This window comes from Marmota flaviventris, chromosome 16, assembly GCF_047511675.1.
Source record: "Marmota flaviventris isolate mMarFla1 chromosome 16, mMarFla1.hap1, whole genome shotgun sequence".
NCBI lineage: Eukaryota > Metazoa > Chordata > Mammalia > Rodentia > Sciuridae > Marmota > Marmota flaviventris.
Window position 1 is genome coordinate 23,596,263 of NC_092513.1, and position 144,179 is coordinate 23,740,441.

Here is a 144,179-nt window from a genome sequence, read left to right on the forward strand (position 1 = left end):
AGTTCATAACCCACTTGAATCAAAGTGTGGAATATGATATGTCAAGAAATTTGTAATGTTTTGAACAACCCACAATAAAAAATTAAAAAAAAAAAAAAAAGATGTACTGGGGTGTAGCTCAGTGGTAGAGTGCTTGCCTAGCTTGCTGGAGACCTTTAAAAACAACAAAAACTACTACAAAGAAAAGTAGTTAAAAGCCCTCAGCTGCTTTAAAAAGATTTAAAAGGGTGTGGATGAAGACATCATACCAAGAGAAATAGGCCAGACCCCAAAGGACAAATATGTAGAATTCCACTTTTATAAGATTTCTAGAGTGGTCACATTCAGAGATGGAAAACGGACCGACCGGTGGGGGATAGCAAGAAACTTTTATAGACAGCCATGAACTTGTCTATTCAGTAGCAAGCAAAGAGGTGAGTGGGTGTCTGCAGGGTCATATGGGTCCCAGGAGCTGGCTGCATGGGAGGACAGAGGGCACAGGAGGCCAGTGTGTGTGTGGAGAGGTCAGGGACAGCAAAGGGCCAGCTGCTATCATGGCCTCGGTATCTCAGCTCCAGCCGTCTCCAGACCCTGCCCCGCACATGCTGCAAGGGCAGCTGCCCGGCCAGCCTCCACTTCACTAGCCAATGGGACCAAAGCTGCTCAGTGACCAGGGGAGGGCAGCAATGTCCCTGCCTTCCTCTCCTTCCTTCCCTTTTTCCTTCCTTCCTTCCTTCCTCCCTCTCTCCCTCCCTCGTTCCTTCCTTCCTTCCCTCCCTTCTTCTTTTTTTCCTTTTGCACTGCTGGAGATCGAACCCAGGGCCTGGTGCATCTGCCTTTCACCTTTCAAAGAGCCATTCTTTCAACACAGAATGTTTTAGAATTTCCAGATCACCCTTGGAATTGTCAGGGCAAGAAAGCCTTTGTTCAGCTGCTGCTTGTGGAGGAGAGGGTGTCCCGCTTCCCTCGAAAGGCATGAAATTTCTTTCATTCATGTCTTCAGCCTTTGAAAGGTATCTGACGAAGGTTTTTGTCATGCTTTGCTGCTAATCCCTAGGGCACTTGTTATGGGGGATCAGTACCCTGCTCCTACAGCTCTGGCCGCAGATGCATCTTTGGACTCGGAGGTTCCCCTGCCCAGCCCGCTCACACTGACCTGGGCTGCCCCAAGGGAAGTGCTTCTCCATGTTTTCTCATGACATAAAATTTATAATTTTAGCTATTAAAGTGCATTTCAGTGGCATTGAATACATCCATAATGTTGTGTATCCATTGCCCTTTCTAGTTCCAAACATTTTTAGCACCCAAAAGGAAATTCCATGCACTTTAATCAGTCACTTCCCCTTCCTTTTTCCCCAATCACAAACCTGCTTTCTGCCTCTATAGATTCATCCATCTTGTATATTTCATATAATTGGAATCATACAGAAAAGACAGCAGGCCCTAAATGAAGTCACTTATGCTGAAATTCCATGTCATTACACTGACACCTAACTTGTTTATTTATAACATCTGATCTGAGAAATCATAAGTTAGTCAAAAAATCTCATTAAGCCAACAAAATTTCACTTACATCTTAATGAGGAGAGCAACCTTGAAATGACCATGGTATAAGGAATTCCATATTCCTGCTTTCTTCTGCCTATAAAACACAACCACTCTGTTTAGCTCATAGAATTCCTTTGAATTTTTCAAATTGAATGGGGCCTGGTTCGTGAATTGCTAATTGTCCTTGTAACCCAATTTGTGGAAATTATTTTGATTGACATTTGATCCCTTAGTTCTTAGCCTCCTGTCCTTAGGAACCTTTCTCTACCCCATGACAGCCACCCTCTTTCACTGACTATTCCTTTGACCTTGACACCACCAATGATTCCACTCTCCAGAGTCAGTTTCAGAAATCCCAGGCCCCAACCATCACCTCCTATAGCATTAGGAAACCATGAATTAAAACAAAGAGAAACCACTTCACACCCATCAGGGTGACTAAACTCCAAAACACTGACAACACAAAATGCTGGAGAGGGTGGGGAGCAACTGGAATGCTCATTCTTTGTTGGTGGAAAGCGAGGTGAGGTGGGCATTTTGGGGTAGCTTGGTGATTTCTTAGCTAAGCATAGCCTTACCATCTGACCCAGCAATTACACTACTAGGTGTTTACCCAAATGAGTTGAAATTTTAGCTCTACCCAGAAACTGACAGGCAAGTGTTTATAACAGTTTTATTCATAACTGCCCAAATTTCACCTATCCTTCAAATAAGTGAATGGATAAATGAATTGTGGTACAGTCACACAATGAAACATTATTCCATGAGAGAAAAACATGAGCTATATGAAGAATGAACTCTAATGTAAAGCATGGACTTTATTTTATTTTATTTTGGTACCAGGTATTGAAACCAGGAGTGCTTAACCACTGCGCCACATTCCCAGCCCTTTTAAATATTTTATTTAGAGACAGGGTCTTGCTGAGTTGTTTAGGGCCTCACTAGGTTGTTGAACCCACCATCCTCCTGCTTCAGCCTCCGGAGCTGCTGGGCTTTAGTTAATGATAATATATCAATATTGGTTCATGAACTGTAACAAATGTATCCCACCAGTACAAGATGTTAATTATAGGGGAAAGTGAAGAGACAGAGGTAGGGAGTACTGGGAACTCTGGAATTTTTGTTCAGTTCTTCTCTAGACCCAAATTTTTGTTCAGTTCTTCTCTAGACCCAAAACTGTTTTAAGAAATACAGTCTATTAATTTAAAATGTTTCAAACTTCATCAGAAGGCAAGAAGTAGAGACATGGAGTGAGATCAAGGTCAGAGTCAGCCGTCTCTGCTTTCAATGCTGTTCACCGCCCCCCCCCCCCCCAAGTAGAGTGCTGTGAATTGCTGTATTCAAACTGCAAGCACTAAATCACGGAGCAGGGAACAAACTCTATCACCACAGAAGCAGAATTAAGCACCGCAAAACAACTGCAAAATCCTGACATTGAAAATTTGGATTAATGATCCCTAAACTGCTCCATCTCTAGACTCCTTGTAAAAAAAATATGTCTCCCATTGTTTATTGCTTTCAATTGGTCTTCATTGGCCTGCAGTTGGAAACATCCTAATTAACACATGAATATAATCAGCTCATTTGATGCATAGATAAATTGAGGTTAGAAGACATTAGTTACTTGCCCAAGAATATACAGCTTAGAAAGCGATATAGTTGGAGTTCAAACCTGTTTTTCCCAACTCCTAACATGCCAGTCTTTCAGTCTAACCTGTACTATACTTGAATGTGAGCAGACCACGTGACTTGCGTTTAACCAAAAGGATATGACAATGGCATTGGTGAAATGCTCACTGCTACTTGATGGAGTTAGTATCCATGACAGAGGCAAAGGGCTGCAGGTCATCTCTAGGAACTACAGGGGTCTCTAAGATCTGCTGGTGGCCTCCAGCAGATGGCAAAAAATCACACCAGAACTTCAGTCAAAAAATTCAAGGAAATGAATTCTACCCACAACAACGAGAATGAACTTGGAAGTGGATTCTTCTTCTTCAAGCCTCCAGATGAGAATGCAGTCCAGGTGACATATTGATTGCAGCCTGTGACATTGAGCAGAGCACCCAAACTGTCCTTGGACTCCTGGCCTCTAGAAATCATGAAATAATAAATACTAAGTTTGGGATAATTTTTTACATATTATTGAAAATGAACACACTACCCCCTGCATGAGTCATGTTTTCATTTTCCTGAATTACCTAAATTGTGTTTAACAAATGCTAACATTAACACAGATATTAGACCTTGTGCTTCAGACGGGTAAATAGTGGTTCTGGAATGAAACCAGCAAGTTCTTATCTTTTTAATTTGAATTGCAGAAAAACAAAGGAATGTGTCTTTTAAATAAAACATAATTAAATTGTCTTTCTTGAGACCTTGTATCAATCTGATTAGCAAGGAAATTGTTTTTTGTTTTGTTTTTTCATTTGTCTCCCTGAGTTGTAAATTTTTTTTTTTTTTTAATCTTCTAACTCCTTTTCCAGAAGGGACTTAAGATACTAAATAACAAAGCACTGTCAGATCCCAAATGATTTGTTTCAATTTCTTTTTTTGATGAAAAGCTTATCCCATTTTAAAGAGACCCATAGATGGGAGCTCATGTTTCCCTTTCTAAAATAGCAACCGATATCCTTTAACTACATGGATCTCAAGTAAACAAATCCTGTTAATGATCCTCCATCAGACAAAAGACACCGTCTTTTTCATCATGGAGATAGAGCTGAGACACAGCCTGTGGGTAAGAATCAAAATTTCATAGCCTGTTCATCACAGCTTGCAGGTTTGACATGTCTAAAAATGGGAGGCTGTTAAACTGAGGGCCAGGGATGAGGCTAGAACACCAAAGCCAAGGTAAACTGTTAGAAAACTGAAATTTCTAGGCCCAGTGCTAAACCACAAGATTAAAACTAGTCAAGAATTCTGGGTTTGAGGTAGCATCCCATGACATCTACTAGAAATAGACTTGAATCCTATTATATTTTAAGGAAACTTTATTACCAGAGAAATTACAGAGCTAATAGACAACTCCTAGGCCAGTCCTTAAGTTGCTTACAGACAAGGGGCTATTAAACCTGTAGGATCCCTACAAAAGCCCACTCTTCTCCATGTTCACCTGGGAAGTGGCTGTGGAAGTTGAGAGTAGTCTTAGTCATTTGTGCTGCTGTAACGAGATGCCTGAGGCTAGATGATTTATAAAGAACAGAAGCGATTTCTCACAGTTTCAGAGGCTAGGAAGTCAAGATCAATGTTCTAGCATCTGGTGTCTAGTGAAGGCCTTCTTGTTGACCTCACATGGCAATAGGTGGAAGGGCAAAAAGAACAGGCTCTGTGCCCTCAAATGGCAGAATAGCAGAAGAGAGTGAAACTGTTTCTGACAGCCCTTTTGACAGCAGCATTCATAAGGGCAGTGTCCAAACCCTCCCTGAAAGATGCCACCTCCCAACACTGTTGCACTGGGGAGGAAGTTTCCAACACATGAATTTGGGGAGACACTTTCAGACCATCCTCAGAAATAGTCCTGGCTATTTCTACCCCAGTGACCACCATGTTTGACTTCCCATTCTCCTTTTTTTCCCAGTGGGGGTTTGTATTGTTATTCTCCTGTTTTCCCGCCATTGTGTTTCAGGCTTGCTGGATGCATTCCTTATTCTTCAGTCTTTGATCACTGCCGTCCTCTCTCAAGGCCCAGCAGGGACTTGCTCATCTTGCGGAGATCCTGGATTTCATAATCGAATCAGCAACTGACTGAATGTTTAGGCACTCTTTTGGTGAGGGACAGATGAGCATACAGCATATGGCCAGAGTTTTTCTGCAAGGTGGACTTAAGGGAAGAAGGATACACGTGGATATCAAGTGGCCAATGGGTGGGCTATCTTAGACACTTCCTGTGTGTCTCCTCGGCCTCCATTTCCTCTTTTTCGATCCCCAATGATGCTAACTTCCCCTGAGATCCAGGTGGGATTGTGCTGAGCTCTGGGCTTTCCTTCTCTCCGGTCAGAGGAGCTGGTTTTGAGTGGCCATGTGATCTAAGCCACTTTAATTAGAAGGCTCCACAGGACTTTCGTGGAGAATTGCTATAGAGTTTGGAGTTTGAATGTGGCCCCCAAAGCCACATGTTTAAGCATCAGTCCTCAGCGTGTGGTGCTATTGGGAGGGGGTCAAATCTTTAGGAGGTGAGGCCTAGAGGAAGAAAGTTAGGGAATCAAGGGTGTGTTCATGAAGGGGATGTTGGGACCCTAGCCTCTTTTTTTCTGTGTGTTCTTCCTGGCCACCCGGAGATGAGCATTTTTGTTCTGTGACACTCTCCCTCTTTGATGTATTGCCTTACTAGAGCCCAACAAACCATAGATGGAAACCTCTGAAACCATGAGCCATAATAAACCTTGCTTCCTTATATGTTAGCATCCCAGGTATTTGGTCACAATGATAGAAAGTGAACTAACACAGGAACCCTAGACACAGGTTAACCTTATTACTTTAGGGAATGTGGTATACAACCATGAAGCCCCAAATAGTGGACTTATTTCCAAGCGCCATCTTGTTTCCATATGAGAAGCCAGCCTCAGACAGAGACTGACACAGCAAAGGGAGCACGGCTGAGAGAATCACAGATAACTGGAGGCTATCTGTGAAACCATGTCTTAAATCCTTGTACTTTGGCATTTTCCAGTTACATGAGCTTTTACATTTCCCCAGAGGCTAAGAGAGTTGGCATTGCATTTTCCATTATTCATAAAAGAAAGCCTCTAAACTAATACAAGAAATATAAAAGCTAAAACAAGAAAACAAAACAAAACAAAAACTAATAAAAGAGGCCTGACCAATACAACCAATCTGGAAGGAAAGACCAAGTTATAGAAGACCATAAGGCTGGAGGGGCAAGGCCTGTGGTTTTATTTTTTTAATTAAAAATTTTTTTGGTACTAGGAATTGAACCAGAATAGCTTTACCACTGAGACATATCACCAGCTGTTTTAATTTAATTTAATTTTTAAGACAGGGTCTTACTAAGTTACTTAGGGCCTGGTTGCTGAGGCTGGCCTTGAACTTGTGATCCTTCTACCTTAGCTTCCTGAGTTGCTGGGGTTATAGACATGTGTCACTGAGCCTGGCTCAGGCATGTTTTATAAGAAAGCAGTCAAGTCTGTGGGAGTCAGCTGAGGCAGGCAGGGCCTTGCAGGGGCCAAGAAGCCAGGGATTGGTCAGAACACCATTGGAGAATACTAAAGGTAGGATTTGCTACTTAGAGTGAGATAGTAGGTTTTACCTTCAATGGGAACAACCTGGAGGGGGTCTGAGTCCAGAATTGAGAGGTAATACCTTCCACTTGGATTGTTGGAGATTGGTGACAAAAATGTGTCACTTGTCTCTACACCCCCCCCCCCCCCGCCCCACACACACACACACATAGCATCACAGGCTTTAGGAGCATGGATTGTCAGTGGTTGTTTTTTTTGTTTTTTTTTTCCTTGCTGTATCTCAGAACCTTATCTTCACAGTGGGTCTTCAAGTTTCCTAAAACTTGAATCTTCATAAAACTCGGGTCAGGGCCCTACCTTAAATCTCTCCTAGTCTTCTCTCTCAGGTCTGAGGTCATCTCTTTGGACTGATAGGTAGCTCAACAGATGTCATAAGAAAATATTTTGCACCATCACATTCATAATTATTGAGACTAGAACGGGATTCTTCACAGTGTCAGATAATTCGGAGTGGCTTTCCAGATGCTGGGCCTGTCGCTGTGCTTACAGACCCCCCATGTGCCTTGACTGTTTGCCACCCTCTGCCCCAGGCATTCTTTTCTTGCTGTCCTCTCTGCCTGGAATAATCTTCCCTCCCTATGCACAGGGCTTGCTTCTTTTCTTCCTCCAGGTGACATTTGAGCAGAGACCTGGTCACACAGACCATCTTAAATGAAACATACTTCCCACCTCCAGCTGCTGGCACTGCTAGCCTAGCCGCCTTCTTTATTTTTGTCTAATATTCTGCCGGGACACTCTGCACATCTGACTCTTCTGACTGCAACAGAGAGCAGGGATCATCAGGGTCCTTTTCCTTGCTGTGTCCTCAGTATCCCAAACTGGATTGGATGTCCAATAAACTCTTGTATGATTCAATTGAAAGTCAGGAACTTTGAATTTTTCCAACATAGGTGAGGAAAGAAAATGTGCATTTTAAAGAATTGTGTTCTCACTTAGGTCGGTTTCCCCTTACGGTGATTATGGCTTTGGGCTGAGTGTGCCTCTTGTTCCAAATTTTTCTTGAATGTGGATCGGCCTGAAATACCGGGAAATGGAACACAGGAGTTGTGAGAGATTTGGCTGCAACATCATCCTAATTGGGAAGAGCTGGGGTGGGGGTGTATAACAGTTTAATATCCTGGTTTAACATCCAGGTGCTAAATCCTTAGGAACACAATGGAGAGACATGGCAAGATCACAAGTAGGTGTGCCCCTGGGAAGTGAGGTTCCAGACAGAAAAGAGTGGCCAAGGAAAGGTGCCCATGGAGAAAGGCATGGAGTGCAACAGGACAGGGAGAGTGACTTAGGAGAAAACTCCTGAAATTAAAAGTGAAACTACGTAAGCCATGTAAAATGATGGGATGAAAAAATTTAAAAATGTCCCCCAAAGAACACTAAAAAAAAAATAGTGGGAAGTAAAGATAAATGATTGTTCCAGGAGGCTGACATTCTAAAAGCCACTCCAGAAAGAAGAGAGAATACAGTAAGTAGGGGTTTATCAAATAATACAAGAATGTTGAGCAGAATGGGAGTAAATAAGATTAAAAGCGCATTTTATGATGTATCAAAGTGCGTTCTACTGTCATGTATAACTAGCTAAAACAAATTGAAAAAATTTTTTTAAAAGTGCCCAGCACAATAAACAGGAAAAAAATCCATATCAAGGCTTGTCATTGCATAATATTATTACAGCAGGGATAAAAAGATAATCCTGAGAGCTACAAGGGAGAGAAAGAGAAAATATGCATCAATAACAATGGAGGCAAAAAGTCAGTTGTGGAGCATCAGGAAATAGTGAGGTGTCTCAGCAACACTGAAGCTAAAGGGCACAGGAGACTTTCTGCTCAAAATACTGGGAAAAAGTGGTTCCAATCTTGAATTTGATTCCCAGACTTCACTAAGTATGAGATGTGAGAAAGACATTCGAAGACATACAGATCATTTTTTTTTTTAAATTACCTACTTGCTATAGTTATTAATGCTACTCAACAAATACTTCCACTCTTCTTTTGGGAATTCTCTTTTCCCTTTGAGTTGGTGTAGCCAAATCAAACAAGGGGAAATGATAAATGTCACTTGGAAGCTTCAAATGGAAGCTTCACTGTGCAATTTACTTCCATCGATCCCAGTGATCTACAATGCTTGTGATGGTGACTCTTCCAGTAGCTAGGATTCTGCAGTAAGGAGGTGTAAAACATTGGTGGTCCCTGATGATCATGTCATGGAGCAAGGAATACACCGATAGTGCTTAAGTCTCTAAGGTTTTGAGGCTATGTGTTAACTGCAACGTAGCCCAGCCCATCCCGACTGATATACTTCCCCATGTTCTTTATCAGGAAACCACTGGAGAATGTGCTCATCAAAATGATCAAGTTAAACAAAGCACATGTAATCCAGCAAAACTGGGGTCCAACTCAAGAGACAAAGGCTGGAGCTGAGGGTATCAGCTGAGCAGCCAGTCTTGAGTGTCAGAAGCCTTGGCTCAGAGTGGAGCCAGAGAATAGGCAGCTCTGGGAGGAATCCCCCAGAGGAAAATGGAACTGACAGATTATCTGGCAGGGTGACAGTATACACATTTTGATGGAGAACTGTTTTATAGAGCTCTTAGAGGTTGTCAGAAGACTTAGAGCTATAAATTTAAGAAAATGATTGAATTTTAACAAGAGAATGATTAACTCCAGGAAAAACAAAATATAAGAAACGAGATGTAATGATAACACTACTTAGCTCATCAATAAATGTGGAGTAATGCATTCTAAATATGGACTTAATTCAAAAATCATAACTTCCTTGGGCTAGAAGGAGCAGAAAAGGATTTGGTATTAGGTCTCATAGTTTTATATAGTATATAATATGTTATGTTAATAAGTGATATCTAAAAGTTGCTAAACCAAGTGAAAGTTCTGGAACTGTATTAACACCGTAAATAACAAAATAAATGTAGTTATGTGAATTTATAGCTATTGTTAGGGTATTGTGAATGTATCAATCAAGTGGCTTATGATGCTACTATTGCACCTGGAAGCCTGTCTACCCCTTGCAATCACCCTCGCAGCTGACTGGTGGTTAGGGTGTTGCTGATGTATTGGTTACTCTCCTGTTCACTAAATCTTCTGCACAAGAAGGGACCCAGGGGCTCAGAGAGTCAATGGTGTGAGGTGCCCTCTACAGTGCAGCCCCACCACGAGTGGTTATGACTTTGTGGTATTTCCCAAGGTGAAAGAGATGAATATTTGTTCTCCTATTTCAAAAACTTGAGATGCTGTTTGAGCAGAGTAAAATTCCTTGGGGATGGTGTTTTGTGGGTAAAATTGAAACTGAAGGGTGAACTGAATGTCATCTTGTAGTGCCACATTCTGACTCTTGCAGCCCATAGGAATGTGTGTGAGTTATCCTAGACAGCAGAAGAGGCGCCTCAGCAGTGAAAGAATTTGCAAAAATGTTCAACATCTCTAGCAATTAGAGAAATGCAAATAAAAACTACTCTATAATTTCATCTCACTCCAGTCAGAATGGCAGCTATTATGAAGACAAACAACAATAAGAGTTGACAAGGATGTGGGGGAAAAAGGTACACTCATACACTGCTGGTAGGACTGTAAATTGGTGCAGCCAATATGGAAAGCAGTATGGAGATTCCTTGGAAAACCGGGAATGGAACCACCATTTGACCTAGCTATCCCTCTTCTCAGTCTATACCCAAAAAACTTAAAAACAGCATACTACAGGGACACAGTCACATCAATGTTTATAGCAGCACAATTCACTATAGCTAAACTGTGGAACCAACCTAGATGCCCTTCAGTAGAGGAATGGATTAAAAAATGTGGCATGTATACACAATGGAATATTACTCAGCAATAAAAGAGAATAAAATCATGGCATTTATAGGTAAATGGATGGAGTTGGAGAAGATAATGCTAAGTAAGCCAATCCCCAAAAAACAAATGCCGAATGTTTTCTTTGATAGAAGGTGATTGACTCATAGTGGGGTAAGGAGGGGGAGCATGGTAGAAGAACTCTAGATAGGGCAGAAAAGGAGAAGAGAGGGGACAGGGGGTTAACAATAATGGTGGAATAGACATCTTTATCCAAAGTACATGTGTAAAGACATGAATTGGTGTGAACATACTTTATATACAACCAGAGATTTGGAAAATTGTGCTGTATATGTGTAATAAGAATTGTAGGGCTGGGGATGTGGCTCAAGCGGTAGCGCGCTCGCCTGGTGTGGGTGCGGCCCGGGTTCGATCCTCAGCACCACATACAAACAAAGATGTTGTGTCCGCCGAAAACTAAAAAATAAATAAATATTAAAATTCTAAAAAAAAAAAAAAGAATTGTTATGCATTTTGCTTTCATGCATTTTAAAAATAAAATCAATTTAAAAAAAATAAAAAGAATTTGCGACAGCTCATAACCCCTGCAGAACCTAGTAAGTACTGGGCTGAGTCCTACAAGTAGATAATACTGTGTCTAGTCCATTTGGGATCCCAAACCAAATGAGCTTAGACGGAATAACTTCTAAGCAACAGGAATCAATCGCTCATAGTTCTAGAGTCTGGGAAGTCCAAGATCAAGGTGCAGGCATATTCAGTGTCTTCTGAGGGTTGTGCTCCTCATAGGTGATGCCTTCTGGCTGTTTCCATCATATGGAAAGGGTGAACAAGCTCCCTTAGGCCTCTTTTATAAGAAGCATAAGTTCCACTTGTGACCTAATGACACCCCAAAGGACCCAGCTCTTAATACATTGCCTTGGGGGCAGGTTCCAAAAATTAATTTTGGGGGAACACCTTCAGACAACAACAGCCTTGAGTCCATTTCCGGTTGTCAGCAGCGGCAGATTCAGGAGAGCAGGAGGAATGTGTAGTGCCAGACTAAAGAATAGCGCTCCCACTTCCAACCCTGGAACCACACCACAGGGAGCTCCCAGTGGAGACTCTGCCTCCCATAGGACCTTTCCGGGAGGTGCTGTGGGCTCCATGCACTGGCAAGGCAAGTCGGAAAAAGATGAAGCAAGAGAATGAACCAGGGGGAAGAGAAACCCCCCGAAAGAGGTGGCAGCTCCCCTCAGCCTCACTGCTCTTTCATAATATTTTCTTTCAAAAATATTTGTTTGTTCAACTATGTATTAATTTGTCCCTTCCACCCCAAATGCTTTATTGGCAAGTTTATTGCTCAGTTTCCACCGTTCTCTGCCTGGATATGGGCATCTCCATATGGTTGACCTGTCTGTGTCTTGGAAGTACCCACTTTCCCCCCACTTGATCTTTTGATCAGTTTGGATGCATATCAGAAAATAAGAGGCATTTTGCTGTTGAATAATAAAACAGAGGCTGCGGGGTCAGCACAGAGTTCATACTGACTCAGCAACCATTTGCACTGTTTTATCAGGCTGTACTCACAGCCTGTCTCCTTCATTACTTTCCAGAGACCAGAGAGAGGAAGGAGCCTTTGGTGCAAAGTGTTCTGATGTGTTTGTTAGCATTATTTTGATATAATTTGTTTTCATTTTAATATAAATAAATCTGGAATGCACAATGTTTGCCAAAGAAATTCTGATTTTCTTTAAAGGGTTTTAACTGTTCATTGTAAGGATCAGCCTTCTGGTTCTTTACTTATTTTTCACCTAGAAGTTTCTTATGGCAACAGTGAAAGTGGGGGCTCATTAGATATTTCTTTGTGAAATTCCCCTCTCTCCTGTCATTTATATGACCTTGGATGTTATGACCATTAAGCTGGACAAAGTTAGGGATTTCCTGCCTCTGGTCTATGAAACAATCAAATGTCATTTTGGTGGATTCAAATGCATTCATAGATTGCAGGGAGAATATGGAAAAAATTCACAATAGAATCAAGTAAATAGCCCAATCCCATCAAGTGACTGCCAGCTGGTTTGGGGTTAGGCATGTGATCATTGGACTTAACAATGAGGTAGGGTTTAACTTGAATTCAAGCAACTTCATCAGCAAATCACCCTGTCAAATTGTGCTTAAGTTAATCTATTAGAACCACTTTACAAATCAATGAATATTGCAAGGAGAAATATTCCCTCTATCTATGTTCCTAATGTTTATAAAACTGGTTCTATCCTTTTATAAGGGTTGAATTAATTTGAGTCTGACAAGTGATGTCATAGCAAGTTAATTAGTCACTAAGATTGTTGAGAAAAATCAACTTCCTATGACAAATGTAGCATAGAACTTCAAGTGAACAAGCACTATTTTCTACACTAAGCATTCTCTCCAATATAGTTACATAAAGCAAACATATTAGTCTTAAGACCACAAATCAAAATCCTTGGAACCATAAGAATAAATCTTTCAATATAACAGCAAAGCTCTTTTTACTTTTCTGCAAGCTAGATAGGATTTCATCTCTGGTGGCAAAAGAGATAGAGGATAGATAGATTGTGCTTGTATTATTTGTTCCTAGGTGTGTAAATATTCACCATTATTTTCCTTTTCTATCTCATAAGATTTAATGGCTCCCTCATGATTTATTATTTTTTTCCCAAAGCACCCTTATCAAAATTCTCATTTTTTTTTCAGTTTACCTCCTGAACAATTGCTAACTAGGACTACATCCCCTGACATTTTCTAGCTAAAGCTGAATTCAAGAATATGCAGCCTGTGATCTGTTTCTATAATACCATCAAAAGGCAGGGACTTGGATTTCTTTTGGCATGATGACCGTGGAAGCCCAGAGATCCACAGTTTCTGATCTTATATCCTTCCAGGATTTCTGGTCGATTTGCAAAGTTGGCCTGCTGACAGGAAACCCGAAAGTTTGCTTGGAAACCCTCTGTGTTAGTCAGCTTTGTGTTGCTGTGACCAAAATACCAGACAGGAACAAAGAAAAGTTTATTTTGTCTTAGGGTTTCAGAGGGGTAGTTCACGGTCAGCCGACTCCATTGCTCTGGGCCTGTGGTGAGGCAGAGCATCACGGGGGGGGGGGGGGGGGGGGGGGGGGGAGGTGTGGCCAAAGGGAGTACTGTCACCTCATGGTAGCCAGGAAGCAGAGAGAGAAAGGGGGAAGGGGCTGCAGAGAAGAGGAGCCCTTTTAGGAATTACCCCCAGTGACCCACCTCCTCTAGCCACACCCCACCTGCCTACAGTTACCATTGTTAGACTGATCAGGTCACAGCTCTCATAATCTAATCATCTCACCTCTGACTATTCCTGCCTCAACACAGGAACTTTTGAGGGATATCTCTTATCCAAACTATAATGCCCTCAAATTGTTAGAATTTTGTAATTATTTCTTAGGCCGGTGTTATGGGTTGAATTATGTCCCACCAAAAGGGTAAATTGAAGTCCTAATTCCTATTACCTCAGCAAGTGACCTTACCTGGAAATAGGGTCTTTGCAGATAATCCAACCAGGAAGAGGTCATTAGCGCTCGCCATAGTCCAATAGGAGAGATATCCCTGTAAAAACAGAAAGGAAATGTGGACACAGACATGCAGAAGGAAGACGATGTGAAGATACATATGGGAAGAATGGCACATGACAATAGAGCAGACTGGAGTGACACAGCTACAAGCCAAGGGACACTAAGGACTACCAGTCATCCAGAAGCCAGGAAGATGCAAGGAGCATCCACTGGGAATCCCACAGGGAGCATGACCCTGCTGACACCTTGATTTCAGGCTCCTAAGCCTCTCAAACTGCAAGAGAATACATTTTAGTTGTTTTAAGCCACCCACATGGTAGTGCTTTGTTATGGTAGCTCTGAAGGGTCTTTTAACCCTGGGAATATTTTAGAATTGAGAACAGATTATGAAGCAAATCAAACTGGTGCTATTATTATTGTGTAATATCTGAGCATGAATTGTGCATATTTCTATTTGTCTTAGTCAAACAATTTGTGCAAATTAGAATTTGTCTGCATTCCCTCTAGAAAGCAGAGCTGGAACAAAATTTACAGGCAGGTAGTTTATTTTAATAAGGGATGGATGGGAAGAGAAGTGAAGCAATAGAACTGACAGCATAATTGAGCTGATCATGGGCAACTGAGGCTCCATCAGGCTGGACACCTGTTAGGAACCTTGTGGAATGTCTCAGATGTGTCTGCCCCAGGAACAGGATGGGGGAGCCTTTATCCACTAGCTTCTATTCTCACTGGATTTCTCTTCCAGGGTATCAAGTCCCTTAACCTTCTGGGTCTGTGTGTGGATGAATGTAGTGTGGTTCCCAGGGGTCCTTTGTCATAGTGCCCCAAAAGAAAGACAGATGAAAAGCAAAAAAGACTGAGGGTAAGAAGTACCGTTAGGTCCTACCTGTGTGAAGCTGGTTGCTGTGTCAGCTGACTGAAGCAAAAGGAGGGCTGAGAGGATGGGTGGTGGGACATAAATGGGATATGGAAATACTTGGAGAATTAGGCTACTCAGAGTACAAAGCAATTAATTTAAAAATTTAAGCTGAACATTACAAACGAATCTTCCTGTGTAAACAGCACTGACACATTTAAAAGAACATCATCATGTTTATAAAATGAATTTATTAGATTTGCAAAAATTATTTAAGTGCTTGGGAAAGTTGGTTAGCCAGGCCAATGAATTACTTTAAAAAGGATATTGAATATATTGGACTTAAAATACATTTAAAATATTCAAAGGAATTTAGGTAAGTTAAAAAAAATCTTAAAAATTTTTGTGGAAATTGTGAAGATTTATAAGGGGAATATTATTTCTAAACTGAACTTAAAAACCTCAGGGAAGCCAGGTGTGGTGGCTCATGCCGTAATCCCAGCGGCTCAGGAGGCTGAGACAGGAGGATCGTGGGTTCAAAGCCAGCCTCAGCAATGGTGAGATGCTAAGCAACTCAGTGAGACCCTGTCTCTAAATAAAATACAAAATAGGGCTGGGGATGTGGCTCAGTGGCCAAGTGCCCCTGAGTTCAATCCCTGGAACCCCCGTACCCCTCCAAAACAAAATAAAACCAAACCTTAGGAGCTGGCATGGTGGCACACTCCTGCAATCCAGTGGCTAGGGAGGCGAAGGCAGGAGGATGGCAAGTTCAAAGCCACCCTCAGCAATTTAGTGAGGCATTAGTAATTTAGCCAGATCCTGTCTCAAAATAAAAAATAAAAAAGGGCTGGGGATGTGTCTCAGTGATTAGTGTCCCTTGGTTCAATCTCTGGTACAAAAAAACCCCAAAAAACATACAAAACAAAAACAAAAAACAAACAAACAAAAAAACCCAAAAGAACAAATACAAAACAAAAACCAAACATGACAACAAAAACACCTTAGGGAAAACTATCAATTTGTTTCTGTAATAAGTGGAACATCAATTTGAAATACCAAAGTGGTTCCTGAATATTATTACTATTTTTTCTTCGTGGTGCTAGGGATTGGCTCTCATGGAGCTGTAGCCCCAGCTCAGCCCTCTTCTATTTTCTTTTTTATTTTGAGATAGGGTCTTACTAAATTACCCAGGTTGGCTTTGAATTTGGGATCCTCTTACCTCAGCCTCCCAAGGACTGGGATTGCAGACGTGCACTAACATATCTGGTCTGAATATTATTTTCTAAACAAAAATCACTATTAAATTTTTTTTTAAAAAATCATAGTTATATATTCTGATCCAATGAAATCATCATTCTTTCCTATACTGTTTATCTGAAAAGTGGTTCTTCAAAAGGGAGCTAAATACAAGGTATCCATTTAGTGGGACTTTTTCTTCTGTTGGGATTCTTTGGTTACAATCAACACAATTCGTTTTGGTAAAGCAGAAAATTTTACTGAAAGGATTCTGGGTAGCTCAGAGGTACGAGAAGGCTGGGATTTATACTCTGAAATGGTCAGGAATCAAGCCAGCTCCCGAAGTCTAAGCAGGGGTGTGGGCCTGGACCAGGCAGGTCAGGTGCATCCAGAAGCTGCTCTGGCTCTTGTCAGCAGAAAAGGATTTGATTGAGTGAATGGGCTGCTGGCGAGATTCGTGAAAAGCCTGAGAGAATGGGCTCCAGCCACCACCAGAGACTGCCCTGCCACTGTAGGAAATCCAAGGGCGAGGAAGCTGACGCTCTACAAGCTATCCTTCACTCCCCTCACCTTTCCTAGCACGGGGCATCTAATTTTGTCCCAAGTCTCTCCTGGAGCTGGAATGACAGGGTTCAAGCCACTTTCTCTGACATGCCTTGGAGAGTCTTCCTCACCCCTGGGGCCCTCAGCATCCTCAGCTAGGCTCTGAATTTGTTTGGATTATCGTATTGTTGAGTGACAGTCACCCCAGTACTCAGTGATGTAATGACGTACTCCTGTTATTATGTCACAGACTCTGAGGGCCAGGAAGTCAGACAGGGTACAAGGGAAATGGCTTTCTCTGCTCTAGGGGCCTGGGAAGACTTGAATAGCTGGATGTCACCAGAAGGCTTCTTTGCTCATTTATCTGCCACTGTCTGCAGGATGGGCTCAGGTGGGGCTATTGACATGCATACATGCAGGGGGTCTCTCTGGGGTGGAGATCTAGGGGTAATGGAACTTCTCACATGAAGGTTCAGTTGTCCAAGTGCACAGGTTCCAGAGAACAAACGGGAAGTGGCCTGCTCTCTTACCTCCCAGCCTCAGCAGTCACACAGAGTCATTTCTGTGGTGCTCAGTTGGTCAAAGCCATCACAAGCCCACTCAGATTCAGGAGGAGGGGACCCAGGCCCCATCTCTTCATTGAGGGAGTGTTAAGGATTTGCAGCCATGATTTAAAGCCACCACCGTCTTTTTCTTCTGCGACCTCATACTGGTAGGTTACAGTGTCCTGATCATCCATCAGCCTCAATTGCGCCAAGAGCTGGAAATCAGAAATCAACCTGTCACCCTGTAACTAGAGCTTCCTAGTCAGTGTGCTGCTGAAAATGGCTTACTATGCTGGCCCATAGTAAGCCCTTGGGACCCGTGCAGTGGTTAGGAGAAAGTGGGGAGCCTGGGTCAGTCAGAGGATCTGGGCTGATGGCCTCTAGCCAGAATGCCCTCCTTCACCCTGATACTCGAGGGAAGCGCATATGTATACACATTTTTTTTTTTCTGAGTATACCCTGAGATGAAAAATCTTGGATGCACTGCACCAGACGAGAAGCTTCAGGTAGGAGCCTTCTTCGCTTTCTTTATCCCTGGATCCCCTAAGTAACTGATAAGAACCAGGTGCTCAACAAGGTAGCGAGTGAACGGCAAACGGAAGAACTTGCCTCGGAGACTTTCGTGAGTTGGAAGTGGTGGTAGGGGCCCTGCCCAGCCTCATCTGTCAGGGAAGGGATATTCATGGGAGATTACTGAGGGCCCTGAGGTGGTGGGGCTGCTCTTTCCCATCCTTGGTTCCAGGGAGAAGTTTCCCTTCATCCAAGTGCTCAGCATTCTCTCTGTCGCTTGGAATCCCACTAGCCCACTGGTGCCTTCTTAGTCTCTAGCCAGCTGAGAAGCAGCTGAGTTTGAGATAGCAGAAGCCCAAGAGCAGAAAAGTTATGGCCTACTTTCCCCCAAACCTCTTCCCTGGCTTCCCCGGAACCTCTAAGTCGTCTGGGCCTCAAGCTTGGGGTCTGGTTTACCATTTAGCCCAGTGATGGACCTGCTGTGAGGGTGTGGAGAGATATTGAACCACCTGCCCTCAGGGTTCTCATCTGGAACTTTCCTGCCTCCCTCATGTTTGTGGTCACCTGGGGGTGTCCACTCTGCCAACGCTACAGTCCTTTCAAAAGTGAAGGGCTGGGTTGCTCTAAGGCTGTTGAATTTCCCTCCTTTCCCCCAGCTCTCAGCGCAGTCTCTGGGGTAACATGGACTTTCCCTCCATATATGTTTATGGAGGAAATAATTGAAGAGATTTTTGATCCCTGGAGGCATAGGAGCTGAGTGATCTGACCTAAGCAGTTTCAGGCTGACACACTTGTTCAGTTGTCAGCTGTCTCCTGTCCTCATTTTTTATCATCCATGGAACAGACGCCTGAGGATCAAATTCAAACTGGGGCCACAATGGCAGGAGACCTTTATAAACATGGCATCTCTTTCCTCCAAGCTCAATCTGTTGTGGAGTCTCTTCTCTGATTGAGATGAAAGTTCTCTTCCACCATCCTGGTCTTCTGGAGGCAACGTGGTCAGGGTGCTGGGGGCAAGGGTGGACATCTGTGACCTAAGGGCCCAGGGAAGAGCAGAGACCAAACTGCTGGAGAAAGTCCTGGGGAGGTGACAAGCACAGGCGTCTGCCTGAAGGTGGCTGATTCCAAGGTGCAGAAGCACACGTCTACCTTTCCTCTTCCTGAAACCTCTAGCTTTTCCATCTGATGGGTGTGGACTGTTTTTGGTCTCCTGAAGGTCAGGCTGACCTTCAGAGGAGTGTGCTGTTAGAGATACCTCAAGACAATAGCTCGTGGGGTTAGCACACAAAACCAAATGGAGCGATGTTCCAAATAACAGGCAGAGGAGCCCCTGGGTAGCTTGTGCCAGACGAGGTCAGTGGGAAACATGAGGCCATTGTTCCAGGGGTGTCTCCTTTCTGTGCCCCCTTCCCTCCTCTCTCCTCTACTCCTACTCTTCTGTCACCCTGCCTCCTTCCTCTCCTCACAGCTTTAACCTCTGCGTAAGCTCCCCTCCTGACTCTCTCTCCACCCCTCTTGGGGACATCTTCTCTCATTCCCTGGGCCCTCCTTTAAGCTGAACTCATTAACACTGACTGCAACTAACAAGGCTGAACTCTGTTCGTTCCCAAGGGGACTCACTGTATTGTCCTTTGACGCATCTCCAAGCCTCTCCAAGGAAGAGGTCCCCAGCAGCAGAGCTTCCTTCCCCTGCCCCGTGGGGGGGGGAGTGGGGTATTTTTACATTTGAGCCCATTTTGTAACCCTCAGGTCATATCCTATAGACCCCACCTATAAGGCTGGCCAACTTCAAATTTGACTGGGTAGAAGTATTCAGGGAGGTGGGAAAGGAAGAGATAAATTTATCTTATCCCAGAGGCAAGTCTGGCCTGTGCAGAGAGCCTGCAAGATAGATGGCTTCCATTTTCAGCAGGAACCAGGTGGTCAGCCACATGGGCAGGAGGCCGGCTGCTCTGCCTTTGCTCAGAGCAGTTGGATGTCATCCTGTGCTCCTGGACTTTGCAAGGGCTGCTTACTCCCTCTCCACCAGCCCCTCCCCACCTACTACCCCTGGAATTCCTGCTGATTCCATCATCAGGCATTTGATACGCTGAGGGGTTCATGGCCTCCCAGAAGTGGCAGGTGGAAGGCATCAAAGTCCCCATGGGGAGACCTAGCGTGGAAATTTGTCCACATCAGATTGGCGATGTTGGGAAGATAGGAGCCCCCACGTGGGTTAAGTTTCCACTCCCCTCACCTGGCCGCCTGTTCCTGTGGGGCAGGAGTGGGGACGCTTTGCCCACTGACATATTCAATGGCGTCCTCAGCTCCAAGTGCTGGGCATAGCCCACAGGGGGTACTTCGTTTTCACTAGTGTTTGGCCCGCCTGGGGCTCTTCTTGCCATGGAGATTTGCCCAAAGGATAGCCATCCACCCAGTGCTTATCAACCTTAACTCCTCCTTCAGAAGGACTCCTTCACACTATGTAGTGTGTAGAACTTTGGGATATGTTGTACTTCTAGGCTCATCATCCCATCCAGAACAGTTTTTTTTGGGTAGTGCTGGGGGTGGAACCTAGGGCCCTGTGGATGCTACGATGTGTGATCACTGAGCCACACTCCATCCCCATCTCATTAGATCATCCCAAATCACAAGATGTAGATAAAGCAGGTTTCACTGCCTGTGATGCACGTGGGCAAGCGAAGGCTCTGAGAGATCAAGACCCAGAACTCCTGTTGTTACAGTTGTTACAACTGAGAGAAGAAAGTTCTGCGGCTCACCCGTCAACCAAAGCTTAGGAGACAGAGGTTGGTGGAGAAAAACAGGTTTATCAAAGCCAGCCCTGAGGAAGATAGAGGAGACTTTTTTAGTCTCAAATCTCTCCATCTTTGGGGATCTTAAGGAGCAAATAGATTTAATGAGAGGGAAAGGGGTACAATTGGACAAGGGGCAGGAGAGATACATATTTAGGTTTAGCTGCTGTGCTAGCCAAAGAATGTGTTAGAATTCCAGTTTTACAACCCTCCCTGATGCTGCCCAGACTTTGGAGCCAGTTCCTCAGTTTCCATTCTCAGCATGAGGAACTTAGTTGCAGAAAAATAATTTATTAGGAAATAGGGGAGATTGGAACTTTTCATTTCAAAGGGGCTTGCTATAATTTCCAGTCTTACTTGTCCCTCAGTCTTGGGGAGTTGGGGTGTCATACTGGGATGGATCAGTGTGTAAATGTCATTGAGGAGCTCTTGATTATTTGTTGAAGGAGGCAAAACCCAAAATATTTAAAAACTCTGTCTAGGGCAGGACTATATAGAGCCCTTGTACCCCTTACCCAGTGCTCTGGGTTTGGGCATGGGCTAGAGCCCCCTTGGTCTCAGTTTGCAGGCTAGATGGTTTCAGAGTCTCCATGTGTGTCCTCTCCTGAGAATCAGCTGTCTCCTTTCCTCTCTCTCCCACCTGGACACTGGTTCAGTGGGTATTTCCAAGCATCCTCTTAGCTTCTCTAGAAGATATCACCACCACTATTGTGAACCATTGTCCCCCAGGCTCAGTGTGTTGACATTTGCATTTCAAATCCCTAATTAAAATTGCTTAACTTTTCTTCATAGTTGACATTCCTTCTTCCCCTCCTCAAGGCTGGTTAGGAACAAAACAACTGCCAAGGTAGAGGCTAGGGAATGGCACTCACTGTTCTACTTTCCTCCCTGTTCCTGTCTTGGGGTATAGGTGTGTGTGTGTGTGGGGGGGGATGTACAGAAAAGTCAGGGATGCTCTGGGCAGGTGATGGGGTGGGAATCTAGAGTGACCTCTCTGGGGGTTTGTTCTCCCTGGAGTGGCTTGCTGAAAACTTTCTTCTCTCAGTTGTATGTCACCATATGGACATACAACTGGACTATGGTCACAGCTGTCAGATGTTCTGTTCACAGCCAGAGTCTTCTCTCAGCCCCCTGCCTTCCTGTAGTGAACCCCTGTACCGCTATCGCTCAGCGTTCTACAGTTTTAACTTGAAGGAACACAATTTTCCTCTGTGCACTCTCTCAACCCCTGAAGCAAATATGTTTCCCACTCCTCCCAGGTGGTTCACAGAGGTGAATTTATAAGCAGCAAAGCCGTATAGTAAGTAAAGAACCTTTCTGCTTTGTAAGCTTCACATACAAAAAGCCATACTCAGTAACATATTATCAGAGGCCACCCCCTGCATCCTGAACCAGAAGGACAGCTATTAAAACCAAGGCCTCTGTCAAGTGAGGGTTTGTCACCAAAGCTCGCACTGAATGTTTTTGATTCCATCACGTTCGGTTCTCATTACACCGCCAGTGCAGGAAGTCAGGAAACAGGCAGTTAAAGGTAGTGTCAGTCTTTCTGTAAGGTCAGAGGCCGGCCGGCTGCGCATGTGTAAAGCAGTGGTGGCCTTGGAGAGGGTAAGATAGGGGCAGTAGGCCATCTCTAGCTCCCAACTCTGTCCTCTGTCACCATCCCTCTTGCCTTTGGTCCCCGGGCTGGTGTCCAGATTAGGCCCTTTGCAGTGTGACTCAGGGGTCAGGGAGGTGGAGCAGCTTGGCCCTTGGCAGTGTGGTGCCCTTTTTACAGGATATTTCAGGGCACTTGAGGCACAACTGGTTACCTAAAAAAACCCCACACGTGGAAATCTCTGCAGTTCTGGATTCTGACCTTGATCTCCGCACACACAAACATATTGTTTGTGATCTTCCTTGGTCCTTTATCTTGTTAGTGACCTGTTACTAAATCAGTGGGAAGAAGCCTGGCTTTGGGCAAGTTGGCTGCATCTGGGCACTTCTCAGGACCGCAGGTGGCTAAGATCCATTTGACAGAAGGTGAGACAGAGTTGGCATCAAGAATAGAGAATCCAGAGTTTGCTTCTGACGTCAGCCCAGCCTACATCCCCTCACCCAAGAGTCAATTCCTGGATCTCAGGCTCTGCATATTAATGGTTGATCTGTTATCCTCCTGGTTTGTGCAAGTGAAATGTCTCCCCTAGGCTGGGTTGAAGCAGGTGAGAGAACAAATGTGTGTGTGTGTGTGTGTGTGTGTGTGTGTGTGTGTGTGAGAGAGAGAGAGAGAGAGAGAGAGAGAGAGAGAGAGAGAGAAGAGGTGATTGATTTTGGCCAGTGGCCTCCACAGAGAGGTGAGAAAAGAGAAGGGGAAACAAAAATTACACAAAGCAACCTGGAAGTTTTCCCTACAAGCAACCAGAGGTGTTAACAGGGAGCATTCTCTGCTGGGACCCCTCCGGCCATGGAACCTCCGGCCTCTCCAAAGCAGAGCAGCACCCAGATTGCAAGGGGACAGCTGGTGGGCTGCAGGGTAATCATCCTCACGCTTAAAGCTTTAACAGCAATTAATCCCATCACCCTAGCAAGCTTTCTTCTTCCTCTTAAGTCAATAGACTTTCTTTCTAGAGAAGCCGAGTGACCTGTGTCTCTCCTGCACAGCAGGGACTCAGGGAGACAGGTCTGAGCTTGCTTGGAGGCCTGGTAGAAAAGGCTCAGCAAGGAGTCCATTTGCCTGAGAAGCTGGAGCACCCCTACCCGCTGCTGCATCTAGGGGAAGAGAGTCTTGAAGCATGAGATAGCAGAATGTGAGATGGCCGTATTTGTAAAATTCACGAGAGACCCTGTCAGCCATAGGAAGGGTCTCTGAGAGTATGGCCTGCAACCATCATGGCCACAGCAGCTGCCCCTTGGACACCAGGCCCCAGGGGCCTCCATAACAAACACGACCTTTCAGAGCTGAAGAGGGAGAAACTCAGGTCAGTAAAATAGCTTCTTTGGCATAGTGAGGTGCCCTCCCAACCCCTGGTGACCCCAGGAATTTTTGGAAAAATATTGGCTATATCTGGAAGTCAGGTAGTGTGATAGAGTTTCCAGCACTGCAACAAATACCTGGGGTAATTAACTTATTAAGAGTAAAAGTTTATTTTGACTCACAGGTTTGGAGGTTTCAGTCCATGATTGGTTGGCCTTCTTGCCTTTGGGTCTGTGGTGAGGTGGTACATTATGGCAGAAGCACATGGTGGGGCAAAACTACTTACTTCATGGTGGGAGGTCAGATCCCCAAAGACCTAAAAGCCTCCCATGATGCCCTCCCTCTTAAAGGCTCCTCCATATCTCAATAGCACCAAGCTGGAGAGTAACCCTTCATCACATAAACCTTTGGGGGATGCTTAAAATTCAAACTGTAGCAGGTAATATCAGGTATTAAAAGAAATATTATCAATAAATTAGCCTTAAGAAATTTATTTAGGCAAAGGACAATTTGTGAACCAGGCAGCACTCAGAACAAAAAGAGATTCAGAGAGCTTGGCTTCAGCAGCGTGATCCTGGGGATTTCATGGGCTGAATGTAAGAGCAAAACCAAGGAATTACTAGATTGGCTACGGTTGTGTGTTCGCCATATGTGGTATCATCTGGTGAGAAATTTCTAGTTAGGGATAGTTGGCAGATTCTGATCGTTGTGTTGCAGTTTAACTTCACCCTGTGGTTCACTGTCTCTCTTAGGCTAATGGCCTCACAATTAAAAATGGTTTGACCCAGGCTAAGAAGAACCAAAGACAGATATCCTCATTGCTCCTGGCACCCAAGGCTGGCCTTGCTCTCAGGTTAGTAGGCCTAGGAAATGTCTCAAAATAGCTTTTTAAAAGACAAATGATCAATGAGGCCTTGCCCACCAGGGAAAGATCCACTAGAAGTCTTCTGTTGAGTAAGCAGGCCAACCCAGGGAGGTACGATCTGAGATTCTGGAGGCAGTCATGGTCAAACACAGGGCCTCCTCCACATCTGCAGTCATCCTTCTGCTCTGCCTCCTGTCCACTCTGGCCTCAGGGCAGGCTATCTCTGACCTGACCTGGGGGCGGGCTCTCCATTCTCTGTCCAGGGAAAACTTTTCCCAGAAGATCTTTTCCTGAAGAAATTTGCCCCTTCATTCCTAGTCAGGTTCGACCTCCAGCACCTTCCCCCAGTGTCCTTCACCTGGTCTTTATCTCTCTTCCTGCAAGGAGAGACTGTCGCAGGCTCACATACGTCCTGTGTCTCATCAATCTGGGCTGATTGCTGTCACTTCTTCTCTGACCTGCTCTGAATCTGGCTGCGCTGTTGAGAGATCTCATGCTAGCGAAGCATTGTCCCTTCCAGGAACACAGGTGCAATTTCAAGGAAAGGCTGTGGTGAGAAAAGTTTGGTACCCAGGGACGGACCTGGGTGGAAGGGAGGAGTGGAGGTCTTTGAAGAGAGCTTTGATTACTCCATTTGGGGGTACATCTGTGTGGGGAGCAGGCTGTGCTCTGCTCCAGGTTGTAGTTATTCTATGATGTATGGAATAGTAGTTTTCAGACTATGCCTAAACCTATGTTGTTCCATTTTTATAAAGCAGTGGTTTGCCATGGGTTACTCTACTTTGAGTTTAAATGCTGAGACAGAATAACTCTACACCTTGTTTGTATAAGCACACAACCACCATCTGCCTAGCAAAATCATAAGGCACAAACTGATAAACAAATTACATGCTAATAAAATGATCAACTATGGACATATCAAATTCATTGGAAGCATATGGATGCCTGGGCATCTTGAACCCACAGTGGAAAAACCAGGCCCATGAGCTGTTTAAGCATCCCAGACCATGAATGAATCAATCCTTATGTTCTAGCCCAGAAAAGGAGGTGTAGCAGCACATTGACCCTGTCACCTGGTCCCTTGACAAAAAAAAAGCCTTGCTCAGGAAAATCGTCACAGTGATGAACCTCTGAATCACTATCCTTGGGCCTCAGCAAACGGAGGTTTCTTCTGCCCATGGTGACCATTCAGTGGCCAATTCCAAACTGACATCTCAAACGGATGTCCAAGCCAACACTGCAAAACTGCTGTCCATCTGGGTCCTGGCCTAGATAAGTTGCTGTGCTTTGACAGCTCTGGGCCCTGAATAAGTTCAGGGCTGGTCTTATCTGACCACCTACAGTGTCTCTTTGCATTCCATGTCTGCTCCAGGCTTAACCCTTTCTTAGCCTTTAGATTGGAATAAAAGAACTTGTGTTTGCCTGGCTTGTGACTATCAAGTGACCTACAAATATTTGGTGAACTGCCACCACTGAAGGTAGTTTTGCCTGTGAATTTATTATTATTTAATGAATTCTGACCTTGTGTGTTTGGTCTATGTTAGTGACAGCTCACTCACAACAATCTGCCACTCTCCCAAAAAAATCTAGCCCTGTGTTCAACCCCAGGGTTGCAAACACTCCAGTGTACTCTTTCCCAACTCCAAAAAAAGAACTTGAAGGACTTAGTGCAGAGGTTTTGGACATTTTATTGTTCACTCCTCTCTGGTGGCTGGCTGGGATGCAATAGAGGGCCGCACCACACCTATGAGCTGGGGGAATATATCAGATAGGTTGCACGCCTGCTGCACTGGATCTCCTCAAATGTTTTATGAGTACATTCCTTTACTTTTCCACGAAGGTCACTCTGTATAGACCCTCTTCTAAGCACTGGAGATGAGTGGCCAGCTCCCCCTCTGCATTTCCTCCTTTCCACATTCTTTTAAAGTCTGCCTTATCTCACTGAAAGCTGTCCTAGGCACTGACTAGGGTGCACCCCAACACCCTACCCTTCAGTGCCTCAGAAGCCCTTAACATCTCTCACAATCTCAAACCATCCCATGTTTTCCAAGGCCCTCAGGACAGGGCACTAGAGGCACATGGCATCCATATCTTGTAACAGCAACCCAAAGAGCAAGAACCTATCAGCTAGCAAGCTAAGAAAATTAAGATAGCATTTGTTTGTTTAGACACTTGGGTTAAAGCATGAGAGGTATTGTGTTTTAGTCCAGTTCTGTTTTATCCAAGTCCATTTGGTCTCATTTGCCAGTTGGTATAACCAGAGATATCCTTGTGCTGCAGTCACAGTGAGTTCTGGGTAGATCCGATGGCTGGTCTGATTGGCAGGAATAGGTTACTTATTGCTAACCTATGGAGAGTATGACGAGTGTTTCATAGGCACCATAAGGGCAAATCATCCATGAGGCAGTATACAATCTTGTGTTAGTAAAGCAGCCTGCATGGTAGGCTTGCCTAGGGAAGCGTACCAGACCATTTTATCAGTTTGTACTTCAGATGTATAGAAAAAATAAGACACCTCTGTAATATATAACTGTCTTTAATTGGTACAAAATGCTCATCACCTGAAGGTACATCACCTATATTTGTGAGGTCCAGATTCCCAACATAGCAAGCTTTACTTATTTATTTGTTTATTTTAAACTTTTTTGTAGATGTTGATGGACTTTTTTTTAAAATTAATTTTTAAATTTGTTTTAATTAATTATACATGACAGTAGAATGCATTTATGCACTTTGATATATCATACATAGATGGGATATAATTTCTCATTTTTCTGGGAGTACATGTTGCAGAATCATATTGGTCATGTAGTCCCATATATACATACAGTAATAATGTCTGTTTTATTTTACTATCTTTCCTATCCCCACGTCCCCTCCCCTCCCCTCCCATCACTTTTCTCTACCTAATCTAAGGTAATGCTATTCTTCTTTAGTGCCCCCTGCCTTATTATGAATTAGCATCCACATATTAGAGAAAACATTTGGGCTTTGGTTTTATGGGATTGGCTTATTTTGCTTAGCATGATATTCTCCAATTCCATGCTTTTACTGGTGAGTGCCATAATTTCACTCTTCTTTAAAGCTGGGTAATATTCCATTGAGTACATATATCACACTTTCTTTATCCATTCATCTATTGAGGGACACCTAGGTTAGTTCCATAGTTTAGCTATTGTGATTTGAGCTGTTATAAACATTGATGTGGCTGCAGTTCTCTAGTATGCTGATTTTAAGTCCTTTGGGTATAAACCGAGGAGTGGAATAGCTAGGTCAAATGGTGGTTTCATTCCCAGTTTTCTGAGGAATCTCCATACTGCTTTCCATAGTGGTTGTACCAATTGCAGTCCCACCAGCAATGTATGAGTGTACCTTTTCCCCCACATCCTCGTCAACATTTATTGTTTCCTGTAATCTTGATGATAGCCATTCTGACAGGAGTGAGATGAAATCTTAGCGTAGTTTTGATTTGTATTTCTTTAATTGCTAGAGATGTTGGGTACTTTTTTATATGTTTGTTGATCGATTGTATTTCTTCTTCTGTGAAGTGCCTGTTCAGTTCCTTAGCCCATTTATTGATGGGGTTATTTGTTTTTTTGGTGTTAAGTTTTTTGAGTTCTTTATATATCCTAGGGATTAATGCTTTATCAGAAGTGCATGTGGTAAAGATTTTATCCCAATCTGTAGAATCTCTCCTCATGGTATTGATTGTTTATTTTGCTGAGAAGAAGCTTTTTGATTTGAATCCATCCCATTTATTGATTCTTGATTTTACTTCTTATGCTTTAGGAGTCTTGTTAAGGAAGTCAGATCCTAGGCTAATGTGTTGATTTGGGCCTAATTTTCTTCTATTAGGTGCAGGGTCTCTGTTCTACTGCCTAAGTCTTTGATCCACGTTGAGTTGATTTTTTGTGCAGGGTGAGAGATAGAGGTTTAATTTCATTTGCTACATATGGGTTTCCAGTTTTTCCAGCACCATTTGTTGAGTAGGCTATCTTTTCTCCAGTGAGTGTTCTTGGCACCTTTGTCTAGTATGACATAACCATATTTATGTGGGTTTGTCTCTGTGTCCTCTATCCTGTACCATTGGTTACAAGTCTATGTTGATGTCAATACCATGCCATTTTTGTTACTATAGGCTCTGTAGAATGGTTTAAGATCTGGTATTGTGATGCCTCCTGCTTCATTTTTCTTGCTAAGGATTGCTTTAGCTATTCTGGGTCTCTTATTTTTCCAAATAAATTTTATGATTGCTTTTTATTTTTCTATGAAGAATGTCATTGGGGTTTTAATAGGAATTGCATTAAATCTGTATAATGCTTTTGGTAGTATGGCCATTTTGACAATATTAATTCTGCCTATCCAGGAGCATGGGAGATCTTTCCATCTTCTGAGGTTTTCTTCATTTTCTTTCTTCAGTGTTCTGTAGTTTTCATTGTAGAGGTCTTTCACCTTTTTTGATAGATTGATTCCCATTTTTTTTTGAGGCTATTGTGAATGGGGTAGTTTTCCTAATCTCTCTTTCAGTGGATTTATCATTGATGTATAGGAATGGGTTTGATTTATGGGTGTTGATTTTATATCCTGCTACTTTGCTGAATTCATTTATTAGTTCTAGAAGTTTTCTGGTGGAATTTTTTGATCTTCTAGATATAGAATCATGTCATCAGAAAATAGTGATAGTTTGAGTTCTTCTTTACCTATTTGTATCTCTTTAATTTCTTTTTTTTGCTAATTGCTCTGGCAAGAGTTTCAAGGATGATGTTGAATAGAAGTGGTTGTGGAGAGCCATTCTCACATGTGACTGGGCGACTCCCGGTTTGGGTCTGAGGCGTTCTGGCTGTGTCAGAACTTTCCCGGCCCTCTCCTGATGAGAGAACCCATCCGTGTGGGGGTGTGACTGACCACTGACCTCGGGGGCCCAATCACTGACCCTGACCTTGGAGTGCGGCCCCCCCTCAACCTTCATTGGATGGAATTCTCCCCTGAATTTCTTGTTCCCCAATAAAAGGCTACTCCCTGGCGTGCTTGCGCTCTCTCTCTCCTGCTAGCCTTGAGTAATCCTTGCTGCCCTACGGGTGGTTCGAGGTTGGAGCCAGAGAGGGGAGCCGTCTCGGACCTGGTCGTAGAAAAAGGTAACTGTGTTTTATTTCGATCTCTGCTAGCTAACTTTTATGCCAAGAACCTCATTAATGAAACCAATGCGCTGGCTGCATGGTGGAAGTGGTGAAAGAGGACATCCTTGACTTGTTTCAGGTTTTAGAGGGGTTGCTTTCATTTTTTCTCCATTTAAAATGATGCTGGCTTTGAGGTTAGCATATATAGCTTTTACAATTTTGAGGTATGTTCCTACTATCCCTAGTTTTTCTAGTGTTTTGAACATAAAGATGTGCTGTATTTTTGTTAAATTCTTTTTCTGAATCTATTGAGATGATCATATGATTCTTGTTTTTAAGTCTATTAATATGATGAATTACATTTATTGATTTCCATATGTTAAACCAACCCTGCATCCCTGGGATGAATCCCACTTGATCATGGTACACTATCTTTTTAATATGTTTTTGTATGCCATTTGCCAGAATTTTATTGAGAATTTTTGCATCTATGTTTATCAGGATATTAGTCTGAAGTTTTCTTTCCTTAATGTGTCTTTGTCTGGTTTGGGTATTAGGGTGATATTAGCTTCATAGAATGAGTTTGGAATGGTTCCCTCCTTTTCTATTTCATAGAATACTTTGAGGCGTATTGGTGTTAATTCTTCTTTGAGAGTCTTGTAGAACTTTGGCTGAGAATTCATTCAGTTCTAGGCTTTTCTTTGTTGGTAGGCTTTTGATGGTGTTTTCTATTTCATTACTTGAAATTGATCTCCTTGAAATATTACCTCCTTATTCAGTTTAGGTAGGTCATATGTCTCAAGAAATTTGTTGATGTCTTCAATATTTTCTATTTTATTGCAGTATAAATTTTCAAAATAGTTTCTAATTATCTTCTGTATTTTAGACATGTCCGTTGTGTTATTTCCTTCTTCATCTTGTATTTTAGTAATTTTTCTCTTCATTATAACCAGAGGGTTATCTATTTTATTTATTTTATCAAGAACCAACTTTTTGTTTTGTCAATTTCTTTAACTTTTTAATTTCAATTGTATTAATTTCAGCTCTAATTTTAATTATTTCCTGTCTTCTACTGCTTTTGGTGTTGATTTGTGCCGCAGTCTGGCTGGGCACAATCAGGAGCCACTTGTCAAAAGAAACTAATTTTATTTTTAGAACCACACACGCCAAACAAAACAGCCTCTCAGGAAAAACCCTCAGAGCCCCAACTGCCACCACCGGCTTTCCACAAGCCTCTCTCTCCAACCCAAGCCTCTCTCTCCACCTCCCACAATCCTCCTGCTCTTGAGGCCGATTGGCTGGGTCACGTGGGCGGAGCCAAAAAAGTCCCCCAATGAGCAGCTCCGTGGTCTGAAAGGGCAGGGAAACAGCCCAATGAGCATCACCGCAGAGGAGCCAATCAGCTAGATGTTGCTGGGGCCGCTGTGAGCCAATCATCAGCCAGCAGCTGGAAGTTTGCTGGCAGCTGGAAGTTTGCTGTGGCCCCTTCGGCTGTGGCCCCTTCGGCTGTGGCTCTCAACATCTCCCCCTCTCTGTTTAAACAAAAAGCATGTGGCTTAGGGACCGTGCCTGCCTTAGGTTGTCCAATAGTACATATGGTCCTTACCCGTTAGGTTGGTACCATTGCAATTGGATCTTACCCGTCACTGACTACCGGTCCAGTACAGCCACACCTGTGGAGAGGTCTTTGTACCAGCGGGGGGGGGGGGGGGTGAGGTTCTTAGCCTCACCTCTGTTGGCCCCCAAATTTTAGCTGGACGATCATGACAAGCAGAAGGGAGGAAGATACACCAAGCCAATTGACAGCTCCTTTTGGAAAAATTGTACCACCGATGACATCATCAGCAAAAATACCCCAACACTACCACAAGTCACTGCACCAACAGATAGTTCACAATGCATACAGGTGAGTTCACAATGTGTCCAGGCAAGTTCTGCAAGCAGTTCAGTGATGGCTATTGCAGAAGCTGTAGATTTGTTTTATCTTTGACTTCACCAGCACTGGGATGAAGATAGGAATTCTGGCAATAATGGCTAAAGAAAAAATTATGTAACATTACAGAAGGCACTAAAAGAAAACAATTTTCTTAACAATTTACATTGTCTTCACCGGCACTGGGATGAAGATAGGAATTCTGGCAATAATGGCTAAAGAAAAAATTATGTAACATTCCAGAAGGCACTAAAAGAAAACAATTTTCTTAACAATTTACATTATCTTTAAGAGAATTATTAAATATAATGAAAAGGAAAGGTAAAAGTAAACAAACAGGTCTGTTAACCTCCTTTTTTGTTCACATATTAAAACAATCCTCAACAGTTGTTTACCCAATTTAAATTAAACCATTTAAATCACATGAATATAAAAAAAAATTTGGATCCATTTTTTCATGAGCGCTCATCATATATGATATATGGACATACGTACATTCAAACATATAACACAAAACACAAGTGTGCACACATAATATAATACATACAACACATAACATAATAGTAAAGGCCTTATAACTTTTTACAGGTGAAATTTCCATTGCAATGTTTAAAAACTCTATAGTCAAAAAATAGAACTTATCAGCAAAACATTAACCTAGGTCTGTATGAGCTCAAAAAACGAAATAGAATGTGGAAAAGGGCAATAATAAAATTGATATTGAAAAAAGCATCCTGGTTCTATCACAGATGTAAGGATAGCCAAACTGGAGTTTTGGATATCAGCTGTTATGGACTTGAGTCAAATCATCTTCTTTTTGGTCTGTAGAAATCGCTTTAGTTAATCTCTCTGGAATCCAAATCGGCTGCTGTTCTCCCTGTGGAAACACACAAACGGGCCCCCGACTCCAGACAATCACTGGGTCAGGACCTTGGTTAATCTCTCTGGAATCCAAATCAGCTGCTGTTCTCCCTGTGGAAACACACAAACAGACCCCCAACTCCAGACAATTACAGGGTCAGGACCTTTCCATTGTCCTGTTAGAATATCCTTCCAAAGTACCTTGGGCTTATGCACATTTTTTGGACACATATGCCTTTCCGCAGCACTAAGTCCTGATGAATCCAAATTTAAAAAGTTTAGAGTAAAAAGGGTTATTTTAAATTTATCTTTGGGGAATATATACCCCTTCCCAATTCTGTCTTTTTGCTTTAATAAGTATGTTTTAATAGTTTGATGAGCTCTTTCAACTATGCCTTGTCCCTGTGGATTGTATGGGATTCCTGTTGTATAAGTAATGCCAAATGATGAGCAAAATTGTTTAAAAGAGGTAGAAGTATAACCAGGGGCATTATCTGTTTTTAACTGTTTTGGAACGCCCACAGTGGCAAAATTTTGTAAGCAATGAGCTATAACATCTTTAGTTTTTTCTCCGGCATGAAGGGAGCCCATCAAAAATCCAGAAGTAGTATCAACTGTAACATGCAAATATTTTAACTTTCCAAATTCTGGCAAGTGTGTGATGTCCATCTGCCAAATATGGTTAGGTATCAATCCTCTAGGATTGACTCCAAGATTAACTTGTGGTAAAAAGTTCACACAATTTTGACATTGTTTTATTATTTGTCTAGCTTGTTCCTTAGTTATTTTAAAACGCTTTTGTAAAGTATTAGCATTGACATGGAACCGTTTGTGAAAATTTATAGCTTCTTCAAGTGTAGAGAAAATATGTATGTCATGTGTAGTTTTATCTGCTAAATCATTGCCCAAACTAAGGGCTCCAGGCAATCCTGTATGTGCCCTGATATGTCCTATAAAGAATGGAACTTTTCTGTCCCAGATTAGACTTTGTATAGTGGAAAGCAAATATAAAACAGTAGAGGAAGGGGAAATCCTACCAGCATCTTCAAGGGATACTATAGCGTTAACTATATACTGACTATCGGAAAATAAATTAAATACAGAATCTTTAAACATCACAAAAGCTTGTAAAACTGCATTAAGCTCTACCTTTTGAGCTGATTGTTTGGGTACTAAAAATGTAAAAGTTTGATCAGGTGTAACTATTGCTGCTGTACCATTATTTGATCCATCAGTGAATATATTTGGAGCATTCATGATAGGTGTTTTTCTTGTCATTTTTGGAAAAATTACAGGATGCGATGACCAAAAGGACAATAAAGGATTAGATGGTAAGTGGTTATCAAATGAAACATTAGATTTGCACATGATTATTGCCCAAGTATTTAACTCATTAGCTAACTCATCAATTTGATTCATAGTATATGGAGTAATAATTTTATTGGGAGAAATTCCAAACACTCCCTTCGCTGCTTTTATTCCTTTGAGTATTAATTGTCCTACAGCCTCAGGATACCTAGTAAGAATAGTGTTAGGAGAATAAGATAAATGTATCCATAATAGTGGACCTTCTTGCCAAAATACTCCTGTAGGAATATTTTTTGTTGGTAGTACAATAAATAATAAAGGCAAACTTATATCAATTCTGTCCAAATGCATATTTTCCATATATGTTTCAATGATTTTTAATGCCTTTCTTGCTTCAGGCGTTAACATGCGGGGTGAATTTGGATCTGATGGACCTTTTAGAATATCAAATAAAGGTCCCAACTCTCCTGTTGGTATACCTAAATAAGGCCTTATCCAATTTATGTCTCCTAATAACTTTTGAAAGTCATTAAGTGATTTGAGTTGATCTACTCGTATTTGAATTTTTGGTGGACGGACCATGGTTGAGGATAATAGAACTCCTAAATAATTAATTGGAAAATTTAATTGTACTTTATCTATTGCTATCTCTAGATTATATTTTTAAAATAAGTTTGTAAGTGTGGCATAACATTCTAGCAATGTGTTTTTAGCTTTGTGTGCTAATAATACATCATCCATATAGTGAAATATTTGTAGTTCAGGATTTTGATTTCTAAGTGGCTGGATTACTTTGTTAACATATATTTGACACATAGTTGGGCTGTTAGCCATCCCTTGAGGGAGTACTTTCCATTCATATCTCTGATCAGGACCTTCATGATTCAGTGCAGGGATAGTAAATGCAAAACGTGGACTATCCTCAGGATGAATTGGAATTGAAAAAAAACAATCTTTAATATCTATAACTAAAACATGCCAGGTTTTTGGCAAAGCAGACAATTGAGGAATCCCTGATTGAGCAGGTCCCATAATAACCATCTCATTATTAATGGCTCTTAAATCTTGCAATAATCTCCATTTACCAGATTTCTTTTTGATGACAAAAATGGGAGTATTATGGGGAGATACAGAAGGTTGTATATGTCCCTCCGCTAATTGTTGTTTGACCAGGTCATGGGCTGCTTGTATCTTTTCTTTAGTCAGGGGCCACTGAGGAACCCATACTGGTCTTTCTGATTTCCAAGTAATTTTTATTGTCTCAGTGGCCCTTTCTGAAAATCCAACCCATGTCTGTCTGTTCCTTGATCTATTTGTATTGGTGCTGCTATACCTTGTTCTTGTTTTTCTAATCTTTTTCCTTTCCTAAAACCTTGTCTAGTCATAATATTGGGTGCATTTTGGTTGATGTTATTTGTTAATGTCAAACCTAATTGGTCTAGGACATCTCGTCCCCATAAATTTATGGGAAGATGATCCAATACATATGGCTGTATAGTTCCTTCACATCCTTCAGGATCCTTCCAATCTAATACCATTGCACTTCTATGGGGATTAGTCGCCACTTCTAGGCCTCGAAGCGTTTGAGTGGCTTGTTGTACTGGCCAATGTTTTGGCCATTCTTGACGAGAGATGATGCTAAGGTCTGCACCTGTATCCAGTAGCCCATTAAATTCATGTCCTTGAATATTTAGTTTTAGCATGGGGTGAGAATCTAAATTTAAAGACAACATAGCCCAATCTACACCTGTGGAGCCTAATCCCTTGGAACCTCTTTCTACAGTACGACTGGAAAATTTATCATGTAGGCTGGGTCTTATTAGTAACTGTGCTATTCTATCTCCTTGTGAAATTACTGATATACCCTTTGGAGAACTGGCTATAATTTTTATTTCACCTTCATAATCAGGATCAATTACCCCAGGACTTATCATAAGTCCTTTTAGAGTAGAAGAGCTGCGTCCTAATAATAAGCCTACTGTTCCTTTGGGAAGAGGTCCTTTCACCCCTGTGGGAATGATTTGAACTCCCTTCTCTGGAGTTAGTACTGCTCTGGCGGAGGCGCAGATGTCCAACACTGCGCTCCCTCTGGTTTGTCTGATGAGGGATCTGATGGACAATATGTCCTGGGAACTACCCTGATGGTGTTGCTGGGTTCCTCCAGTGCTCCGTATATTTGTGGTTTTGGGCCCCGGAGCATTGGGCCCCCCTGTCCATTTTTTGGCAATGGAGCCTGATGCCTTTCTCCACAATATCGTGGATAAACACCTGGTCCTTGTTCATTTTTTGATAATGGAGTACCCTCTATGGTGGTTTGAGAACGGCATTCATTAGCCCAATGTCTCCCTCTACGGCATCGTGGGCAAATACCAGGTATTCTACTCCTTTCATACCTAGTTTTGTTAAACCCTCCTCCAATGGGGCAATTCCTTTTAAAATGTCCTGTTTGTTCACAATTGTAGCATGTTCTTGGCCTGGCATCTAAAGCCTGTTTTACTGCAGCTGCCACAATTTGCCCTTGTTCATTAATGTCTCTGGCATCTAAAGCCTGTTTTACTGCAGCTGCCACGACTTGCTCTTGTTCATTAATGTCTCTACATAATTTAATATATGTGTTTAAATCTTCATGTTTCCATGGTCTAATGATATCTCTGCACCAACGATTCGCTTGCTCATAAGCCAGGTGTTTTAGTAATGGCATTGCTTGTTCTGTATTCCCAAAAACTCTGGTAGCTGTTTGAATAAGCCTATCTACAAATTCAGCATAAGGTTCATTAGCTCCTTGTATTACCTTAGATAATTGACCTTGTAAACCTCCATGTCCTTGTAAAGTCTTCCATGCCTTAATTGCATCTATAGCAATTTGTGCATATACACCAGGATCATATGCAATTTGTTGCTGCTGATCCTCATAAGGTCCCTTTCCTAACAACATATCTAGATTTCTCTGAGGATAACCAGCTGCTGCATTTCACCTAGCCGTCTCCTTGCAAAATTCCTCATTGGCAACCTTCCATAACAGGTATTGTCCTCCATTTAGCACAGCTTTACACATATTAGCCCACTCTGCTGGCGTCATGTTCAAGTTGTTAATGGATTCGACCATGCTTACAGTGAAGGGTGCTTGAGGACCATAGGTTGTTACAGCCTCTTTTAGCTGCTTCACTGTTTTGAAATTTAAAACATGGTAAACTCGCTGCCCTCTTGCCTCAAATACAGGGCATGTTAATATTTGAGATCTTGTCTCAGGATCCCAACTATCAACTGCAGGGGTTGGGGGCCTCCCAGCATATGGAGGTGGCCTTGTTAGTTGGACATTTACGTCCTCTGGTGATAGAAAGGTGTTAGTAGCAGTCTCCTGTAGAGGTGGTGCTGTTGGTTGGACACTTACACCCTCTGGTGATAGAAAGGTGTTAGTAGCAGTCTCCTGTTGTAACTTTCCCCCTGATGGCTTTTTCTGTTTTACACTTTCTTTCTCTGTCTGACTAGCTTGAGAGGCCTTCTCTTTTACTTGAATTTTTTCCTCTGTCTGACTAGCTCGAGAGACCTTCTCTTTTACTTGAATCTTTCCCTCTGTCTGACTAGCTCGAGAAACCTTCTCGTTTACTTGAATTTTTTCCTCTGTCTGACTAGCTCGAGAGACCTTCTCTTTTACTTGAATCTTTTCCTCTGTCTGACTAACTTGAGAGACCTTCTCTTTTACTTGAATCAATATGTCTTCTCCTTCCTCTACCTTTGTCTGAACTGAAGGTTTTGGACTAAGCAAACAAGATACCAACGTCCACAATGGCAATGTGCCAACTGGCAGAGTCCCTGGGCTTTTCTTTTCTATTCTTTTTAAATCTTCACCATGATGGTTCCATTGTGATGTATTTAACAACTCCTCCTTAAAAAGCCATGGGCTACATTTTTGTATTGTATCAACGTATGCCCTGACTGCTCTTGATTTTACTGGGATGCCTCCTTCCTCTAACAATTTACTTAACACTCTTTCGGTTTGTTTTTTACTAATTTCTGATCCCATATTTCTACTATAATACAACCCAACAAGATAACACCAAACAAAACCGAGATAGAATGAAATAAAAATGGAACAACAAAAAATCATTATAACCTTTCTCCCTATCTGTTCCTCAGATGCAAATAGTTTTTCCTCAGATGTGAGCGGTTTTTCTTCGGTCTCACTCATCTCCAGGGACAGGCAACTTAAAACAAAAGTGAAGCAAAACAAAAGAGGAATCTTAAAATGGCTACCCATCCTCTCGCCCTGCCCTCAGGGGCGAGCAGTTTACCTTATCACTTACCCTCAGTCGCTCCCCGTGCGAGCCACCAAATGCCGCAGTCTGGCTGGGCACAATCAGGAGCCACTTGTCAAAAGAAACTAACTTTATTTTTAGAACCACACACGCCAAACAAAACAGCCTCTCAGGAAAAACCCTCAGAGCCCCAACTGCCACCACCAGCTTTCCACAAGCCTCTCTCTCCAACCCAAGCCTCTCTCTCCACCTCCCACAATCCTCCTGCTCTTGAGGCCGATTGGCTGGGTCACGTGGGCGGAGCCAAAAAAGTCCCCCAATGAGCAGCTCCGTGGTCTGAAAGGGCAGGGAAACAGCCCAATGAGCATCACCGCAAAGGAGCCAATCAGCTAGATGTTGCTGGGGCCGCTGTGAGCCAATCATCAGCCAGCAGCTGGAAGTTTGCTGGCAGCTGGAAGTTTGCTGTGGCCCCTTCGGCTGTGGCCCCTTCGGCTGTGGCTCTCAACAGATTTGTTCTTCTTTTTATAGGGCTTTGAGATGTAGTGTTAGGTCATTTATTTGTTGACTTTTTATTCTTTCAATGAATGCACTCAATGCAATAAACTTTCCTCTTAGTACTGCTTTCATAGTGTCCCATTTTGATAAGCTGTATAAATGTTCTCATTATCTCCAAGAATTTTTTAATTTCATCCTTGATTTCTTCTACTATCCATTCATCATTCAATAGTATATTATTTAGTCTCCATTTGTTACCATAGCTTGAATTTTTTATTTTATCATTCATTTCTAATTTCATTGCATTGTGTCTGATAGAATGCAAGGTATTATCTGTGTGTGTGTGTGTGTGTGTGTGTGTGTGTGTGTGTGTGTGTGTGTGTGTGTTTATTTACCAAGAGTTGCTTTGTGGCATAACATATGGTCTGTTTTAGAGAAGGAGCCATGTGCTGCTGAGAATAAGTATATTTGCTCATTGATAGATGAAATATTCTATATATGTTTGTTGAGTCTAAATTATTGATTGTATTATTTAGTTCTATAGTTTCCTTATCTAGTTTTTGTTTGGAAGATCTATCCAGTAATAAGAGAGGTGTGTTAAAGTCACCCAGTATTATTGTATTGTGGTCTATTTGACTCTTGAAATTGAGAAGGGTTTGTTTGATGTACATAGATGCTACATTGTTTGGAGCATAAATATTTATATTTGTTATGTCTTGCTTATATATACTTCTCTAAGAAGTATAAAATGTCCTTCTTTGTCTCTTCTGATTAACTTTGGTTTGAAGTCTACTTTATCTGAGAATGAAAACCGCTGCTTGTTTATGCAATCTGTATGAATGATAAGTTTTTTTTCCATCCTTTCACCTTCAGCCTGTGATGTCTTTGCTCCATGAGGTGAGTCTCTTGAAGACAGCATATTGTTGGGTCTTGCTTTTTAATCCAATCTGCCAATCTACTTTTGATTGATGAGTTTAAGCCATTAACATTCAAGGTTATGATTGAGATATGATTTGTATTCCCTGTCATTTTGATTTATTTCTGTTTTTTTATTTGTCTTGGTTTCTCATTTGGTTGACTGTCCCTTTAATGTAGATCTTCCCTTGCTGGTTTTCATTTTTTTCCCTACTTCATCCTCATGGAGTATTTGTTGAGAATGCTCTATAGTGCTGGGAGCCATTAGCCAAGTAGGTATGACAATTTCCTTGCCAGCGTACCCCATGTTGCTTAGTGGAAGGACTCATGGAAATAGGACATTTTGCAGTGACATTGCATGTAGGTGACCTTGCTCAAGGACCAGGGCGGATTAGGGTGTTCCCGGTTTAGGATAATCGGGTTTAGGGCATTCCAGGTTTAAGATTATTCCTCCTGGGAATAGGGCGTATCCTGCTGCCTGAGTTCCCCTTGAGTTCTCAGGGGATTCAGACAGTATTTTTTGGGAGACAGAAGCCCAGTGGAGGTGGATTTGGGCGGAGAACGTGGATTTCCCCAGAACGTGATTGTAGACGGCTGGTGTGAGTTCGGGAATAAAGAGTTGCTGTTTGAATCTACAAGCTGTGTGGTGGCTCGTGATTGTGTACCCAGCCAGACTGCGGCATTTGTGCCCAGCCAGACTGCGGCATTTGGCGTCCCGTGCGGGGAACTTCTGAAGCTTGGAGGTAAGTGAAATTGCTGTCCCTGAGGAAGAGCAAAAGAATGGGTGACCATTTAAAAAAAAAAACAGTGCATTCTTGTTTTGATTTATCTTGTTTTTGTTTCAAGCTGCCTATCCCTAGAAATTTCTCAGGTAAACTGGAAAAAATGCAAATAAAGGTTTGAAGTTTGTCGGCCCTGAGGAAGAGAAAATTGATACAACGATTTTTTTTATTCCGTTCTTGTTTCATTCAGTTTCGGTTTTGTTTTGTGTTATCTTATTGGGTTGCGTTATCTTTATAGTAGATTAGAAATTAGTAAAAAACAAACCGAAAGATGTTAAGTAAATTGTTAGAGGTTCAGACCATGGAGAAAGACATTTTAGATCAAGCAAAAGAGAAGGTCTCTCGAGCTAGTCAGACAGAGGAAGAAAATTTAAAGGAAAAGGGGTTGTTAGGAAAAAGGCCAAAACAGGAGGCTGCTACTAACTCCGTTTTATCACAAGAGGGCGTAATTCAACCAACAGCCCCACCGATGGAGACAGCTGAGTGGCCCTCAAACCCCGTAGTTGATAAATGGGATCCTGAGACAGGACCTCAAAGATTAGCATACCCTGTACTTGAACAGGCAGGAGGGCAGCGAATTCACCGTGCTTTAGATTTTAAAACAGTGAAGCAGTTAAAGGAGGCTGTAACAACCTGTGGTCCCCAAGCTCCCTTCACGGTAAGCATTGTCGAGTCCATTACTAACTTGGACATGACGCCAGCAGATTGGGCTAGCATGTGTAAATCTGTACTAAATGGAGGACAATATTTGTTATGGAAGGTTGCCAATGAGGAATTTTGTGCAGAGACAGCTAGGCGAAATGCAGCAGCCGGTTACCCTCAAAGAAGTCTAGATATGTTGTTAGGAAAAGGACCTTATGAGGGTCAACGGCAACAAATTGAATATGATCCTGCTATATATGCACAAATTGCTGCAGACGCAGTTAGGGCATGGAAGACTTTACAAGGACATGGAGATTTACAAGGTCAGCTATCTAAGGTAATACAGAGAGCTAATGAACCTTATGCTGACTTTGTAGATAGGCTAATTCAAACGGCTGCCAAAATTTTTGGGGATACAGAACAAGAAATGCCATTAATAAAACAACTGGCTTATGACCAAGCAAATCGTTGCTGCAGAGAGGTTATTAGACCATGGAGACATGAAGATTTAAACACATATATTAAATTATGTAGAGATATTAATGAACAAGGGCAAGTCTTGGCAGCTGCAGTACAACAGGCTTTAGATGCCAGGCCAAAAACATGCTATGATTGTGAACAAACAGGACATTTTAAAAGGAATTGCCCCATAGGAGGAGGGTTTAACAAAAGTAGGTATCAAAGGAATAGAATACCGGGTATTTGCCCACGATGCCGTAGAGGGAGACATTGGGCTAATGAATGCCATTCTCAAACCACCATAGAGGGTACTCCCTTATCAAAAAACGGACAAAGACCAGGTATTTATCCACGATATCGTGGAGAAAGGCATCAGGCTCCATTGCCAAAAAATGGACAGGGGGGCCCAATGCCCCGGGGCCCACAACCACAAATCTACCGGGCAGTGGAGGAACCCAGCAACACCATCAGGGTAGTGCCCAGGACACATTGTCCATTAAATCCCTCATCAGACAAACCCGAGGGAGCGCAGGGTTGGACATCTGCACCTCTGCCAGAGCAGTATTAACTCCAGAGATGGGAGTTCAAATCATTCCCACAGGAGTAAAAGGACCTCTTCCCCAAGGAACAGTAGGCTTATTATTGGGACGTAGTTCATCTACATTAAAAGGACTTATGATAAGTCCTGGGGTAATTGATCCCGATTATGTAGGTGAAATAAAAATTATAGCTAATTCTCCAAGAGGTATATCAGTAATTTCACCTGGAGATAGAATAGCACAGTTGTTAATAATACCCAGCCTACATAATAAATTTCCTAGTCATAGTGTAGAAAGAGGTTCCAGGGGATTAGGCTCCACAGGTGTAGATTGGGCTATGTTGTCTTTAAATTTAGATTCTCGCCCAATGCTAAAACTAAATATTCAAGGTCATGAGTTTAATGGGCTACTGGACACAGGAGCTGACTTTAGCATCATATCTCGTCAAGAATGGCCAAAACATTGGCCATTACAACAAGCCACTCAAACGCTTCGAGGCCTAGGAGTGGCGACTAATCCCCATAGAAGTTCTATGATATTAGATTGGAAGGATCCTGAAGGATGTGAAGGAACTATACAGCCATATGTATTGGATCATCTTCCTATAAATTTATGGGGACGAGATGTCCTAGATCAATTAGGTTTGACGTTAACAAATAACATCAATCCTAATGCGCCCACTACTAGGGGTAGACAAGGCTTTAGGAAAGAAAAAAGATTAGGAAAACAAGGGCAAGGTATAGCAGCACCAATACAAATAGATCAAGGAACAGACAGACATGGGTTGGATTTTCAGAAAGGGCCACTGAGACAATCAAAATTACTTGGAAATCAGAAAGACCAGTGTGGGTTCCTCAGTGGCCCCTGACTAAAGAAAAGATACAAGTAGCCCATGATCTGGTCAAACAACAATTAGCGGAAGGACATATACAACCTTCTGTATCTCCCCATAATACTCCCATTTTTGTCATCAAAAAGAAATCTGGTAAATGGAGATTATTGCAAGATTTAAGAGCCATTAATAATGAGATGGTTATTATGGGACCTGCTCAATCAGGGATTCCCCAATTGTCTGCTTTGCCAAAAACCTGGCATGTTTTAGTTATAGATATTAAAGATTGTTTTTTTTCAATTCCAATTCATCCTGAGGATAGTCCACGTTTTGCATTTACTATCCCTGCACTGAATCATGAAGGTCCTGATCAGAGATATGAATGGAAAGTACTCCCTCAAGGGATGACTAACAGTCCAACTATGTGTCAAATATATGTTAACAAAGCAATCCAGCCACTTAGAAATCAAAATCCTGAACTACAAATATTTCACTATATGGATGATGTATTATTGGCACATAAAGATAAAAATATGTTGCTGGAATGTTATGCCACACTTACAAACTTATTAAAAAATTATAATCTATAGATAGCAATAGATAAAGTACAATTAAATTTTCCAATTAATTATTTAGGAGTTCTATTATCCTCAACCATGGTCCGTCCACCAAAAATTCAAATACGAGTAGATCAACTCAAATCACTTAACGACTTTCAAAAGTTATTAGGAGACATGAATTGGATAAGGCCTTATCTAGGTATACCAACAGGAGAGTTGGGACCTTTATTTGATATTCTAAAAGGTCCATCAGATCCAAATTCACCCCGCATGTTAACTCCTAAAGCAAGAAAGGCATTAAAAATTATTGAAACATATATGGAAAATATGCATTTGGATAGAATTGATATAAGTTTGCCTTTATTATTTATTGTACTACCAACAAAAAATATTCCTACAGGAGTATTTTGGCAAGAAGGTCCATTATTGTGGATACATTTATCTTATTCTCCTAACACTATTCTTACTAGGTATCCTGAGGCTGTAGGACAATTAATACTCAAAGGAATAAGAGCAGCAAAGGGAGTGTTTGGAATTTCTCCCAATAAAATTATTACTCCATATACTATGGATCAAATTGATGAGTTAGCTAATGAGTTAAATACTTGGGCAATAATCATGTGTAAATCTAATGTTTCATTTGATAATCATTTACCATCTAATCCTTTGTTGTCTTTTTGGTCTAAGCATCCTGTAGTTTTTCCTTAAATGACAAGAGAAACACCTATCATGAATGCTCCAAATATATTCACTGATGGGTCTAATAATGGTACAGCAGCAGTAGTTACCCCAGATCGAACTTTTACATTTTTAGTACCCAAACAATCAGCTCAAAAGGTAGAGCTTAATGCAGTTTTATAAGCTTTTTTGATGTTTAAAGATTCTGTATTTAATTTATTTTCTGATAGTCAGTATGTAGTTAATGCTATAGTATCTCTTGAAGATGCTGGTAGGATTTCCCCTTCCTCTACTGTTTTCTCTTTGTTTTCCACTATACAAAGTCTAATCTGGGACAGAAAAGATCCATTCTTTATAGGACATATTAGGGCACATACAGGATTGCCTGGAGCCCTTAGTTTAGGCAATGATTTAGCAGATAAAACTACACATGACATACATATTTTCTCTACATTTGAAGAAGCTACAAATTTTCATAAAAGGTTTCATGTTAATGCTAATACTTTACAAAAGCATTTTAAAATAACTAAGGAACAAGCCAGACATATAATAAAACAATGTCAAAATTGTGTGACATTTTTACCACAAGTTCATCTTGGAGTCAATCCTAGAGGACTGATACCTAACCATATTTGGCAGATGGACGTCACACACTTGCCAGAATTTGGAAAATTAAAATATTTACATGTTACAGTTGATACTTCTTCCAGATTTTTGATGGGCTCCCTTCATGCCGGAGAAAAAAACTAAAGATGTTATAGCTCATTGCTTACAAAATTTTGCCACTGTGGGCGTTCCTAAACAGTTAAAAACCGATAATGGTCCTGGGTATACCTCTACCTCTTTTAAACAATTTTGCTCATCATTTGGTATTACTCATATAACAGGAATCCCATACAATCCACAGGGACAAGGCATAGTTGAAAGAGCTCATCAAACTATTAAAACATACTTATTAAAGCAAAAAGAGGGAATTGGAAGCTGGTATATATCCCCCAAAGATAAACTTAAAATAACGCTTTTTACTCTAAACTTTTTAAATTTGGATTCATCAGGACTTAGTGCTGCGGAAAGGCATATGTATCCAAAAAATGTACATAAGCCTAAAGTACTTTGGAAAGATATTCTAACAGGACAATGGAAAGGTCCTGACCCAGTGATTGTCTGGAGTCGGGGGTCTGTTTGTGTTTTCCACAGGGAGAACAGCAGCCGATTTGGATTCCAGAGAGATTAACTAAAACAATTTCTACAGATCGAAAAGAAGATGATTTGACTCAAATCCATAGCAGCTGATATCCAGAACTCCAGCTTGGCCATTCTTACATCTGCGACAGTGATTAACCAGGATGCTTTTTTCAATAGCTATTTTATTATTGCATTTTTCCACATCATAAGGTTCTATTTTTATTTTTTGAGCTCATACAAACCTAGGTTAATGTTTTTCTGATCAGTTTTATTTTTTGACTGTGGAGTTTTTAAACATTGCAATGGAGATTTTACCCAGGTAAAGCTACAAGGCCTTTACTATTTTCTTATGTGTTGTACGTTTGTGTGCACTCTTGTGTTTTGTGTTGTATGTCTATATGTGCGTATGTCCATATTTCTTATATGAGGAGCGCTCATGAAAAAATGGATCCGAATTATTATTATTATTATTATTTTATTCACGTGATTTAAATGGTTTAATTTAAATTAGGTAAACAGCTATTAAGGATTGTTTTAAAAGTAGGTTAACAGATCTGTTTGTTTACTTTCACCTTTCCTTTTCATTATATTTAATAATTCTTTTCAGGATAATGTCTCTTTAGCATCATTTCCAGAATTCCTATCTTCATCCCAGTGCCAGTGAAGACAAAGATAAAACCAAACTACAGCTTCTATGATAGCTATCACAGTAAACTGTATAAACTGATGCATCAATGAATATAACTCAACAAGTAATGCTCAATCAAGGAGTCAACTTACTTTGGGAGGAAACGGATTTTGGAAGGAAATGGACATATTGATAGATTCCTCCGCTTTGAACTGCTTGCAGAACTTGCCTGGACTATGTAACTATCGTTTGGTGCAGCGAATTGTGGTAATGCTGGCATATCTTTGCTGATGGTGTCACCAGTGATGCAATTTTTATTTCCTTGCCAGCGCACCCCATGTTAATTGTGGTATTGCTGGCATATCTTTGCTGATGGTGTCACCAGTGATGCAATTTTTCCCAAGGAGCCGTCAATTGGCTTGGTGTCGTGGCATTTCTGTATCCTCCTCCTTTCTGCTAGTGATGGTCTAAAATTTGGGGGCCAATGGCTATATGCTGGACCGGTAGTCAGTGACGGGTATGATCCAATTGCAGTGGTATCAACCTAAGACAGGAGGCTGATGCCTAAAGGTCAGTTTTCCGATGACGGGTAAGAACCATATGTTGAATTGGACAACCTACCAGGCACAGTCATTAAGCCACATTAACCTCACTCCCCCACTGGCACCAAGGCCAAATTTGGGGGCCAACAGAGGTGAGGCAAAGAACCTCACCCCCCCACTGGTGCATAGACCTATCCACAAGTATGGCTGTATGCTGGACCGGTAGTCAGTGACAGGTATGATCCAATTGCAGTGGTATCAACCTAAGACAGGAGGCTGATGCCTAAAGGTCAGTTTTCCGATGACGGGTAAGAACCATATGTTGAATTGGACAACCTACCAGGCACGGTCCTTAAGCCACATTGCTTGTTGTTTAATTAATCAGAATGGGGGAGATGCTGGGAGCCATTAGCCAAGTAGGTATGACAATTTCCTTGCCAGCGTACCCCATGTTGCTTAGTGGAAGGACTCGTGGAAATAGGACATTTTGCAGTGACATTGCATGTAGGTGACCTTGCTCAAGGACCAGGGCGGATTAGGGTGTTCCCGGTTTAGGATAATCGGGTTTAGGGCGTTCCAGGTTTAAGATTATTCCTGCTGGGAATAGGGCGTATCCTGCTGCCTGAGTTCCCCTTGAGTTCTCAGGGGATTCAGACAGTATTTTTTGGGAGACAGAAGCCCAGTGGAGGTGGATTTGGGCGGAGAACGTGGATTTCCCCAGAACGTGATTGTAGACGGCTGGTGTGAGTTCGGGAATAAAGAGTTGCTGTTTGAATCTACAAGCTGTGTGGTGGCTCGTGATTGTGTGCCCAGCCAGACTGCGGCACTATAGTATAGGCTTTCTAGTTGTGAATTCTTTGAATTTTTGTTTATCATGGAAGGTCTTAATTTTATCTTTAAATCTGAAACTTAATTTTGCTAGATATAAAATTCTTGGTTAATGTCCATTTTCTTTCAGAGCTTGAAATATATTATTCCAGTTCCTTCTAGCTTTGAGGGTCTGGGTTGAAAAATCAGTTGAGATCTGAATTGGTTTCCCCCTATACATAATTTGATTTTTTTCTCTTATAGCCTTTAAGATTTTATCTTTATTCTGCGTGTTAGTCATTCCCATTATAATGTGTCTTGGTGTGGGTCTGCTGTAATTTTTGTACATTTGGGGTCCTATAAGCCACTTGTATTTGATTTTCCATTCCATTCTTTACGTTTGGGAAATTTTCTGCTATTATATTATTGAGAAGATTGTGCATCCCTTTGGTTTGTATCCCTGCTCCTTCATCTATTCTGATAATTCTTAAATTTGGTCTTTACATGTTATCCCATAATTCCACAGATAAGCCAGAGCCCTGTTCTGTTCATGGTTTCTTACCATCTTCTCTGCATGGTCAACTTTACTTTCAAGATTATATATTTTGTCTTCATTATCTGAGGTTCCATCTTCCAAGTGGTCTAGTCTAGACACTTTCTATTGAATTTATAATTTGGTTTACTGATTCCTTTATTTTGAGAATTTCTGCTTGTTCTTTTTTTCCCCCACAATCTCTAACTCTTTTATTTATTTATTCATTATTCATTCATTCATTCATTCATTTTTTTCTAACTCTTTATTGAAGTGGTCTTTCACTTCCTGTATTTTTTCTTTTATTTTACTCCTTATATTATCCTTTACTTCACATATCAGCTTAACTATGTACAATCTGATCTCTTTCTTGAACATTTCTTCTACTGTGTTTTCAGTGGCTTCTGTTGTTGAAGCATCTTGGTTTGGGGTGCTCTATTCCCTTGTTTTTTTTTTTTCATGTTGTTAGTGTGTTTTCCTATCTAGAAGTACGGATCTAAGGCAGCATAAATGCTACCCTGTAGATGCCTAGTGTCCCTGAAGATTTCTAGTGCTTCACCTTTAATAGTGAGACCAATATCAACAGCGCCCAGTGTATACAATATATAGCCTTAAACCTAATAGCTCCCACTAAGGCAAATACTGCTTTCTCGTATTAAACCAAAATGATGAGTTCAATAACTATCTATAGTACAAACAGAAAATTTGTTAAAATGGTTTACAATTCCAAATGGTGGATGAATGAACAGAGTTAGTGTAGTATGTGATATTTGTGAGGAAGGTAAGAGAGAAGCTAGAAGTAAAAATTCACAGAAAGAGGGGTAGAGGAGCCGACAGAAATTGGCTGTTGGTTGGAGAAAAGCTGGAAAGAAAATCCAAGAAAATAGACAAGAGACAGGAAGAATATGAACAGAGAAAAAATTAGGACATAAGAATACAACAAAAATGCAAAACACCATTCATATATCATTGTCCTCCACACACTGATGCATAAAAAACATCCTGTTCCAAATATGGTAGAGAGATTACTGAATCAAAAAATAAAATAAAATCAATCTTGCTGGAAAATTGAACTGTCTCTGTCATTGTTCAACAGTTTCTCAGCCCTTTCTCTGACATCTCTTGGGATCATCTCAGGTTTGGCCACACTGCAGTCTCAAGATCTCAGAGCTGCTACTACTTGCAGAGAGACCACCAGGGATACACTCATGCAAAGGAGCAACCCCGAGGTGCAGCAACAAGACAAGGGCCAACAGCACTCTCAGCAGGAAGACCCTGGCTCCTCCAAACCCTCAGTCACCCCCACACTGGACCTGCAGGTCCAGGCTGGAGTGTCCAGACAGAGGCTCTTGTGGTGATAATCCTGCTGGCAGTGAACCTTAATGCTGTAACCTTAATGCTGGTGGCCATGAGCAAGGTAACAAAGGAATGGCTGCAGGTCGCTGATGTCTGTGTTTCTCACTTAGTGTCCTCAGTGCCTCAGGTAGATGAGCAGCCCACTCCTGCATGGGGTTACACTCAGTCCTTATGGCCTGTTTCAGCAGGTCATTTATTTTTTTAATGAAACAAACAAACAAAAAATGACCTGCATGCTTTAATTATGTTGCATTGTATGGTGGGTAGAAAGTCCACAGTCTGTCCTGGTCTCTAGCCCATTGCTGCAAGTCATGGCCTGTGCAATGGGTTCCTTGGTCACTCTCAATTACCGTGGAGCCACATATGGCACTCAATCAGATCAGTCCCTTAATAGCTGACTTCCGTTTGGCTCTCCTGCTGGGAAAGGCTTGCGTCAAACCTGTAACTGTTCCACACAAGTCAATGCCTATTTGGCCCCTTCTGATAGTGGAAGAGGGCCAAGGGGGTCTATCTGCCATCACTCAAGAGGGATGTAACCTCATCCAGTTTGCCCCTCGGTGGCATCCCGTCATCCTGGGTGGTGCTGAGAGCAGGCAGGCAGGCAGTCTTCTCAAGCAGCAGCAGCACCGGACCTCTTTATGGGCATCCCTAGGCATCTCAGCTGCTCACGTAGCTTTTGACCCGCATGCTTTAATCTATAGTGTAGCCATGTGGCAATTTTCTCTGCTGGGGATTTCTCCGGCCATCTTATCTTTGCAGCTTTCCAACCTTGACTGGTGCTTCTCTGGTGATGGGCTCTGTGGCAAGAAGAATACCAGGGCTAGCCTACAAGTGTTTCCCAATAAACTATAACATTCCTCTGCTCCCTTCCATAACTATGACTGAAACCCAGGGCGGGGGGTCTGATGTCCCCTATTCCATTGCCATAAACTCTATTGTCTGGAGTGACATGGACAGTAAGCTCAGCAGGATTTGAGGTGCCTCCTATCCCCAGGGCCTGTGCTTGATTAAATGCCTCTGTATGTGCCCCAGTCTAGCCCCATACTGTGCCCCTCCAACACGAGTTGTACGGGGGTTTTAACAACTGAGCCAGACGATAGATGAAAGCCCTCCAACAACCCAGTGGATCCACAAATTTTGTATGTGTCTGTCTGTGCTGGGAAGTGAAACACCTGCACTGACTGTCACAGCCTGAGGTACAACCTTTGTCTTACCCAACAGACGACACCCAAGAATTTCACAGATAAGCCAGAGCCCTGCACTGTCTTCCAGTCCTCCCCCTTGCAGAGGAGTCAAGAGCAGTGGGTAGCCTACGTGAGAAAGGAAAGAGAATCTGATGTGATCATTATTTGAACATTTTTACTAGCAGAGGTCAGCACCAGGATTTTTTTTTACCATAGCTGACCCAAGATGGGGCAAGGGAGATATCCTTGAGAATAACGACATAAACATCCACTCTTGGCCTTTCCCCATGGAGGCCAACGGGGCTTGACTCTCAGAGACTTTAGGATAAGGAAGGCATTAGCAAGATCTAGTACACAAAGATGTGTTCCCAGTGGACAGCCAGGTTCTTCCAGCATGGTGGCTATGTTAGGAATAGCTGCATAAAGTGGAGGGTTCACCTTATTTAATTCTCTAAGATCCAGTGTCACACATCAAGTTAAGTCTGGCTTTCTCACTGGCCACGCAGAGGAGTTAAAAGGACTGAGTTGGGTGAAGTGTATACTTTAGCAGTTGACATATGGTCTCTGTTATCTCTTGATGGCCACTGGGGACTCAATATTGTTTGGTGGCAATGATTTGACAGGGTGCAGGCAAAACAAGGGAGTGTTTTCCATGCCCTCTTTAATTTTGGCTTCACATGGTTTAATTTTGGCACATGCTTAATCTCCCCACAGTGAAAATGGAACTCCCCTATGGTCATTTGTAGGCATTTACCCCACAAGACAGCAACACTTATTATGTATTCAGGAATGGGGACTATGAACACCAGTAGGGGGTAGGTGGCAGGTGTTCAAGCCACAGTCAATGTTATGACTTAAGCTCTCACTGTCCTCCACCCCCACATCTATCAAAAGCAGCTAACCTGCCTGAGGATTTGACAGGATTAGCACATATCAGTGCATGCTCAGTTCCCATGTCCACCAAGGAATATTTTTTGAAGATCAATGTATTGTCACTTCTATACGTGGCCTGTGGTCCAGAGGCATGGCTCCGATCCCTGGACCCTGGCTTCTCCCCTAGTCATCCCATACCCAAGGGCTCAAAGACTCTTGAGGGGAGCTGTGGTCCCTGCTTTCATTACATCTAATAAGAGACTTGTCTCTCTTTCTGGAAGAGTCCATGCTTACCTTCCTGACAGTCTCTCCTTTTGCTTCTTTACTGAGAAGTAATGGCTGAAACCTCTTGTCCTTTGGCCATCGCTTCCATAACTGTACCAGGGTGACCTTAGGTTGTTTATCTATTTCCTTTTGTCCATTCCTGCTGCTGTTAAGCTCACCCACATCTGTGTACAAGAGACTTGGTGAGGTTCTTCCAGTTTGGGCTGGGTTTTCCAGACTCCCATTTTCTGTCGAAATCTTTCGGACTCCTCTAGATCTGCTATCAGCTGCATTGCTTGTCGGGGGGGGGGTGGGGTGGGGGCTGGTCTACTAATGAGAATAGTATTGATATCTGGATACCATAAATAAAAGGAGGGGCTGTGTGTTATACTGTACCCCTCATCCTGGAAGTAAAAGTCATACTGTCCCGTCCCGGGAAAGGATATATATACGCAGCATGTTTCATTCCCAGTTCCCGCGATTTGCTCTGTAATTTTTCCATGGGGTCCCAAAGGCCTCTGAGCATTGGAACATCTCATGATTTGGCTACATACTGTGAGTAGCAAGAGGCAACCAAGCTGGTAATGACCTCACACTTTGATCAGTGGCTCTGGTGTAAAGCTGCTGATGTAAAGCAGGGTCCACAGTTACTGAAGCCACTTCAGAAAATTCCATACCGGTCCATCTTATCCCATCTGCTCCAGTGTCTTACCAGAGGAGCCACCATGCTGCTACACTTTCTCTCTGTCTGAACTTGGACCTCAGTTCCACTGACTTTGCAGGGTATATGGTCTCAGTGTGGTATGTAAATATCTCTCTGGAGCGGGGAGCAGATCTGGATGTGTCCCCTCAGGGGGCTCCTGCTGGATCTTTAACTTTTGATCTATTACAGGTGTAGAGTCTAACTTCTATTATATCTTCATCCTCACCTTGACTGCTAATCACCGAAACTAGTGGACTCCCCGAGAGGGCCGCGGTCTGCACACCTTAATATAGGCTCTGATGATGTCCCCTCAGTTTAGCCTAATGGCATGCCATGACCTGCAGACACTCAGCTGCAAGTTAAACAGCACATTAGTGCTGTCAGCCCGCGTTCAGCAGGCCTCTCTTTCTAGTTTTTATTTATTTATTTATTTATTTTTTAGTTCTTGGCGGACACAACATCTTTGTATGTGGTGCTGAGGATCGAACCTGGGCCGCACGCATGCCAGGCGAGCGCACTACCGCTTGAGCCACATCTCCAGCCCCTCTCTTTCTAGTTTTAACTCTTGCCAACTCTATGGAGCTGACAGCCTCTCCACCACTGCTTGCCAACTCTATGGAGCTGACAGCCTCTCCACCACTGCGGTGACATCCTGTTGGCTTCCCTGAGGCTACTTTGGATTCCTTTCGCTTCCAACACTTGCAGCCCCCGCTCTTTGCATTTCAAGGTGGCCCCATGCTCATGTGATGGTCCCTGCCCCTCCCCTAGGGAAACTATTTCCAACCATATGGCATGTGGCCAGCCTGGGATGTCCCCTGCAGACTCTATATTCTTTCCCAACTCCAGAGTCCATCTGACAAGTTTCTCTCTGGGATCCATTGACTACACCAATTGTTCAACCCCAGGGCTACAAAGACCCCAAGCATATTATTTTCTAATCCCAAAGAAAGAACTTGGAGGACTCAGTGGAGATGCTGTGGACATTTTATTATTTGCTCCTTATACTGAAGGGCCACATGGTGCCTACAAGCAGGGGAGCACAGAGGATGGGTTGCATGTCCTCTGAGCAGGTGGCTTTCTTTAGATGTTTTATGAGTCCATTTCTTTACTTTGCAACCAAGGTCACTGTTTATACCCTCTCCTAAAGATTGGAGATAAGAGAAGTGGCCAGCTCCCCCCCACCCCCACCTCCACCCCCAATCTCCCTCCTCACCACATTCTTTAGAGACTGCCTTACATGCTGCAAGCTTGCCTAGGAACTGATTAGTGTTTACCCCAACACCTTGGCTGCCTAACCAAGTCCCTAAGGTTTTTAAGGATTGGAGTTTTATATCCACAATCCTCTGTCTCTGCTGATCTTCATAATCATGAATCACTACAGGTTTGTTCCACGTCTTTTGACCTTTTTTGCAAGTCAGGAGAACAGTTCTGTGAGCATGAACCGCATCCCCCGCAAAACACCCACCTATTGAATCAGGGACATACTTGGCAGCTGCTCCTACCAGTTATAGAATCAGGCTGAAATTTCCTTTGCATGCACAAGGCGGACTGATCTCATCGGCAAGTCTAATAAATAAATCACAGCCTCGAGCCAGAGAATCAAATGTGAAATGCAACGTCTGGCGCACTGGAGATCAATTACCTGTAATCTGGTAAGCGGGTCATCTTGATTCTCCTCTCTGTTCTGGTGACTTCAGAGATTGATTTTCCTAAACTTGGATGAAGCAGAAAGAAGGACGTTCAGGTTCAGAAAGCAGTTGGATCCAGAGATGAGACAATAGGCCCCTCTGCACAGGGACATGGAGAGAAGTCGTGGCTCCTGGCTTCCCAAAGGCATAAGGATGATGGCTTCTCAGGAGCCCCAGCTTCTTGCCCTCAGTTGTGAGAGGCACTGCTGTTATCTGTCTAATACACACCACTCTTTAAATTTTTATTTATTTTTTTATTTTTTTGTGGCACTGGGTATTGAATCCAGGGGTGCTTTACCACGTTGCCAGTCCTTTTTATTTTACATTTTGAGACAGGGTCTCACTAAGTTGCCCAGGCTGGCCTTGAACTTGCAGTCCTTCTGCTGTAGCTTTCAGAATTGCCAGTGTGCACCACTGAGCTGGTCCCATCACTTTTTTTTTAAGGCTATTTAAATGAGTTTGCAAATAATTTTTAAGACAAGGGGCCATACTCTTACGATTTATTTGAAAAGGATCTGCCCCACGAGGTTACCAGGGACCTGGTTCAACTATGCGAACCACAGTGTTAGTTCCAGAAGAGGAACTAGTTCACCGCTGAGGTGAGCTACTGCTGTAGAAGGATCTAGACTGCAGGCAGCCCATAGCATTCCAGAGTCGTGCTCTCCAACAGCACTACAATGCCAACAGCACTACAATGCCAGCCGCAGGTGCAATTTGGAATTTTTGTTTTAGCCCACCACGTTAAAAAGAAACAGGTGACATTAGTGTTACTATGTTTTACTTAATACCAGATATCAAAAATATTGTCATTCATTACCAATAAAAAAAATATTGTCATTCCAACATGTAACCAGTATAAAAACGTTGTGAATGAGATAGCTTACATTCCTGGTGGGGTGCTGAGTCTTGGAAATCTGATGTGTATTTTACATTTATAGAAGAAGGGGATCAGAATATGCCACCCCCAAATATGCTGCTTTGGCATAGAGACAATTTTGAGAAATGGCAGATTAGTTAGAGAAGAACAACTCTCTGCTCTCTCCCGAGAGAGAGTAGAGGAGGAGAGAGCAGAGGAGAAGTTTTTGCCTTCCCTAATTAACACATCTCCATCCAGGCAGGTCACATTTCAAGCGCTCAGCAGACACAGGTGGCTTTGGAGGGTGGTGCAGATTGGGAACTTTCACCAAGCAGCATTTCAGAGAGGCAGGGCAGGCAGGCTGTGAACAGGTAGAGGACGGCCTCCAAGTCATCACCTTGTGCATCTTGTTCTCAGTGGTGACTGCCCTGCAGGGAGCCGGCTGGCTTAGGGCAGGAGGAACAGACAGCAGTGGTACCCCAGGTTCTCCTCTTCCACCTAAGCTGTCCTGAGCTCTTATGTAACATGACTGGAAACCACGAGGATAAATATCTGGATAGATATTTATCATCTCCCTGCAAATGCAAAGATGGGGGATCCAGTGGATGGTAAAGCCAAGGAGGAGGACCTGAAAATGGAGAAATTAGGTTTTTTTTTTCCCCAGAGGGGATAAGTGTCCAGTAAACATCTCACCAAACAAGCTGGAGAGATGGGATGGTTAGAGAATTCTAAGTTACAGACACAAGATGCAGAGCCAGGAGGTTTCTCTGAGTGGCAGGAGGGGGTGAGAGGCACCGTATGGCTGTGGATAGAATCTACCAGAGCACAGACAGTGGTTTGAAACTTTTGCTCGTGTGTTTTAGAAAAGTTAGCTGCTTTGCACTGAAAGGAATAATGCTGGGCAGGAATATGCCCCTGGGGTCACAAGCAGGCAGCTAAGTTCATCAATAGCAGGTGTCAGAAAACAGGACAGCGAGATGCACCAGGAGCCTTCCAAGCTTCAGGGAGCCCAGGCTGCCACAATGGCAGGTATGAAGTACTGCAGGGAGGCCAGCACCCTGCCAGGGCAGTTTTCTGCTCAGAAGGTGTGAGCCACCTGAGAAAACGAAAGTCAGAAATAATTAGGAAGAAATAAAAGACAGAGCCAGAACAAAGATTTAAAGGAGGCGGAGCGCCTGATAGGTTTTCTAGTCCTGTTAGGAGCTGAACTCAACAACTAAAAAATGGCTCAGTTCTTTATTTAAGGGATAAGGTTTCAGCAGGAGGAGTCTTGCTTCTTGGTGTGGCAGGGGTCTTGCAGCAAACAGGTTGATTGGCATCTTGCCAAGCCACGCCCATTTCCAAGAGGCCATGTGGTTCCAGTGGGTCACCCCATCTCTGGCGCTGTGCTAAACTTAGAGCTAGGTAGGAAGTCACATGTATTGGGCAGTGTCAAACCAGCAAGGTTGCCTCTGGGAGTTCCCAGATACCAGATTTTCCTACCCATTGGCTTCCATGTCAATTTGGTTCACACACAGCTCACAGATGGCTCCCAGCAATGAAGCATCAAGACAGAAGAGGGATCAGGGACCTAAAAAAAAAGCCCTCTATTCACTGGGCTGCTTTCAGCTACATGTGAAAGAAAACTGAAGACTGGCTTTATCATAAGAAAAGTTGTTGCTTTCTTAACTAAAGTGTGAATGTAGGCAGTTCTAGGACTGGCTTAGCAGCTTAATGATGTCACCATGGACTCCTGCTGTTTCTTTTTTACTTCCTTAGTCTGTTTTTTCATTCTTTGGCTCCTTGCCTCATGATCTCAAAATGGTTGCTGCAGTTCCAACATTGCATTTGTCTAAAAGTTGGAGGGTAAAAAGTTTTCTTCTGATGAGGCTTTTAAAACAAAAAAAATTTTTTAGGTTTAGTTGGACGCAATAACTTTATTTAATTTATTTATTTTTATGTGGTGCTGAGGATCGCACTAAAGGCCAAGCGAGTGCTCCACCACTGAGTCACAAAACCCCAGCCCCTTGATGAGGCTCTTTTAACTTGAGTGTTAAGTTTCTCAGAAAACACCCTTTATATTTTACTGAACTAGGCTACCTGCTGTGAATTGATCCCAGGAAAGCTGTGAAAGCGAATATTTCAGCTTCTAGGGAAAGAGAGAGAGAAGAAAGAAGGGTACAGAAATGCTCTTTTGAATAGCCATCCACAGTGAATATCCCTATCCCCAGGATGAAGCATCATGCTACAGAAGGAAGAGCACAAGATTATGAGCCAGGAGCCACCAGCTTGCTGTGTGACCTTGCCCCGGTCATTTAGCCTCCTGATGACCCTGTAACCTTATCTCTAGGGTGAAGGGTTGGACTCATTAGATGACCTTTTTTGCTTTCATATTCCTGTTTTATTAAAACTCTCTGAAGGCACTGAAGGAGTTGTCCAGTGGCGATATAGTTAATTTAATGAGATCCAGTTGGTAAGAACAGCTGTGGCTCTTCTCCTCTCCATGGTCAGGGGACCTTTGCTAGCTGATCAAGGACTTTGATGGAGGTTTCATTATATCAGCAGCCTCCTGTCTTTGGTCCCTGTGTATTTCTTCCCAGGGAGACCATCGGGCTCCAGCGGTATTGAAAGGCCATTCTTTGTGCACCAAGCCAAAGGGACTGTCTGCCCTGCCCAGGGAGGGTCAGCTCCAGGCAGGACCTTAGCCCCAGGAGGCCCCACCACAGGCACCTGGCACTTGCTGCCCTCCCTGGGTGGGGCTGAGTGTAGCTCTTATCTGAACACTTCCTAGGCTCTTGTCCTCCATTCCAGCCGTAGCAAAGCCCACCAGCCTGCATCTCTACACCTCCAATCTGCATTCACAGGAGAGAGAAGGAGACTCCCCCCGAAAGGCACCCTGGTCCCGTGACTCTGGTGGGGTGGAAGAGGAGTAAGAATGGTCACCATAGCACAGACCTGGGCTTGGGGCAGGGGGTACTGACCTTTCAGGGAACGAGGCTGGGGCTGGGGCTGGGCAAATACTCCATAAACTGGTGGGTTGGTTGTTGATTTTTGTTTTTCACATTGTTTGATGTAACATGAAAAATATCAGAGAGTGTATAATAGTAAAGTATTATTAGGGTCAAATTCTGGACTCATCATTTATAATTGGCATACTCTTGTATATTTTAATTATCTTTCAAACTCTCTTATAATGTTTTCTCCAGACCAAATATTGTGCTGGTCTAAGTGCCTTTTACCCTATTTAATCCTCATAATGGCACCAGTAGAGGCAAAACTATCATTACCCTGTTTTACAGATGAGGAAACTGAGGCACAGAAAAGTCGAACAGCTTGTCCAGGTCACACAGGTAGTAGAAAGTCTTGGAGCTGAATTCCAGGCCAGTCTGTCCTTGCCCTGAATGCTGTGTCTGTTGATGTTAGCTAAATTATTTAACTTCTCTGTGCCTCAGTTTCCTCATTCATAAAATGAGCATAATAACACCAACCTCCCCAGTTGTTCTGGGGTTAAAATGGGATGGCACATGTAAAGCCCTGGCCCTCTGCCCTAGACAGGGTTCTCCAGAAAAGCACCATCAATAATTAATAAGGTAGGTATAAGGGTGTGTGTGTGTGTGTGTATGTGTGTGTGTGTAGAGAAAGAAATTTGAGGAATTATGGGGGGGTGGCAAGTCCAAAGACCAGCAGGCAGGGGACCCAGGGAAGACTCAAGGCTGCAGTTGAAGTGGGGAGACCACCTGCTGTCAAAATCCCTTTATGCTTGGGAGAGGTCATACTTGTGGGGCCTACAACTGATTCGATGTGGCCCACCTACATTATCGAGGGCAATCTGCTTGACTAAAAGCTCACCGATTGAAACATTAATTACATCCAAACACTCTCACCGAAACATTCAGAATAAGGTTCGACCAAATGTCTGGGCACCGTGTGGTCCAGCCAAGTTACACATCCAGTTAGCCTCTAAACACACCTGGAACGGTGTGTTGTTGGGAGTCTGACCTCCGTCTTTCTCCCTACTCCAGAGCCCCCAGGACTCTGGCTCTACAAGCCTGACATCTTCTGAGAGTTAGAGCTGGGATATGGCTCAGCCTGGCTGGTGACATCTTCACCCCTGACCTTGCCTCTTCTTCATGTGTCTGTCCCTCAGGCAGCTGTGCAGCCAGGGCCACCCCTCAGCCTCAGAACTCTGAAGCCTTTAGCTCTGAGCCCCAGCAGCTCTGGGGCAGCTGGAACGCTTGTGTTCCAAAGCACTTCATCATGCATGTGGCGCAGTGGCCTCGGTGGAAATAACCATGCTGACAGATGCAGCAGCAGCTGGCTTGCAAATTTGTTGACAGGTTCAACTTTCATAAGCAGACCACTGTTTAATAAGAAAAGGAATCTCAGGTGCTATACCTTTTCTGCCTCTGCCTGCATGCTTTTATATTATGATATTTTAATAATGCAACACATGTTTAAAAGTATATAGGCACATAGAACCAAATAGGATCTCCATTATAAATGACACCTTTGCTGTAATGTTCACATAAGACAAAACTCTCGTAAGACTTTGGAATTGCAGGAGGCACAAATATATTTGTTGGCACTGTGCAGCAAAGGGTTAACTCAGCAGGCACTGGTTGTTAAAACCCTGCACTTCTTATGGGAGGCCTAGGTTTAGGAAGGCTGCTCCTTCCTGGCTCCTGGGGGATAACCTCTGCCCACTGGGCATGCCTGAGGCGCTGGGCCAGGAAGCATCCATTTGAATTCCTAGGAGGGGGCATATGAAGACCCGTCATATGACAGTTCAGGCCTGTCCAGTTGGCACCGTGTGGCTATGTGACTGGTCAGCTCCCTAAAAATCCTGAGCTGCAGGATTTTTTACTGCAGGTGAGATTCCCTGGTACACACTTCACGTGTCGTCCTGCAGTATTAACTGGAGAGTTAAGCCATCCTTGTGGGACTGCCCTGGGAAGGATCACCCAGAAGCTCACAGCTGGTTTCTCCTGGACACCCCCATGTGCCCTTTCTCTGTGCAGATCCTGCATCTGCTCACTCTAATAAACTACAACGAGTTAATTCCAGCTCTTTTGAGTCCTGGGAATCCTTACAGCAAATCATTAAGCCCAAGGGTGGTTTCAGGGACCCCTACAAGGTCACTCAGCTAAAGTACTGTGCTGGGGAGCAGCAGCAGAGAGGTAACTTAGGGACTGTCAATGGCAAGAAATCAAGAATGACAGGCCTGGAAATAGACTTTGGACTAGGGCCATTGGAACCCCCACATCCACATTTCAGGACAACATCAATGGAGGGGAGGAACCCACAGCCTGGACCCCAGCATCCTTGTTTCTGAATTTCTCAGTCATTCAGAACTCTATTTGGAATTGAGCTTGTGAAGTAAAGCAGAGAAGACCTTGTTGTCTACCTGTTAGCAGCCTGGGAGGCAGAGCATAGAAAATTGTTGAAAATGAGGTTTTACTCTTAGCCATAAACTCATATCATTCCTATGCTCCCTCTTTCCCACAACAGAGCTTCTTGCTTCATATCTGTCAATGAAGCCTGAGCTGGCCCAAGGGACAATATAAATAAGCCTTCTGCAGGGACTTTGAGACCTTTCAGTGTCGAGATGGTTCTTCTTGGTTGTAGAGTGGAAACGGCTAATCTCTGCAAATGAAATGGCTTGGGGCCCAGAGTTTAGCTTTTTTGTTATTATATTTTAATAATAAGCCAAACTTCAAGGAGACTTATGTCACAGGTTGAGACTTATGCCACAGGTTGAGACTTATGTCCTACCCTAGTGGGTTGTGTTTGGCTTCCTGACCACAGATTGTATTCAGAACCCCCATGTATGCTAAAAGACTTAGAGGTGCAGGAGTGTTCACACACCAGGTAGTTGGGAATGTGCAGAGTAAGAGAGACAACAGTGGACACTAAATAACTTGAACGCCAAGATCTCGAGTGTCAAAATCTGGAAGGGTTTCCAGTGGTCTTAGTGAAGTTCTTGATGTAATTTCATGAGGCAAAACTCATATCTTAAGAATCAAAATGGCCCTAAAGTCCAGCAAGAACACACAGCTCTTTCACTTAAGCCAGAGGTCTGCTAGCAGGATTTGATACAAAGACCCCTTGGTTTGACACCAGCTCACATCAACAGGGGCCAAGCCAGGAGTGCTGATTCTAGAGTTGGATTATTGGGGCAGGCACTACCCCAGGGGAGCGTTTTGTCCACCAAGGCCTGGCTGCATTAGGGAAACCCTGAGGCGTATGGCCCACTTTCTCCTGGTGTCCTGGTCAGGAGGCCATGACTGTTGCCCATGGCTTCTTCTCCTCATTGCTTCTCCACTGCCCTTTCATTGTTTCCCCAAACCCTGCCTCCTGCCCTCCAATCCTTATCTTATGATTTGTTCCTGAAGGAAATCAAACTAACGCTTTCTTTTCTGACTACATAGCCAGGCCCCAAGCTAGGCACAAGATATCAGGAGGGGCAGAATACCATTTCTAAGGTCAGCCCTAGGGCTTCAGGCAGCCGGAGGCCCTCGGCTCCAGTTTCCAGGCAGATGCAAATAAAGCATAAAGCATGTGGCCTCTGGTAGCTGGGCTGTGACCTTTGTGTTTTGCAGGTTCCCATGTTCTGGGCTGATCTCATTCCTCCAGTGTAAATCCCAGCATCTGTACCCCTGTTAGGGTGAATAAGATGAGCTTGGTTCTGGAAAGATTATGTGGGTTCCAGTTCTGGTTCTGCCACTATGTGGCTTTAGGCAAATTACCATCCTCCCCTGGGTTTTAATCTACCCATCTACAAAACAAGGGGATTGGGTTAGATGACCTGTCATTTCCCACCCACACTCCACATTGATATTTGTTGAATAAGTGAAGGCAGCACTAGTTCCTGGGAAGGTATTAGCTGGGTTAAGTTCCTCTCAGTGATTTGGTCTCCATGGAGAAAGTGCATGTTTCCTGGTCTCAACCACACAGGTGAGGACATCTGACATCCCCCTTCCACCTGGAGCTTCACCTGAGAATCTCAACTTTCAAGTTGGCCTTTCCTCTTGCCTGTTTTAACAATCCTAGCTCAAAGCCTGGCTTCTGACCATAGCAGTGACCTCTGCTCAGCCCAAGCAGGAGGGTTCCTGTTAGAGTCTGTAAACAAGTCTGGATGATGCCTGGCAAAATGCCAGAGGGAGTGGTTTGAGAAGTAACAAAAGCGAGCCATTAAATGTGGAGATTCCTGATTGGTTGACTGCTGTATCTAGTTTATGTTAATTAGCTAAGCTGTGTGGAATGTATAAATACCGCTCCTGTCCTGCAATAAACGGCTCCCACTCATGCTGTATCAACGTACACAAGTTATTCGTCACCCCCCGGTTATTTTGCTGCAGCCGTACTCCGGCAGGTTCCCAGGCTGCCAGGGTAACTTCACACTAGCAAATGAAGACATTTCCCTAAAGATGGAAAGTAAAGTAGGATGTGAAATAAGACAATCACACATGAGAATCTGACATTTCTGAAGAGGAATGCTTGTGGCTGGAGAAGACCAGGCCAGCCACATGCTCACTCACAATGGTGTGGAGACCCTGTGGCCTCTTACACGGGGGATCAGCAAACTTTTTCTGCAAAAGGTCAGCCTGGGAGCCATGAGGTCTCCATTGCAGCTAGTCAGCTTTGCCCCTCTGGGATGGAAGCAGCCACAGACCAGGGACGACAAGGGTCGAGGTGGGTGAGGCACCCATCTTAGATGCAGAATTTAAGGGTGCCCATAATCTCAGTAATCAAGGTAAATATTTTAATGCAGTATTTTTAAATTAAAAAAATTACTGCCCAAAATCCATGAACAGCAAACTATCAAAATTTTAAATAAAGACAGGCTCACATAACATGTGAAGGAATGTTAAGCTCTTTGCCTTGGAGAATAGTTTGCTGACTCCTCTGATGTGCACAGACTCTCCTGGGATTCTCTCAAGAGAAGTTTTAAGCCTAACATCGGTGGTGTATAGATGCCACCGTGACATATTTCCTTGGGGGATGGGGTTTCCACCCTCCTCATTTGTTGTCCTTCCTCTTTGGTGCTATTTGCTGTGTGGGTCTCTCAGTTCCCTTTGCCCTACACCCCACTTCCTACATTCTGGTAGCCTAAGCCTGAAATTGAGCCTCAAGCTTTCTCCCATAGAAAACTTCAACCAGGCCTCTGCCCTTGCTCTGAGCCTTTTTTTTTTTTTTAAACCCTAGACATTTCAAAAATGCTTAATGTGTTAAATGTGTTAATAACAATAATTATCAGTTTCTGAGTGTCTGTTTTATGGTAGGCACATACTTTATCCCTTATAAATAATTTCCTCAAAAGCCTTATAATCATATAGAGAAGACACCATCATTTCCCCATATTTGAGAAGGACATCCTGATGCTTATGCAGGTAAAATAATTTGCCCAAATTCACTAGCTAATAAGTGACAGCCATGATTTGGACCCCGAACTATGTTCTTTCCATTATGCTGATTTAAACCTGGAATTCAAAATATCAAAAATACTTGCCATTTATCCTTCATATAAATGTTTTCTCACTGTAATTATATATTGAATAAATGTTGCACTGTTATAATTCAACTGATTTCCACTAGATAGCCTAGGCACTTTGCACCATCCTATGGATACAAGGTGAGATTTTATTCTTTTTAAGCATTACTTTCTGCTGGAGTAGATAACACTGCCTACGCAGCATTTCTAAAGAATGAAATCCAGCCAAATCAATGCCATTGTTCCCACAGCTCCATTCATTCACACTGCAGCCATTTAAATTCAGCTCAGGGCTCCACCTATTCCGATAAAACATTTTTTACATCTTCCCCTCCACTGCACACCGTGTAATGGAACAGGTGTCCAGCGGAGAAGATTGTGTTTTCCAGCATTTGGTGACTACAGCCATCATCATGCTGGAAAATGTAGTTCGTTAGGTAGCAAGTGTTTGTTCTGTCTCTCTCCCCCATTAAAATAAGAATTCTTTAAAAGGAAGGATTGCATCTTATTCATCTTTATATCTCAGGCATCTGGAGTTAGGTGCAAAATGATTTCTTGGTTGAATAAATGAATAATGAAACAAATGAATGCAGGACCCAGGGCAAACATCATCATTTTACAGTTTGGCATTTCTACGTATGGCAGGAAATTTCACAATGTTACAAATGTATGACAGTCTGCCAATTATTACATATTTAAAAAACCAGAATGAAGCAGTGGGTAAATGCTTGGGTTTTATAGTGATACTGGGTTCAGTTTTTCTCTTCACACTTCACTGGCTAAAAAAACGATTTCCTCTTTTGAGTCCTCATTTTTTCTCCTTGGCATATTCTTTCCTTTGATTCTCATCACAAGTTCAAAGTTCTCTAAATTTTCTTGCTTTGTTAAGGTGTTTAATACAGAAATAGATTTTCAGAACTGTTTAAAGTGATATTACATTTGTTTTGTTTTATCTGAAATGTCTGTACTTTTCTTCCTCTTATCAGGATGAGCTTAAGACTGAGGTCCTTCTTGTACCTTTGGAGATTTTTCCCTGGAAGTTTCCATGTTTGAAAAATGAACATTCCAGAAGTAAATTCTGGGCCTCTATCTTTACTCTTATCCACTAGCAGAGAGTCTCTGCTACAGTAGTCTCCCTTTATCCAAGGAAGGATGCCTTTCAGGATGCCCCAGTGGATACCTGAAACTATGGATAGTACCCAGCCCTGTTTATAAGCACTGGATACATTGACAGCTGATTTGATAACTGAGATGACAACTAAGTGACTAATGAGTGGGTAGTATATACAGAGTGGATACATGGGACAAAGGAATGATTCCTGTGCCAGGTAGGACAGAGCAGGACTTCATGAAATGTCATCATGGCGTGAAATGTTAAACTAGTGAATTATTTCTGGAATTTTTTATGTAATATTTTCAGACTGCAGTCAACTGTGGGTAACTCAGAAATTGAAACAGTGGACAAAGTGGGAATACTCTCAGTTGATGCTTTGAAGAGGATTTGAACAAACTGTTCTTGGCCCAGATGCATTTCAACAGGAGTAAGTGTTTTAACCAAAAGGCCTTTCAGGGAAGTTACAAAGAACAAAAACAAAATTCTTAAACTCTATTGTCTATACATATTAACAATGAATGAAGTTAGAGCAAATGTTTTGACATAAGTGTTATAGAGGGAGCAACTTCAGATGGGTGGTATCTTAGGCACCTGTGAGGTGTGGCTCAGGCAGGTGTTTCTGGGCAGCTGGTTCCCTCACATCTTATGGTTTTTGCACCTTTTATGCCTAGAGGAAAGGACCAGCCCTCATCAGAAGGTTTGAATTGACTCCAAGATGTGCCTAGAAACCCACAGCATGGATGCCATGCATCACCTTAGGATTCTGGAATCACTTCCAGTTTGTGTAGATTCTCCTCTCTCAGATCCCCCATCTTCAACCCTTTAAAACACGGAACTTCACGATTCAGGGAGAAGTTAGCTAGGCCCTAAGTGAATCTGTCAAAGACCGGGCAAATAAGACATAAATGAATGTAATCACACATGATGAATCTGTGTTCCAGTAAAACTTTATTTGGCCCATTCTGATCAAGTTCAATAATGTTTAACAGATTTTCTTAAAATATGAGTAGTTATAAGAATTCCTCTGTAATAATAATTATATATGAACTCCTGGTCAAGGTCAGCAGCTTGTTCCTTTTCCCAAAAAGTAAAGCCGCCCTCTGAGAACAAAATGGCACATGAGGAGAGGTGTACATTTCCTTTTCTTAAAAGAAAAAAAAAAAGCAAAACCTAAATACTTCATATTTACATTTTTTCCATTTAAAAACTCATCAGTGTGATTAATTTTATTTTTAAATATAATTTTCTAATGTGTTGCAAGTTTTAATTCATAAATCATAGTTTGCTGATTAGATTTAAGGTGCTGTGAAGGGAGGGGGAACACAGTCCAGGCCCAACACTGGGGGATCCTCTCCCTACAGACTGACTAGTCTTCCTGTAGGTATCTTTGGGGTATTGTGGGGAAGGGAAGAGATGGACACCAGTGGTACAAATGGAAGAGTATTCCAGGGACCGGACTGGGGTAATTGTCCCCACCACATACTTCTGTAGAGGGCCTGTGTGGTCCATCTTAGGCTAAGAGGAGGTATGAGGGCATGGCAGTGTTGAGTCCCTTTCTTTATTGTGGGGTCTCCATCCATGCTGATATATACCCCTGAGGGCCCTTGAAGTTGGCACCCCTCCTTCTACATCTTCGTACCTTTCTGGGCTCCTTGCTCCAAGGTTGCTAGCCCTCCAGTGCACTTCTTCAGGGCTTGCTCTTAGCCAAGGCTAAATGGATGATCAAAATCAAGATGGTATTAATGAAGGATAACAGGTCCCATGTGAACCTTCCATCCTAAACCCTCTGATCTATGGCAGGCACCTCACTGCTTTCCTCCAAAGGAGCAATTTGTGCCAAGAACATTTGGTCCCGAGGTAGGCTGGAGAGGGGCTGTGTGCATGTGGGCAGGGGTGGTGGGGGACTGTGGGGTAGATTGGAGGGATTCTTGGAATTGCTTTCTTCAAACTCACCCGTGTACGACATCCATTGGGGAATGAGGGCTGTGTCTTTGCGCATGTCAGGAAAGTGCATAGGGCTGCTGGAGGAGGCAGATGCACAGGCCTGGGAGAGTGACTGAGTCAGGCCTCAAACTGCTCTAGTCTGAAACAAAGATTTCAGACCATGCAGGGAGGAGGCAAATGCAGCAGGGTGGCAGATGAGAACATTTAACTACTTGGAGAGCCAGAAAAAAAAAATATGCTTGGCGACTAGGAGAAAGAACTAGTTCCGTTTCAAATTTCAGTATACAAGAAACAATGTTCTGAAGGAAAGAACATTGCATGGGTCAGATGGTGATGGACTGGGAAGAAACATCTTGGACTAAGTTTTCTTACCAAAAAGTCAGAGTGACCCCAGAAGAGGAAGACATGATATTGTGGACAGACACTGACCTGGGGGCCAGGAGACTGGGATTCAAGGCTCACCCTAAGACTGAGGAGGCCTGTAGTCCTAAGCAAGTAATTTTGCTTCTCTGGGCCTAAGTGTTGTCCTCAGTTATTGGTTGAGGCTAGGTGGACCAGATGGCTTCAAAACTAAGTCTGCAAGCTGCCTCTGCACCCTACCACCCATGTAGGGACTGCAGACTCCTGTCTAAGAGGTGTTTCTTCCCTGCCTCCACCACTTCTAAAACCAGGCCTCCCTCTCAGCCAGGCTCCTGATCAACCCTCTCCCAGAGGTTAAAGGCTAGTTATTAAGGCAGTTTAAGAAATACACATTCCTCTCGCTCCTCGGATCCTTCATGTGTTCTGCTGACTCCAAGGCAGCAGAGAGGGGCGGGAAGGGTGGCAGAGGTGCCAGGGAGGTGGCCTCCTGCCATGCCGGCTTCTCTGGGGTGGCCTCCCTCTCCAGTGGCTGAGGCCTAGATCTTCCGTTCTGGCCTCACCACCTTTCTTTGGAGAAGGCCTCCGTCTGCACAAGGTCTCCTGGGTGCTCAGAGATGCATGCGCCGTTGAGATCGCCCAATTTATTGTCTGGCAGATCCTCGGGCTTGGTGCAGAGCTTCAGGGCGCGGGAGATAAACACGTCCAGGTCAAACTGAGGGCTGGCGCCTCGGTCTACCGGGGTCTGGCTCTCCGGGGGAGAGGAGGACAGGCGGCGCTCTGGCCCTTCTGGGGGCGGGCTGGCGCGATCCAGGCCGCCCTGCGTGCTCTTGACCCACTGCGCGATCTCCAGGAAGAGGCTGGCGGGCTCGTCCTCGTGCGCCACCGCGTCCGCTGCCACCCCGGCCATCGGGGGTGCGCCGGCTGCTTGCTTCCAGTGTGACAGGTCCAGGATGAGTTTGGGCTCCGAGTAGTGGTGCGGCTTGTTGTCGCGCCACAGCAGCTTGTCCAGGTAGGACGGCGACCCCACCTTGTAGTCGCAGGAACGCCCGTAGTCCGTCTCGAAGGCGCGCTCCATGGACGAGTGAGACTGCTCCAGGAAGCGCTCGGAACTGCTCTGGGAGTCCTTGCGCGGGTCCACCTGCACGTCCTCCGCCAGCGGCGCCGACCCAGCGCGCGGGTCGCGCTGCACCTCGCTGGAGTCCTGGCGTCGATCGGGCCGCCACTCCAGATCTGAGGACAGACTCACCGGATACCTGCAAGGGTGCACACAAAGCGGTGATGGGACACCCAGGCGGGATGGCTTCCGGGAGGGAACCCAATCCCTGCCTGCCATTTGCAAGCCTGCTTTCCATCCGCTCCGCCCCCAGACCCTCCTGCTGGGCCCTCCCATCTCCCCAGGTGGGAAGGTGGTGGCGCAGGTACAGATGGGTCTAGAAGGGCTCAGCTAGGGGGAATGGTTGTTCAACTTATCCTTGAATTCATTCACAGCCCTACCAATATTCTTGAGCTCCCACTATAGATGCCGTTTCTGAGTATGACTTATTTAATGATATTATCCATTTCCATCCACTTACTGGCTCCAGACATTACTGGATACTGCTGTAAACAAATCAAATCCCTGTCCTCATGGAACTTTCTAACGGATCCTCCTAAATAATGACCCTCACAGTTTTTCTTTTTTATTAGAGCTTTATGGTTTTACATGCATGGAAATCAATTTCAGTTCATGATCTCCCCCCCCCCCTTTTCTCTCCCCTCCTCCCCTCTCCCATTCTCCTTCCTCTACTTGAATCCCATTGGCTTGTTTATTAATTTCTATTTGGTTGGTTCTTTATATTATCCTATCCTTCCCTCTCCGTTTCCTTTCTTTTACTCTAGCTTCCGCCAATGAGAGAAAACATTTGACCTTTGAGTTTCTGAGTATGGCTTATTTCACTTAGAATGATATTGTCCATTTCCATCCACTTACTGGCCAATACCATAATTTTATTTTATTTTTTAATGGCAATCTTCAAATTTTAATATACATACAAATCACCTGGGGATCTTATTTAAATGTAGGCTTTGTTTCAATGGCTCCAAGGTGGGGCCTGGGATTCTGCATTTCTGACAGGCACCCTATTGTTGTTGCTGCTGCTTCTTAGATCACACTTTGAATAGCAAGACTTAATGAGTCTTTGCTCACATTAGAATCAAATAGGGGAATTAATAAGGTATCAGGCCTGCCTCATTGATCCAGTAGGTCTAAGATGGGGTCCTGCTTCAGCAAGTTTGTAAAACTTTCTGAAGTTTTACAGGGGTGTCTAAGCCATAGGGCTGAGAGCCCCTGGCATTGTGGATCTGGATGGGGCCCTGCAGCTCGTGCATTGACTAGAGCAGATGTGACCTACAGAAAGATCACGACACTATTGGGAGAGGCCAAAATGATCCTTAGAATGCTGCCCTCTGCCAACTGCGCTGCAGCCATGGAGAGTAGGCAGATGGCTGAGCGCAAACGAAGGGCAGATGTGCAAGCAGACAGGTGTCAGCTCTCCTTCCTTTTGTCAGGTGCTCTGCTTACTGAGCAGTTCATCTGGTGCTCACACAGGACAATTAGATAAGCCAAGGACAAGAAGGGTGACTGTGTGAAGGGGCAGGCCAGGCAGCCGCAGTTCACAGAGAGTGGTTAGAGAGGCATGGGAAGGCCTTACTACTGCCCTCCTCCCCCTGACACATAGGGCAGTAATCACTCCTAGACCTTGGAACTGCCTCCTCCCTTGAGTGGTCTCGGAATTACAGAGATCTCTAGAAGGAAGAGCATACGAAGACCCGACCTTTGGCTGCTACACACCAAGTACCAAACATCCGTTATCTCTAGTCTTCACAGCAACCCTGCAGACTTAGTGTCACCGCTGCTTTATAGGAGAGGAAACTAGCAAGCCAAGAGGTGAAGCAGTGCCCACAGGAGCAGGCCTGGAGCAAGGCACTTGTCACAACCTTTGCCATCCTTTTCCTTAATGCAAGTGTGACGGGGAAGTTTGGGAGCATAGGTGTATGCAGTTTAGTGTTGGTCAGATGATGGACAGTGGCCTAGGATCCCTGCTACAGTTTTCTCTGACTTTGGCCCTGGCCATAGCCACCTTACAAGTTGCATGAGCCTTTATAAGCCACTGTTTATGCCCTCAAATTCTGTGGAGTGGAGGGGAGGGGCTGCAGGGAACATAGTCCAGGGCAGGCCCAGCTTGGGGGTGGCAGATGAGAGAACCTTCATTAATCTTTATTTTCTGGCAACACTTGAAAACAACAATTGACAACAACAACAAACCAGCAGACCTGTCCCAGAATAGCAGCATTGGCCTGGCCCTCCCTCTGTGCCTCCTTATTCTGAAACCCATCATCTGTCAAATGACTAAAAAGGAGGAATTGCTCATCTGTCACTTATATAACTAGCTGTCACATTCCCATGGCAGCGGGACTCCCAGTTAGGTCCCCTCGGATCCCGAGCTGTTGAGCCTCCACTGCTGTTTCTAAACTGAGAAGCTATGGGCCCCGCCTCCTGGAGTTAGCAGATGGCGAAGCCCAAGTGTGTGGCTGTCTGATCTAAGAACGTCAGAATAGGGAAGGATCTATGAGATCATTATGTGCCCAGGCAGAAATTGTTTAGAGATGTTATCTTCTACCCAACACTGATTCATTGGTAGTGGCTTCAGGGGATACTCCTGAAGGATCCTGAGGCCAAGCCCAGTTTAGTAGGAAAGAGTTCTATGATTGCTTTGCAGTGCACTAACAGGGAGGCAGACTGGGGAGGCCCCATACATATTAGCTATGTGACAGAACACCACTCCCAACCTCTCTGAGCTGAGGCTTCCTTACGGCCAATGCAGCCTCCTTTAATGGCACTCTCAGGAAGTGTAGATGACAGAAAACATGAGCAAGCGTCTGCAGTTGTAAATTCTGAGTTGTCTTGTGTACTTCTTGTACTTCTTTGTATACTTCTTATACTGTTCCCTTTGGCTTCTCAAGGGTAAACTCCCAGCCTGCTAGGAGTAAGATCCTCCAGCGAGTACTCACTCAGGGCCCACTGTGCATACTGAACGCACATTCAGTAGACTCAGGGTGCTGAGGAGCTCAAGGTGGCCGTGTTGCATAAAAGCAGCCCCTGACCTACACAGGCAGCCCAGGGGAAGCACATGATGGGCCAGACAACTCAGGAGACAGTGGAAAAGGTCACAGAGGATGAGAGACAAAATAGAAATGAGAGGACAGGGGAACGTGGCTCTAGACAACAGGGCAAGAAGCCCCCGGAACCTACCTGTCCCAGTTGGAGAGCTGACTCTGATTGGCAGCCATCAGCACGATGTCATCAATCTCATCCTCAATGCGGAAGGGGTGTTGTGATATGGGTTCGTCCTCAGGACAGGAGTACGGGCTCATGTAAGGGTGCTGCAGCCCCATCTCAGCCGTTAGGCGATCCATGGGGTTAAAGGTCAGGATCTTCTCTAGAAAGTCGATGGCTGTGGGGAGCAAAGCAGGACACGAAAGTCACACATTGCCCCTGCCAAGCTGAGGAGGAGACCCCTCAGCATGGCGACTTTGTATATGAATGAAGAGAACCAGAGTGATGAGGTGGCTAGCCTGTCCTGCACTGGCTTCTCAGAGCCAGGGATGGGGGCCTGGCAGTTGCTCTGTGGGGGATTCCAGGAAGCACAGGTTGGGGCAGTGGGAGAGCATTCAGGACAAGGTATGCTGCTGAGCAGTCACTCCTGGGTCACCAGGGGCTCAGTGCCACTGGGATTCACCTGGAGAGAGTGTGGAATACACCTCACAAGTGGCCCTCGAGGGGCAGGGAAACTGGGGTAGTCACACCCACTTCTTCTGGGCTGAGGGCTGCTGGGGGGGGGGAAGGCAGAGGGAGTGGGGAGCCTTAGCAAGAAAGGAGAATGTGCCGGGCACGGTGGCACACGCTTGTAATCCCAGTGGCTCGGGAGGCTGATGCAGGAGGATCACAAGTTCAAAGCCGTCTTCAGCAAAGTGATGTGCTCAGCAACTCAGTGAGACCCTGTCTCTAAATAAAATACAAAATAGGGCTAGGGATGTGGCTCAGTGGTTGAGTGTCCCTAAGTGCAATCCCCAGCACCCCCCACCTCCTATCCCCCCAAAAAAGAAGAATGTGGAGGGGAAGGAGGGCCAAGGCCTCCTCTAAGGCCAGGGCTCTTTGCACCATATTTGGCCCCTGGGAGTTTGAGGAACAAAGGTATGTGGCTTGATTGATGTTCAAAATATTGAACAACCAGGCTGCAGCTCCCCTCTGGGCCAGGCAATGACCCTTCTGTGGCTGATCAAGGAGAGTTCTAGGCTGTGGGAACCTGTCAACAGGACACTCAGAGGCCTTGTGCAGTGGTTGTTTGCCAACCGGTATGGCAGGGTAGCAAGAGTGCCCCAGCCCACGGGGTGTCGGGGTTCAGTCCTGCACATAGGCACAGCTGTCATGCTGAGAGGGGCAGTGGCCACTCTGTCCTGTGAGCTCTGCCCTGGGTCATCTCAGGGCAAGGCCTGTTTTAGAGGTTTGTGGTCCTCCTCAGCACTGGAGTCTCTGCAGGATCAGCTTAAACCATGACTTGGCCACTCCTGTTCTGAGGGGGAAATGAAGCTAAGCTCAAAGCCTGAGCTGTCAGTCCCTCCAAGGGATCCAGGGTGGGCTTCAGCCCATTCCATTAACCTGCCCTCATGCCCGCCCTGGATCTCTTTGCAGAAAAAGTCATCAATGATTCAGGAAATCAATATATTCAGAAGGTGACTAGCCTCCTAGGAGGACAGAGAGTCACTGTGCACCCCTCAGCAGAGAGATGAGGTAAGCAGCAGTAACTGATCGCTTCCTGGTACTCAGAGGGTGCTTCTGGGTCTGGGGCTGCAGACCCGGAATAGGATCCACCTAATACATTCTTAGGACTGGAAGGATTAGGCAGGGCAGGGCCCAGAAGCAGGGCTGGGAATGTCTTTCCCTCCTTGGGCCTCTGGCCCCTCTCTTGGGGCCCCTCTCTCGGGGCCCTGGACCTTTTGACAAGACAATAGAGAATTCAAGCTCCAAACACTGGTAGCAGCATTGCCATTGTCATCCTCACTGAGAAAGACTAGTGAACCCTGGAGCTGGAAAGTGCTGGCCCCCAAGGCTGCTCTACTCTCTGGGATGAAATTCTTCTCTTCCCTCTCCCTGACAGCTCATCTTCCAGTTGCTGCCCAGACACTTCTGGAAATCCCAAGATAGTAGAAAATTCTTCCTTCCATGGGACCTGGATCTGTCCCCTTTAACTTTCAGCCCTGGGCCGAGCTCTGCCTTCACTGGTCCCCTGAACAAGCAAGTTCTGCCTGCCTTTCCCAGCCCCTCCTGCAGTAAGCGATGGCAGCATGACCTGGGCCAAGGGGGTGGAGTGCAGCAGTGATGTACCCCACTTTAAGCCTGAGCCTCCTGCAGAAGTCTTGGCTTTGGCTGCAGGTGGCCACCCAGGGAGGCCTGGTATACCATGTACTGACAGCTTGGTCCTTGGCAAAGCCAAGCTGAAATTAACCTCCCCCAATGTTTTTAAGGCATTTCTTATATAATGAAGCTTGTGTACAATCTGTCACCTTCCTCTGGCCCAGCTGATTCCAAGCTGGGCTCCTCAGACTAGGTATTCTGGAAGGATTCCTAGGAGCACCTCTAGAGGTTGAGAGGCAAGCTCATAGGACCCTGAGCCTCTCCCCTTGCCTCATCCAGAGCACCCCCTTTACCTGTTCTGTATGCCAACTGTCTTTATCACTTTTGTCCCTTTTGGTATATTTACTTGTTTTAAATAGAGCTCAAAATTGGGCACCCTTGGTTTGGCCTTGGGCCTGTCTCTTTTGTCCAGCATCTGTCATTGATGGCCTTTTGGGAAGCTGAGGGATCTTGTCACCTAGACAGAGACCTGTGAGTCTCTGAGAGTATAGCCAGGCTGATCTTTGGCTTCATCCCAGTTCTGTGGGGCCTCAAATGCACAGCACACAGTCAGTCACTTGAGAACTGAGGACTGAACCTGGGTCTGGCCCTCCTGTTCTCCTTACCACAATCTGCCTTCCATGGGAAAAAGGTAAGGGGGACACAGGAAGAGAGGCAAGAAGGCAAACAAGAATGATGAGAGGGAACAGGAAGCAAAATCAGGGTGGAACACGGAGGCCACTAATAAGTGCCCGAAGGCAGCTAGGGCTGAGCTCCAGGGGCGGTAGCCCTGGACCTGGAAGAACAGGATGTGCAGCCCTTGTCTGAAATGCTTGGAGCAGTAGAGCTTCAGATTGCAGATTTGTTCAGATTTTGGAATATCTGCATAGAAGTTACCAGTTGAAAATCCCTAATTTGAAAATCAGAAATCAGAAATGCTCCACAATCTGAAACTTTTGGGGCACCAACACGATGGATTTTGGGTTTTCAGACTAGGGATTCTCAACCCGTATTGAAGGCCAACGCCCACTGCCAAGGGAACCTTGACCCCATACCCAGGACTGTGCTCTGCTCTCTGGGAGACCCGTCTACACCCAGCCCTCAGGGTGAAGCCAGTACTCTGCCCCTTGAGGTGCTGGCCTGGGGTCAGGTGCAGGTACCTTCACTGTTCACTTCGGGGAGTAACTTGCGCAGGGGCCGCTTCACCTCCCAGGTGCTGTTGACAAAGGCGGGCATCACCCTGAGCAGCTCGTCCTTGTCTTCTTCCCGGATCACAGGGATGGTCTCCAGGATGAGCTGCATCTGCTCCAGCTCATGAGCCCCTGGGGAGGCAAATACCAGATGGTTAGATGTGGCTGCAGTGTGTAGAAGCCCTGCAGAGGCTCCGGCTGGCCTGGGAGGGAGAACACAGGGCAGTGGGATGGCACTGGCCTGGGCGTTAGGGCACCTGGGTTCTTGTTTTCACTTTGCCACTAACTTCCTCTATGACTGTTGCAGGTTGTTTGCCATCTTGGTTTTGTCAAATGTAGAAAGAAGTGGTTGAATTTGGTAGTCCCCCGGACCCCAGCCAGTCCCCTGTGATTCTGTGCCTGGAGCGGGCCAGTCTGATGTACACTGAGCTGGCCAGTGCTAATGATGACAGCAGCCTAGCCCTGGCTTCTCGAGTGTTCCTCCTCTTGCACACTTCCTACCAGGCTGGGGAAGGAAACAGTTTTAATGTAATTTCTGATTAGGAGGATTCCACCCAGAAAATACTCAAGAGGAAGAACATCAGGAATAGTCGACTGAGTATGGAATGCGCCATGAGCACACCATCTCTGCTCTTTGGGCACAGAGAGGCCAACGAGTTACTCCGGTTCTGTGGGAGCAGTGAGGCAGGACAAGATGGAACCAAGTGTTCATTCTTAAGTGTGTGTCGAGTGCTTTGTCCTGTGGCCATGCTGGAATGAGCAAGAGAGTTCTGGTCCATCAGGAGCTTCAGTCTGTGTGTCTCAGCAACTCAGCTCATCTTCCAGGAGACCACTGAGTGCATCTGTGCTCCATTGCTGGTGCTAGTCAGGGCCGTCTCCCTGCTGTCCTTTTCTGACCCCCGACTGTTCTCACTTCCATTTTTTATTTTTTAGCCTGAGTGGCCTTTCCACTCAGCTCTGCTGGATTCAGTCCCCAGTCTCGCCTCTCCTTTCTCAAGAAGCCTCCCTGACCAGCACCTGCAGAGGGCCTCCCCTGCCCACAGGTTACTATGGAAATCCCTGTCTTCCAGAAGCTGGTGGTCTACAGTAGGGACTTTCTCATGTCCCTCAGGATGCCCTGTGTGGTACTAAGCATGTTCAAATACTGTGGCTGCATGCTGAGCAAGTGTCTGCAGCTTCAGGGGGCCCTTTGGCCTCTCCCTGAAATGGGCTTATTCTTGGAAGGCCAGTTCAGGGACTCTGGGAGGCCTTTATGGGTCCCTTTTTCAAATGAACACTCCAGACTACTTGCCAAGGGAACACAAGGTCAAGCTGCAGACAGAGGATCCTAGTTCTTGCTCATAGAACCCAACCTGCTCCTCTGTGACACACAGACCAGGGATCACAGCCTGGTGCTTGGAATCACTTCTTCAGCAACATGGTGAGAGGGCAGAGAACCAGCCCCTCAGTTGTCTGTTCCTGCCAGGGGTCAATGGTGTCATGTTGGAGGCAGCCAGGGGAGTCCAGCAAGCTGCATGATGGGGCAGAAAGCAGGGGCTTTGATGGCAGATGCCCAGAGGCAGACCCGGCCCTCACCTTCTCTGATTTCCTTCTTTTGTGGAATGAGGAGGAGTCCCCACACATGGACTGACCAATCTGACAGCATGGAGGCTCCCACTTGTAGTGGGTGTTTAATCAATCTCGGCTTCCCTTGCCTTCTGGGAGCTGGGGGACAGGGACCGTCTCTGGGAGAAGCTGATGAAATAAGTCCATGTGGAGGTTTATGTCCTAATCATCCTGGGTGACCCTCTCATAGATGGTGCCTTCTTGCTGCATCCTTATGTGATAGAAGGCAGAGGGACATCTCTGGGGTCCCTTTTAGAAAGGCACTAATCCCATTCATGAGGGCTTTGCCTCCCTAAAGTCCCACCTCTTAATGCCACCACATCAGGGCGGGGGATTAAGACAGGATTTCCACATAGAATGTTAGGGGGACTCACACATTCAGACCATAGTAAAATGGTTTCTCAACTGCCAAGGTTCTGTGCTCAAAAGGCTAATTTTAGTCTTTACAGTGTTGCTTGGAATTATAATAGGGTGACTCCAAGAAGTGCCATAAAGCCTAAGAAGTCATTGCAGCAGAAGGGGAGCATGTTTTGGGATAAGCAAGTGTTTGCACTCAGTTTCCCCTCTTAACAGAAAGACATTAAAGAGAAGCAGTTACCAACTTACCTGCAAAGAGCATTCTCCCCGTGAGCATCTCGGCCAGGATGCAGCCGGCTGCCCACATGTCGATGGCTTTTGTGTAGTTGTTGGGGGACAGGAGCAGTCGTGGAGAGCGGTACCACTTTGTCACCAACCCCTCTGACAGATAACCCTGAAAGACAGAGTCCCCCTTCCATTGACCCGCTGTTTGCAGATGTCCTCCTATGCCCCTTCCCATTTGCCCTCTCATGGAAACAGGGTCCTTTTGGGGATCCCCTTCATTCTTGCTCCTTTCCTATTGACCTTGAAGGAACATTAGTGAACAGAAGTCCAGTTAGAGTGTCTGGGTCTGGTTTGTGGGACTCAAAGGCTTGAGTTTGGGAATCTTATGAGGCCATAGGGTTCTTTATGTGGAAAGGGATCCAGGTTATCACTATTTTGGAAGGAATGATTTCCCACCCTACTTGATGTAATTAAGCACAATACATCTGCCCACATCTAGTAAGAAGATGGATAAATAGGAGTCATTCCCAAGTTCATTACTGCCATCAACAGAGTAATGATGAAACACTGAAATTTCATTTACCCAGAGGCTAAATCTCAGAAATAGTCACATATTTGAAATTGAGCAGTAGCTTTGGTGCTGATGTTTATAATTAATGCTGCCCCAAACCTAGGCACCAGGCCCTCTGAGAATGAAACGGCCATCTTCGTAATGGATACAGGTAAATGGTATATGGAAACAGCCTGAGGGATGGAGTGGTCACAGCTCTGTTGGTCCAGAGGAATCTGAGGATCCTACATAGAATCTGTTAGGAACAGATTTCTTTACTGGTATGGCCAATGCCTAGTGATTTGTGCTGTGGGATGGAGTCTCTTCCTATTGCATATGGTGATGACATAGATGGATTGGCATAGATAGGAAAATATGCCCAGGCAATTTAGAAATTTAGAAATTGTTTCCTATGCTGGTATGCTGGGTGCATTGGTGCACACCTGTCATCCCAGTGACTCGGAGGCTGAGGCAGGAGGATCTCAAGTTTGAGATCAGCTTCTGCAACTTAATGAGACCTTGACTCAAAATAAGAAATAAAAAGGGCTGAGGATATAGTTCAGTGGTAGAGTGTCCCTGGGTCAATTCCCGGTGTTGTCCATCCCCCCCCCCAAAAAAAAGAAATTGTTTTCTATGTAATTTAGCAAGCTGACCCCACAGTGAAGTGTGAGAACAGCCACTTGGATCCCCTGGAGCAATCTCCCTGATGGAAGAACAGAGAACTCAGACCATGTGAGAGTGAAGGTGAGGTGGTTAGGACTGATGGGATCTAACGGGAGAGTCTAGGGACAGTCACGTCACTTGCTGTTATAGTTCCCTGTTTGGCACCAGAATTTTCCTTTTTACTGATGTAAAAAGTATCAGAGACCCAGGTTAAAGCTGATGAAATCAGGAAGCCCAAGCACCCAGGACCTTTTGTTCTTTTAATCAGAAATCTCTTCATTTGTTGATCAAAGATTTATTAAATTCTAAAACCTTCTGAGGGCCCCAAATTATATCGGCTGTTCCCCCCACTCTATGGCCTGTGTTTCTGCAGAGCAGGTCCTCAAACTGGCCGAAGGAAGGAAGCAAGCAGAAGAGTCTTGTGATATTAATACATACACACACACACACACACACACACACACATATATATATTTTTACACACATATATTTTGTTTGTTTGTTTATTTTGTTTGGTCCACAGCTCCCTCCCAAGGCAGACCCCAAAACTTGAATTTCTCTCCCCGAAAGTGAGTCATAAAAACACTAATCTACCCCACCTTTCTGCCTTTAGCTGGCCATGAGGAAATTCCTAGAGGGCACTGGAGGGCGCCCAGAGAGGGACTCTTATGAGGCCGTAGGGCATGGGAACTCTGTACCCTTTCCCATTCTGCCCTGCGAATCTCTTCATCTGTATTCTCTGTGATGTCCTTTATAATACACCTGTAAATAGATTTCCCTGAGTCCTGTAAGCCTCTTTAGCAGATTAATCAAACCCAAGGAAGTGTTCCTGGGAATCTGAATTGGTTGCTAGCTGGTCAGAAGGTCCAGAGCCCACGGCTTGCTACCGGTGTCTAAAGTGGGGACAGTCTGGTGGGACTAGCCTTCATCCTGTGGGATCCAATACTCTCCAGGCAGAGAGTGTCAGAATTGAGTTGAATTGAATTGGAGGCTGCCGAGCAGGTGGCCTCTACAGAATCCATTGCTTGTTCCTTCCCTCCCCACATCTTTTGGGGTCACAGAAGTGATGTGTGTTGGGAGCAGAAAACAGGGGAGCTGGGTGGGAACTGGGTCTTATTCTCTACCCTCAGCGCCCCCCCAGCCCTGGGCTCCATCACCCTACAGTCTTCCTCCTCCAGGAAGGTCCTCAGATTCCTCTCCCTCCCTGGCTGGTTGACACACTCAGGCCCGAGTCCTCTCCCTGCTGTTACTGTTTCTTTACCTCTCTGCAGCAAGCCTGCCCCTTCCCAGGAGCACCAGAGGATGTGCCCTTCATGAGCAGCAGCACCATCTTGCTCTACAGCAGCATCCGCCTGGCCCAGCTCATGCCTGCCTCTGAGGAACAGCGAAGGAACACTGTTGAATCCATTCCATGAAAGGAAGGCGGAGTGAGCCAGCTGCGGCTCCATGGTCGGACCCCCTTCCCCATGTGGCACCTTCTGCAAGAACCACTGGTCCTGTCTTTGACATATTTGACTTTATGGACATGGAGTTCCAATTGCCACCTTCAAAGGTTAGTGGAGAGTTCACGCAGGTTGATAGTTCCTCGTGGTTTGTCTTATTTCAGAATAGACTTGCTGATGTAATTATTATAGGAGTTTAATTTTTTTAAAGTCAGGTTTAATATGCATGGAGGTAGAATTTGACCTTTTAGGGCACAGTTCTGAGTATTGATGAAAGCAGAGAATCATGTCACTGCCATCATAAACATGACATTTCACAAGTCTATCACCTCAAACAACTCCCTCATATCCCCTCTGCACACCCCTGCCCCAGGCCCTAGCAACCACTGTTTCTGTCCCCCTACCCCACCCTACCCGGGTTTTACTTGGCATAGAATGTCATATAAATGGAACTACAGTAGGTAGCCTTTTGAGTCTGAACCATTTCCCTTAGCATAATGCATCTGAGACTCACCCAGATTGGGTGTACAGTAGTTTGTTAGGAATTTAAGTGTTATTTTAAGAATTACAGAGGCCAGCCAAACTGTCTGTACAATTTCTTCACTTTGGGATAGGTGGGTTGTAAATAAATAATGGCTTGATTTCATTTTCCAGTCAGACGGTGAGATTTTCAGGGGCACACTAAAGCAAAGAGGATCCAGAGGGGAGGTGGCTTAAGGGGAGTTTTCTCTGACAGGTCAATGAACAGTCTTTTATGGAATGGAATGTTCTGGAATTAATCTGTCTCTCTCTGCAGAGTCCAGGGCTGGAGAAAAGAGGGGACAGAGGGCTTCCTTCTGAAATACCCTCCCTGAAAGATATTCATATGACAAGCCTGTCCTTGGGCCAGAATCATGGACCAGGCTGTGGTACCAGCTAGGGATGTTCCTCCCTGGCTCTTCCTGACTTTTGAATGAAAGCCAAGCTTGCTGTTTCCCTAAGGCTACCTGTCCCTTAAGCTCTTCACCAACACAAAAGGATCTTTCTTTTAAAATGAAGAAGCTGAATATTTTATTTGGTTCTTATTTTACTGCAAAGCGGTTTCTTCATTGTGTAAAAATAGCACCAGCGAATGCAGCATATTGTACAATTAAGATAGTATTGTTCTTCATCGGACGCTGTACAACCAACACGTTCCTCCATTCCTAGGTATTTCTAATCCGAAGATCATTAAGTATTTTGAACCAAATCCAGGGATGGATTTGAGCAAGTTGCAAAATTATATAAGGATAACAGGGTTATCTTTGAATCACATGATTTTTAAAGGTAGTTTTGATCATGGATAATTTCATGAATTCTGAATACCAGAGCTTAGAGTTTGCTCTAAAAATCATAAGGTGTTTTTTTTTTTAAGGTGTATATTTTGTTTATCTGAAATTGTTAGGAAGGGAAGGATTTTCTTCCAGGAGCAGTGTTGAGAGTAGTTTCTTTCCCATTGATATTCCTGAAAACAGTTCCTGTAACTCTTCTGTCCACCACTAACTTAAGACAGCTATGCTGGAATAGGTGATTTCACACCAGTTTATTTAGGTACCTGCTTTCACTCCTCAGTAGGCTTACAGATTTTATGTATTTCTCATATTCTGCACTTACTAGGCATCTAGTTCTGAAAGGTTACTCAATGTCATTGTTATCAGCTAACGAGCTGATAAAGGGGTTTGTTGACAGCTCTGAATTTTCTGCAAGTGCTTCATTAATTTCTGTTATTTCTTGTGATGAAGGAACACAGAGTTCCCTGGCAGCTTGTGCACTTTCCAAAGCACCAAACTCATCTTGCGTTTTCAATTTTGTCCCAACTAACGGTGACCACAATAAATAACATCTCCCAAATCTTCCTGGGCAAAACTGCTGGTCCCTCTGTTCTGAGGCCATTTTCTGTTGCTGTTCATTTATGTTTCTGTGTGAATGTGACCAAGGACAGAGAGGGTCTGGGGTGCAATGTTGGGACAGTGCCTGCCTTTGGCCACCAGGGCCACTCTCCACAGGGGCATGGCCAAGGTGCTTTACTGAGGTGTTTCAGGAGCCACAGGGCAGAGGGGAACTTGGGAAGTTGCAGTGTCTTCTGCTGAGCTCTGAAACATGAGAAGCCTTGGAAAGGTGAGATGGGAGCCATAAGAGGCTCCATTCCTGGGTCTGAGGGGTGGTTACAGGGAGCAGGGAGTCCTGCCTGCAATTGAGAAGATCAGAGGGGGTCTCAGTGAGTGTTGCCTTGGGGCCCACGACACAAGACTGGTAATCAGAGTTGAAAAGAGGAGTTCCAGTTGAGTGAATGTGGTAAAAGAATTTTCTTTTTTTTTTTTTTTAGTTATAATTGGACATAATACCTTCATTTTATTTATATGTGGTGCTGAGGACCCGAACCCAGGGCTTCGCTCGTTCTAGGCAAGCACTCTACCACTTAGCTTCAACTCCAGCCCAATAAAAGAATTTTCTAGGGAGGAAAAAAATACCCAGGTGATAAACTGAATTTATCATCAGGGCTCATGAATCTAGAAGGGAGGGAAATGCCCCCGTGGCCTCTCTGCCCTGCCTGCACCTCCATCTGAGTGGAGAAGAATTTGTCCTCAGGGGTCATAGGTGGTCCTCCCAGGCAGGGCATGCTCATGGCCCCTGGCCAGGGAGAGGTGGTGGGCACATGCAGGATGAACACGTGGGCACTGTCTGAATGTGGGTGTTGCAGGCCAGCTGGGGCGGGCCATGGAGTGAGGTTACAAGGATCACTGCTGTGCAAAGACAGAGCCCCCACTCCTGTCATTCATTCTCCCTCACAGCCATTTGGCGTGCAAGAGGCCAGGCTGGAGTGGCTCTTTCTAATGGTCTCTTTCCTTCTGCCACCTTGTCACTTTGTGTTCCTTGTTGAGAAGAACTCTGGAGGCACTACTGCAGTGGCAGCAGTGGGGGTGGTGGTGGTGGGCAGTTGTATATAGTTTCTTTTCTAGACCTTTCCATGGGGGCCTTTGGGCCTTCTGCAGCTGTTGTTCCTACCAGGCCATTTTGCTGTCCTTGTTGAATGGTGCAGAACCCACGGGATGCGTTGCCTTTGAAAGCTTCAAAGGTGTTTGGGAAATAACCTAGCAACAGCTGCTTGTGCAGAGCATAATTAGGGAGCCCCAACAGTTCTAGAGAGAAGGTATAATTAAAGCTCTGAGTACTCCCCTTGCAGAGGGAGCAGGGAACCAGCACTCAGTCCCAGTCGTCTGTGAGGGTGTTCGGAACAGCCTGGATCCAAGTCACTCCAGCAGGATGGGCCCCAGTGCTGCCCCAGTGAGTCTGCACTGGGCAGGTGGATACCACCCTTGCCTGCTCCTCCACGTCCCCTTCATCTCTGAGCCTGCTGTCTTATGTCTGGGAGCTGGAGCTGGGAGAGGTGGCATGATTCAATAACTTTCTATTCCACCCTTTAGTGACAGTGTGCCTTCTAATCCCTTGCAGGTACAATGGATATAATAAATGGGACAACATTATGCCCGAATAAAGGCTCAGCCAACTGTGGTTCAGTGTGGGGGTAGATGTGGGACAAGTCAGGGAGGGTTATTTCTCTCCTCCTTTTAAGTCAATATTTAGGGTGGCTCCTGTTTTCCAGGCTAGGATGTAGAGGGTGGGAGGAATCTAACAGCCTGACCTTCCCAACCAGAAGTCTCTGGAATGTGTCCTTAGAGCCTGACATATGTCAGTCCCTGTGTGGAGGATACAGAGATGGTTAACATCATCCCTTTCTTCAAAGAACATGTCATGTGATTAGAGAGAGGACACATTGATATGAAAAGTGATTTCAGGACAGGAAGTAGCCATGCTCAGCATTTAGGTGGAACCTGTTCTGTGCCCAGCCCTGTGTTAGCATTTTACAAGGAAATCACTCAGGAATTCTTTCATCCACCTTTGGATTCGGCTCTTCCCCGAGTGGTGAAACAACTTGTCCCAGGCCCAATAGCAGGGAAGTAGTAGAGGGTGCCCATGCACACTGTGGGACTTCCCCACTGTGACATGCCAGGACAGCCCTCCTCTCGTCGTGCAAATGTCCAGAGGAGATCCCTGGAGGAGGTCTGAGCTGGTCTTGAGGGATGGGGACCTCTGAGATGTGTGTGTGTGTGTGTATGTGGGGGGAATTGATGTGGTGACTGGAACCAGTGTGCATAAAGTGGGATAGGGGTGAGAAGACCTAGAATGTGCACAGGGGACAGAGAGACATCTCGACTCAGGGACAGATGGGCGATAGGGGGGAAGGACCTTTGTTCTGAAAGTCAATGGTTCCCAAGGTTCTCCTTTGTTTGAATCCAGGGAAGTGCTTGTGAACTTGTAGATTGCACAAAACTACTGACTTCTTGCCTTCTGATCTCGAATGAGCTCCCAGGAAACGCTTCTACCTCTTCCTAGTTTGAGAACCCCAGCTGGAACAAAGGGTGCTGTGGAGGAGGAAGACAATGGGGAAGGAGGGATGGCAGTGGGGATGGGACCCTGTGGTGGGGTCCCTGCTGTTCTTCCTATAGGAGGGGCAGTGTTGGGGGGCTGTAGGCTCTGTAGTCCTCCAGCACACCCAGCTGGGAGAGACGGCGAGGCAGGCTGGAAGCAGGGAAGCCACTATCTGGAGAGAAGGGGATTGGTGGGTGCTGGAAGGTCTCGGGAGGCCCTGGGCACATGCTTCCTTGGAAGGGATTGAAGTGCATAGTGTCCCACCACCACCCACCGCCATCTAGGAGAAACTAGGTCAAGCCTCAAAGAAACCAGACCATGGAGAAGCAGAACTTTTGTCCTTGTAGGGGAAAGAGGCTGTCACATGGATACTGTGGTTCTTGCAGAGTCTGGGTCTCTAGTAGACCTCCCGGTGAACATGCAGCAGAAAGCATAGGTGAGACCTGAAGGAATGGGGGGACCCAGTATGTGTCGTCTGGAGAACATGGCAGCTGGTGAAAGAGCTTCATAACAAACCTTCAGACATTTGTCATTGGGAAGAGCCAGTTAATCTTGTCTCTGGGGTTGTGGAGAGGGCAAGAGCCAAGGTGTATGACAGAAATCTATGATGTGATAATATCACTTATATCTAGGGCTGGCCGTGGGGGGACTGGGCTCTCGAGGAGGGCAGAGGGTCCAATACAGAACTGATAGATTCATGGAGACACATGCCAATATTGTGCTCCTGATGGATGTCCTAAAGTTGGCTTCTCATACAAGATCACCCAGGGATCTTGATTGGTTAAACACAGATTCCATTTCTGTTGCACAAGGTGATGCTGATGCTGTCTTTTGGGGGGCCACTTAGCCAGTCCCTAGATGATCTTCCATATGCTGGCCTGCCTAAGAACTTATGACTCGCCTTGCTTACAGATTTCTTTAAGCCCAGCAACAGAATGACATTCAATAGAGGTTAATTCTTTGTGTTCCAGATGCTCATCAAAAGATCATTTAGAAAAACAATACCCTGCCACAGGCTTAGTTCAAGCAGAAAAATATGGCCTTCTTCTCCATAGTCTGTTCCCTGTGAAGGTATAAATCTTATTTGTGCCAATACATATATTAGGCATGTTACAAATCCTTTTAAAAAAGATTTGCCAAATAGCCTTTCTTATTGCTGACTTCAGACTCCTTCCATTTAACCCATTTCCATGAAAACACACAGCAGGAAATCTCTCCAACGGAAGGAGGAAACACACAATCTTTAAAGCTCAGTTCATAAACCATAATCATTGGTAAGTCATCTGGCACATTCCATTTATGAAGTTTATAGACACGGGGAAGAAACAGTTTCGTAAAATCAGCTGATTGGAGTTTGCATGAACTTCTAAGATGCCCTAAATGTTGATCTGCAGGCTCAGTAGTAAACCATTTGCCTGGCATGCATGAGACCCCTGGATTTGATCCCCTGCATTGATAAATAAATAAACTAACTAACTAAATAAATAAACTAACACATGGTCTGAATATTGATCAGCTACCCTCTTTCTCAGACTCCCTCTTCTGGACTCTGTGCTTCGGGGAATCCTGTCCATTGGAATTCACCATCTCTTCTCAGGTTTCCATGGAAATAAAATGAAAAACTTAGTCAAATTCCTTTAGGCTGGCAACCCTTGTTGGACAGACTTTTCAGACCATATGTGGTCACTTTACTTTTTTAAAAAAATTGCTTTTTTAAAAATTTATTTTTAATTGTGGTTAAAAAATGCATACCATAAATTCAACATCTTAACGATTTTTTTTAATGTACTGTTCAGTGGTATTGAGTACATTCATAATGTTGTACAATTATCACCACCATTCATCAACAGAACTCTTTTCATCTTGCAAAATTGAAGCTCTGTACCCATTAAACAATTCCCTATTTTCCTTTCCCTTTGTCCCTGTCAATCCCCATTCTATTTCCCGACTCCATGAGTTTGACGGGACTGGTCTTCCTAATAAGGGGAATCACATGGGATTGGTCCTGTTTCTGGCTTGTTTCACTTCGCATAATGTTCTTCCCCTGATGCTTCAACAGCAGGATGGAGGGGCCAATGGAGATGGCCTTCTTTTAAAAAGCACTTTGTCACAATGCAGTTGTATTCTAATTCAACTAGAGTTTCTTGTCACAGATACGAGCTGTGGACCTTATCATCATGGGGTCCAAATCGCGGACTCTGAATGCTATTTCAGTTCGAAGACATGATAAAATGTTTTGTTTATCCAGAGAGGTACCAGGGACGGCATCCCGACCACCACCATCCTCACCAGTCTCTGTGGCTGGGCTGATTAGAGAGGTGGGTGGGGGGAATGCTTGGTCCAGCTGCTTCAGCCTCAGTGTCTGCACCTGTTGTGCTGCCGGGACCTCTCCTCTGCGGGGTGTTAGCATCCTAGATGGCTGCATCATTATCAACAGCAATCTTTTGTTTTGTTTTGTTGTTTTGTTTTAGACAGGGTCTCTGTTGGCCAGGCTGGCCTCACACACAATCCTCCACCCACACTCAGCCACTTGAGTAGCTGGAATCAAAGGCGTGTGCCATTGTACCAGTCTTCAGCAGCAATCTTTAAGTGAGGAGCCCTGCTGGGCCACAGTGATTAATTTTTAATGGATCTGTCTGTGAGCAAATGGCTCCTTTTAGGAAGATGCATTAACTGCCAGACCATAAAAAGACATTTGTCTTGCTGACTTTCAAGGGGAAATCTGGTGGCTCTCTGTGGCAGTGTGTCTCAGATCTGCTAAGGTTAAAAGCACCTGAGGAACTTAAAAAAATCCTGATATTCGGGGCACTCATCACACCAATTATATCAGAAGCTCGGGTGATACCCAGGCATCCAAAATTATTAAAATTCCCAGGTGATTTCAAGGTGTAGACAAATTTGAGGACCAGAATCTTAGAGTTCTGTAGTTCACCTACTTTGAAAAGGTAAGCAGTATTTTCATGGTTTCCCAACTAATGCAATTCTCTACTATTTCTAGCTCCGCCTAACACAAAATGACTCCTTGAATTGCTGCTGAGGTCTGATCTGGTGGAAGAAAAAATCTATTGGAAAAGGACTAATCAAACAATAACTAATATTTACTGAGAACTTGTGATGTGCTAGGCACTGTGCCAAGCGCTACTTTCTCATTAGTGCCTTCAATTATCAAAATGACCTATGAAAAGGCATAGAGAGATGAGTCACTTGACCAAGGTTAAATTAGCTAATAATTGGCAGAGCTGAGATTTGATCCCAGCAGCGAACAAAACAAAGTCCCTATAATCATGGAGCACACGACTTAGTAGGAAAGACAGCTGAACAAACAAATGTATGTGTCCAGTGGAGATAAATGTGAAGAATAAAAATAAAGCAGAGTAAGGATATAGGGAGAAATGGGGCGGGTGGTTCAGGAAGGCCTCTCTCATCAGAGGACATCTGAGTAGAAACAGAGCAAATCAAGGGAGGAAACCTGTGGCCTCCCGGGGAAGGGCACCCGAGAAGGTGAGCTCTGAGCTGCCAGTTTCCCCTTTCTATTTTCCACCTCTGCACCCAAAGAAGAGCAGTATTCTCACTTCTCCTGCCACCTAGCAAACCTTTCTCTCCCATCCCTTATGAGCATGCAGGGATACATCATTGAGAACATCTCAGAGGAGAGAGTGAAGCAGTACAGGTGGAGTGTCCATTATGCACAGGGATTTTGCTGGCAGTAGATCAGCTCACCTCATGAGAACCCTATTCGAGATTTGTATTTACTTTTAATTTCTATTTGGGGAAATTATTTCAGATTCATTCCATCTGACTGACAAAGCTGATGATAGAGTTGACAACTCTATGATAGGTGCTCACTTAAATGTTGAATGAATGGGATAAAAGACTTAATCTAAAGGATAATTGCTATGTCCACAATTGTGCGCTTGAATTTATCATTTAATGATAAGTCCATGTTAGTAACTGAACACTAGTCAAGAGGAAAGTTGGTTTTTATTTTAACATTTAACTGCCATGTTAAAAAACCATAGGGCAAAGTCAGTCTCTGTTCAAGACCAGCCCTCTGAAATCTCAGGGCTCCCCAGGTGTGGGTATGGGCTTGGATTTCTATGTCACAGGATGGTGATGCTACAGGATAGTAACTGAGCCCTCTCATCTGCTAATTTTGTCCTGGGCCACCCTTGAGGTCAGACTTAGGGCTGCTACTTCACCTCCCAAAAGGCAGGAAATATCAGTTCAAAAGCACTTCTGAGTAATGTGTGTAATGGTGAGTTTCTGGCAGGTGCTGGCCACACGCTGGGTACTGTCCTCAGCTCTGTCTTCTTTCAATTGATCATCAAGACAGTTGTACGAGGTGGGCAGTATTACATCCCTGCTCTGCAGAGGAGGAAGCTGAGGCAGGGAGCTTGATGGCACAGGAGGGACATCACAAAGTCCCTCATCAGACAGGTCCCTGCATGCCTCTCCTGCTGCAGCCTCCTGCTGTCTGCTCAGCTCCTCACAGATGGTTGGAATCTTCCTTAGTTCAGTTCAGAGCATGTGCAGAAGAACATGAGGTTCAGGAACTTCCCCGAACTGCCCCTTGCCTGAGTTCTGGGTTGAGACACAATCTTCCCTGAGGATAGCTCAGATGCAGTCAGTGGACTAAGAGAAGTACAAAGAGATATGTCATCATCTGGCTTTCTTTTATGGATGCAGGATCAGTGGAACTTAGGTCTGTGGAGTATGACAGATCTTAGAGCCCTGGGGTGGCTTAATTATACAGAGGCTGTGGGAGGGGACTGCCATGGGCCCCAGAAAACGTATCTGAAATGTGTTAGAGGTGCTTCTTTCATGGCCTGCAGAAGAAGGGCAGGATCTAGGGGAGGATGAGGCTCCCGTTGCAGGGAGAGCCGTGAACAGTGATCAGTATGTTGGTAGTAAGTAGCTGCTTGAACCATACGGTCAAGGAGCCAGGGAGGCCCTGCCTGCCCAGGACTTGGCTACCTGGCGAATCTCACTACAGATCACTGTTTTTAGTTAAGGCAGCATTTCCTGAATGGGTTCACATCCTAACAATACTAATAGGTATTAGGGGAGATAAGGGTGTATGTCCAAACACCCTTGGGACAAACTGGCAACCACCAACATATTTATGAAGTCTTAGGATCTCTTAGATGGGGCTTAGCATGTGACATTCATCAAACCTCCCTGACCACATATCCAATTTTTTGGAGGTGCATCTTAGGAACCAATTACTTTCAGGGCAGGCTGTGGGAAACGCCAAGCAAGCCTGTTCACATGTCAATATGGTGGCTGGGAGAGGAACATTGACTATCTTCTATTAGCAAGACTTAACACTATGATGCCTGGTACCTGCTGAATATGGCTCTATGTGAATGGGAGACACAGACTGCATGTGAGTTGGGTAGTCACTATATGAAGAAAGAGAAAGTGGGTCAGGATGGATCCGTGTTTGCGGGGGGTCTCTTATTTTTTTTTAAAGAGAGAGAGAGAGAGAAAGAGAGAGAGAGGGAATTTTAATATTTATTTTTTAGTTATCAGCGGACACAACATCTTTGTATGTGGTGCTGAGGATCGAACCCGGGCCGCACGCATGCCAGGCGAGCGCGCTACCACTTGAGCCACATCCCCAGCTCCTGCGGGGGTCTCTTAAAAAATAACGAATTATAAACATAAGGTTAGGTATGGAAGTGAATAATTATTTTGAATCAGGAAAGTAATGGAAGCAAATTACAAATTACAAAAAGCTGGCAAATACTATAACCATAATTCATAAAAATAATATTTTTGCTAATTATCTGCTTGGTAGCAAATATGAACATTATGCATAATTTTTAATCTTCTCTTCTATGACAATTTTGCAATATAATATTCTACAGAGAGAATTTTTAAGATAACAGGGCTTGAGAGATAATTGAAAAGATAACAGTGTTCTAATATAGTTGATATTTTAGGTGGTTGATAGTTTAGAAATTTCTCTCATGTTCAAAACTAGTTATGGTAATATCTTATGCATTTGCAGGATTATGATCACATTTGGGAAGAATCCTATTACATATTCTTTTGTAGATGAGCTGTAAGATTCGGGGGCCTTTCCAGTTTTCATATGTGGTGACTAAACTTCTGAGTTGATGACACAACCAGGTTTTTGATGATGTCCTAACATGCTCTGAGTTGTAGGATGGACCCTGTTTCTCTGTGCCATGACCCCTCTAAGGTGACTCAATGGGCCAGAGGAGGACTCCTAGAAGTTAATCTTACCCCAGGACTGCTGGCAAGAGAGGTAACTGCAAATCATGAAAACACATCCCACTAATGTCGAACTAAATGCTCAACCTCCCCTTGGTCAGATTCCCCCCCAAAATGCCTGGCCATGTGATCATCACCAAACATAAGGAAGCATGGTGGAGGGAAGGTCAGACTGTCAACAGACCACTTTATAACATATTGTGCTCAAAATAACTTTTTTTGTGAATATTATAAAAATACATGATCATGTGTTATAGTTTGGATCTGGAATGCTCCACTCATATGTTGAAGGCTTGGTTCCCAAAGCAGTGATGTTCACAGGTGAGACTCTTGGGAAATAATTGGATCATGAGGGCTCTGATTTCATCAATTGGTTAATCCATTGATGAGTTCATAACTGATGACATTACCAGGGAGTGGTGGAAATGTTAGTGGTGGAAATGGGGGTATGACCTAGAAGGATGTATCTTATCCCTGGCCCCTCCTCTCTCTCTCTGCTTCCTGCCACGAGGTAAGAAGCTTTCCTCTACCACGCTCTTCCACCATGATGTTTCTGCCTCACCACCGGCCTAAAAGCAATGGAGCCAGCTGACCAGGGACTGAAACCATGAGCCAGAATAAATCTTTCTTTCTTCAATTTGTTTTTCCCAGCAAAAAATCTGACTAACACATCGTATGCCTTGGGCAGAGTTGTGTAAGTGAGAGGCTTGAGGTTAAGCTTCATGAGATCTGTGATAAATCTAGCCCTGAATAGGAACAAAAAGGTGAGAGAAGAGGATAATGATCAAGGAGAACAGGAAAGCCTCTTGTTAGAACTTCCAAACTAGGAAGCAAAGCAGGGAACCTTTCTTGAAGTCACTGATGGGAGAGCCCTTGTCCTCACAGGCTGAGGCCAATTATACAGAGTGGTCATCCTGGAGAACTTGTGGGAAGGCCCTGGGTACTCTCCAGGAGAGGGATTGTGGATAGAAATGAAATTGATTTTTGTATATTGCTCTTATATTCAGCAACATTGCTAAATAAAGTCTTTAATTAAATCACTAATTTCTCTGTAGGTTGAGGTTTCTCTAGACACTGCTATCATCTGTGGACAATAATAGCTTTGCCTCATTTCCCTTGCCTGGCCCACTAATGCAGTAATCATGGGCAGACAAACTCCTGTCCTATGGCATCCACATGCTACCCTGGCAGATCAGGTATTCTTATTCCTGTTTTACAGATTAATAAAGTAAGGTTTTGAAAAGACCCAGCTAAGTGTTAAATCTGGGCCCTGGGTCCTGTTTTCAACAGTGATGTGTACTCTATACCCTCAATTATCAAACTCGAGCATGTATCCGAACTACCTGGAGGGTTTATTAAAACCTCAGAGGGCTGGCTCCCTCCCAGAGCTTCTGACTCAGCAAAGCTCAGGTGGGGCCAGAGAACTGCATGTCTTACAAGTTCCCAGGTGCTGCTGCTGCTGGTTTGGGATCACACTTTGAGAGCCCCTCTGCTCTACAGAATGAAATGTCTGAGCCTTCCTGCTTTCATTCAGCCTACCTTCCTTCTCTGTTCAGGGCTCAAGTGCCACACCTCTCCTCCACGCATACACAAGGAGCCCCAGCCTAGGAAGACTTCCGGTGTATCCTTTAGACCTCGACCCCGTAGCCTTTAGCTAGCGTTGGTGTTGGCTGCTGTCACCATCTGTCTATGTATATAATTGCCTTCATTAAACAGGCTCTTGCTTACAATCCAAGTAAACAAGCTATGCTGCTAAAAAGGGGCTGTCTCTGCACCTGACTTCTCAGGCTGTGTTATGGGCATCACACCAGCTGATGCTCTGGCCCTCACCCAGACCAGAGGAGGTTCTCTGGATTCGCTGCTGGGTGAATGCTGCCCAGGCTCGTCCTCTCAGATCTGTGGGTTCTGCTGCATTGTTACTTCCATGTTTCCAAGGAAGCCCATGTGGTTTGCTCCAACACCTATGATTTGAACCACAGGATTCAGGTTCACAGCTTGTTTCATACTATTTTCTGTGCCTTAGGTGTCGGAGCCTTAGCCCACTCAGCTCAGTGGGTCCATGGGGCAGATGAAGCTCTTTGGGGGCTCTTAGGACTAATACTGAAATGGTGTCCCTTTCTGTAGGCAATTCAAATAAAACCAGCACAAATCATAAGTGTTTGGAAGTCCAACGTAGGTCCAATTGCCCACCCCCACCCCCAATTACTACTTTGATTTTTCTTTTATAGAAAAAAAATTAAAATTCTTTACAAATCCATCTTGGGTGTTCCTGCTCTTCTGGGGCTCTGACTCTTGGGTGCTCTAGCACAGGGCTGCCCTCATATACTGTATGGTAAACATTTGGGGGTTTTGTTTTCTTTAGCAGGACAACATGGCTCTCATCTTACCTAGTGCATCCTGCAATCCTCTGTCAGAGATTCTTCTGAGGCTGCACATCTGTATTGAGAACATCAACTTTAGACCTGGTTCAAATCCTGCACCAGTAACTAACTTATGGGTGGCTTAAAGAAACTTCCTTAACTTCTCTGAACCTGAGGCTCTTCATGTGCATAATGGAGATAATACCTGTGGCATAGGATTGCTGTCAGGATGAAACAGAAAACATACAGGAAGCCCTCAGCTGTGCATGGCTGCCACCCTGTCTCCCCTTTCTTCGTCTCCCTTCTGTTACAGTGACCCAGCTAAGTGCTAAAGAGATCTCATGGTTCCACTTTGCTTGTTATATCATGTCCAACTCCTCATTTCTCAGGTTCTTTATGACCTGCCCCTCCATTCTATGCAGCCTCTTCTTCCCAGGTATTGTCTCCATGCCTGGGATGTCACCACCTTTGTCCTTGGCTCTTGCACTTGCCCTCATCTAGAATACCCTTCCTCTTTCCCCATCCCTTGCTATCTAGATCTTGAAGGCTCCCTTCAAAGCCACGAAGGTCCTCAGGATGTCCTCCAGCTCCAAATGACCTCATACTTAGAGGAAAAATGGGGCTAGAAAGGTTGGAAGGAAAAGACCCGTCTGTGTCACTCATTCCACACTAGCTGTCTAAGCCACCTCTGTCTGACTCGCTAAGATTTTAATCTAGGCTTGTTTTTCTAGTTAACTTACCTGCTCCCCTCAGGCTTGGAGCAACAGAAATAATAAGCACTGCTACTTAGCGAATGCTTACTATTTGGTATATTGGATTCTCAGAGTGGCCAGGTGAAGAAGTAAAAGTATAATTTTCCCCTTACAATGCTCAGCACAGATGTTTCATCTTGGGTTAAGCTGGGTGATGACAGTAGTGGCATGTTATTGCCTAGCATTAGGATGCCACTTTATTCTTTCATTGGCTCCTGACAAGGGTGGTGCAGATGCAGATATAAGGAGCCAGCAGAGCAAGAGGCTGGCCAAGAGTGAGCAGGGCCAGATCTTCCTGGATGAATTAGTGGCCACCTAGATGAACATCACCAAAGGCCTCTTTGTCCAAGTCCCTCTTCCTAGGGTCCTGATAGTCCCACATTAAGAATATATTACAGGGCTGGAGTTACAGCTCAGTGGTAGAGCACTGGCCTAGCATGTGTGAGGCACTGGGATGGATTCTCAGCACCACATATAAATAAAACCCAAATTATAGGTCTGTCGACAACTAAAAATAAAATTTAAAAAGTGACACCTGTCATTCATTTGATAAGTATTGATTTTTCAGAGTTGGAGAGGTTCATCCATGAGCCTCCTCAAAGAGCTTAACATGGGGCTGTGTTGGATGGAGAATTACAAACGTGAAATAAGTGTGCTCTGTGGTGGAGTATCCTTTGGGAGTTTGCCCATTGTCCCTCAGCAGGACTTTGAGGAAATAGTGCTCAGCTGGGGGACTTTTGAGGTGAGGAGGAGGGACAAATATGTCCCATCAGACAGGGATTATAAAGGGTGCCAGTGGCTCTGGGTGGCCTGAGGACCCTGTTTGCATGGTAGAAAATGGAGGCCAAGGGCCTGCCTGGGGTGGTCCTCAGAGAACTGACTCCAGCAAGACACAGTTAGGGAAGTCATTTGAATGATGGAATTTTCCAGACAGCAGGTTTGTCCCCATCTTCTCACAGCCCACAACTTTCTTTGGGTTTAATCCTGTTGGAAAGAAATGCTCCCAAAATAGTAAGGGCACTGGGACCTTCCTGATTTCCTCCATCCAGGTCTCTTGTAGATGAACACTGAGCACTTCTCAATGAATCAGAGGCGGGAAGCCACAGCCTTGCTCACAGGCCACCTCTGCATCCTGTGCAACTCCTGCCCCTGGGCAGAGACACCTGTGTTCCAAGGAACACAGCTTGAAACATCTGTGGGGGGAGGAGACAAGCTCAAATCCATCACTCCTAGTTTTAGAAGCTCAAATCCATCACTCCTAGTTTTATAAGCCTGGGCAGGCCTTGTAAGAGGCTCTAGGTCTTAGTCTCCTCATCTTCAAGATGGGAGACAATAATACACTCCCTTCCTATATCAAAGGCTTGTTATGGGTCTGATGATACTCAAACACGTGAAAATCAAAGGCAAGGCAAGTTTGGAAAGTTCTACCCGCCCAGGGGTCTAGCATTCACACGTCCACTCAATTGACTTCTTGAAATACAGCAAATGTAGCTGACCATCCTTCCACGGGGTAAAGATTTGGAACATCAGCTCTCAGAAGCTCCTCTAAAGAGCCTGAGAGCCATGACTGTGAATTCTTTCATCTGCTTTTATATTTTTTCTGTCTCCTTACTTGTCAGACAATTAGCTGTCACTTCTCTCTGCTTAAAGTGTGCCTGTCTGGTCCCTAGTTTGTTGTCTCCACTCCGCTGTGGATTTGACAACCAGATAATGAAGTTTGTTACAAGCATGTGTAAAGCAAAGATACACGGGCTCAGGGACAGTGTATTCCCTTCGTGCATGCGGTGTGCGCCATCCGTGTAGCTGCTGTGGACCTTTCCCCTTTGCCTCTTGCCTCTTGCCTGTGGATGAGGCTGCCAAACAGGGGAGCTGCTGTCCCCACCCATGAGTTCAAAACTCAACAGCACTTGGGAGTGATCAGCTGTCCTTACCCAGTACTCTCCCACGGGAACACTGGATCAAAGAAGAGGCCAGTGCACGGGGATAGGAAAGATGGTAGAATGAGATGGACATCATTACCCTAGGTTCATGTCTGACTGCACAAATGGTGTGACTCTACTTCATGTACAACCAGAGAAATGACAAGTTGGGCTCCATTTGTGTACAATGAATCGAAATGCATTCTGCTGTCATGTACAACTAGTTAGAACAAATTAAAAAACAAAGAAGAAGAGGTCAATAGAAACAGATGTCTTGTCCCAAGTCCTCCAAGCCCAGCTTCTAGCCTACTTTGGTCCTTCTGTTTTCTTTCCTCCAAATAAGAATTGGAAAAAACTTCCTGTTTGCTGAGGGTCCCCTCCCTGCTGGGCTCTGTGCTGAACACTCTGCATTCTCTATCTCATTCAGTCTTTAGAATAACCCTAAAAAAATGATGCTGTCATATCCCTTTTATTGATAAGAAAACTGTTTAGAGAGGGTGCACAACCTGCCAAAGGTCCCACAATTCTTTAGGAACAGAACCAGGGCTGGTAGAAAGAGGGCTGTTACCCTTCCTTGTAAGGGGACAAATAGATGAGGATGGCGGGAGCTCAAGGTTAAGAGGATAATTCTATAATATGATGAGCCCACTGTACTGACTCTCCACATGCTTTCTTTGCCAAAAAGCAATGGCCTGCAGCCCTGCCTACCCTGAGGAACAGGAAATGTCACGTTGCTCAACACTCTGAGGCAGGGGGCGGAAGGTCTGGCAGTCAGTTTAGGGAGTGGATGATGGGTTAGGGTTAGGGTTAGGGTTAGGGTTAGGGTTAGGGTTAGAAGATGAGGGCTGGTTATCAAAGAAAAGGGGAAGGGTTGCTAAGAGCTAACACCTCCAGGATCCAGATGGCACTTTCGGACACAAGGGACACTCCTGTGCTCCTGCTCCTTCCTGCCCTTAGGCAAGACATTTTTAAAAAGAGAAGAAAAGGGAAGATGGGGGGTTCTGAGGCCCATAAAAGAGCAAAACACACCCACTCCTGCAGGCACCCAGCTCTGGGCCCCCTTCTCTCTGGAGAAGTCAGCTGCCTCTGTCTCTCTTAAATAAAACTTGCTCTCTCTGCTTGCCTGCCTTGGCGTTTTGGGATGTTTAATCTTCCACACCAGGGGAACAGGGCCCCGTTCCTGATCTCCAACACCGGTATCATCCTCTCTGCTACTCTCTAGCGTGATTTCTCCTGGGCTTTCAACGGTGAATCCTACTCAATCCTGGCAGTCAAAATTCTCTGCTACAAAGGGTACAATGGCCTGCAATGGAGGTGACAAGTGTGCCATCTTGTTCATGGAGAAGAAGGATAAATTTCTTCCTGAGGAGTGGAGGGGCCCACCAGAAGTGGATGAACCTCAGCAAGGAGGCTCAGGGTGAGAAGGCCTCACTTCAGCTTCAGGGCGAGGACAGTCAGGTGGTGCAATTTCAGGAGAAATAATCAAAAGGTTGCTGGAAAAATACTACCTCCACCTGCTGGCTGACATCTGAAGAGTCCTTTCTCTGAGATCTAACCTTCCCTTCCCCAATCAAAAGTAAAATCTAGATGTTCACATCTCTGTGAGGCTCTGGGTTCAAATTCATATACTAAAGTGCAAATGGCTGACACTAGTTTCCTTTTAATGGTCTATAGAGGGTTTTGAGAGAAGCATGAAAATGATTGATTCCTATTTTGCAAAGGAATTATCTGGGCCAAGGGTGTCTTCTCTATATGCCCTGGCTAGAGGGTGGTTGGTTCTTGAAAGTGGCCTCTACCTGAAGGCCACGTGGGTACTTCAGTGACCTTGTGTGTAAAGAGCTCTGTATGTACATAGCCAGGTGCTTATGCAGAATATGCCCTGTGACTGAAGTTGGCTGGCTTGGGCCCACGTGATCTTCTTCCCATCAACAAATGCCAACTTTCAACTGACCTCAGCTCTTTTCTTTCTACATCTGGTGAGGTCAGACCCTTGCTCCCTCCCATGCCACTTTGTCCCGGGAGATTCATTTTACTGTCTTGCAGGGCAGGTTTCTATTTAAATTTGAGTTTTTAAATGACAAAAGTGGTTTACGCTCATATTTAAAGATTCCATCATTAAAGAAGGAAATTTTAGAGTGAATGCCATTCCTCAATTCTCAAGATTCCAACTCCATTCCTTAAGGGGTATCAAAACTGAGTGATTCCTGGTTTTCCCTCCTTCTCTCCACATGTACTCTCTCCCTCTCTCTCTCTCTCTCTCTCTCTCTCTCTCTCTTTTCCTCAAAAGGAAATGATCTTACTTCACTTTACCTTACCCCACTTTTACACTTCATTCATTACAGGTGACTTTTCATATAAGAAGAGCTTTTTAAACAGTTGTACATGGTATAGAATCCCTTTGTTGTTTAAAATCTCTGTCCGAAGCTCTTTACGTTTTTGTTCTATATGGGTTGTTCTCAATAGGAGTCTGGCTCTTCTCAGACATTTCCACCTATGTTAACTCACTGTGTTGAGCTCTTAGTAGCAAGATGCTTTTCTGAGAAGATGATCAGTAGAGTTTGCATATAAACGCACACCTGGACCTAAAAGAGTAGGTGTGGGAGGGGGTTAGAGGGGTTTAGAAATGCAAAAGCTCAACTTGAAAGTGTCACTGTAGAAAAGGGGGTACAGCTGTCACTTTCCTTATCTGTAGAGCCAAGGTCAGAGATCTGGCCCGGAGGGTCACATCCCTGACCTCGTATAGACAAGGCAGTAGAGGCGAGCCCTCTGGGGGTCTAGGTTAGGTGAAGGAGAAAAGGCCAGGAGTCCTCCCCTTTTCTCGTCCTGCACACCTGTACTATCCAGATGGGAACCTGGAGCCCTAATTGGGGGCCTCAAGGATCCCATTCTGATAAGGAGGACCAGATTCCAGGGTCCGTGGTATTAATCCCTAAAACACCTTTTACAATAAGAACTTGGACTAACTTAGTCTTCCTAAGGTGTTATAAATAACTGTGAGATGTTACTTGCTGAGTAGTTTTATGTCAAATAAATTTGGATAACTCTAAAGTAAGCAAGTTCATTCATCATAGGACTTATCAGAGCCTTTATTCAGACTCTCATGTATTGAGAGTCTACAAAAAGGAGAACCTCCTTTTAAACATAGAGACCCTTGAGAGAAAACTCAGGAAATTTGTGCAGTTCCAACAACCACTAGGTACATATCCAAGAGAAACGAAAACACAGGTCACACAAATACTAGCCTATAGATGTGCACAGCAGAATTATTCACAATAGTCAAAAAGTGGAAATAACCCACATATCCAACAACTGATGAGGGGACTGAGCAAAGCATACATTTATACAATGGAATATTACTTGGCCATAGAAAGGAATGAAGTACTGACACGAGCTACAACATGGATGGTTCTTAAAACCATGATGCTAAATCAAAGAAGCCAGTCCCCAAGGGGCTAATATCACATGATTCAATCTATATGAAATGTCCCAAATGGGTACATCCAGAGAGAAAGAAGACCCGTGGTTGCTTAGGGCTGGGCTGGGGGAGGGTAGAGGTAAATAGGGGTGATTGTTAGTAGATATGGATTTCTTTTGGGGGTGAAGAAAATGTCCTAAATTGATTGTGGTAATGGAACATGACTGTTAATACATTAGAAGCCATGGAACTGTACAGTTTTAGCGAGTGAACGGTCAGGCGTGTGGTCGATATCTCACTTAAGTTGTTTTACAAGTACATATGTGCTTAGCCATCCTCATACGGGTTTTGGGGAAAGACCAGTGGCAGAGTTTAAGGTAGAGCGTTGGTGAGAGACCTTAGGTCTCCCTGATCTTGTTCCTTGGTATCACTGCTCAGAATCGGTGGCCTCTGACCAATTTGCTCCCCTCTCCTCCGATCAGTCCAAGTAAAGCTGAAGGAACCGACACACTTTCTTGGATGGCCTTGGGTGCAAATAGGTAACTTACAGGTTTCAGGAATCTCACTTCATGCAGCAGACAAGACAGTCGGGCCACACTGGGTAGAGGAAAACCTAGATCCCTTCAAGGGTACAAGCTTAAGGGGAACTGCAGGAAGTCTATTTGCAAACTGAGGGATCCAGTATGTACAAAGTCGGGTAGATTTGGTTTGCTTAATTGAGAGCCACATCTGAGAAGAAAATCCACTGTTCAAAAAGGAAGCAGAGTATCACAAGAATATAATGTAGACAAAGTTTCAGGGAGTAATGTGTGCTGTTCTGGCTGAGGGTTAAGCAGAACAGACTTTTCGTTTCAAACCCTGTTCCGGAAACATCTGTAAAATGTCCTGTTCAATGTCCTGCCTTGGTGCAGAGCACCCGGGGAACAGAATTTAATTTTCAATGATCGAATGACTTCCTTAGCTTCCAGGTCTTTCCGAATTTGAGTTTATTATGGTGCAAGACCACAGGTGGAAGTGTGGAAACCCAGAATTACATTTTGCAGCTTGGTCTACAGAATGTTCAGACTAGAAACTAATTTGGAGTTAAAACCCCAAGAGCAACAGAATTCCTGACGAGACTTGTTTTTGTTTTGCTGTCCTTTGCTTTTCTCTGCAAAGTCAGATCCAGGCTGTGTCACCACGTCACCTGCCTCTCCTCCGCCTCCTGCTCTTGTCTTCTCTTCCCATTTGTGTCTTCCTGTTTCCTCTTCTGAGCCTCCTTTTCTGGAGGCCTCTCTGGTACAGGCTGATTTCTGAGTTCTTACCTGGCTGTCACAGGTGCAGGTCTGAAAACCGTGCTGCTCTACTTAGAGTCCCCATTCATTGCTATTTTGCTTTCTGCTGATGCCACTGTCTTATTGAGAAACCTGACCTGCTGGCATCCTCAGGGGAATCACATGAAGGGGGCAGACCAATGCATTGAGACCCCAGCGTGCTCCTGGAGAGCTGAGCGTCATTATCTGGAACCACTCTGAGGAAGATGGCAGGCTTCACACCTGGCGTCACCCCCCAAACACAATCTGAAGGTGTGAAGTAAACAGAACAGCCTCCCTTGAGAAGGTGGGGGAGGCAGGGAGACGAAGGCTGCTCGGATCTCGCAGGGCCTGGCATATGCAGGTTGAGGTCTTGGCCCCCCAGGTGGCTGGCTGGGCAGGGAGTCCTTTCCTGGCCTGCAAGGCACCATCTGGCCAGCTCCCTGAGGTCATGGCTCTCCTGCGCATGCCCACAGATTCACATCTCTAAGGGGGTTCTTTTCTGTTGGCTGATGTTCCCACGGCTACGTGAGGGATGAAGACCTCTATTCTCTTTCATCCAAGAGTGAGAGAGGAAGCTAAGCCTCACAGAGCTGGATGGCTTGCTCAAAGTCACAGGGGTAACTAGGGTAACTAGGGCGCAGGCCTGGAACCCAGGTCACTGACACCAGCCTGCTGGTCCTTCAGGCCAGTGGTTTTAAGTCCTAACACTGCTTCTGGGCCCTCAGAGGGCAGATGGGGAAACCAAGGCATAGAGTGGGGGTATTTGCTCTTAGCTGCTTGGTGAGTTGGAAACAGAAAAGACTAGAAATCAGACTGTCCAAACCTCAGGCCAGGGTTTTGTTCCCAAACGAGTACTGTGTGTTTCTGGTCCTCCATGAGTGCTGTGAGCAAAGAGACTCAGACAAGGAAACAAGAAGATGAGAAGAAAGGCAGGTGAGAAAATCCTGCTCCCGGCTGCTGCCCCACCGGCCCCCACACACTGCTGCCCACCTGGCTCCTCCAGGGCTGCCTGGAACCGCCTCCTCATCCCCTGAGCGTCCATCCCACTCAGCTTCCTCCCAGGGCCTTCCCTCTCCTGACTTCCAGGGAGCCCCATGGTGTCACCCAGGCCAGCCTTCACTTGTCTTCAGTACGGGAGCTACCCAACCTCCTCCTCTCCCTCAGGGGACATTGTCTCTGCCCTCTGAGGGCCCTGGCCACTGCTCTGAAGACCCAAGTATGAGGCCAAAGACAATGAAGAGAATTCTGAAGACAGAGTCCACCCAAGGGAATGAAGGGGAGTCAAAACTCTCCTTGGTTGCAAGAATAGAGGCCACTCAAAGAAACTTAAGCCCCCAAAGGACACCACCTGGGGTATTTAATGGAGATTAGGGGCAGGGCTACAGTCAAGCCCCAAAGCACTGAAAACATCAACTGGACAGCTCTCCAGCAGCAGGGCTCCGAGTCTCCCCACCCTTGGCTTCCCCTCTCTCCTCAGCCCTTTCCATCTGTTCAACACAGTGTGGCCTTCTCCGCTCATCAGGTCTCTGTGGTGTGACTGTTCTGTTCACAGACAAGAGGGAACACTAGGTGTGGCCTCTCCCTGTTGGGCAGGGAGCTTGGATGGTGATAAGATGTCTAAAGGGGACATCCAGGGAGAAAGAGCCGACCCCTCCTGTGGTGGGCTCCTGCTCCAGGCAGCCCCGCGTCCAGCTGCATTGCCAGTTCTCCTGCACTTGGATGGGAGAAAACTCAGGGAGCTGCGTGTGCAAACCCTGGCGCTGTTGACCACCTGCCATCTATGTAAGCTCCCACCTAGATACCAACTCCACCACGGCGGGATCTTGCCGAGGGTCTTGTATTTCAACCTGTATTTCCAGTAGCCACCCTTAGCTAGCACTCAAGCATTTGGTGATTGGATAAGTATCTTTATTTTAAAACAACTTTATTGGGGTGTAACTAAAAAATCTGCACCTATTTAATGCATATAATTTTGAAAAGTTTTGAGACATATACACATCTGTGAAAACATCACCTATTAAAATAATGAATCTATCCCTCACCCCCAAAGTTGCCTCATGTCTCTCTGTAATCCTGCCTCACCCCTAGGCAAACACTAATTTGTTTTCTGTTACTATAAATCAGTTTGTATTCTCTAGAATTTTATATAAATGGAAACTTACTGTATTTACTCTATTTATTTCTTTCTGTCTGTCTTCTTTCACTCAGCATCATTATCTTGAGATTCAATCTCATTGCTGAGTGGTTCACTCCCTCATATTGTAGTAATTCTGTTGTCTGGATGCACTAGTTTGTTCATGTGAATGTTGATGGACATTTAGATAGTTTATAGGCTTTGAGAAAGAAAACTTCTGTGAGCATTTGTGTACAAATATTTGTATGGATATCTGCTTGCCTACATAGAAATAAAATGTCTGGATCATATAGCAGAGGTAAGTTTAACTTCTAAAGAAGTTGTTGCTAGACCATTTTCCAAAACGGTAATAACATTGATCTTCAAATATTAGAACAGACTTGCATTCCAAACTTGCATATTGGTTAATATGTATTATCCTTTTTGTATATTGTTGAATTTAATTTGCTAAAATTTTGTTCAGCATTTTTGCATCTATGTTAATGAGAGATATTGATTGATTTCTTTCTTATACAGTTTTTTTTTTTTTTTGTGTGTGTGTGGGTTTTGTTATTCCAGGGATGGTTAGAATGAGTTAAGAATCACTCCCTTTAATTTTTGGAAAGAACTTGTAGAACTGGTATTATTTCTCTTTAAATATGTGATAGAATTTACCTATAAAATAGGTCTGGAGTATTTTTTTCTTTTGAGAAAGAGTTTATACTATATACATTATTTCTTTAGTAGATGTAAATATATTCAGACAACCTGTTTCTTAAAATTTTTTTTAGATTCAATTTGTATGAAATAAAATTTGCTACTTTAGAGTATTTCGTTTATTGGTTTTGGTATATTCTCAAGAATGTGCAACTATCATTACTAATTCCAGAACATTTTCATCAACCCCAAAAGGAATCTTATTCACATTAGTAGGCATGCCCCATTTTCTTCTGTTCCCCAGCCCTGGGCACCACTACTTTATTTTCTGTCTCCATGAATTTTCTTATTCTGTACATTTTAGATAAACAGGAAAACACAATACATGACCTTTTGGGTCTGCCTTCTTTCACTTTGTATAATGGTTTCAAGATTCATCAACGTTATATCATGCATAAGTGCTTCATTGCTTTTTATGTACTGACTTTCTAAAACAATCTTGAAAAAGAACAAAGTTGGAGGATTCATACACTCTGATTCCAAAACCTGCTTCAAAACTGCAGTGATGGAGATTGTGTGATACGGACATAAGAGGGACATACAGGCCAACGGAATACAATGGAGAATCCAGAAATAATCCTGACCTTTATAGTTAATTGGTATGTTTAAAGATTCCAAGAAATTGAAAAGAGGAAAAAGAAAGTGTTTCCAATAAATGGGGCTGGGACAATTAGATATCCACCTGCAAGAGAATAAAGTTGGGGGCTGGGGTTGTAGCTCAGTGGTAGAGCACTGACCTAGTGTGTGTGAGGCACTGGGTTTGATTCTCATTACCACATATAAATAAAATAAATAAGTAAAGGTCCAGCAACAACTAAAAAGAGAATGAAGCTGGACCCTAATCTCACACTATAGACAAAGGTCAACTAAAAGTGGATCAAAGACCTAAATGAAGAACTAAAACTATAAAACTAAGAAATCGCATGCATAAATCTTTATTACTTTGGATTAGGTAATGATTTTTCAGATATGACATCACAAACTAAAGCAACAAAAGAAAAAATAAGCAAACTAGATATCACGGAAATGAAAAAAATTGTGTTTCAAAGGACATGAGCCAGAAAGTGAAAAGCCAACCAACAGGATTTGAGCTGACTTGTTTTTTTTTTTGCAAATCATTCATCTGATAAAAAGCCTGCATTTAGGACGCATTTCTTTCTTTCTTTCTTTTTTTTTTTTTTTTTTTTTTTGGTACTGGTGATTGAACCAAGGGGCACTTAACTGCATTCCCAGCCCTTTTTTATATTTTATTTAGAGACAGGGACTCTGCTAAATTGCTGAGGCTGGCTTTGAATTCGCAATCCTCCTACCTCATTCTCCAGAGCCACTGGGATTATAGGTATGTGCCACTGCATCCGGGAGGAGCCTGCATTTAGAATACATAAAGAACCTTTCCAATTCAATGATAAAAGAATTAAAACGGGCAGGGTTCAGGTTGTGGCTCAGTGGTAGAGTGCTCACCTAGCATGTGCAAAGCACTGGGTTCGATCCTCAGCACCACATAAAAATAAATAAATAAAATAAAGATATTGTGTCCAACTACAACTAAAAAAAATATTTAAAACAAATTAAAAGAAGATATGCAAATGGCTATGATAAGAATTATTTGCCATCAGGTGAACACAAACCAAAATCACAGTGAGCGCACAGTGGTGGCGCACGTCTGTAATCCCAGCAATTTGGGAGGCCAAGGTAGGAGGATCACAAGGTCCAAGCCAGCCTGGGCAACTTGGAAAGACCCTGTCTCAAAATAAAAAAATAAAAAGGGCTGGGGATATAGCTTAGTGGTAAAGCATCCCTGGCTTCAATCCCCAATAAAAATACACACACACATGCACACGTGCCCATGTGTACACACACACAGACACATGCAATCAAAGCAAAACCAAAAAATACCCATAGTGAAATACCACTCCACATTCACTAGAATAAAAAGAATTTGAAACAAAAGAAATAGAAAAACAACAAGTGTTAGAATATAAAGAAAATGAACCTTCATACATTGTTGATGGGAATGCAAAATGGTGCAGCCACTTTGGAAAACAGTCAGGTAGCTCCTCAGACAGTACCTTAAGACCCAGTAATTCCACTTGTAGGCATATCCCAAGAGAAAGGAAAACATATGTCCACATAAAAACTGTACAGGAATATTCACGGCAGCATTAGCCAAAGGGTGGAAACAATACCACATCCATCAACCGATGAATGGATAAGCAAAAATGGAATGTGCATGCTGTGGAATATTATTTGGTAATAAAGAGAAACAAAGTACTTGCACCTGCTTCTGCCACGTGGATAATCTTGAGAACATCATGCAGAATGGAAGAAGCCAGCCAGAAAGGACTAAATGGTGTATGAGTCTGTTTATAAAAAACTACCCTGAACAGAAAAATCCGTAAGAAAGATCAGTGGTTACCAAGAGTTGCGGGGGACAAGAGACTTTGGGAGGGAGGTGACAGGGGAGTCAGGTTACCTTTGGGGGTGAGGAAATGTTCTACAATTAATTCTGCTGATGGATATACAACTCTAAATATAGTAAAAATCACTGAATTATACTCTTTCAATGCATGAGTTGTGTGGTATACTAATTATAGCTCAGTAGAGTTGTTTTTAAAAATAGAGTTTAAAAGAAAATATGAAGCATTGTTCTACTAAAGGGAATACTCTTGCTGGTGGCCTCTGCCATCTGGCTGCCTGCTGGGGCAGGGAGCTCTGGGCCCCATGGTGGGAACCTACCTTGCTAACACAGACAGCAGTGCAGGAGGCCCACAGGAGACTGTGCAGGGAACTACAGAGAGACGGCCGGCCCAGGACACAGGCATGGCAATTTTCTGTCCTAGCTCCATCTCCGCTGAGTGAGGGCTAGGAAGGTCAGGGAACTGCTCTGTGCTCCAAGTCCTTCATGGGAAAGGCAGAGGCCAATACCCCCAGTCTGTGACTCTGCTCTCCTTTCCTCAGAGGGCAATAGGAGAGCTCCCAAGTTCTGTAGCCCAGGGGGTCCATCGGCTGTTCTTCCTGGTCCCAGGAGCTCAGATTCAGTCCCAGCTTAGCAGTGGGACCTTAGGTGTGCTCCCCAACATCAGGCTCAGGGGCTCCCTAGTCTTCATCTACTCATTAACTTGACCTGCCTCCCAGAGGGTTGGTATGAGGATTTGCAGTTATCACCGGTGGGAAAGAACCCCCAGGGTGTAGTACTGTGAGTTCCAGAGTTCCAGGAACTAGTTCAGGGTCAAATGAAGATGCCCATCCCCAGCTACAGAAGCAAAGCTACCCATACCCACACCAGCTTCAGACCCATGCGGTGATTGCAAGTTGGTCGGGGTCAGGGTTGGGAGGGCAGCTGGTTCCCATGAACGAATGCTCCTGCTTAGGGAGGCAGTCTGATCATGGATGAGTTCCTGGAAGGCGTAGGACAGTGACCTAGGACACAGCTAGACAACAGGACACGCAGAAACAGACCTGTGACTCTGTTTTGGCTTTGGGCTCCTCTTAGCTCAGCTCAGGGGCTACTGAAAACCACCTTTGTACCATAGGTTTCTTAGGACTGTGAAGCCAGGTGAGGCAGGAGGCCTCAGTTCGCAGCTTCCTTACTGGGGATATACTGTCACAGATGGTAGGAGTGGAAGAGAAGCTGCCTTTGCTCTAAGCACTGACTCTTCACTTAGGCCTGCAAATGCCCAGGGGGTAACTAAAAGCAGGATAAAGTTTGGCATCTCCACCTTTCTTCTGTATCTGTCTTCAGATTCCTGCTCAGTTCTGCATGTGTGTTAACCATGTATGGAAGGTTCATCTAAAAACTAGTAGCATAAGGCCTATTTTCCTAACTGCCCCTAAACAAGACAAGACTTGTAGAGATGTTCGATGATCAAGATTGGGAGCATCCTGTTTCAGACCCATAGAGTGGTGCCTAGAAGTCTTTGGTCGCTGTCCTGCATCTTCCAGGAACTCATCCATGATCAGACTGCCTCCCTAAGCAGGAGCAATCATCCATGGGAACAGAATTGCCTCCTCCCACCATCACAGGTCTGATAGATAAACATCCTGAGCAACGCGTGGAAATTACCCCTCAAGTGATAAAGACTTCTCCAGAGCCACCACACAGGACCAGAACTGGACTAATGATCAAACAAACCACAGTTTGATCAGGACTACTAATGGATGCAGACCTCTCTCCCTGCGCCCATTCTTCCTCTCTTTAAACCTAAAGCTCCTGTTAGTAGCTGTACCTGGAAGACACGGCTGAGATGGTGGATCTCACTCTGCCTTCCCAATATGGCCATTTTGATTAAAGTTAAGATTTTCACTTTACCTTTCGTTTGTTGTTTTTGGCATGGGTAGGCCTCTGGCCTACAACTCTGATAACATTAATTGTGTATAGAAGATATTGCCAAAAAAAAAAAAATCTTCACACATATCCTAGAGTGCCCCAGGTGCCAGCAAATCTACTGGCTACGTCTTCTGAGAACCAGAGGAGGGGACAGCAAGGTGCAGGAGGGAGAGCAGGGAATGGCTTGCTCTCTCTTGATGCCTTCACCTCTGGTTAGGTGTGATGGAGAGGGCAAACATAATATCCTGGAAGAGGAGGAGGCAAGGATAAGAGTGTTGGGGCGGATGTGGGACCAGTGCCTCTCTCCTCAGCAGCTGACTGTGAGGGCAGCCTCTGGCTGCTGTTCCATGTGCCTGGTGTGGATGTCACTGGTGGACCTCTGCAGGCTCACCCCTAGAAAGGTGGGCCCTGCTTTCTAGTCTTTGTAGGGGTGATGGGTGCTCACAGCTGTTGTCTATTCTGACGGGTGGTCCCCAAACTTACCAACTATTAGAAATATATATTTTTGGTACCAGGGATTGAACCCAGGGGTGCTTAATCACTGAGCCACATCCCCAGCCCTTTTCTTATATTTTATTTAGAGACAGCATCTTGCTTAGAGCCTCACTAAGTTGCTGAGGCTGGCTTTGAACTCATGATCCTCCTGCCTCAGCCTCCTGATCCACTGGAATTATAGGAGTGTGCCACTGTGCCCAGCTAACTATTAGATATTTTGAATATCACACCTCGTGTATAACCTCAGCATTAGAACCAGCCTTTGGCCAAATTGAAAAAGTGTCAACATTTAAAGGGGCTCCCTATGCTGGTCTCCTTGAGTTAGCCACCCGCTCCCACCCCATAAAACCCAGAGCCTTCTCATCAACCTATTCTGACAAGTTGGTTCAAATACTGGTTTTCCCACTGGCTCCCACTCTTCTTCACTCCTTTAACTTGTATCTTAGAATATAAATTGAAGCATGGCTGACCACCCCAATTTACTGTTTGTGGTGGAACTTCAGTTATGTGAGAACCTATTAAGAATCAAGGTAAAAAAATGGCTACTGTTTACTGGGGGCTCTCCAGATGCGTGAAGCAGGCTGAACATTGCACACATCATTTGATTTGTGTCCACACAGACCCATGAAGAAGAGCCTGTTATTATGAGGGGACAGAGCCAGCCTGAGGCAGGTTGAGTAGCTTGCTTGGGGCCACAGGGCATCTGCCCACTCAACCTTGAGGTAGGGTTGTCACAGTGCACCCAGACCAGTCCACTCGAAAGTTCCTTTGGAGGCAGCAGCAAAGGCAGGGCTGCCACTCTGGTGTGGAGGTGAGCCTTGTATACATGACACGGTGGGCACCATACAGAGGATGCAGGTGAGGCTGCATACCTGTGCTTTGGGGCCAGATGCCAGCATGCCTGACCCTCCTCTCTTGGTAACCAAATAACTCAGGTTCACTGTTCTTTGTGCAAAGAACATGTTCTTGGTAAACTTACTCTTGGGGCAAACTTCCTCACACTCTTGCCTGTAAAGTTTACTATGATGACACCATGCACAATTTGGAGAATTATAGAGAAACAAGAGAATGAAAAACTCCATTCACTGTCCAACACTATTAATGTTTTAGAGTTTTTACTTCTAGTTTATTTCTTGTGTGTAGTTCTTTTCTTCTTATTTGAAGCTGTTATGATCATACCATTTATACAATTCTGCATCTTGCTTTTTAAATCCATCATTATTACATAAAACTTTTCCCTGTTATTGCAAACTCTTCAAAAACACCACCGAAGACAGTTGTATAACATTCTATTCAATGGGCAAACTACAGTTTATTGAACCATGCCCTAACCTTCAACATGATTCTGTAAGTTTAGATTTTCATGTATCAGGTTTTCTCTAAGTAAGGGGGTAGTGTTTGGCAACCTCTGTGCTCTGCGTAACTAGGAATTAAGGTGTTACAGCTGGTCATGTGATTTGAATTTGGCTGTTTGAATCTTTAGGCTGAGTTTTAAAGTGTATGAAGGTAGAATGAGAGGGTTCTGTAGACAGTGTCTCTGAATCTTCATAATGCATTTAGTTAAATCTCTTAGGACATCTTTGTGGACAATTAAAAAAACATGTAGACAACTACACAATTATGTAAATCCATAATTGGCTGGGGAATGAAACCCAGAGAATGCTAGCTTTTGGGTCAGTGTCACCCGGGGGGAAGTGTCTAGTGGTTTTGAGGCTAGGCCTTTGGCCTAATCTCTTCACACATATTTTAATTAAGATAAGGGTAAAGTTCTGGAAGGCAGGCTTATAAATTATGAAGCTGTAAAGGGCAAGATTATGTGATGGAACAAAGTTCCAAAAAAGATCTCCTCTGGTTGGAAAATTTGTCTGATGCCAAGAAGATGAAATCTACCAGGGATAAGAGTGAAGAAAATCCTGTAAGTTGGGCTAAAAACCCAACTATATAAATGTAAATCAGAGAATATGGAATTAACAGAGTTTAGTTGGCAACCAGCTTAACGTGAGCCCATCCATGGTGTGACATGTTGCCCCAAACTGATGGGAATGTATGTGAGAGGGAGAAATCACATTCAGGGACAGGAAGCCAGAGTGAAAGGACCAGCAAGGCTTGCTTTTTTATAACAACCTCACAAAAACTGACCAGGGTCTTATGAGAGCTACATCAATGTTTTGCAAAATCAGGGACTAATGACCTCCCACTAGGCCTCTCATCTTAAAGATCCCACCACCTCTTAACTTCACACCAGGGCCAAGTCTCCAGTACATGAACCCTTGGGGGACACACCACATCTAAGCCATAGCCCTAGCAGAACTCAGGTGCAAAGGGAAGAGGAGCACATTATTCAACATTAAATCCCCCAGGCTTTCCCATTTAATCCCACTGAATAATATTCACTAAGCACGCCACCGGAGATGCAGAGATGAGTGAGCCATCAATTCCTCCAAGGTGCTCGTAATCTGCTATCCAAAAATAATCCATTCCACAGAGCGTCACCACCATTAAATGTTAGGACTGAGTACCCCTGGTCACGATGGAGTACCTGGTACTGGATTTGTCCTCCAGTTGTAAGCAACTACAAGCCTGGACAAAACATACATAGCAGGTGTTTTCAGGCACTGGACAACAGGCTCTGCAGGTCCCCGAGAGAAAGGATGGAAGCATGGGAGATGAGCTTCGTGAATCCTAGAGAGGAAGGAGCGTCACAGGGTAGGGGTCCAGAAGTTTGTGCAAGAGGGGTCCCCACAGATCTCTAACTGAAGACTGTGCTGCACACACCCAGTGTGAGACTCTGTCAAGGTCTAGCAAACAGCATCCACATTGGAACTCAACAGAACAGGATATGAGAGGCAGCAGAGTGTTGGGAGAGAGTGGAGTCCCTGCCCAGCCATGGGGGCGACCCTTGATAACACTGCAAGCGCTGAGGTGAAACAGGAGAGAGGCCAAGCCATCAGATTAAGGACCACGCTCTCAGGTAAGGACTATGTAGACCTGGCCTATAAAAGCCTTGATAGGACCAGGAGAGTTACTAATAAATTAACTGCCTACCAGAACAAAAATTGATATTCTTCAAAGAAAGACAATATAACTTGGACTCCTTTCAGAGTATCAACTTCAGTGGCTGCAAACAATAAAAAATACTAGAAATGTGGAGGAGTAGAGAAACATGAACCAAATTCAAGGAAAAAAAAAACAGTCAATAGAAAACAGATCCTGATGCATTCCAGAGGTTGGAATTAACAGAGTTTAGGCATTATCAGTATGTTTAAGGACTTAAAGAAAAATATGGTCTTAATGAGTAAAAAGATAGGGAATCTAAGCACACAAATGAGAAATATATATAAAACAAATGAAAATTCTAGAACAGAAAAGCATATTATCCAAAATAAAAAATTCACCCAAATGGGTTTAGCAGCAAATTAGAGACGTCAGAAGAAAAGGTCAGTAGAGTTGAAGACAGAAACATAAAAATTGTCCATTCTGAATAAAGAAGAGAAAAAAGACTGGGAAATCTTTGTGTCAACACTAGACTCACTAATACACAAATAACCGGAATCCAGAAGGTAAAGAGAGAAGTGGTGGGGGGGGGATCAATTTATAGATTCAAGAAGTTCACTAAACCTCATACAGGATAAATAAAACTACATCTGGGCACATCACAGTCAAGCTGTTGAAAGTTAAAGATTAAGAGAAAATCCTGAAAGTGGCCAGAGGGGGTGGGGATATTTCATAGAGGGAAATAATGATATGAATAAAAACCAACTTCTCTTTTAAAACAATAGGGATAGAAAATAAAACAATGATTTTTTTTAATACTGAAAGAATAAAAAGTCACACATTCATAATATTATATACAGTTTGGAAATAAACTTCAAAAATAAAGGTACTTTCTAGATGACAAAGAATTTGTCACCAACAAGCCTACGTGAAATACCAGCTCCGCTTTAGCCTCCCTGGCCAGTTGAATGCTTCTTGAAGTCTAGAGCTTCGTCGCTTGCCATCAGAAGCGGCACCTCTGATTGACAAGTGAGTACCAGGTGGGTGAGTAGGCTGGTTTTGAGAGTAAGAAGTTGTCAGGAGGAACATTTAATCAGCTGCTCACCCCCAGGGGAAAACCAGACCTACAGGCACATTTGAAAGAGTGAGTTTTGATTTAAGGGGCAGCCATAAGGCAGGCCAGAAGGCACAGGCACAGGCATGCTAGACCTGATGTCAGAGTGAGGCCCGTGAACAGGCAATCAAGGGCCAGTTTCTGGGAAGCAGAGAACCTCCAGGACCCTGCCTCAGGACTCTGGCTGGGACATTATGATTGTTTGGTGCCTGGGTCGTGCCAGTTGTGAAAGATGTATAACATCATTCCTGGGGTTCAGTGGGTTGCTTCCCGTGGTAGGGGCCTGTGTGCGGTGTTCTGCTCCTGGGGCCTCTTCTTCGGGGAAAGGGGGCACTGAAAGCCAACAAAATGAGCTTTCTAACTCTTCCTGAGTGTCCAGGGACACTTGACTCTCCAGAACAACCTCTGTGCTAATCCTCTAGGCCATATTTTTCCCCTTCAAAAAGGGATATTTTATAGTCTTCTACATAGATCTTTTCAGCTCCACTGATTTGGAATAACATGTTTAGCGGCTTAAGAAGAAAGTGACCTTCTAGCTAGCTGGTCCCTTGGCCAGGTGTCCTTCCATGAGCCTGTTTTCTCAGGGCCTCTGTGGGTGGCTGGGCCCCCCATGGTGCCAGCACTATGGACTCTGATCCTATTCTAGGGTCTGGACAAATCCTTCCCCTCCCTGAACCTTGGGGTTTGCCATCTGTCATGCAGAAGCCATCCAAGATACGAGCACATGGACAAGAGGGCGCTGGCACAGACCAGGGGGATGAGTTCTCCTCCTCTGAGGCTCAGTGTCAAGGGAATGTGTGCTTAAAAGGCCCTTTCTGTGCATCTTCTCAGGAAGATGGGGAGGTGATCCTGGCCTCAGAAGTCTCCAAAGGCAGGTGAGTGGCCAGAGAGGGGGAAGTAGGCCCATGAACAGGAGAGACCCACGTGGGAGCTCTGCTCCGCCCTTCTTTGCCTCCTGTGGGCCCTTGAATTATTGAACCATGGTCTCAATAAACTACAGTGATTTACTGAGCCCTCAAACATCCAATCTTCCTGAGCTGTGAAACCAGTGTTTTTGTTTTAAAATAACATCTTAGTGAAGTAATTGACACCAGAACGAAAACGTATATGTTTTCAAAAATCACTGCTCATACCACCTGACGAGCCGTTAAAACCAAACCTGCGCAGAACCCATACTCCTCTTGGTTTAGGTGCCTGGTTTGTTTAGCTCCCTGCCAAATCTGTGCCCTGGTGGAACAGGCTGTTTCCAAGGTGATGTGACAGGACCTGCAAAGCCATCCTGTGCTCTGAGCTGCACCTTCAGCCACCCTTCCTGGTGAAGGTGCCTGCCTCAACTTCCCCTCGCTAGCTGGGAGGAGCTGGTGTTGCCCACAGTGCCCGGCAGCAGCAAGCTCACGGGCAGCCTCTGCTGTCTGTCCACAGGCAGACGGCCTGCTGCTTCGGAACACTGGGATCACTGGGAGGCCTGGGGACACAGATGGCCTGTTCCACCTCCTCTCGGATTCAGTGGGTCTGAGAAGGGACTCAGAATCTGCACCTCTAAGGAGTTCCCAAGTGAGCTGAGTCCGCACCTCTGGGACCATAATTTGAGAAGCCCCGAACTAGCTGAGCTTTAAGGAATCCTAATGAGAAATGGCCTCAATAAACTACAGTGATTTACTGAGCTGTGAATGAGGTAAGAAGACAGGGCTTGGGGCTCAAAGGCAGGCCAGCCCAGCAGCAAGCTCAGACTTACTCGAATGATTCACCCAAAATACAAGCCTCCGGCTGAGCAGATTCTGATGAACCCCTTTCCTCTTCTTTTCCTCCCTGGGTATTTTCCCCCTGCACCCCTGAGAGCGGGTCTGCGGGCAGCCACAGCGAGGTTCTATGGCAGGATAAACAGTGGGCTTTCTCCAGGCCACAGGGATGAGCTCACATAGTCTGGGCCCTCTAACTGCTCTCTGGGGGTTTCCTGACATTTCTTAATTTGCACAGGGCTTAGTGAACTTTTAGTTTCTTTTTTTTTCTTTTGAGATCACCCACTTTCTAATAGGACCAATTTAAAGAAAAACATGCTTTGATCATTCAGCTGTCTCTTCTTGATAGAAATGACAAGAACTCATCAGTAGGCCTGCTGAGGGGGGCAGAAAGGGTCGCAAACCAGGGCCTCATGACTCATCCCTGGGCCATGATGTCAAGAGTTGGGTCCACATCTCAGTGGAGGGTAAGCTGACCTGCGTGTCTGCCTGGTGTCACCGAGCAAATAGTTCTGTTAGGGATTCTATCCTTTGAACGTCTGAAAGCAATCTGATCTCCACACTTTCATTTGAATCTAACAAGAATTCTAGGAGAGAAGAGGAATGGGAATGACTATCCACATTTGGCAACTAGAACAACTGAGAAGTGAGGCTCCGTGTGCACGGCATGACCTTGAGCAGGGCTACTTCCCCTGTCGGCTTCTTATCTGCAAAGCTCTGGTAGAAGGCGATTCTTCCATCTGCTCAACACAATCCACAAGATCAACAGGGAGCCATGCCACACAGCCCCAGAGGTCAGACTCCATGGGGGAAACCAAGATGAACAAGAGACAGCCCTCAAGAATCAAGTGACTGTCCACCTGGGAGAGAACAAATACAGTCACAAATACCCATAAGATGGAGTCAAGAACCATTAGTGTAGAAGATAGAGGCTTCAGCATGGGGAAAAGATATAGGGCAGTTTAGAGGAAGGAGAGATTACTTCCAACCCAGAACCAGGAAGACTTCATTAAGAAGAGTATGCAGGGACAGTCCCCACAACAGGACCCGAGAAGACCTCAGTTCTAGGATTCATCTGCCATAGCCAGCCATGTAAACTCGAGAAAGTCATTTCTGTCCATTTCCCAACGGGCCCTTTGCCCTAAGTGCCTCATAGCATTATGAGGATTAAATGAGAACTGATTTAAATGAACATTGGATAAATAAAATCACCAACTACAAAGCCCTTTCATCATCACTGGGGAAGAAGAGGGCAGGAAGTTAAAAGCAGAAAGCTTTTGAAGGAGAAGGGGTGGGGGCGGGCGGCACCTGCCAAACCCAGGGCGTGGGGAAGATCTGAGCTCCTCCTGGGTTAGTAACTGGTTCCAATTATTTTTCCTAACCTCCTACAGCTAATTTTCTTGAGGAGAGCCTGACAAGAGTTAAGTCAGAATATCTACATTCCTCTGCATCGGGAAAATGAAAGTCCCCGGGGGAAGTGGCAGTGAGAGGCGACAGTGCCAAGCATAACTCTTGTGGACAGTCACTGGAGCCTCGTCTGTCCCTGGCCCCAGCACTGGGCTTGCTGGGTGCTCAGCAAACAGCCATGACATGAATGGATGTGCTCCTTACTGCTTCCCAAGGACTTCTACACTCTGGTCCATTCTGATTCTCAACCACAGCCAGAGGGGTAGACAGGGTGTGGACTGCTGTCTCTGTCAAAGATAGGGCAACTGCAGTTCCAGAGGGTCAATGGCCATCCATGTTCAACCTCTCAAGGTCAGAAGGGAGCCCAGAGCCCTGACGCTCATACAGTGGTTCTTTCTCATACTGGGCCAACTCCTAAGAATTTTTACTACAGCAATCTTCACTACAACAAACCATCTTTCCTGACTTAACTGAAGGCCTACTATGTGCCATTATAAGCTCTTTCCCTATAACACTACTAAATCAGCCTTTTGCATCATACTGTGATTCCCATATATACCGCTTATTCCAATGCAAAGTGATTTCTGTGCGTCCCAGATACAAGTGTTGTGGATTCTCTGTTTTTGTTTTTTTTTTAATCAAATAAAAACTGATTTGGTTGAACCTTTGGTTTGATTGTTTGGAAGGACCATGGAGAAGTGTTCAGACATTAGGAAGACAAGAGAGGATACGTTTTTGTTATTGTCTTATGTTTGTTTTTACCGCGGACGTTCCTACCTACAAAGTAGGTCTCAGCTGCCGGAGTTGGGGCAGGGGACACACTCAAGGTTAAGGTGGCAAAATTATTTGTAGGACCACTGACCCAGAGGCATCTAGGTTGCTTTGGGTTCTGAAATCTGCGGGTGGCACAGGAAACCTGCCTGCCTTGCGGGTGATGCCCTTCCTCTGCGGCTGCTGCAGGCAGATCGGAGCCTTTCTATGTAAGGAAGAGAGCTCAGGAGTGGGCCTCAGAGGGACAGCTGCACGTTCAAGGTCAGAGCCACCTTCACTACTCATGACCCACCCCCATCCTTTGGCTGTTAACAGATTATGGAGCAAGTGCTTCCTAGGGGGTGTTTTCAAGGTACAGGGCTGGGGGTGCAGCTCAGTATTAGGGTGCTCACCCAGCAAATGCAAGGCCCTGGATTCCATCTCCAGGACTGCAAAATTTTCTAAAAATGACAAATTTCAAGGTTCAAAGGTTTCAGTAGGAGGCTGAAAACCAGCCTGTTCCTGCATGCTCTGTAGAGAGGTCCCTGGTGATATGCTCACCCCAAGGGGCTCAGAGGTGCCTCAGAGTGGCAGGAATATGGGGTGGGGAAACAGATAAAATGTCAGAGAATCAGCAGCACCTGAAGAAAGAGTGGGTCAGGGAGGCTCAGAAGGTTTGGGCCATGAGAACAAAGGTCAATGTGACATGTGTCCCCACCCATGTGGCCAGGCCAACTCCACTCCCTGCAGCTGGGGACCATTTAGTTATCCAATATGGGGAATATTAATAGAACTATCCTGACCCTCATGGCTTTCCTCTTCCACTGAGGGATGAGGGTGTCACAGAACTCGGGAGCCCTGGAATTAGCTGGCTGATAATGTCTAATGAGCATTAGTTTATCACATTAGCTATTTGGGCCCATGATCCACAGACGGAGAGAAAGTGACATAGAATTGGTCTGCTCTGATGAGACAAGTATAAGGCTCATAGGGTGGGAAGCCTCAGGGGGTGTCCTGAGCAGACATCAGGGAGATGAAGTGGTTATGGGGACAGCAGAGCTAAGGGGATGCTACAGACAAGTTCACCAACCACACGATATCAAAGACATAGAATTTGGAGCTAGAAGAAACTTTAGAATTTGTCTAGTCCGACCTTCTACTTGTACAGCCCAGAGTTACTGGCCATGGCCATGTGGCAGAGTTAAGATGAGGAGCAACATCTCCACCAACAACTTTTCAGGCCTGGGAATCTTTCTAGAACCTTCCAGCCTCCCCTCCATACTGACCACAGTCAAGAATCTAAGGACACCCTATGGAACAATGTGCGCGTTCGAAGGGCCACAGGGAGCAGCCATTCAGCCAGACATACCTTGTGGGAATAATGCTGATCCACGATCCTTGCCAACCCGAAATCCCCTATCTTCAGCACGAGGTCCTCTGTGCTGATGAAGATGTTGGCGGGCTTCAGGTCCCTGTGCAGCACGTTGGCAGAGTGGATGTACTTGAGCCCGCGGAGGAGCTGGTACATGAACAGCTTGGCGTGCTCCTCGGTCAGCGTGCCCTGCTCCAGCAGGCGCGCCAGGTCGGTCTCCATGTACTCCTGGACAATGTAGGCCACGCTGAACTTGAACAGCTCGCCCTGAAGGTCAGTGCCCTTGGGTCCCAACACCTCGTACACCTTCACGATGTTGTCATGGTCCAGGCGCCGGATGATCTTGATCTCCCGGAGAGCGTGCTTCATGCTGCGGGCATCGCTCAGGGCGATCTTCTTCACAGCCACCTTCCGGCAGGTGTGGCTGTCTGTGGCTGACAGCACAAGCCCGTTGACCCCAAAACCCAGGGGTTGGAAGTCCACAAAGCGCCCGCCCAGGTCATACCCGTAGACGCTGGCAATGCAGTCTCCTCTCTCGGCCATTGTTGGCTCAGTGGTCTGGAGCTGCCCGTGTGAGGGAGGGGCAGTCAGGAAAGGCCAAGTCCCAGCTGGTGGCCTCCCCAGCACTCCTCATTCTGCCAAGTCCCCCAGCTGAGGGACGCTTTTGCTCCTGGTGAGGTCACTGCCACCAGCCGTCTGGAGGCAAGAGCGGTGCAGGTCCTTGCTCACAGAGATGGACAGCAACGGGCTCAGGCTGCTTTCCTTGCTGGCTCTGGGAGGACTGTCCACCAACTGTTATGCTTCCCAAACCCTCCGTGATGCTTAGAGTGGCTCATGCTTCTTTCAAATCTAGCATCTTAGAAGGAAAATCTGGTATGATTATCTGGAGGGAGGTGATGTTTTTCTGTCACCATGGGTCTCAGTAAAATGTGCAGCAACTCTCCTCTTTGAATCCTTCTCTGTTACGAGCAGCTCTTTCTGGCTGACGTAGGGGAGTCATGAGCTGAGCTGCGTTCCTTCACTTGAGGGTCCCAAGCTCAGCCTCCCTCTGTGTTCTGAGCAGTAGGAAGGGATCCCGTCAATGGGTTCTGGAGGCTTCTAGGGGCTTCCTTCTACTTCTGCCAGCTCCCCTTAGATTCCCAAACCCAAAGTAGCCTGAGGAGTCCTGAGAAAAAAAGCTAGAGAAAGCCAAATGTCTCTGGTGAGCTCTATGCCAGTTTATACCGAGGTCCCAAGTTCAAGGAGAGCTCAGCTGCCAGGCTGGATCCTCCGAAGACTTGGGTGGGCTGCATCCTCTTTCACCCACTCAGCCATGCCACCTTGACCAAGACGATTGTCCTGCATACAGAGGGGCTGCAGGAACGGGGCATCTTTCAGAGTGAGTTGCCTTCCCTGTCAAAGAAACAAGGTTGGGTAAATTTCCACACTCCAGCTTCCAACACCTTCCCACTTGCGTCTTTTGTTAAGCAGCCCAAGTGTTATTTGATCTGTCCAGCCAGCTGAAACTCTGCTTGCTCAGGGGATTCCGGCCTTGCACAGCTCAGCCGCCCCTCCTGCTGCGTGTACTGTGCTTCCCGGCAGAGAGGGAAGACGGGCTGATTTGATAAGACCATCAGATGGCATGCCTTTTATGTCAACACCTGCTCCCCCAAGGTTAGCACGCGCAGACCGTGGGCGGCAGTCATCCCTCCTGACCTTTGCAAAATTAATTTGTGACGCTCTCCAAACATATTCCTCAGTGCTAGTTAGGAAGTGTGAGAGTCAAAAGGAACCAGTTGCAGACCGCAAATAAAGGATTGAATCAATAATCTTTTTTTTCTACATGGGTCCCTTTTCTTCCTTCTTTTGCAAATATTCTGTATATTTTTAAGAGCGAATTGGGTGTGGACTGAGATATAATGACATTGGTATTGCTCGCTTTCCATGTAGGTGGCAGAAGCACACATACCAAATTACAAGGAAACTATACTCCCACCCACAAAAAGGAACTCAGCCCAGAAACTAGGGCACAGATTTTCCTGTGCTGTATCAGGTTGAAACCGTGAGCTATATATTCTTTTAGATGACGGGAACCTAGCTCTTCAGTGATGGGTTAAATCCAAGCTTGTCTGCCCCCCTCTGGTGGTCACTGACTCAAATTACAGGCATAGGAACTAAGTAGGGAGAAAAAAACAAAAAGACAAAAAACCCTGCAAACCTAGCAATGTCAATTCAGGACTCTGAACAAAGGCAACATGGTAGGGTTCCAAGAGAGTGGCAGGTTTTCTAAGTTCATAAAATCAATGGACACAGAAAGAACACTGTGTCCAGCTCCAAGGACTGAATGTGGCTGGACTGTTTCTTCTTCATTCTCACGACACTGCAGTCCCTGCTCCCCACCCCCACCATGGGGATACTTCTCCATCTGAACTCTGGGTAACTCTGCAAATGATAAATGAAGCAAAACAACTGTGAACTCAATTGAGGGGCCAAACTCAGGGACATAGATTACTAGAAATAGTAAATAATCAGAGCCTTCCCCCACCCAGGAGTTCTAATGAAGGGAATTTGCCAAGAGTCTAGAACTTGGTGAGCACTCAACAGATGCCACCTGTGATTGCTGTTGTCAAACATTTCCTTACATCTGAATAAAGTGTCCTGACTCTTCTGATGACTCAACTGTTCAGCCACTCTGCTCTGCAGTTTTTGTTGGGCAAAGCAGCAAAATAATCACAGACTTATAGAATTCCAGACTGGGAAGCAATCCTGGTGAACAAGTCCCATGTCCTTAACAGGGAATGGTATTGCCTTTCTTGGCTTATTTGAGTAGGAGTTGCTACTGGCTTTTAGTGGGCAGCATTTGTTGACCATCCTACTAAGCAACCCCATTAGTGAAAAACTGACATCTGCCCCATCATCCCCAAGTGCTAAGAACACCTCTTCCCAGAGACTCAGTGCGCCTCAGCCTATGTTTCCAGCATAGAGAGGGCCAATAAACATGTGATTCATAGATAGACGTTCTCTCTTTTGAGGGCACCTAGCCATTGTGGGCAATAACCACCACTGGGCCACAATCTCCAACAATGCTAGTGAAGTCCTCCTGGCTACCTAACTCAGGGGAACCAGAGAGCCCCTCCATCCCCTGTTCTACCCGTTTGATTCCTGCAGCCCAAACCAGGGAAGTAAGACTCAATTGCAGCTTCTACCATGTGCCTGGTCTGGTTCCCAAGGGCACAGCAAGGAGAGACAATTCCACATTTTGTTTTATGAGGAGAGACGCCTGAGCCCTCTTCCCTCCCGGCTCCCACTGGGTTGTAAACAGAGAAGGGACCGGGCACCCATGACATCACAAGCCAGCTGGAAGGAGGATTTGTTGGAGATTCGCTGCAATGCAGATAACCTGTGAATAATGAAGAGAGGCTCTGTGTATTTTTAAACTCTCCTTTTCCTCCCATGTGTGGGAGGAACTGTCCTTCTGTGTGTATGTGTCTCTGCATGACCATGAGAATATGCTCTCCCAATATGCTGTCAGCTTGAGTGGGCAGAGAGCATGTCACCCTGGGCTCCATATAGCCCGCCACCTTCCTCCTTAGACTCCTGCCTGGCTTCGCTGCCTGTGCCTTCCCAGTTCCTGAAATGCTCTCCTGCTTCGTCCCCACTTGTTGAAATCCTACCCGTGACTCAGAGTCCAAATGAAGTCTCCCTTCCTCTCTGAAGTGTCCATCCCACTTCTCACTGACATCTCCTCCTTTTCTCAGCCTTGGTGTCAATCCCATATTTGACATTTACTATATACTAACCTGGGCTGTTATTTAGCTTTTTATACCTGTTCATCTCCCAACTAAACTTTCGGCTTCACAAATCTAGTGCACAGAGTGGTGCACAGAGAACAACTGTGGATTAGAAAGACCTGCGTACCACGTTTATTGTTATCTCTTCTCAAACCTCTTCATTTTCTCTTTCCTTCTCCAATTCTTCCGTAATGCCTACTGTACTGTAAACCCTTTGCCTTGCTCCACAGGAGAGACGATAGACAAAATATCTTGTCTCTAAGTCCTGTATTAGCGATTCACTTCTGACATGGTATACCTAGAGTCAGGGGCCATCAATACCCATAGGAGCAGGCTTGCATCTAGATGTGCCCCCGGGGCAGGGGAGCCAGCTCAGCAGCTCTTGGGGCAATGCAGCTGCTTAGAGCAAGACCCAGTCATTCTCCTTTTGGAGGTGGTGGCTCAGATCTGCCTTGAGTCACAGGTGTGATTTCAAACCCAAACATTTGGCATTCACTGTGGAGACAGAAAGGTCACCTGTTCAGCTACGATTGAAAGACACCAAGCAAGAGGAATGCAAGTGTCTATTGCAAGGGATCCCAGGACTCCACAGCAAGCATCCATATAAAACACAGGAATAGAAATTTCTACCCCCAGACTCCTAACGATGGAGCTTCAGCCCTCAACTGATTTCTCACTGATTTAGCAACAGCTTATTTGATTAATTATTCTCTCACTCATCCAGCCTTTTAACATGTGGAGGCAAATCAGAGACAAGATGATGTGTGCCAACTGTCCCTTTCTGGAATTCCTGGGGTTCTGGTTTACAAATCAGCTTTGGAAAGTCTAAATTTAGACTCACCTCTCTGCCTGCTCAGATCCTCCCAAAGCTCATGCTGTCAACTTTCAGCAGGAAATACGGTCCCCTGTGAGGTGCTGACATTTCACAGACTCTGCTTTCTTTCCTCTCCTGAACACCCAAAAACCAGCAGTAAATTCTCAGGCAGGGCTGATGTTTACAGTTGAATGGGCTGTGCACTGCATAATTCTAGGTGGCGCCATTCACATCACAGTTGGGTCTGACTGACTCCAAGGTTCACGATGCAAATCACTGTAGTTTATGTGAATGAAGTCCTCTGGACCAGGGATCAATAAACTTTTCTATAAAGGGTCATAGAATAAATATTTTGATCTTTGTAGGAAAGGTAGCCTTTGTTACAACTACTCAAAATTGCCTTTGTAACACAAAAGCAGTCATAGAGAATTCCTAAATTAATAGGCACAGATGTGTTTCAATAAAACTTTATTTACAAATATAGGTGGTGGGCCAGATTTGGCATGGGGGCCTAGTTTGTCAATTCTTGCCCTAAGTTCTATGGGAACATTCTCTATTCTATAGTAACAAAGAGGAGCTGAAGGCTCATGGGGAGAAAGATCTCCTATAAGTTCACAAATGTGATCACACAATGATTCTTGCCTCTGAATCAGCAGTTCTTCCTTTGTTTTGTGGGTCCATACTGTGCTGTGTTGCCAAAAGTTGAACAGGAGTGGTCTTGACCTACTAAATACCAGTAGCACTCCCTAGTCCCTGCGTCACACATTTTCAAAAGTCCTAGAGGGCACTGGCACCTCTCAAACCCATCTCCATTGAAGAATCTAAACCAGTTGAAATAATGCAATTCCCCTTTGGTAGGGACCGGCTCAGGGGTGGCCATGTGATCCAGTTCTTGATAATATTCCTTAAGGGAAAGTCTGTTGGGCAGGAAGGGCTCAGGGAAAACCTTCCTTCTCTGAAGAACAGAAAACCCTCCTTTCTGTCTGTGGATGCAGCTGTAAAGGAAGTGATATTGGTGCCGCAGCAGCCATATTGAGACCCTGTAGGAAAAGGCCTGGGGAGCAAAGCCGGGACATCAGAGTTGACAGATGAGCAAGCAACCTGTTGACAACCCTGGGGAGCTGGTCCATGCCTGCAACTACCTACCTCCAGCTTTCTTGCCAAGAGAAATTGTCAGGTCTCTGTGAGTCGGCAGAGAGTGCAAATGCTCAATGAAATTAGTGATGCCACCCACCCTGGGCTGCATTTCCCTTACACCAGTTTCCTTGAGAACATGCCTGTGGGGACGTCACCAAGAGAGAAACAGGAGGACCCTGTTGTCTTTATCTCCCTGGGTGAAGGCTAAAGGAAAGCAGCAGACAGCAGAAGAAAGATCAGATCCTGGGGGTGGGGTGGGGGGTGCTTCCTTGTGGAAGACTCGACTCTTTCAGGCTTTGTGCTGATTTTTCTTTCCAACATTACGTAACCAGCCAGGGAGAACAAAGACTTCCCAGGGCTCCCAACACTAAAATAGCAGGGAGAGAAATTCTGGCTGTCTCATCGGAGCTCCGGCCCCTACATGGGCAAAGCTGGGGAAAGGGAGCAGTCTGGTCCCCGCATGTGAAGTCTGGGAGCTGGTCATCACAGGGACAACACCGGCTGCCCAGAGGGACCTGCAGAGCCCACAGGCTGGGAATCCAGCCTCTGTTGAGAGGGCGCGGGGAGGTGGGGTGCACGAGAGGGCTTCAGTCCTGCTGATCTGAGATGACATCTACCTTTGACCTTTGCAGATTCAAGGTGAAACTTCTCATTCCCTCTCTTGAAAGGCAAGAAACATGGGATAGCCCAAGATGGTCGTTTCTTTTAAAATCTAATTCAGAGCAATTCTGACTTCAGCAGCTAATCAGGCTGGGCCCCTTGTGGGGGCTGGCTTTGTTGAGCTGCTCTGCAGAGAGGCTTCCCAAAGGTCCGGCCTGCATCTTTAATCCTTAGCACTTGCTTCAGCACCTGCAGAGCAGAGCCCACAGGGCACTGTGAGCCCACGTTGACATACCATTGTGGGAAAGCAAAGGGTCCCTGCCCTGGGGGAGCTCAGCATTCGGACCTGATCTTTCCCGCCAAACTTTGGAGCCCCTCAGTAGGACCCCTGACTCCCTACCTGCAGGGTGAGCCCATGGCAGGGTCACTAAAGAGTCTTGTCTGTGGCCACAGGAGTCAGTATTGTGTCTTATTTATTTATTTAAGGTGCTGAGCATTTAATCCAGTGAACTACATACCTTGCCCTTTTGATTTTAACACAGAGCCTTGCTAAGTTGTTGAGACTGGCCTCCAACTTTCGATCCTCCTGTCTCAGCCTCCCTAGTCGCTGGGGTTATAGGCATGCATCCTCACACCCAATCCAGCACTCTGTTACTTTTAGACCAAAAATGGCAAATGTATGTCATATGTACTACTGCCAACCCATCTGTGCCTATGGCAGACATTGAGAACCATCACTCTCTCTATTCTGATGAGCCAGGAAAATCAGAATCCTTCTCAAACCGCACTCCTTAGAGAAGACCGATGCTGGTCGTGGGGCTGGTGCTCAGATAGCCTGGCTGCGTTCCTGCCTTGACTCTGACCTCTGCTCTGTTGCTGCTGGTCTTTCCTTGTTTCTGGCATTGTGCCAGCCTCCTCGCTCCCCTGCACACGGTCCGACTCAGACAGCACTGACCAGGGCCTACTAGGTGCCCGCATAGTCACATGCATTTAAGGATGGCTGACCTGGCCCTTCACAGAAGCATGGTGAGGAGGTCACTGTTCCCACTCCATGAATACACGCAGCACAGAGCTGCTCCAATCCCCTCCTCCTCTTCCTCTGCAAACAGTCAGAGTGACCGTTCAAGGTCACACACTATGAAGTGGTGGAGCCCGGTCCTGATCCAGGCTCGGTTCCAACACCAGTACACTCTCTCAGGGAGGTGCCGCTTAGGGAGTGCTCCCAGCCTGGACACCTAGGAGTGCTTACGTTTGTTTCCTAGTTTTCCTAGTTCCTTGGAGAAGGAACTTAGTTCACTTTAGGGAGTGACTTCCTTCCTGGGTGACTCCAGACTCTGAACCCAGAGTCACACAAGATGTACTTCAGTCCATTGCAAATGTCCTGCCCTCCGCTGCCTCTGCACCTTCACATATCTGTTCCTTTTGTCAAAAGCTTCCCCTCCTCTTTACCTGGCTGCTTCTTACCCACCCCTTAGGTCTTAGCTTAATGTCCCTTCCTCCTGGAAGCCTCCCCAGACTAGCTTACTTGTTTGGGCTGAGTTCCTCTGGTCCCTCTCTATTATAGCCTCGGTTGCTAGTGTTCAATGTTCCCAGAAACTCGGTGAGGGAGGTGGGACTTCTTTATCTTGTGCCTCATCTATTCCCAGTGCCTAATCCCTAATGGACTCACTAATAAATAATAACACCATGCACAAGGCCCTGGGTTCAATCCCCAGCACCACTAATAAATAATAATAACAACAACAACAACAACTGAGCAGAGAAAACACATCCTGAGAAGCCCCACGCTGCAGGCAACCATCCATTCAAATATGGAATACTTTTCTCCTCCCCACAAGGGAAGCCAAGAAACACGAGAATTTCACAAGTCTTATCTGATTCAAATCCTGGATTCAATCCTTTAAGGTTCATAGAGTTCTCGACTTCCCACCGGGCACGCCAGACCATTATCCAGCGAATGTGTGCACCGGGTGATCTCCTGCTATTCCCAGGGAGGCTGATCACGTACAGAGGTTGTGCTCACAGACCAAAGAATCATTCCTAGAGCAGAAAAAAGCTTTCCTTCTCCTGGCGATTGCATCTCCCTGTTCACAAGCTGCAGAAGCAGTGCTTTGACAGCTTGAGTGACAGCAGCAATCCCTGGCCCACATGGGGCTGTCACAGCAGAGGAGAGCTGGAGCCAGGAAGCCTGGGTTTGCCCTGCTGCTGCTGTGAGCTCTCCAGCCAAGAGCTCATCTCTGGGAAGTGGGAATAGCCCCTTCCTCACCAGGACAAGGAAATGGACTGGTGGTACAAATGCACCACCCAAAGTAGACACATAAGTTGGAGGTGACAGTCAGGACTTCAGCTCAACTTTATCAACATTGACAACTTGCCTAGCAATCGCCACTGACCCTAGGAGATCAGAAGGGTTCCCCTTTCTCAGGGCTCCCCTTTCTCGAGGGCATGGCTCGACACTCCAACAGGGAGTAGGCTTCTCACAGTGAGCAGTACTGACCCCCCAGTCACTGTGTGTGTATGTGTGTTGAGCCTCATTTGGAGGGAAGTGACCAGGTTTCAGATGAGGAGGTCCCCAGGGGCAGGAAGACAAGGGGCAGGCACAGGAGGCTCTGCTGCCTGGGAGGGGAGCGGAGGCAGGAGCCTGGAGGGAACTTTGGGTTAATTACCTTGACCTTCTCTTCCAGAACATGCTGAGACATGTGACCTAGAACAGTGTGTCTAGGTAGAAATCTACCAAGAATCACCACCTGGCTAAGCAAGTCCATTCTGGCAATGCCACTTGCTCTGTTCTAACCCATGAACTCTGTCGCCATGTGTCCAGTGCCCTGGGCCTCTGTCCTCTGGGAGCATCTCCTGCACTGGAAGGTTATTACCCAGAGTCAGAACCATGTGCCAGAGAAGCACATCCCGGGGCATGACCTACTGGAAGGAGACCTGGGGCTCTGTGCTTGCATTAACCTTGGCTCCTTTGCTGGAGCAGGAGGGCTACCAGGGAACACCACTAGCCTCTTGGGAACAGTGCATCCCCTGAAAGCCTGGGAGGCATTCTACACACACACACAGGCCTCTCCATCTGGATGGTCAAGGCCCCATGGGAAGTCATCAGACTCTACTGCATATGGAATAGGAGGAGGGAAGTGACCAGCTGTCAGATGAGGAGGAAAACACAAGGCAGGCACAGGAGGCTCTGCTGCCTGGGACGGGGTGGAGGGAGGGCAGAAGAGAAAGCAAGAGAGCAAGCAGACCAGGGAGGTGGGCCGAGGCCCCAACCTACTGCAGGTTCTTAGGTAAAGGAAATCGAAAATCAGCTTAATGTGACACTGGGTTTCCTGCCCTGGACATGTGCATTCTTAGCTGGTTTTGGTTTTGTTTGGAGAAAGGTGACTGTCCTGGTCTTCAGGTGTCAGATCAGTGCAGGTGAGTGCCCACTAATCACACAGGAGCTGAGCCCCTCCCCCCACTGCCAAGTGAGGAAACGGAGGCCCGTCAGAAGGAAAGGACTCCTCTCCAGTCACTAGAATAGAAGGGGCCAGGTTCTGCGGAGGTACCTCTTTTTGGAGCAGGCTCATCAAGGCATTTTCTGGATCTCAGGATGATCTCCTGGATCTGTAAGTGAGGAAGTGGACCCTGAGTCTGTGGGCTAAGAGCTATGAATGGCAAGAACTGGCCAGTACAAAGGGGCCAGGGCAGTGAATCTCCTGAAATTATTGCATAATTCTTTGGTATCATGGAAAAGTCACTATGGACAATATGGCATCAGCTGCCACCATCCCAGACTGGAGAGCCGAGCTGGACCCCAGGACTTCCCCAGGAGGGGGTGGCAAACAGGACCTGTCCCAGTGGAGGAGGTGCAGGGCTGGTGTCCTGCACTGCACCTGGCCTCTGTAGGATCAAGCGGGTCTGCTGGGTAAGGCAAGTTCTGCTTCATTTTAGTCTGAGCAGAGCCAGGTGCAAAAGATGCCTCTGTCTGTTCAGGGGTAACCAAGGCAGTAAGGGGATCACAGCACGTGCACAGTCATGCTTACTTGATTCTGCAGGAAACCAGACACTCGGAATCCCACAGATACGAGCCAGGGTGCGGACCCAGGGTGGAACAGAGAGCAAGGAGAACAGGGAGGGAGACTGAGGGGGGGGAAAAGGAGAGTGGGGAGGGGATGGCAGAGTAATGGGAAGAAAGCAAGCAGGAGAGGGGACCGTGGGAAGCTTTACTCCATCCCAGAGGCAGCAGCCCACCTCTGTCACCAGCACTAGGCACACGCTGACCATCCTCACTGTCCAGAAGCCTCAGACACACACATTGATAAAGTCTTCACTGCAGAAAATGCTGGAACCTCAACACAGCAGCAGCAGGACCCACACACCACAGCACACTAGCCCAACAAATGCGATTCTCTGGGCAGCCGAAAAATGCACAGCTCCCCCAGGACAGGGAGTCCTGGAGTAGGAACCGGATTTTCCCTGCACGGTGTAGGCACTTAGCTGGGAGTCCAAGGCAGCGGCAGGCAGGTTGGAAATGCAGTAAACCATTGCTTTGTCTCTCCCTCTGTCTACACTCGCCAGATAAATGATGCTCAGGATTAAAGCAGTTCTGAAAAACCAGCACTGGCCAGGCTCCCTCTCCTTGTTATAACCTGGAGTTCTCTAGTGCCAGGAACAACAGGGGAGTCAGCCAGCGGGGCCACACCTAGGATTGTGTGCAGACCCTGCCTCCAAGCCCTCCTCATCCCATCCTCATCTTTTCTGTTACCAATGCCATGGGGACAAGGCACCATGAGGCTCACAGGAGAAGGCAAAACCCTGGGCTTCCTGTGCTTCAGGGCCAGAGCTTTCCTAATGAGCACGGAGCAGGGAGCCAAAGGCAGGAGAGGGGCAGGGGGCTGAGACCAGGTCAAGGCAACCTGCGGGGACCTGCCTCTCCCAGCACCTGTCACTTCTCACCTGAGTAAGATGAGTGACAGGACTGCTCACTAGGTAAGGTTAGAGGGGACAGAACCCCCACCATCTAGGGGGAATCTTCTGGGTGGGAAGAGGGTTGCTTTTAGAACTAGGTCTTTTCTGTTACCAATGACAAAACTGTTTTCTTTCTGTAAGAACCGATGGAAATTGTTCTTAGTTCTGAGTCTGTTTTTTTACACTTAAATTGCAAATTAGAATCCTCAGTGGGGGCAGATGTAGAGTCTGGGGGCAACTCTAGAGCCTAGCTGGGAAAGGCAGAGAGGAAGTCCAGTGCAGCCGGGTGTTGCTGGAAGAGTCGAGCCAGCCGGAACCTCAATAGGAGATGGGGACCCCGCGCCTGCTCCCTCCCTCTGTTCAGCTACGTAAGTTGAGCACTTCTTTGAAATAAAACAAAAGGCCAAATGGAACACGGATTTGAGTGAGCTCTCTTCACCCTGCGGATCGTTCTGTTCTGACTTTGACATAAGGGATGGAAGAAAGGAATGGAGTCTTAGCTTCACCTCATGCCCCCCCAGGCTCCTGGGGCCAAAACGCCCCTGCTCTGCCTTTTTTTTCCCTCGAGTTGTCAAAAAAAGGTGAATGAGTGTAAGTCTGTAAAACGTCTATTGACTTTCCAAGCTCTGGGCCAGTGCCCAGGACATCCACTTAGGTTGGACTTTCTCTTCCTACCTCCTTCCAAGGACTGGCCAGTATAAAGGGGCTGGGGCAGGCAGTGAAACTCCTGAAATCATTGCATAATTCTTTGGTATCGTGGAAAAGTCGCTATGGACAATATGGCATCAACTGCCACCATTCCATACTGCAGAGCTGGGCTGGACGCCACGACTGCCCCAGGAAGGGGTTGCAAATAGGACCTGTCCCAATGGAGGACGTGCAGGGCGTGTGTCCTGCACTGCTGTGACCCAAGAGAAAGGGTTAAGGGGAGGTAAATGCTCTCCTGGAGGGATCGCGCTGCTCCCCTTCCTTCATCCACACTGCGCAGATTAAGTCCTGGATGTCTACCTCTTCAACGTCTAGATCCTGCATCGTGCCACCTCTTGCCCCCAGTGCCAGCAGGTACAAGAACCGTTCACCTTTGCTTCCCTGTAGCAAGAACACTGTAGGATCGGTGGCATCCCTTCGAATGAGCCCCCAAAGTCTCCCTCTGCTGCCACCCAACCCCCCTTCCATCCATCCTTTTTTTGGTTTGTTTCTAAATCATCTCTATTCATTTCATTCTCTCTCCAAGCCCAGAGCTCAAGCCCCAGGTCCTCTCACAACCCCCGCATCTTCCCGCCTCGTCTCCAACCCCTCCGCAAACTGCAACCTGCATCACAGCCACACAGGCTGGGGTGATCTTCCCTGATTTGTCACATTCCTGGCTCATGCAAGTCCATCTGCTGCGTGTGATGCTGTCCTCTTTGAACTTGAGCGGCCTTACCCATGCTGTGCCCCAAAGTCACCCTCCCTGGGGACATGACATCTTCTGAGTTAACTTTTCCTTCTAGCTCACAGCATACAAGGCACCTGCCTGTGGAGGTTAGCCCAGGGAATTCTGTCTCTTGTGGAGCTTTCTTCCCATAGATTGGGAACCCCAAGAGCAAAATCATGGTGGTTGGTTTACCCTTATGCCCACAGGCATGTACTGTTCCTGACACAGAGTAGACACTCAGCAAAAAGTTGATGAATAAATGAAGACACGGGGATGGGAATGACTTACAGTAGAAAATGGGGGCAAGAGGGGCTTAGGGAAGTCGTTCCCTCTGGAGGGTGTGACTTCCTGGGGAAACTGTGATCAATTCTGTAGGACAAGAGCAGGAGGTCAAAGGGGATCAAAATGAAGAAGCAAGCTGGGCACAGTGGCATACACCTGCAATCCCAGTGGTTTGGGAGACTGAGGCAGGAGGATTGTGAGTTCAAAACCAGCCTCAGCAATGGTGAAGTGCTAAGCAACTCAGTGAGACCCTGTCTCTAAGTAAAATACAAAATAGGGCTGGGGATGTGGCTCAGTGGTTGACTGCCCCTGAATTCAATCCTCGATGACCCCCCCAAAAACAAAAGGCAGCATCAAAGGTGAGAGTGGGTTTACAGACTGCAGTGAAATAGCACCCAGGAACTGGGACAAAGGAGTGGCCAATGGTGAAGTCACATGAGAGCTGAGCAGAGGGAGAAGGAGGGGAAGGCTGCAGAGGAGTGTGCGAGAGAGTTCCAGAAAATAGAATGAGACCACACTGAGGGGAGGGAATGGCTGGCAAATCCCAGGTAACGGCATGCTCTCCTGGGCATGCTCTCCTGGGCATCCCGCAGGGCAGGGCTTCAAACAACATGGAAGGAAGACGGCCCAAACCTGGAGAGGCCTCGAATGAGCTCCCTGGCCCTCACTTCTGTTTCCATCTCTGGCTTTCAGATCACCACACTGACAAACACTGGAGGTTGTTCCCCAAGACTGAGTGCAAGCTGTCCCCCCAGCCTCGCTTCTCCACCTCCCTTCCTCAGGAGCAGCCACTGCCCAAGACATCATGGAGCCTCATGGAACACTTGAATAAACCCTCCTTATGAATCGTTTTGCCTGACTCTTTTGGAAGGCTCAGCTGTGGTAGACACCTCTTTTACTGTTTGGTAGCTCCATGGATAGCAATAAAGTTAAGATAAAACACATTTGCAAAGCAACTTTCCACTGTTCTAAGCACTTGCCTGTAGTATTATTAAATATTCAATACTTTCATGTAATATTTATTAAGTATCACTATGTACCAGGCAGTGCGGGATCTAAGGGCAAATAAAACAGACACAGTCCTTGGCCCCATGGATCTTCTAGTCTGGGGGAGGGACTGATAGAACACAAATAATGGTACAAAGAGTAGGTCTGGATGATCACAGTTGTGATAAATGTCTGATGGAGAAGTACAGTATGCTAAGGGACAAGGGGACAATTACTTTGGGGTGAAATGGCAGGTTCCTTAAAAAATTTTAAATTGAGGGCTGGGATTGCGGCTCCGTGGTAGAGAACTCGTCTGCATGTGTGAGACGCTGGGTTTAATCCTCAGCACCACATAAAAATAAATAAATAAAATAAAGGAATTGTGTCCATCTCCAACTAAAAAAAATTTAAAAAAAATTAAATTGAGACTTGAAGAGTGAGTTGAGACTATCCAAGAGGTGGACACCTTCTCAAGGTCAATGCCATGACCTTGAGAAGTCTGACACTGAGAGAATAGAAAGATGGCTATTGGGATGGATCCTGCTGAGCCACAGGTGGAAAACGAGGCCAGGGAGGAAGGTGAAGCCAGCTCAGAAGGACCCATTTCATTCCCCACTGGGATGGCCTGAGCAAGAATATCACCCTCTTCTGTTCTGTGAAGAGAAAGAAGCTTCCTAGTCTCATACATCTGGATGCCCTGGGGACAGTCCTTGCAGAAATCCACCCTCTGTGGTTTCACCTCCATCTTACAAATGTGGAAACTGGGCCACAAACTGGTTAAACAACTTGCCCAAGTCTACACAGCTGGAAAGAGGCAGAGCTGGACTCCAAACCCCAAGAGTCAGACTCCAGACTCTATGCCCTTACCAGAATGCTCTACAGCCCGAGGGAATTAAATGTCCCAAGACACTTGCTAAGGGCTTCCTGACAATCAAACTATAGGGCTGATGGGACCCAATCACCATTTGCTTGCCATGTGCCCAAGCCTTCAACCAGGGACTGCCCCTTCTCCTCTGTTTTTCTTTTGTGAGACAGGGATGGCAATCAGATTAAAAACCAAGGAAGACAACTGTGGCTCCCATTGCCAGTATCAAATGGCACAAAATCACATGCAGATTCTCACGTGTCCATCTCTTTTCTGCTCTGCACAGCAAAATACTCTCTGCCAATTTGTAGAGCGTGTGGTGCTCTGCCAATTTCTAGGGCCATTTTGCACAGAATGCTGGCATTCATTGCTCATCTTTAGTTCCATAACTTTAAATGTCCAGCAGAAAACACCCTCAGCCTCTCAGTGTTCCATAGGACCCTGGAGGGCCCTTCCCACTCCTACCTCTGCACGGAGGAAAGCAGCCAGTTCCTTCTCCCTCTGCCCCATCCCCTTTCTTAAACCCTCTGAGGCAGCCAGAGACATACTGTTCAGATTGCAGTGGGAAATGAGGGGTGGGATGAGATGAGCCAGGAGGGGCTTTTTTCAAAAACTAAATTCATAATGTAAATGCTACTTATTGCCTTTCAACTTTCAGAATCAATCTGTAAATAAGTATGTCACAAACAAGACGTTATTAACTTTGACAATGTAAAAGAAAAGATTCAGTAGAAAAAAATATTGGAGAGATGAAAGGGAAGAAGGAAGGAAATATATTATTCTTGTAGTGAGTTGGGAGCTGCTGCTGAGTCTTCTGCTGTTTCCCTTCTTCCCTCATTCCTCCTCCCACTCCTTCCCAGCCACCCAGGAGCATCCTTTCCCAGACTCGATTCTCCTCCTCTCCCACTCCACCATCTTCCTTCTCTAGATGGTTCTCCTCTATTTATCCTCATTCAAGTCCTAAATTCCCACTACAACTCTGCACAGGGTCCCTTCAAAAGGGTCCCCTGGGAATTTAGAGACCAGGAGTGAGTGGGAGGATGGGGAACAGCCAGACTTATACCAATGGGAAGATAAATCTATCTGCCTGGTTCCAAGTTGATTTCTGATCCTTTTCTGCAGTTCGTCTCTTCCTCCTTTTCAAACACCCCGTCCCCTTTCACACCTGTGTAAAGATTTGTGTTCTGCCATCTCTACTGGGTGACCTCTCCCAGGAGACCTGTAGTTTAAATTTTAACTATTGCGATATATACCCTGGTTATCAAAGGTTAGGTGTCACCTTGGATATTTGGGGAGGATGGTTTCTGGCACCTTAAAAATTTTCCTGCTGGCTGGGGCTGTGGTTCAGCGGTAGATCACTCGCCTAGCACATGCGAGGCCCTGGGTTCGATCCTCAGCACCACATAAAAATAAATAAATAAAATAAAGGTATTTTTAAAAATGTAAGCATAATATATTTTTTTTAAAAAAGTTTCCCTGTGCTGCAAGACAAAGGAATAGGGAGATGTGGGAGTCTTCATGGCAGTAGGGGAAAGGATAATGTCACTAAAGCAGAGTCCCAGCCCCCAAAGCGTTGCTATCTGTTCTCCAGGCTGCAGGCAACTTGTGAGGCTTTTGTTTGCATGACTGAGCAGGTTTGGGGCCCTCCTGATACCAACGATAAGCATGACTTTGTTCCCAGCCATTTAGCCTGATCCTTGCTGCTCAGCAGTTTCAAACTGGTAACTACTGTCCCTCCTCCCACCCTCATTCAAACCCCTGCCAGATGGGCTGACACGGGCTCTCCTGTTTCCCCCAATCTCCCAGGTGTTGTTTCCAAAGGGAGGCTGTTACCAAGGCAACCCAATGAGTACAATATATTACACTATCATATCTGTCTTTCCCTTGTCTCTCCCCACCAAATGCAAAGTTATCCAAGGAAAGTCCTGTCTCCAATGTGGACTTTCCAAATCTTCATGTTCCTCTGGGAAGCAGCTGCGGAGGGAACAACAGATTAGATGTTGTACTGAGTGTGGACCAAGCAGGCACTGATCTCCCCTTCCAGATGACAGTGGGGGTATACTCAATGTAAGCCCACACAACCAACAGAACAGGAGAACAGGAGATGATCAGAGGCCAAGGGATCTCAGCACTTTGGGAAAGGTGAAGAATTCCCAAGTCTCAGTCCAGAATGCATGGTGAGATGGAGCAGCTAAAGAGGATGCTGTCAGTCCCCCTGACGCACGGAGAGGCCCCAGACCAGGTCAGAGAGAGCAAAGGCCAGCAGGTGGGAGGGGCTGAGCCTGTGGGATTACATCTGTATGGAAACACTAAAGGGCCCTTCCCATCACCAGCCTCTGCCTAGTGGAAAGCAGACAGTTCCTCCCTCCCTGCCCTATCCCCTTCCTTCAATCCTCCTTGGCAGCCAGAGGCAAACTGTTCAGACTGCAGTAGGTGGTAAGGGGTGGGATGAGAGGAACCAGGAGAGGCTTTTTTTCCAAAAACTAAATTCATAATGTAAATGCTACTTACTGGCTTTCAACTTTCAGAATCAATCTGTAGATATATATGTCACAAACAGGATGTAAAGGCTATCAACTCTGACAATGTGAAAGAAAAAAATTCAGTAGAAAAAGTGTTAGAAAGGTGAAAGGGAAGGAGGAAGGAAGGAAAAGAAATATATTATTCTTGCAGTAAGTTGAGAGCTACTGCTAAAAATTGATGGATGGGAAATGGAAACTAAAGATAATGAATCTGACTACTTAAAGCTAAAGGACAAGAAACATCAGCTCTTAAAAATGTGATATTTATCAAAATCAAAGATGCTGACCACAGTGTGTATTTTCTAGCAAAGGAGGTAAAAGGATTCACCGAAAAATAAATCTATTACAAAATATCGACTTATTTAATAGAGAGGCAAACAGATTTGTCCATTCCTATTTAAATTACTTCTTTCTCTGTCCATTTTTTTCCTTAAACAACATCAACAAACAAAAACTTCTACAAAAAACAAGCAAAGAAAAAAGGCAGAGAAAGCATATTATTTTGAGATATGGGATAACCAGCAAAACAACTTCATAAAAAAAAATGCTTGAAAGTTTGGGGTCAGAGAGGGGACAGGGGTCAGCACTTTTTCCTCATTAGCCCCTTTTGAGCTAAAAATAAAATAAAGTCATAGCTTGCACTGATTAAAGTTAGAAAGGTCTAAAAGTCACCTACCAGTATTCTCATGTTCATCAGGGGGACACAGAGAGCTTCTAGGATGGGAGGCTCTCTGTCCAAGGGGACAAGATGTGGGAAGGACCCAGGCCTAAGTCTTGCCTGGGGCTAAGCTCTGGGGAAACCACATCTCTTGTCAGCAACTGAGCTTTGTCCCTTACAGCCTATTCCGTCCTCCTCCTTCCCTCCTTTAGGTGCCCGATGACTCTCAAACTCAGCCGCATGCCTAGAACCATCTGCAAAGCTTTTGGCACTCTGTGCTGACCCTGTGCTTGAGGACTACAGGAAGAAGATGAAGGCAGGCGTCATATCGGCAACTCAGAAAGAGCGCACAGCTGAGAGGAGCTGTTTTACTGTTCTACACAACTGTGGAGATCGGTTGGTGTGTGTCTGTGCTGAGGCCGGTGGAAGACACAAAAGCAGCTGCTATTCTCGCTCCAGCCGCCCGATCACCATAGCATGTTTTGAAGCAAGAAGAGAATATCTGGAACCAGAACCAAATAAAGTTAGGCTAAGCCCAAGTTTCAACACAGTTGCAGTTGACATGACGTAAATGAGAAGGACCTAGACTCAACCCTGGAATGGACAGTCTGCCCAAGTGAACTATTGCCTAGAGGAGTGGGTCTCCAATTTGGAGACCTGGAGGACTTGTTAATGTACGGATGGCTGGGCTGCAGCCAGACTTCCTGGTTCAGTGTGTCCTGAGTGAGAACTGAGAATCTGCATTCCTAGTAAGTTCCCAGGGAATGCTGATGCTAGTGGTCCAGGGACCCAACTTTAAGATCCACTGACGAGCTGGGGATGTAGCTCAGTGGTAGAAGGCTTGCCTAGCATGCTCGGGGCTCTGGATTCCACTCACAGCACAGGACAGGGAAGGCAAGATCCAGTGACTGAGGGGGCTTAGAGGAAGGAGGATGGGGGTCACAGTTTTTGCAGACAGCCCCTTTCCCAAAGCATAAAGAACATAAGGGAAGCATCAAGAGGGTGATGGACACAGTAGCCCCTCTAGTCTGTCTGTGAAAGTTCAAGACCAAGGCTGGTACCAACAGCCCCAGCAGGGTGTTAGCCACAGAGAGACCTTCTGGGCTTTGGCTGAACTTGACCACCTTCCCTGCTCAGCCACGCCACAGGTCCAATCCCATGGCCTGACCTCACTGACCTCCTGAAACACCACGGCAATCAAATGAGGGGCATGCATTCTACCTGTGGACGCCAGACCCCAAAGGGGGCTCTACTAGGCTTCCCTGAGTTTATATTTTAGGGCAAAGTTGCTCATGAAGACAACTTCCTAGTAGTCCTCAGAGGCTTGCGTTGAGGCAATTTCTTGGAGTTTTTCTTCACTAAATCTATTGGGGTGGTCATTTTATAAAATAAGATGAGGAAGGAAGGCAAAATAAATACACCAGCCAAGTTTTTCTAAACCAAATTTCGAGCCAGTACTTTGTAATTTAATTTACAATGATCAATTGAACAATCACCCAAACCCATTCCTTAAAATCCCCTGAGGTGAAATTCTTGAGCTCTGGTGCAGGCAAGCTTTCTAAGGCTTCAAGTAAATTTCCTCTTCCCAAATATACAACCAAACAACACACAGCAGGGGAAATAATTAGAAATTTCATTAATTAGGACACTGCTTTCCCTTCTTCTACATGGTTACCATTTGCTTATTTTAATTACAATCCCCTGCCTCTTACTAAAAATCACTGATGGTCATTAGTGTATGCTAATTATGCTTGCAAGGCCACAAGCATATTTTGTTTTACATGTGAAGATATAATTTATATAGAATGTCACATCTGAGACTCTCAGAATTAATGTCCCAGTGGAAAGCTTTTTGAAAAAACAAAATCTTATAGGAAATCAAGTATATATAAAAGAGAATGGCTTATAGTCACTGAACGTTACAGGATAGACACCAGACTATAACAGTTACACGACAGACACTAGCATAAGCTCACTCTATTTTTAGTTTGCTTTAACCTTTAATTACTAAGACAATGAGAACACTGAACCTGATTGTTATATAATACTAACCCAGCTTCTTTCTAAATTTTGTTTACTTGCATGTAATTGAGAAAATCCTGATCCATAGACATTAAGTTATGACAAATGTTGTAACATCTTAAGAAAAACAAAACAAAAAAAAAACAAAACTAAGAACAGTTCACATTGAGAATCTCAAGGTTTTTCTTAAGCTAAAAGGAGATAGCAGAATATAACTGATTAGAGCATATTTTTAAAAAGGAGATGACAGAATAAAAATCAAATTGACATATTGAGGGTTTCAGATAAAAAAATGATAACACATTTGAGTGTGATGTATATTTCGGGTATAAATTTTAAAAGAAATAAAAAATCAATTTTTACGAACTCAAATCTAGTATCTGTGGAACACCAAAGTTCCTTTTAAACAAAAGCTAAAAACTAAAAACTTACATAAACCCCTTTATAGATGAAAAGACAGACCCAAGAAAAATAGAGAGACTTGTCCAAATCCCACTGACTGGGAATTGAGTGACAGAGTAGGATTAGAACTAACTTCTCCTGACAATACGCCCCGTCCACTGTCTATGTTCCGTGTTTCAGATGGGGGGGGGGGTGAGGGGTGGGGAATGCTGCATGGAGATTGTCATATGGAAAGGGGCTCCTTTGTGAACCAGTGGAAAGACAAATTATGGAGCCTCATTTTATGTGTCACAAACAGAACTTCTTGCTCAACCTTTTTTTTTTTTTTCCAGGTAACAAGTTTATATGGCTCTCCAAAAATTGACAGATAATTCTCTTTGGCATTAACAAATTTAAGATAACACTGAATTGCGCATTTGTGAATAATTTGTGTTACAGGACATTAGCCTTTTTTCTTATTTCTCTAGGTAGGTTCACAGAAGCTCTCCATCATTCTTTAAGCCATCCCTTCCTCACCTCTTTGCTTCTCTGACACATGTCCAGTGGAAGAAATGAAAGTAGCCATGATTCCTGATAAGGTCATCTCCCTCCCTCCTTCCCTCCCTCCCCCGTTCCTTCCTTCCCTCCCTCCTTTTTTCCTTTCTAGGAATATCCTGGGGACCACAGCCAATGCAGATTGGGATATAAACCCAAGCTTTCTTGGTGTGATCCCAGGTGACAGAGCATGGCCCCTGAACAGCCACACTACCCAAGTGGTTAAAAGGCTCATTTTGCAATACATCTCTGATTGTCAATTTTCTTCCACAAAATTCATGGCTGTAGGGATTTTTCTACTCCCAGAGTGGATGTTTTTGCCACTTGCTCCCTCTGTACCCAAAAAGAACATGTATGTGTGTTTGTGTGAAGAAATAACATGGGGGCTCTGCCTGGAGTTTCCAAGGTGAATTATCTGTCTCTAATGTTCACTTCTAGAATAAAAGGTCAGTGGTCTATTCGAACTGATTCCATTAGAGGGACAAAAGAATGCAAGGTGTCCACAAATACCAGTCGCTGACACTAAAATTCAGACCTCTGGCTAGTTAATATTAGAGATAATTATTAAAAGAGTGGACAATATATAAATAACATAGATTTTCCAAGATAGACACTTGACCTGCTGTTCTGAGGTTCCTAATGAGGTACCCTACCAGGTGAGCTAATCAAGGGAACAACTATCCCAAAACCCAACAACAAAGGAATTAAGTTATGGCACATCACTGATGGGGGAGAAGAAGTCATGTTTAAGGAGTATATTTGGAGATATTGGAACTGCACATGTTCCAGCATTAAATGATGAGAGGTTGCTAGGTGATAGATAGTATGTTTCTTTTTGTTTGTTTTAAAATTGTGTAGGAAAAGGACTGGAAGGGTAGCCTTAACATTTTTGTGATGTTCACCACAATGGACTTTTTATCCTTTGTAATTGATTTTCTAGGTTTTTCTCTCAAATTTTCTGCAATGACCATTTATAATTTTATATCCAGAAAAAAATTGATAAAAGGGGCTTGACATTGATGATTGCTTGCCCCCAGTCCCCACCTTCCTTAATAAACACCAAGCTCTCAGAGTCCACTCAATGAACAACCATGGAAAAAGAGTCCATGTGGGATGTAAACTACAAGAGCAAAGGTGACAGATTCCTGTCTCTGAACCTTGCTAATGTGGCTCAGGTGTACACGTTTCTGCTTTGCAAGCTCACTCTGGTTTCTAGTCACCCAGCCTGGCACCATCCCTCAGGGAACGACTTCCTGTCCTTCAGGAGCGCTTGCTTCAACCCACAGACCCAGGTACCGCTGTGTTTTTCTCCATCCCTTGGATTTCTGAAGTAGACAGGGTTGGGGTTCAGTGCCTGAGCACTGGGGCACTCCCTCCTGAGTTAGGATGCAGCTAATTCCCCTGTCCCCCTGGTCAGCTCATGAGGTTCCCACGATGTGCCCTGGACCCTTCCTCCCCTGTGAGGTCTGTAGGTAAGCAGAAGAGGCTCCGATCCTGGCTCTAGGATGCAAGGGTGGCACCTGGGTGAGCTGCAGAGGTAACAGACCTCAGGACCATGCTCAGCACCTGGCATGTACCAGGCACTGGGCAACAGCAGCCGCTGTTAGCATCATGACACGGCTGTGCTTCTTTCTCTGAAAAGATCCCATGTTTCTTTTCGTGTTTACGTCACCGTAGTATAGCATCTTCGTGAACCCAACAGCCCTGGCTTATGATTGGATTCCCCTGAATCCTCTTGTGTGGTTCACTTCTATCCTGCTATGACTGGAGAGGGGCTCTCCAGGGGGGAAAGTGAGGCCCAGCAGTAAACGTGGGAGCTTGCAGGGGACAGCACCACTTGGCATCTCTCAGAGCCTGTTGCTATTTTATTAAATGTGCAGCTGCTTCAGCTGGTCAGCTGCAAGGGGAAAGAGAGACTGCCCTGCTCGGACAGAAGGGTAAACCTCCCTTTGAAAGGCAAGCTAACGAGCTTGGGTTAGCCATGCAAGTCTGAAGGGCTGTGATTTATCATATTTTTTCTAAGACTTCAAGCTTCCAGTGTTAACTCGGGGACTATAACCATGCCATAAGTGATCTAAAATGAGGGAGAGGTTTTTTCCACTCTAGAAATAGCTGCCAAACAGATTCTATCCAGTGCTCACTGAGATGTTGCCTGCAGAGTGTCCAAACAATGACTACCCCAGAATAGAGGGCCGGCATGGAGTTAGAACTGACAGAGAGCAAGAGCCCAGCATTAACTGAGTCAGGCACTTCACCACGTGAATTCCTTGAAGGAGCACAAAATCCACTTGTTATGGATTGAATTGTGCCCTCCAAGTTCATATGTTGAAGCCCTAAGCTTCCATACTTCAGAATGTGATTGCTATTAGAGACAGGGCCTTTAAAGAGGTAATTACAGTAAATGTAATGAGGGTGGACCCTCATCCAATTGATAGATGTCCTTAAAAGAAAAGATTAGGACACAGAGAGAAGACAGTCATCTGTAAGCCAAGGAGACATGCCGCAGAAGAAACAGCCCTGCTGAAACCTTGATCTTGCACTTCTAGCCTCCAGAGCTGTGAGGAAATAAAGGTCTGTGGCATTTTGCTGTGGTGTCCCCAGCAGACTCATGCAGCCCTGATGTAGGTCTTATACCCATCTCACATCAGGGAGACAGATGCACAGAAGTAACCTGGCCAGGGCTGCACAGCTGGTAAGTAGCAGAGTCAGTCCTCCAGCCAGATCTGACTCCAAAGCTTGTTCTCTGTCCTCTACAGGAACTAGTTACAAGTGGAGGTTTGGAGCCAGGGTTCCTAGATTCAAATCCTGGCTCTGTCACGTCTTGACTCTGTGGCTTTGGGCAAGTTTCTTAACTCCAGTGTGCCTGAGTTTCAACATTTATAAAGTGGGTACGCAAAAAAATCTCTACTTTGTTTGCTTGTAGAGGGAACAAAATGACTTAAAAATGAATTACTACTGCACTGTATATAAAATTCTCAGTGCCTGTCGCATGGGTGTACTCAATGGATGTTAGCTAATATCATTATTATTCTTGTTATTGCTATCATCATTATTACTACTGAGGGATCCTCAATAATCTGGTCCAAACGTCTCATTTTACATAATCAGTAAAGTGAGGCCCAGAGACAGGATGCGTCTTACAAAGTCACAAAACCAGGTAATTGAAGTCTGTTCTAATTTCTCTCTGTTGTTTTGGGAAGGCTCAAAAAAAAAAAAATATATTGGGATGCAGGTTTGTTTCTGGTGGTTTTAAGATTAGGAGGTGAGCAGGGGGGTAGAGGCAATCAGGAAGATAAGACAGGAGTTGAGAGACTCATCCTGGCCTGGTGTTCTCATCCGTGAGCAGAGATCATCCTTCATACTCCACCCAGTGCCCCAGGGTTACAGGGAGGCCACTAACACTAACATGTGGAAACACCTGTGTGGCATAAGACACTGTGACATGACAGCCCAAATGAAACAGAACTGCTGAAAACCCTTCTGGGCCCAGAGGACATATGTCAAGACCCCTACAACCCAGCTTCACGGAAGTTCTAGGGAGATGAAGAAACATCAGAAGATTCCCATAGAAAAGCAATTGATGGATGTGGATATTAATAGATCTTAGGAGGCTGCTGAAAATAGGGCAAAGCAGACACATCATGTGGCATGTTTTATGTAAGCGGGCTGTTGGGGGAAGCCCATGGGTCGCAGGCAGGAGAAGCAGCTCCTGCCTGAGAGAAGATGGAGCCAGAGAAATCAGCTGGCCACACAGCAACAAAACCAATGCAGTCTGGAGGCGTTCTGCAAAAACACTCAGGCATACAGTCGAGTATTTGTTGAGCACCTTCATGGTGGCCCCACCCATGGCTCAACCCTGAAGGGAAAATGAGTCAAGTCAGCCACAGCCCCTGCCCTCGTGGGGAGTCATCCAGAGCGGCAGAGAGACATGGGTCCACGCTCAATCACATGGAAGGGGACCTACAGGTTAGGGGAAGTGCTTACAGAGAGGTGAGCCTGACGCTACAAGAGCAAGTGACAAAGGAACATTCATCTGGGGCCTGAGAAGACTTCTCTGAGTTAGGAGTCCTTAAGCTGAGAAATGAAGGATTAGCAGTAATTAACTAGGCAGAGAGGGAGAGGAAGATGGGGGCAGTGTTCCAGATGGGGGGAAAGGCTCCAAGGGTGAAGGGGATGGAACTCAGAAGTGTGAGAAAGCTAAAGAGGATGGGGTGCAAAGAATGAGGCAGAGTAGAGGGAACTGAGGCTGAGGCAGCAGATCAGCCCCCAGGACCATGTGGACCAGACCTCGAGACCTGTGGACAGACCAGGGGGGCTTGTGAACAGGCCACTCAGGTCTGTGGAGCAGACCACAGGGTCTTATGGGTAAACCATGGGGCCTTGTGGACAAGGTCATGGACCCTGGTAGACCAGTCACAGGGGTATTCAGATCAGGTCACAGGGGCCTGTGAACCAAACCACAGAGGTGCATAGACCAGACCATAAGGCCTATTGAACCAGCCCACAGGGGCCTGTGGGCCAGACCACGGAGTCCTGTGAGTCAGATTAAGAGGTATGGGTCTCCTAACAGCAACAGCAAGTCATTTTAATCAGTAGGTCACAAAATCACATTTGCATTTTGAAGGGATGGTTCTGACTGTAGTGTGGAGAATGTCTTGGTGGGTCTGGGCAATACACTGGTGGCCCAGCTCAGGAGTGTTTAAGCTAATTCAGGGGACGGATGATAGAATCTTGGATTTGATGGTGCTGGTAGGTATAGAAATAAATGCACAGATATAAACCAGAGATATTTATTATATTAAAATCACAAGCATAGTGAAGGACTGTGTTGGGGAGGGGGAGAGAAGGAAATTTAGATAAATCCTAAATTTCTGGCTCATACGACTACATGAGTGGGGATACAAATACTGAGACAGGGGAACCTGGAAGAGGGACAGCCTCTGGGCTTGTTTAAGAGTCTGGCTGTTTGCAGTTATTCATCATCCATCAGGAGAGGCTGATAGAAGTTACTGAGAACCCACTCTGTGCCAAGCATTACATGAGGATCTGGAGATAAAGTGATTAATAAAGTAGATTCCCTGCCCTCAAATAGCTCATGCTCAGCCCTGGCTGCACACTGGAGTCTCCTGAGGAGCTTGACAACTACTGAAGCCTGGATTCCAGCCCCAGAGAGGTTCAGTTAATTGGTCAGGAGAGCCGACGGGGCATCAAGATGTCTAAGTGCTCCCCTGGTGATTCTAATATGCAGTTGATGCTGAGAACCACCAAGAGACCTAGTGTGGCCCGCGTCTAATCACACAGAAAGGAGAAGCAGTGGAATGACTCATGCTGTTAGGCCTCGAGAATTTAGAGCAGAAATACCAAAGCACATGGGTATAATAGGAATAATATTATTTGGATATTAAACCAATATATTTTCATCCTTAGTAATCCCTAGTCCTTAGGTGTCCCCTGGCTCCTTCATTAAGAATGGAACCTGGCTGTCTCAGGTCACAGAACATCTTCTGTGACATATAGACACACCTCTTATGCCTCTGGGGGAATTAAAAATGGATGACCAATGACCCTACTCTATAAGAGCTGATGTTCTAATAAAAAATATAAGTCAAATATAACATAAGGCAGGATGTGATCCCCACCATTGAGAGAGGAACAAAAGAAATGTCAAGGAATTTCAGAGAAGCCAGAGACTACCTTTCCAGGTCACTGCAATGAACCACTCAGATTTCTCACTCCTAGAACTGAGCTCACCTTGTCCTTGAACCCAGTCTAAGCACACACATTCCTCAATTCTCCTAAAGAATGAAAACAAAACCAAGTGCACAGCCATGCTCAAAAAAAGGTGCACATGCCAAGCAACTGACACTTGAACCATTAGCCAGGTGTTTGCTTCATGCTTTAGGAAGCAGGGCCAACCACCAATCAGAATGCCCTTGCTCATCTTTGCTGCAGGCTAATGGGAAAGCAGTTATTGGTTCTCACAAAAGTGTTTAGAAAGGAGAGAAATGGTACACCCATCTGTCTGAGAATGGCAGGAACCTGGAGAAAACAAGTCCTGAACTTCAACTTCCAACAAAACCACTGTTCCCCTGCCTCGCCCCCACCCCAAATTCAAACTAATTCATGATGTCTGGAATTCTTCCTAATGCCCCTACCTAATTATAAGCAAAGCCACATCCCACGGTGAAACTGATCATGGTGGATTGTGCTTTCTACCTTAGGATATAGAACTGAGTGACTGAAAGTAAAGTCTACAGTCTCACATTTCTCCAGAAGGGATCATAGATAAAATCCACCTGCTGCCTCCGCCAAAGCATTTCATCACTGACATTCCAACCCTTCTAAGGAGACTACAGAGGAGTATCAGATGGAGTCTACGCCCTCAAGGACTTCAGGGCCAGATGTAAGGAGTTTAGATTTTATCCCTTGGTGTGAAGTCACTTTGGGCTCCTGTGGTCAAGGTGTTTCAGAAGGTTAATCTGGCAGCAGTGTGCCCAGGTGGCTTGTGCTGGGAGGCCATTAAGCAATCGAGGCCCCTACAAGAACCAAGTCCTCAGAGCCCATTGTGTTATCAAATGTCCTAGAGATGCATTTGCCACTCTTAGAGCCAGGACTTGTTATGGTATTTAAGTCAGCTGGGCGAAGTGCTCACTGCTGTAGGACAGAAGTGCTCAGACCCTTCCACCTCAGCAGCTCAGCCACCAGACTGTTCTGACAGGGCCAGTGACCACTGGATCAGAACAGCTATCCATCTCAGTGGCACTGTTTCCAGGCAACCTTGCCAGAAAGAGAGATGCCACTGTTTCCTAAAGGTTTCCAGGGACCAGGGATTCCTCAGTACCTTTGCAGATATCTAGATATCTAGAAGGATATCTTGTTTCCTTCTCATCTCTCTCATGCCTTCAACTGCCGGGTTTCTGTTCTCGCGACTAAAAGGTTCAGGGGTCACTCCAGTTA

General features: G+C 45.2%; 1 protein-coding gene across 1 annotated transcript; it reads right to left on the reverse strand.

Moving 5' to 3' along the window:
- Positions 1–66,895: 66,895 nt before the first annotated feature.
- On the reverse strand, positions 66,896–116,805 carry Mapk4 (mitogen-activated protein kinase 4). The gene is made up of 5 exons (XM_027949091.2): positions 116,260–116,805; positions 76,174–76,318; positions 73,933–74,094; positions 70,631–70,832; positions 66,896–67,592 (listed from the first exon to the last, which is right to left on the reverse strand). Exons 1-5 carry the CDS (start codon positions 116,803–116,805, stop codon positions 66,896–66,898), a joined length of 1,752 nt encoding a protein of 583 aa, XP_027804892.2.
- Positions 116,806–144,179: the final 27,374 nt, after the last annotated feature.

Excerpts from the sequence above, each read along its gene's own strand:
- Mapk4 (XM_027949091.2), bottom strand. The coding sequence starts at position 116,805 with ATGGCCGAGAGAGGAGACTGCATTGCCAGCGTCTACGGGTATGACCTG. Across the intron at positions 74,095-76,173 it reads GGGGAGAATGCTCTTTGCAG|GGGCTCATGAGCTGGAGCAG; the intron begins GTAAGTTGGTAA and ends TTGCCTCCCCAG. Across the intron at positions 67,593-70,630 it reads CAGCTCTCCAACTGGGACAG|GTATCCGGTGAGTCTGTCCT; the intron begins GTAGGTTCCGGG and ends GCACCCTTGCAG.